This window comes from Magallana gigas, chromosome 10 (genome assembly GCF_963853765.1).
Source record: "Magallana gigas chromosome 10, xbMagGiga1.1, whole genome shotgun sequence".
Classification (NCBI taxonomy): Eukaryota; Metazoa; Mollusca; class Bivalvia; order Ostreida; family Ostreidae; genus Magallana; species Magallana gigas.
Window position 1 is genome coordinate 2467537 of NC_088862.1, and position 144179 is coordinate 2611715.

Consider the following 144179-nt stretch of genomic DNA (forward strand, 5'->3'; position numbering starts at 1 on the left):
CTATTTATAAAATCTGGAATGCTTACACAATTTAAGTACGCTAGCCTGTTTGTTTAAGAAATACATTATATAGCCTTCATACACGGATAAAGGTTATGCCAGTCCACTTCTCTAAAGAAATGAAATTGTCGAATTGCATCTTTTGAATTAATTGAGTTGGTGTATATATTAATTTCCATTACATGTCTTGAATTTTGTATTGACATGTTCACCCAACACAGTATTTACAGTTTGACTCCATACGTATTTCTGAACTTAGTATTACAGTGCATTAATTATATATATTCACATCAGTATACTTCCCTTCTTATTTCAGACACCTCTTTTAGATCGTATGAATATATAACATAGAATATTTTGATTATACGTAAAATACATGCATAATTTAAGGGTTCTTCGAAAAACTAGAGACCATCTTTAATCTTAAAATTCGAGCAGAGACATACAAAAGTCATGTACATGTATATTATAACAGTACGTATGTCCCTGATTCGAGTTTGTTATATATCTTTAATTAATTGCAACAAAAGAATAAGGGTATGAAAACACTAATACAGTATAACGATAACTATGTAAAAAGCTGAAGTTTTTCAAGAAATAAAAATAAAAGACATGATTAAATGATTAAATCCGCAGGCTTACAACTCAGTGTCTCGGCAGGCGTAAGGGTAAGAACTCTGTCTTCTTTACAGAATTTGAACATTTTTAATAATATTTTTCATTAAACAGCGAATACAAAATAACCTTCTATTTCTTTGATCATGTATTTAGTTAGGAAACATAAAATATCCAAGAAAAACAAATTATCAGATAAACGGCAGGCGTATAGATTTTCTCGGCAGGCGTATGCATTCTGCGTAAGAGTTATCTATTTTACCGATTTTTACCAATTTTGTGTTAATTAACGAATTTAAAGTCAACTTTTTATTTCTGTTATCAATTATTAAGCTAAGTAAACTAAAATATCAAAGAAATAATAAAAATAATCCATCAAATAAACGGCAGGCGTATACATTTTATCGGCAGGCGTATGATTTCTTCGTAAGAGCGATCAGCTTACTCGATATTTACTTATTTCGTGTTAATTAATTAATATAAAATCAACTTTTGATTTCTATTATCATCTATTTAGTTAAAAGAAATAAAATATCAAAGAAAAAAGTAAAATAATCCATCAAATAAACGGCAGGCGTCTAGATTTCCTCGGCAGGCGTATGAATTCTACGTAAGAGTTATCTATCTTTACCAACATTGAACATTTTTGCTAATTTTGTGCTAAATAATCAATATAAAGTCAACTTTTTGTTATTATGATACTTAATTTAGTTAAGTTAAAGAAAATATCAAAGAAAATATTAAAATAATTCATCAGGTAAACGGCAGGCGTGCGGTTTTCTCTCGGCAGGCGTGTTTTCCCCGGCAGGCGTCGGCAGGCGTGTTTTAGTATGACCGTGAAACACTTGACAGATGAAAACATACAGAAACCGAAAACGCACATGGGTGTTATGAAGAGTTAATAATCGTTGAGCATCATGTTTAAGAATCTGAAGAAGAAGTTGGAGCAAGGCGTCGCGCAATCGCCGCTCCGTGGAGCACTGAACGCTGTCACAAAGGTGTGTTTTGCGGCGTAAATATCTGCCTGTTTTCTTGTTCCTTCTTACCTGTTCCCATCCAAATCATGTTTTAGAAATATCGTTGCATATATTTGTGCTACTGTTTGTTCGAAAGTCCTGTTCTGCCGATGGTGAATGTATTGTCAGGGTTTTAACCCGAATTTCCTGGGAAGGAAGTTCTTTTGTCGTATCTTATGAGTCAATGTGTATAGTCTGCCCCAGTTTACCGTTCCCGTAACTTTTCGACGTTTTTTTGATTAAAAGATCCAAGATTTTTTCATTGAACATTGAAATGTCTTCTACTTTTACTTACTATGGAGATTAACAAGAGCAGAAAGAAACTCCTTTACGGAGATCTATAATAGAAAATGTTTACAGCTTTGATTCATTCGGGAGTACTCAGAACACCTTGCACAGTTTTTCAATGTTTTCATCCAGGTAATTTTTATTTCTGCTACAATGCAAAATCTCCATAGACTTTTTATTTTCAGCTGTGTATTGAAACCTAATAAGTTAAAGGGGCTTTTCAAAGGGGAATTTATTTCATATTATTGAATGAACATCGTTTAAATCCTGAAGTATGTTCAATCATAAGCTGCTCTAAGCGGTGCTCCTGGTTCAACTGTAACTGGCATCAATAAATTATATGATTGCTGAATTTGCATGCGTAACAAAAGAACTTTTAGTCTCAACTTAGACTTGAACCCAGAGCCACTGTCATACTTTGCCACTGCATCTAGTTACTAAGCTGATGAGACCAAATATATTGACTGACAGGCATATTTTCATAAACATATGAACAGACCCGAAGATTGTCCTTGCTCTAGAAGCCTTCTATTGTCACAGTGGGATATGGACTTGCTTATGGAAGTTCATCCCTATTTAATGTCATATCAGAATTGTATCTGTATCAGTGACTTACTACGAACAACCAATATATCAGCCATAGTTAGATATGAGAGAAGTGTGTCAGCAAAGTATCATTGTGCAAATTGTATATGGTGTAACAGATGTTCAACTTCAGCAGTGAACATTTTAAGCACTGGAAAAAGTTTTCTGATCTGATAAATGATAATGGTAATGATAATGTGATGTCTGTTTTCAGTCTAATGAAGAGGTGTCAGCCAGTCCTGGTGAGCCTCTGGCAGAAAGCACACCCAAGAAAGTGACCAATGAAAACCAGAGTTTTAATGCCACTAGTGACCAAGGGGTAGTGGAGGGGGGACCAGCTGTGGGACAGCTGGTGGATATTCCACTCCAGGAGGAAAGTCCCAACACAACCAATGACGTAAGTCCACATATAATCAACACTTTCTATGCAACCAATGACAAAAGAAATTCATCTGAAGAGTAGAGAGGCTGTAATTAAGAAACAGATGAAAAAAAATCTGAATTAAGTGAAGACACTTGAGTTTTTATTACCAAATTTGATTAATATGAGGGTATGATTAAGTTTTCTGTTTTAATGATCTCAGATATCCACCTATGTTGGCAATTATTTGAAATAGTTCTAAAATAGCCTCTTCAATTGGGTAATTCACCTTTTAACTTCAAAATTATGGAAAGCCTCGTTCAATAATCTCTGCATGTTTTGTTGTAGTTCTCCTCGGCCCTGTCTCAGCTCCCTGGAGACGAGACGCCCCGGGCCGGTGGTCGATCTCGAGCTTCTTCCATCAGCTCGGTGACCAGCGACTCTTTCTTCACCAACTCAAGCTTTGGCCCTCAGCATCACTATGTGCTGCCCTCAGACATAGAGAGTGAGGTGGAGGAACAGACAAACAGTCTGGAGGCGTACAGCAAGGACGACCTGTATCAGCTGGTCCGCAAGTATGAACGACGCTCCATCCGCTACAAGTCCAAGTTTATGGAGGTAAGCTAAATCTTTTACAGGAAACTCTTAGATTTCATTGATTTTAGAAGATTGTCAATGATATAATTTAACATGATTGTAGTATTTGATGTAAGAATATGTCAATTTAAAGCCTTGCATTTTGTGTTGTTTTGCAGGTTGCTAACATTTATAAAGAGGTTGTAGCTGAAAGAGATAAACTTAAGGTAGGTATACTGTAATTGAATTAATACACTCTAAGGTAAATTTTGCCATCTCAAAAGAAGAGGAACCCAGCCCCTATAATGTAAATGTATTTTGACTGGACAATCCTGAATATTTATGTTGCCAGAGTAACTGTAAACGTATCATATTAAGCATGTATGGCTTTTGGTGGAAATTTTCCAAGTAGTTAGCATAGCGGTAAATTAGCATATTTCTATATGCACCTATTCTTATACACATTTGCATGGCATTTAATGATGCACTTGATTTGGCGGAAGCTGTTTTTTGCCAAAACCGCCGAAAACAATACACAGCCAAATGTAAAACATTTACAGTTATTTTATATAATTTTTGATTTTCAGAACACGTTGACACAGACACAGGATCGAGCATTCCGACGGATCTCAGAGCTTAAGGAGCAGATACAACTTGATCAGCTGGCCAAGAAAGACCTAGAGGAGAACTACAGGTTGATGCTGGAAGAGAAGGATGAACACCTCAAAGTGTTCAGGACTCAGGTCAGAACATGAACACCTCAAAGTGTATAGAGGTCAGAACATGAACACCTCAAAGTGTTTAGAGATAAGAACATGAACACCTGAATGTGTAAAGAGGTCAGAACATAACAGATCAAATTTATTGATGAACACGTCACATTAATCAATGTGTTTAAGACTTTGAATGTGTGTCATACTGAACACCTCTAAGTGTTCAAGGTTCAGATCAGAAGAGAATCATTTTTATGATGAAAATTGATTTTATGATGCTCAAAACAAAATGTTTAGACCTTAGGTTTGCACAAATAAAAGCTATGAATATTCAAGTTAATGAATGAAAAACATTTTATTGGTATTCTTCTTTTAATGATATGTACATGGATATTTATCTAATCTAATATAGTGACTAGATCAAGGAAATTTAAATATTTGTAGGTGAGACTATTGAAAGAGGGAAAGGAAATTCCAGCAGAACTGGAGGAAAAGTTGAAGGGTAAAAAGTCCCCCCAGAAGGCCCCAGTAGCGCAGGCCCAGACAGGGAGCAGTAAGAAAGAGGAGGGTGATGTACAGCAGCTCACTGAGAAGGTTTGTATGTCAGGGTTAGGAGGGTTTCATCCTGCCATATGAACGTAGCACTTTTTTCTCGCAGCAACAAATTTTCTTAAATTTACATATAAAAAATTGGATTATCATAGATTTTGCCCCCCCCCCCTTTTTTGGGAGTATGTAAAAAAAATTGGAATGAAAATAAGGAAATGAAGAGTGAAATTGAAGTTATAGATAAACACTCTTGGGGTCAAATGTAAAAGGTGATTCATAAAGATTATAAATGCAAAGAAATGCATATTTGTTTGTTTTTTTAATAAAAGATTTTGTTTAAAATTACATCTTTAGAAGAAAAGTGATCTATTGTTAGTTAAATTTTGATAAGACAAAATATTGTCTGAAAATTTTGAATCCATATTTGTTTCTACCTAAAGGTTAAGAGACTGGAGGGGTTATTGAGTCGCTGTAAAGAAACGATTCGCAGCAACAAGGAGAAGAATAGTCAACTAGAGGAGGAGAATGCCAAACTGACCAATGAAATCAAAGAACTCACTAAACTAAAGGTACACCATGTTGTAATGTCAGTTGAAGACTGACAATTGTAAATGTTTTACTCTGAAAGATGATTCTTTAGGTTTATAAACTGAAGGTACCAGTAATTGTTTGAAAAAATTGGGTGGGAATTGTTTTTTCAGTTGTATGTACTTTGCAGTCAAGGGTTAATATAATTATTATCATAAAAAGGCTTAGGCATTGTGAGTTAAAATGAAATATTGCTTTCTTATGATAAGTCTTTCTGAACATTAAATAGTTTATTCAGAAATCTGGTAGTGCATGAATAAGTGTGTGCATTTAACAGGACAAAGGATCTTCCAATACAGTAAAAACTGAATTAAATATTGCTTGCTTACTCAGGGATCAGGGAGTCCCGACCAGTTATCCAAACTACAGAACCAGATCCGACAGGCCAGGGAGGTGATACAACAGCTGGAGGCGGACAAAGAGCTCGCTATAGCCGAGGTCAAACGTCAAGTGCACGAGGAAATTCAGGCTAAGGACGAGGAGGTGGCCAAGGTCAGAGAACAGGTCAAGGTCAAAGAGGGAGAGGTCGCTCAGGCACAGCAGCAGGTGGGGCAGCTACAGTCAGAGAACCAGGCCCTGGTGGAGAGGAACGAGAAACTGGAGAAAGCAGGTAAAGGAGAGAGAGAGAGAGAGAGAGAGAGAGAGAGAGAGAGAGAGAGAGAGAGAGAGAGAGAGAGAGAGAGAGAGAGAGAGAGAGAGTATATAAATAAAGTAAGTAGATGTAAAAACAAATATTTTGTTTTTTTGGAAATATGTAGCTTTGTTATTTTGAAAGGAGAATTAAGGAAGTTTCGTTCTTCATATTTTATAGCTAGAGAAAAACTTGAAAAATCAAGGGAGATTGTTAAAAAACTGAAAGAAGACAAACAGAAACTACAATCTGAGATGAAAGAGCGAATCCAGGAAGTTGAAGCCAAGAGTCAGGAGCGGATCCAGGAAGTGGAGAGGGTGATGGAGGAAGAGAAGGAGAGCCTGGTACAGGAGCTGTCCAAGGCCAAGGCAGCCGCTGTCAGCTGTATGCAGGTATAAAACACTGTCAGCTGTATGCAGGTATAAATCACTCACATTTATGCAGGTAAAAAACACTGTTACTTGCTTATGCATGCAGGTAAAAATATTGTCACCTGTATTCAGGTATGATATAATAATACATGTAAGTGCATATTATTGGTTATGTCCAATATCACTATTAGCACAGTACTAGTGGCACCTATGTGTTTGATTTTTTGGGGAAAATTGATTGTTCAATAAATTAGCCTGCATTTGATTTTATGTTAATTTGTATCTCATGAACTTAGACATATTATGTTTATCTTGTTCATGAAAAGGCGATATACGTGGCTCTAAAAATAATATTCAAAGACGTTTGAGTACTGATGAACTAAACTGCGTGTATTTTAGGAGGAGACAGAGAAGAACCTGGCTAACAGAGTACAGGCCTCTATGGAGGAGAGGGACCAGTACTGGCAGCAGATACTCCAGGAGAAAGAGAGTCAGCACACAGAACTCTTACAGACCAAGGCAAGGGGAATCTATTATGGTATCCTCAGCATGGAATGACTGAGGCAGAGATATAAAGTTAAAAATTATATCAGACTGTTCTATTGATTCATTGATTCATCAGTGTTTGACTTGGTGAATCCAAACTGCTCTACTGGCTCAGTTATGTGCGCTCATGTAATACTTTGCATAACTAATATATTGACTGATTGATGTGTGAAGTTTGTTTTGATTCTTAATGTTAACTTTTGAAGTCTATGAATCTGAACTGTTTTACCGACTCAGTGATGTCTGTTTGTTTAACTCTATAAATTGTTGTTGACAGGAGGCGGAGCATGCTCAGTCACTGAGACAGATGGAGGAGGACATGGCCCGGAAGCTGTCCGAACAGGAACAGGAAATGAGGCTAGCCATGGAGGAGAGGGACCTACAGAAAATGGCTACCCTCTCCCAGCAGGACTCACTTAGGGACCATCTCCAAACTCAAGTGGACACTCTCTCTGCTGTGAGTATCTAGATTTTGCAGTTATTCATTTCTGTTGATGATAGGGATCTGATATCTAAGAATCCTCCCTTTTTTATACTTGAATAACTCACTTTATTTGTATAAATATTGTGTTAAGTATATATTTAAACTAGATATCAGCAATAATGTGAAAATTTGGAAAATGGAATATTAATAATGATAATTCAAAAGTGCTGCATTATTTTTGATCTTCAACATTTTTTTTTATTCTTCTTAGATGTCTACAGCAGGGTATTTAATTCACCTTTATTGATATCAAATTTTTATCGTTATTTTTTTCCAGGAAAAATCAAGACTAGAAGCAGAGTTGGCAGAAGCTCAAAAGCAAGCATCAAATCTAAGGGAGGAAATGGATGACAGGATCCAGAGGATCCAAGAGGATGCAGCTCAGCAGACCCAGGACTTGGAGAACAAGCACAGAGCAGAGCTAGAGGAGGCCCTGGGAGAGAAGGAGAGGGTGTGGCAAGAGACTCTACAGTCCGTGAGAGAAACTCACAGCGTCCAGATGTCCGAGCTCACTCGCAAGCAGGAAGACGCCATGCAGGGAACAAGCTCGGAGCTCGAGAGCTACCACAAAGAACAAATCAAGTCCATGAAATCCAACTACGAGCAGCTTTTGCAGGAGCGAGCCCACCAAGTGGAGGACCTACATGTGTCATTACATCAGATGAAAGAGGAGAAAGAAGGAATGGAGAGGGAATTGTCTGAACGGAGAGAGGAAGTCGAACAAATGAGGAAGGAAATAGATGCCATGTTAACAGAGAGCGGTGCAGCTCAGACTGAGAAAGAGGCCAAGATAGAGGAACTTATAGCAGAGGTGGAGACATTGACAAAGAATTTGGAACAGTTGGGGCGTGAGAAGAAAGAATTAGAGGAAGACATAGTGAAAATGATAGAGCAGAGAGAGAAGCAGGAGCAGAGTTATAGAGACAGGATCTCAGAGCTCACTCGGGAGAATAGCGATACAATGGCTGCCATCTCAGCCTCGTCTGATGAGAGCATGAAGGCTTTAACCAACCAGGTGGAGGAGAAAAACAAAGAGATTAAAAAATTGATGGAGACATTGAGGAAGGCTGAGGAAAAAGCTGCAGAGCTGGACAAACAGTGTGAGAAAGTGGAAAACAAGCTGTCACAGTCTCAGAAAGAAAAAGAGTTCATGGAGGAAAAGATCTCGAGTTTTGATGCATCTCTGTCTGAGTCCCTGAAACTGAATGAAGACTTGAACCAGAAAGTGAAGGAGACTCAGGAGATGTTCAGCTCCAGTCAACAGCATCTGCAACAGGAGAAATCCAGTCTGGACCAGAAGATCACGTCTCTCCAGGAGGTGGTGGAAGAGGGAGAGCAGAAGGTCACAGAAATGGAGCAGGTCATCATCCAGAAGGAAGAGGAGATCCAGGCCCTGAAGAGAGTGTTGGAAGACAATGCAGTGTACATCAAGGAGATGGAAGGAAAAGTGAAAGAGATAGAGACAGAGAAGAATGAACTGTCGGAAATTCTTGGGAGTAAGGAGGAAGAAATAGCTAAGGAGAAAGAGAAGTTTGAAAGACTGAGAGGGGAAGCAAAGGGCCGGTTGAAGGATTTGAAGGATAGTCTAGATGAAAGTGGACAGAAGTATCTAGACTTGGAATCAGAGAGGAAGAACTTAGTCGAAAAACATCAGCTGGAACTACAGGAAATTCAACAGAAACTAGAGGATGAAAAGTCCAACAGCCAGAAGATGGAGGAAAGTGTCAAATCGCAGTTTGAGGAGATGAAGACAAAGCACAAAGAACAAGTGAACCAAGTGAGAGAGGAACTCCAAGAAAAGCTGAAGCAGAGAGAGATGGAGTTTGAAGAGAAGTTAACAGAACTAACAAAACAGAAAGAACTGAATGCTGAAGACCTTATGAAGAACTTTGAGACAAGAAAAGTGCAGGAGATTGAACAGATTGGTGAGAATCATCAGAGAGAACTCAGAAGCCTTGTGGAAGACTGGGAGAGCAAACTTCAGAGGGAGAAGGAGGACTTTGATAAAGAAAGGCAGCAGCTGATTGCGAGTCACCAGGAGGAGTGTGCTAGACTGAGCGGGGACAGACAGAGGGAGATGGCCGAGGTCCAGACAAGTCTGGAGCAGAGGATCAGTGAGAAGGAATCAGCCATTGAACAACTCAACTCCGACCTAAAGTCTGCCCTAGAGAGCAAGGAAGCTTCATTGAGAGAATTGACAGAAAGCCGAGCACAGTTTGAGGACTCCACCAACAAAACCATTGAAACCCTGAACATGAAATTACAAGAAGCCGAAGATAGACTAAAGGAGATGACCGAAAAGATAAACCAACTAGAAACTGAGAGGGACAGTCTTGTTGAGAGTAATACTTTGTCAGTTTCGCAGTACCAAGAGGAGATAAAATTGCTGAGAGAATCTGAACAAGAAAAAATACAGAGTTTTGCTGCTTTAGAAGAACAGGTGAAGGAACTAAATCAACAACTGTACGCAGTATCAGAGAAACATGAAAAGGAGTTGTCTGAGAAAGAAGAAATGGTGAAGGGGCTGAGAGAGGAAATAAACCAACTGAACAATACTAACAGGTCTATGGAGGAGATGCTTAAAGAACTCAATGAAACATCTCAAGCTAGAGGGGAGAATGTACAGGAAAAGGAGAATCAAGTTAAGGAGTTGGAGGAAAAACTGACAGAGAAAGAACAGGAATTGAGTCAGATGTTAGGGGAGGTTCAACAGGAATGTGATAGAAAAGTGGAGGAAATTCAGACTGAGAAGGTCAAATGTGAGGAAGAGCTCCAGAAGAGGATCACAGAAATGTCAGAGAATGACTCAGAACTACAGGCCAACCTAACACAACTAAACAGCAAGGTCAGCCAAACAGAGGAAAAACTGCATGACTGTATTCAGCAGTACGAGTCTCAGATAGAGGAATACAAGACTAAACTTGAGCAGCAAGTGGAGCGTGGAAAGCAAGAGGTTCAGAAAGTGGAGGAGCAGTGGAAGAGCAAGCTGCAGGAGCTGAAGCAGAAGTACATGGCCAAGTTAAAGGAGTTACAAAAGGAGAGTCAAGACAAGGTCAGCTCAGTGTCACAGGAATCTGGTGAGGTCAAGGTCAGGCTTAGTGACCTTGAGAAACAGCTCGCCCAGGAGAGGTCAGACAAGGAGGCCATGTCAGAGGAGCTGACCCACGCCAACACTAAACTACTGCAGCTAGAGGAGACGTCGGGGGAGTCCAATATGGCCGTCATAGACCTGGAGAAGAAGATTCAGGAAATGGAGAGAGAACTGGGAGACAGGGACCAGAAGATTCACCAGTCTCAAGAGCAGATCAAGGAATGTGAATCCATCATATCCCAAAAGGAGACAGAAATTGGGGAGTTAAGATTAAGTGTTGAAGAGAAGGATAGAGTGATAAGTGAGAAAGAAACAAAAATTGAGCAACTGAGTGAGAGAGTGAGTGAGTTGGAGGGTTTGGTGAGGAACGGTGAAGAGTTGGGAGGAGAGTTGAAGAAAGAACTGTCAGATGTCAGTAATCAAGTCACTCAGCTACACTCGCAGTGTGAACAGCTACAGAGTGAGAACTCTGTCCTGGTCACCGACCTGGAAGGCCGAGATAGTACGCTGAGTGAGCTACAGACTCAGTTAACCGAGGCTGAGGCCGAGAAAACCAAACTCTGTGAGGAGTACGAGTCTAGGCTGTGTGCCGTCCAGAACTACAAGGAGCAGTTGATCGAGTCCGAGCGAGCTGTGGTACAGAACGAGTTTGAACTCAAAACTGGTGAACTCAAGGGTGAGATTGAGAAATTGATGACTGAAAATAGTGATTTAAAAACTGAGGTAGAGAAGTATGTAACAGAAATTAGTGAATTAAAAAGTGATTTAGAGAAATTAGTGACTGAAAATAGTGATTTAAAGAATTCTAATGTGCAGTTGTCTGATGCAGACACTAAGCGTAAGGATGAGCTATCTAATCTTAGTGAACAATTAGTGAATGTGAAGAAAGAGAAAGAAGCAATGAGTGAACAGTTTAAACAAGAAATGTCAGAACTTCAAAACAAACATTCCATGGAGCTAGAGAGCTTGTCTTCCAAGCTGGAGTCTGAAAATACAGCTAAGGTAGCAGAATACAAGAAGAAAGCTGAAACTTATATAGCCAACATGAAGAAACAGATACAGGAGGAAAAGGAAACATTGAAAGGTGAGCATGAAGCATTGAAAGAACAGCATAATGCTTTGAATGTGCAGCATGAAGCATTGCAAGAGGAGCATGAAGCGTTAAAATCGAAGCAAGAAGAAATGAACTCTCTTGTAGTGGAAAAAGGGAGCATTGATGAACAATTAAGGGCAGAGCAGAAAAAGTGTGTGGAGTTAGAAGGACAGATGTCAGAGCTAAAATCAGAGATCCAAAGATTATCAGAAGAGAGGGAGAATATAATCACACAGTTTGAAAAAGAGAAAACCCATCTATTAACACTAAATGAACAAGAGATTAAGAACAGGGAATCGGTGATAGCAGAACATGTTCAGAAAATGGCAGAGGTTCAGGGGAGTGAGAGTGCTCTGAAGAACAAGTTTGACGAGGCTGTCAGCAAAGAAGGAGAAATGGTTAAAACAGTGGAGAAATTAAGACAGGAGAATGCTATCTTATGTGAAAGTCTATCTCAACTAAACAAGGAACACTCTGAGGAAATAGACACTCTGAGGTCAGAAAACGAGAAAGCTAAGACAGCATTACAGAAGCTAGAGAAGGAATTCCAGAATTATAAAGCAAGCATCGATGAGCAAACAGAATCTTCCACATTTGGTCACCAGGAGGAGCTCCAGAAGATGAAGGTACACTACGAAGAGATGCTGGAAGACAGAGAGAACGAGCACACCTCCAAAATCAAACAGCTGGTCAAAGAGTTCAACCAGAAGATGGCCGAGAAAGACAGAGAGTTCGAGACAACATTCTCTGAGGCCCTCAGTAAGTTCATTAAGGTCATTTATACAAGAGTTAAGGTACATCAACCCTTCTGTGTCTAAAACTTTGTTTTAAAAAGGATGAATGATTAAAAAAGAAATTGTTGTTCAAATGCACACAATATCAGCATACTCCATGGAGCAAAGTTTGACAGAAGTTCTCCCTTTTGATTTGACAAATATGTACTAATGAAGTAACAGTCATTAATACCTGTGAGAATTATTTCTCCTATCAGAAGGGCATGTAACCTTAAATATAATTGTTGTATCTCCACATTAAGAGGGGTTGATGTAAAGTACACATAATTAAAACTATGAGTATATTATTTTATATTTACACAAGACAATATTTTCTATCAAGTATTTTTAACCTGAAGGATGTAAGGAAAATTTAATGTATTTCTTGTGTATGGCTACAAGTGGCCAACAGTTTGTAAATTTTCCAAAGAAAACTTTTTGATAAATTTTATTGTTTTTTTTTCTCTGATCTCTCACAGACAAATCTCAGACAGGGGAGAGTCGGCTATTATCAGAACACAAACAGATTGTGGAGGAACTGAACCGTGACCTTCAGGAGCGTGATGACAGAATCGACGAGGTCACGCTGGAGTATGAAGCCAAACTGAAGGTTACTTTCTGTTAATGGAATGATTTGATTAATTGATGTTGCTGTGAACATTCAAGCTAGATTTTGCAGATAAAACCACAAACATCTAATTGTACATGTACATTTTGTATCAATATTTCAAGTAAAAATCATGTTCTGATTTAACTTTTAAATTTTAATTAAACTTTAATTTTAACTTTTAAAATTTTAATTATAAAGAGAACTAGGCTAAAATCGGTCAGGGTTAGAATACTGTAAATTCCTAATTAAACATGAGGGATTAATATCCGCGTAAAATCGCAAGAAGCCTGTCTCGCGAATTTTAAAATCTTGCTTTTAATTTTTGAGAATATTTAAACTACATGAAACTATGATAAAATTTTGGCATTTGCTAAATTATGTTCTCGCGATTTGATGGAAAACCGTTGAATCGCAGAATTAAGTACTCGCGTAAAATCAGGAATCTAGAGTAAAGATGTGGCATCCTTTTGATGTAATCTTAAGTGAATGATGATGATTGTGCATTTTAGGAACAAAAAGAGGACCTCTCCTCCAAGATTTCCCAATTACAGCAGGATCTAACGGCAGCCAAACAACAACACCAGATGGAGCTGTATGAAATGGAAGAGAGGCTGAAACAGGTCCAGCAGAGGGTGGTCCAGCAACAGGAAGTGGTTCACAAACAGGAAGTGAGTGCCCTGACCCAGGAGTGGAATACGGAGAGAAAGGTATTTTATTACTGTTCATCTATAAATGTTGTATTATATTGTTTTATGAAAAGATATGCGTCCTATACAAAAAAATTGTGTTATTTGTTACCACCCAGCTTTAATTCATAAGATGAATTTAAAAGTAAGTTATATTTTTTGGGCATCCCAATATTGTAATAGTGCAGAAAATAAAACAGTTTCATGAATACTTAATGCAAAGTAGGAATTAGACACAAGTTATATGGAGACGAGTTGTTACAAAACAAATGACTTAAAAAACCCCAGACATGAGCAAAGTCATTGACAGACAAATTCAAGCAATAAAATCTTAAATTTGTCGAAGATGAAAAGATCTTTTAAGTATTTTATCTGGTAACCAGAAGGTTATTCATTGTATTGAAATAAGAAGTTTGTAATCTAACAGTTTGTTTGAGGGTACATTAAGTTTAAATATTTTATTATTTTAAGATAAAACACAAGTTTTTGTTATGTTGCAAATCACGAAGAAATTACTACTTTTACCTAATTTGTTTTCTATTCCTGATAGTCATTCTGATTTACGAGTAGATTTTCTCTGTTGAATATTTTGCACCACAATATTTTTGTAAATAGAAACAAGTGAGTTTTATTTTGTTCTTTTTTCCCCCCACAATGTTACAAGTTTTGAGTTTTAACTGCTTTCATTGTGGTCACAACAGGCACCCCTGCTGCATGCCAGTGGACCAAGTGTTATTGAACCGCAGGTAGAGTTGATTTGCACTGTTATCAATCTCCTTTCTATTTTATTTTTGCTTCGTTTTGTCTGGTGAATGGTGACATATTAACCCTAATGTGAACTGCTAACAAAATCTGATTATTTACTTACCATGTATTTTATGTATTTATTCTAATAGTTATAGTATATTATCTTATTTACTAACCATGTATTTCATGTATTTATTCTCATAACAGTAGTTAATATTAACTAAATTTTGTCATCTCTGTATATAAGTCATTTTAAAAAGTAATCTATTTACTAATAGATTAAATTTTAACCTTTGAAATTTCTCTCTCTCTCTCTCTCTCTCTCTCTCTCTCTCTCTCTCTCTCTCTCTCTCTCTCTCTCTCTCTCTCTCTCTCTCTCTCTCTCTCTCTCTCTCTCTGAGCTTGATGTTTGATATGAAAAGCTTACACTTGCAGTATACTTGTGGATTTATTGACACACATATTTACTCCACTCTTAATTAAATGACGTTCAAAGTGTGCTTTAAAGTCTGAAGTGTAAAATATGTGTGCTTACAAATGAAGAGGTTTAATTTCTTATCTTGACAATCGCTTTCTAATTTTCTAATATCGGTACACATATATCTTCCTTTGCACAGATGCTAGCTTTCCTGATTATATAATGTGGATATTTATTTGTGTGTTTGTTATTACATTTAATTATGAAGTATTGTATAAATTCACCTATTCTATCAATTCTAGTAAGCTGTAACATATACTTAAGACAGTTTTAACTATAATGTGAAATTGCTCCTGAAAAATTTATTTTATTAATTTATAAAACGATAAATCCTCTTACAATGAGATCATATTAAGGTGGTATGGGACACTTCCATGTTGTGACGTATTGTTTATCGAAATAAACAATAAAATGAAGTATAATTAGGGTCTTCCGTCTTCAGCGGAAGACCCTTCTATTATTCTTCGGTTTCTTTTTCACTTTTCTTATTATTATTATTATTATTAGGGTCTTCCGTTTCCAACGGAAGACCCTCTTGTTATTCTACGGTTTCTTTTTCTTTATTAGGGTCTTCCGTTTCCAACGGAAGACCCTCTTGTTATTCTACGGTTTCTTTTTCTTTATTCTTATTATTCTTTTTTTTCTTTTTCTGACTTTTTTGGAGCGTTATTTCTAAAAAACTACTCAACCGATTTGCACGAAATTTGTAGGAGTGATAGAACATCATCGTCGCTACATATTATCAAATTTTTGCATGATGACGTCACTTCCGGTTTCAGATATAGACGATTTGGTAAATTTTTAGGGGTTATTTTGTCCACGCATCTCCTCCGAAACTAATCAAGATAGAAGCTTAAAATTTTCAGGGGTTGTAGATGAATGTCTGTAGATGTACCCCCATGCTTCCAATTATGAAAATTACTCAAGGCCTTGAAGCTCGCCTGAACCTGAAAATTAGCACCAAAATTTTCCACGAAATTTTTGCACATTTTCTGTAATACCTTTCGATGTGCACATAATTTGTTAAAACATGTAATGCAAAAGTTGTTTCAATGTTCACGAGCTTTCCTTTGATATCAAGAAAAAGGGGCTGACCCCTCAAATTAGGGACCAAGGGGGCTCTAAAGTCTTCTTACAATAACTCTTTACTGAACAATAATTTGTTATTAATTATATAAGCAAAAATGTTCATTGTACAGCTGTTTATCTATACTTTAATCATACTTAAGTCATATGTTACGTAATTAGGGGTTTCAAGGGGCCAGAAGTTCAAAACTTTGATCATTAATATCTGAAAAAGGAGAAATATTTTTAAAAGCAATCTAGAACAAAAGTTGCTTAAAATGGTGTTCTTGTCAATATGCTACCTTAAATGTTTTTGTTTATGACCCTATTAAGGAGTTAAAGGGTCGGCCCCTAAAACCCATTCGTACAGATATCTCAAGAACGGTTAACATTTCATGAACACTTGTTGAACAATATATGTTTAAATATGCAAGACCTTAAATTTAATATTAAGAAAAAGGGGCTGGCCTGTCAAATTAGGGGCCAAAAGGGCTCTAATGTCTTTTTACAATAACTCTTTACTGAACAATATTTTGTTATTAATTATAGAAGCAAAAATGTTCATTGTACAGCTGTTCAACTATACAGTACCATACCTAAGTCATATATTACGTAATTAGGGATTTCAAGGGGCCAGAACTTAAAACTATGATCATTAATATCTGAAAAAGGAGAAATATTTTAAAAAGTAATGTAGAACGAAAGTTCTTCAAAATAATGTTCTGAACAATATTAAACCACAAAATTTGTTGTTAGTGGCCCCGGTAAGGAGTTAAAGGGTCGGCCCCAAAAACACATTTGTACATATATCTGGAGAACGGTTTACAATTCATGAACACTTGTTGAACAAAATATGTTTATATTAGCGAGACCTTTAATTTGATATCAAGAAAAAGGGGCTGGCCCCACAAATTAGGGGGTACAAGGGCTACTAAGTCTTTTTATGATAACTCTTTTCTGACCAATAATTTGATATTTATTATAAAGCAACAAAGCAGCTTTTATTAAGCTTAATTTAAAACTGAAATCCGTTTTAAAATCAGACGATGCATAACAGAGATATCGGGTTTTAAATATTGATTTTTCCGGAAATTTTGTTTCCGCGTCCTTGGTTTAAAAAATAGCGTAATGTTCATAGTAGAATTAACTCGTACCAAAAATAATTGTTAAGTCGTACTTTAACACATTCGGATTTTTTGTTAAGTCGTTCTTGAAATCAAAAAGGTTTTTGTTCAATCGTACTTAAAATCATTCGGGTTTGTTAAGTCGTACCAGGAATGAATCGATTTTTTTCATCTTTTTATTTTAGTTACTCTTGTTATTGGTTTAAGAGCTCTGCTTCTTACAGGAACTTCCAGCTTTACTTCCAACATTAACGGAAGACCCACTCGTTGCTTTGCAACGAGCTTTGCTCTAGTTCTTATTATTCTTTTTTTTCTTTTTCTGACTTTTTTGGAGCGTTATTTCTCAAAAACTACCTCACCGATTTGCACGAAATTTTTAGGAGTGATAGAACATCATCGTCGCTACATATTATAAAATTTTTGCATGATGACGTCACTTCCGGTTTCAGATATAGACGATTTTGTAAATTTTTAAGGGTCATTTTGTCCACGCATCTCCTCCGAAATTAATGAAGATAGAAGCTTGAAATTTTCAGGGGTTGTAGATGAATGTCTGTAGATGTACCCCCATGCTTCCAATAATGAAAATTGCTCAAGGCCTTGAAGCTCGCCTGAACCTGAAAATTAGCACCAAATTTTTCCACGAAATTTTTGCACATTTTCTGTAATACCTTTCGATGTGCACATAATCTGTTAAAACATGTAATGCAAAAGTTGTTTCAATGTTCACGAGCTTTCCTTTGATATCAAGAAAAAGGGGCTGACCCCTCAAATTAGGGGCCAAAGGGGCTCTAAAGTCTTCTTACAATAACTCTTAACTCAACAATAATTTGTTATTCATTATATAAGCAAAAATGTTCATTGTACAGCTGTTTATCTTTACAGTATCATACTTAAGTCATATGTTACGTAATAAGGGGTTTCAAGGGACCAGAAGTTCAAAACTTTGATCATTAATATCTGAAAAAGGAGAAATATTTTTAAAAGCAATGTAGAACAAAAGTTGCTTAAAACGGTGTTCTTGTCAATATGCTACCATAATATTTTTGTTTATGACCCCATTTAGGAGTTTAAGGGTCGGCCCCTAAAACACATTCGTACAGATATCTCAAGAACGGTTAACATTTCTTGAACACTTGTTGAACAAAATATGTTTAAATTTGCAAGACCTTGAATTTGATATCAAGAAAAAGGGGCCGGCCTCTCAAATTAGGGGCCAAAATGGCTCTAATGTCTTTTAACAATAACTCTTTACTGAACAATATTTTGTTATTAATTATAGAAGCAAAAATGTTCATTGTGCAGCTGTTCATCTATACAGTACCATTCCTAAGTCATATATTACGTAATTAGGGGTTTCAAGGGGCCAGAACTGAAAACTATGATCATTAATATCTGAAAAAAGGAGAAATATTTTTAAAAGCAATGTAGAACAAAAGTTGTTCAGAATAATGTTCTGAACAATATTAAACCAAAAATGTTGTTGTTAGTGGCCCCGGTAAGGGGTTAAAGGGTCAGCCCCTAAAACACATTTGTGCAGATATCTCGAGAACGGTTTACAGTTCATGAACACTTGTAGAACAAAATATGTTTATATAAGCGAGACCTTTTATTTGATATCAAGAAAAAGGGGCTGGCCCCACAAATTAGGGGGTACAAGGGCTACCAAGTCTTTTTATGATAACTCTTTTCTGACCAATAATTTGATATTTATTATAAAGCAACAAAGCAGCATTTATTAAGCTTAATTAAAAACTAAAATCCGTTTTAAAATCAGACGATGCATTACAGAGATATCGAGGTTTAAAAATTGATTTTTCCGGAAATTTTGTTTCCGCGTCCTTGGTTTAAAAAATAGCGTAATGTTTATAGTAAAATTAACTCGTGCCAAAAATAATTGTTAAGTCGTACTTAAACACATTCGGATTTTTTTGTTAAGTCATTCTTGAATTTAAAAAGGTTTTTGTTAAATCGTACTTAAAATCATTCGGGTTTTGTTAAGTCGTACCAGGAATAATCCGATTTTTTTTCATCTTTTATTTTAGTTACTCTTGTTATTGGTTTCAGAGCTCTGCTTCTTACAGGAACTTCCCGCTTTACTTCCGACATTAACGGAAGACCCACTCGTTGCTTTGCAACGAGCTTTGCTCTAGTTATTATTATTAGGGTCTTCCGTTTCCAACGGAAGACCCTTTTGTTTTTCTTCGGTTTCTTTTTATTATTATTTTATTTTTTATTTTTTTTCTGACTCCTTCTCGGCTTTATATCTCAAAAAGTTTTCATCCGATTTCAATGAAATTTTCAGAGCTTTTGTAAAGTTACCGTGCCTCAAAGATGTTAAAGTTTCAGCATTTACGTCACTTCCGTTCAAATTTGGCGGCCATTTTTAAATTTAAAAAAAGTGATTTTGTCCGGAAGAAATATCCGTAAACTTTAAAGATATTGCTTTGAAATTTTTACTGATGATAGATGTATCAATTCTACAATGTACTGGGGGGTTTAAAATTTTGTTCATTAATTTTGCTCAAAACCGGAAGCAGTTCCAATTTTTGGAAATTTTCATTTTTTTTAACAAAATAAGACAATACTACAGTCTTATAGAACTGGCCATGGTGAATTCAAATCTGAAATCCGTTTGAAAATCGGACGATGCATTACAGAGATATCGGGGTTTAAAAATTGATTTTTCCGGAAATGTTGTTTCCACGTCCTCGGCTTAAAAAATAGCTTAATGTTCAAAGTCAAATTAATTCGTACCAAAAATAATTGTTAAGTCGTGCTTGAACACATTCGGATTTTTTTTTGTCAAGTCGTTCTTGAAATAAGAAAGGTTTTTGTTAATTCGTACTTAAAATCATTCGGATTATGTTAAGTCGTACCAGGAATAATTCGATTTTTTCATCTTTTTATTCAAGTTACTCTTGTTGTTGGTTAAAGAGCTCTGCTTCTTCCAGGAACTTCCGGCTTTTCTTCCGACATTAACGGAAGACCCACTCGTTGCTTTGCAACGAGCTTTGCTCTAGTTATTATTCTTTTTTTGTCTTACAAATTTTGTGCAGGCGATTTCTCAGAGATGGGATGTTCGATTTCTCTCAAATTTTCAGGACTAAAGCCTTGTTATCTGAAATTTATACCGCTGAAACAGATTTTGAAAATTCACTTCCGGTCGGAAGTTATCGTCCGTTTACGATTTTGAAAAGTCAATTTTGTCTCTCAGGTTTTTCAAAAACGAGCAAAGATAGAGAGCTGAGAATTTCAGAGATGATAGATCTATCGATTTCCTTGTGCACCTCGGTATAGAGAATGTCCGCCGTCACTTCCGGTCGTCACCAGAAGAAATTTTAAAAAATTGAATTTTTCGACTTTTTTATTTTTCAATATTTTTCTTTGAAATTTCTACACCTTATAGTGACCCTTTCACTGATTCAGAATATGTATTTTGCTTTAAAATCGATTGAGGCATTCTCGAGAAATTAAGCGTCAAAGTCCTGAAGCGAGAGTCCGAGTAGCTCAGTCGATATAGTCGTGGACATGGCCCATGCGACCCGGGTTCAAGCCTGGAGTGCCGCAAATTTTTTTTCTCTATTTTTCGCTTAGATCTACGATTTTATCTTTGAATTGATAAGATTAATCTTATCTATTCAAAAATCGGACGGAAGACCCACTCGTTGCTCGCAACGAGATCGAATCTAGTTATATAAGTGGTTTCTTTCCCGATATTGTCACCTAACAGTGTAGCGCAGTGGGTTAGAAGGTTTTCTACAAATCTGTAAGTCATGAGTTCGAATCCCGCTCGGGGTTTTACAATTTTTACCTCTCCAAATATTTTTAAAAGCTATTTTTTTGGTTAAATATTGTAAAATTTGAAAATTCTACACCGGTAAAAGTATTTCAATTATAATGTACTTTAATCAACATTAATATCGACAGATGTCCCATAGCACCTGTTAAAATCTCAAACTGTTCAATTCCTTCTGTGTGTTGACTTGACAAAGGTTATCCAGCTACCAATTTGGTAATGCAAGTTTGACTTTGATGCAACATGTAACTACAGTAAAACATGGTTATAGCGAACACGCTTATAATGAATTGACGCTTACAGCGAAGTGAATTTCATTCCCCAAGTCTCTATTTCATGTTGTAAACTTGACAGATATAACGAATTACGTTTACAACGAAGTAAAATAGCCAGTCCCTGGGACTTCGTTATAAGCATGTTTTACTGTAGTAAACTTAATTTTTTTTATCAAAGTCACAGTGACATTAAACTTCTGTGACATTTTCCACTTTTACAGTACCGTGTGACCTTTTCCTTTATTTTGGTCATTATCTGGCTTGGGTTCATTTAACTTAAATAAAACATCATCATTTTGATATCATTCCCAATTTTTCATTATACATGTATATAACTTTTGTGAAAGTGAGTCTGAGATGAAAAGTGAACTAGTTTAAGGTTTTTTTAGCTCTAGAGTCTAGTGGGCTTAGTCAGCCATCTTTTACCTGGTGATTTTATGGAGAGTATATATACCTCAGAGTAAAATCATTGTTGTATCAGTTCAGACAGATTCAGAGCTACAGCTCTTAATGCAAGACTGTGTGAAACAGATATCTTTTTGAAAAAGATAACAAAAAATGTGTATGTACAATGTCTGGTGTTCAGAAGTGTTCTTTTACTGTTGAATTCTCATCATTTGCCCGCCACTGTTGTAGGAGCTGCTCCATCATAACCAGTTAGCAATCAACGCGCTACAGAGTGGCTCAGGCAGTGCAACAGTTCTACAGCAACAGGTGATGCAGCTCACACAGCAGCTACAGCAGCTCAAGGAGCAACACAGGTCAGCAACATCCTGTAACATTAATTGGAACATTCTGCAGATCTTATCAATTTAAGAGCACAAAAGTTGCTTCTTGATGATAACAGATCTTGAGCAATCATCAATTAAATATCTTGAAATTGTGTGTTCATATCACAAAATTTGGCTATAAGACCCCAGTTCATCTCTTTTTGTTGTTGTATAGACTGGAGCTGGCTCAGGTCCAGGGTAATATGGAGATGAAACTCAACCAAGTGCCTCTACAGCCCAGGAGGAAGCATGTGAACTTTGACCCCAATGATCCCAACATGGAGTCGGAGTTTGAGAATCTGGAACTAGACAACATGGATCTCAGGGTAAGGGTTGTTATGTCATTGGAAGGTCTGTAAAGTGTAATCCCAGCCTTATTGACTAGAGATACAAAGCTCAAAGATGAAGATTTTTATCTTGATTACAGTAAAATACACTTATATCGAAGTGCCATGGATAAGTGATTTTGTTTCGTAATAAACATAATTTGTTATATCTGTTAATAGCTTCACAATATGTTTAAAACCTGTGGGGAATGAAAATCACTTTACTATCAGCATGTTTTACTGTATGTAGAATTTTAAGTTAAAGAATGTTTTTTTTATTGGCTTCGCAAAATATAATAGGTATAATAGTGTGCACTTTTATTAGATTTTTTTTTAATTTATTGAAAGCAAATTTGGAAAATTGATGGGATGTAGGTCATGATGACTCTGAGAAAGTTTCTGCTTGATGTGTAAAACCAGGGTTCTCCACATCTTAATTATTCTATTCATGACTGTCCTATTTTTTATGAACAATAAGTTACAGAGAGAAAAAATGCTTGAAGTAGATTGTTACAATAATTTGTGCCTTGATAAGTTCTATTTCAAGTGTATCTGTACAACAGAAGAGTCTGATGAGTTTATGTAAGACCATTTTGGGATTCAGTTTGATATTGATACTGATATGTTCTCACTGATAGGCTCAAGTTGCTCAACTGAATGGTCAGCTAGCTCAGACTCGAATCAGGGAAAAAGAGCTTCAACAACAGGTAAGCCAAAAGGTGTTGATATCTGCCTGATTTTGTATCTTGATATCTGCCTGATTTTGTATCTTGATATCTGCCTGTTTCTAAATAATGATTTCATAACAGAAAGCATGCTTTATCAAAATCTTTGATAAGATATTTCTTGTTTTGATTGTTTGAAAATGTTTCCAATCTTTTAATTTGGAAAATAGATGTATTTGTAGCAGAGAAGTATCCATATGGGCCTATAAACATAACTAGTATTTAGCCTCAGTGTTCATTTCCTTTCTGTTAGCATTGAAAATCTGTTACATTCCCATTTCTAATCACAGTAAATATGGGCTTTGAATGGATTATTTATATCTTAGTTTAACTTTAATTTTTAAATTTGTGAAATACAAAGTATATACGGTCTTTTACAGCTGGATGTTGCTAAGGGAGGTAACTCTCACTGGAGCCATGATGGACCCCCCAGTCCAGGCTACCACACGGATGGTACCCCTGCTGGGCCCCTTCTGAATGAGGCCACTCAGCTAGAGGTAAAATTGATTGTTTAATGTCAAGGGTCACTTACAAATGTATGATTACATCAATTTTTTATAAAAAGCATAAATTGAACTATGTTTACAGTGTTAACACTGTACCTAATACCTGATACATAATCTACATATCACACTCTCCCTCCATTTCTGAAGATGTTTTTGTGTTATGTTTGCAAACGACTTTTGTATCCTGTGTTTTCAGTATCTGAAAAACATTCTGTTCCAATACATGACGGGGAAGGAAACGAAGGTAAATCTATAGTCATACATTTATCTCACTTTCTGGTAAATCTATAATTGTCATTCATGTACGTATCTCAACTTCCGGTAAATCTATTGTCATACATGTATCTTACTTTCCAGTTAATCAATTGTCATATATGTATCTCACTTTCCTTGTAAATTTTGTGTCTTGTTGGATTTCCACTGGTTTATCTACCTATCATTTAGTCTCTCCAGTAATCCCAGTGATATTTTAAACATGAAAACATTGAACAAGTTCCAGGAATACATTACTATAAATCTGTTATGTTTTCAGACCTTGTCCCGTGTCATTGCCACCATTGTTCACTTCTCAGACGAACAGACCAAGAGAATCATATCGTATGAAGACGCCAAAAACACGGTACGTACTGAAGACATGGACATCAAGGACACCCTCTGTACACTAAATAATCATATTATAGCTTAGATCATGAGTGCATCTACTAATAATTTTCAATAAGGATACATGTACAAGCCACTTTCCTTCAGGAAAAATACTCAAAGAGATGCCGAATAGACCATGAATATTCGTTGTTGTGATTATTCAGTTATTTATCTTGGTCTGCTACAAAATGTCTATTGTACCTGAGTGCTTACAAATTATCTGTACACTATGGATACAGCTTATTTAATAAAGAATTTTAAGGGAGATCACTTGCATCAATATCAATGTATTACATGAATTTTCAAAATCAAACTTGATAAACATGTACACCAAGATATAACAAACAATATGTCAGAAATATTTCTTAAATACAACATGTTATGTTATGTAAGCAATAAGATGACAAAGTTTTTCCGCTCTCCTTCCAGTATTCAGTATAAGCACGAACAATCCATTATACTGTATACATATATATTTTCACTACATTTTTTTTTATCTTTCTACATTTGCAAATGGTCTTGCCAGACAATAAGATATATGATAAATACTTTTTCTGATAAAAATGGTAATTTAGAAATTGTTCTGAATTCATCCAGTCTTGAATTTGACCACTCACATTCACAACATATGGTGACAAAAGGTGCGATATTAAATGGAGGCAAACATTTCCCTATCTTAAATTTGCCCTCAAAGAATGAGAGTAAAAGTGGCAGAAATAAAAAGGGGGCAGATATTTGCCTGCATACAGTACCCTGCAAAAAGATTTTCATACAAACTATAACAGTCTTCATACATCACTGATACAGAATCAGCACATACTGACATTGAGTCCTTTGGTGTTTGATTGTACAATGATGTACAATTGGTACAACTACCTGCACATGTCCAGGTGTATTGTCGCATGTTTCTGACTAACCCCCATGTTTCCCTTCAATCCACAGGTCTAACCTTTCCGCACTGAGTGAGTTGGTTTGTTTTATTTATCCTCCCCGCATTTTCTTCTCACAATCCAGAATTTTTGTAAAATTTGCCATATGTAGAAATATGTGTTTGTTTGGAGCTGTGAAAATGCAGGTGTTGTGGTTTCTTCTTTTTTTAAAGGGATCCCTTGGAATTGTAAAATTAATTAATTACAGTACAATGTATTTTAAAATGATACATTTGCACAATTTCATTTATGAAGGCCAAAAGTTCACACGTCTACCACAGAGCCATTTGGCTTGGTAAATATTAAAAGTTTTAATATGACTGGTAATTGATACCTTGCAGGAAAATGGAATGACAATTGGAGGAATATTTTTTTTATTTGGTTATCATCATTGCAATTGTCTGATGTATGATTGATGCACAGTTAAACTTCGATATCTCGAACACTGATATCTCGAATACAATGGCTATGTCGAAGTTATTTTTAAGTCCCAACTACCTATTTTTAAAGTATTTTACCCTCGATATCTCGAATATTCGGATATATCGAAGTTTTTCAACAGCCCCATATAGTTCGAGATAATGACGTTTGACTGTATTGACTAAGTTTAAAGTTGTTGAGTTTAGAAGTGTTATAATACATATTATCTCTAGCTGTTCACTGTTTGACATCCACAAAAACTTACAGTGGTCTTAATAAAAAGGCCAAATATTGAGACCTTAATTTTATAAACAAAAAAAAAAATAAATTTTTGAACACATTATACATGTACATTAGTTTTTCTGTACAGTGGATTATATAGCTGAATTCTTTTGCTGTCAAAGCGATTTTAGATGTCTATGCAAACAGTAATATATTAAATGTAATATGGCAATTGTTGTCTATTTGATATCTCAAAACTAAAGTTATAATGTTTGATTTGACACTCAGAAAATCTAAACATGTATATACTAGTGTGTGCCATATTGTATTAAAAAACAATGAAGTTCAAACATACAGTAAAAAATGCTTTTAACGAAATGCCAAAGGCGTATAATTTGGATTTGTGACATTAATTTGAAACAATAACACTGAATTTGCTGTAAGGGTGAATTTGTTAAAAGCATGATTGCTGTTACTGTGTATTACTTAAACATCTTTAATTCTTTAATTTAAATCTTTTGTTTCTATTTCCAACTTTATATTTGTCTTCAACTTTGAGAGAGAAAAAATTCCCTATACTGAATTATTTTACTTCAAATTTTGAAATTGATTTTGCTGGACTATAATGTGATGCTAGATGGATAGAGGTGATGGTTTTAGATAAAGGGGATTTTGGGGAGGTGGTTTGGAATTTTATTTGATTTCAGAATTTTTTTCCTATACCATAGTTGTATCTTATATGTACACTTTTGTTGGAAACTTAATTATCCTTTCAATACATTAAATTTTTTAATTGAAACATGCATTGATAAGAATGAGTCAAAAAGTTAGACAAGTATGGTTGGAATTCGGACTTGTACTAGAAAGTGAAAAACGAATAGACTTCTGAGAAGGAATCCTAGTTGCGTTATATCCATTTTATAATCTTTTTAATAAATATTTTTTATAAAAAACATTTGAATCTGATGGATTATTGCAACCTTACACCTTTTAGAGATATTTAGATGGTATAATGTACATGTATACCATGCAGACATCAAATTGTTTTAAAATATATAACTTTCACAGCACAAAGTTGGCAACCACTCACTGTACATGTAACCATCTTCATTAACTATAATATATTTGCAGGTAAAAATTACCTTACACTAAAAATATTTAACAGTGTTCAAATAAAGTCAAGTTGTCATTTCTTTTTCAGTGGCTTTCCTCCCCATGAAAATGACCTGTGCCAAAACAGTTGCATATCATAAGACATTTTAGACATTGTTGAAAGTGCAGGAAAGAAACTGATGCAGAGATCCTTGTGACAGACGAGGACCAAGTTGGTTGATAAGGAAACAATTGAGTGTTTCTTTAAAAAAAAACGTAGGATGGGATTCGGTGAGAGAAAAAGGCTTTGAATGAAATTTATGAGCTTCCTGAATAAGATTGTGGAGTCAGCATAGAAAAACATTCCAGAAGATTGATCTCTCTGCTGGTGAAATTAAAATTGGCTTGTTGGAAGCTAGGTGTCAGTAAGACATCAATTAACCAGGCATTGGATTGGTGTAACTTAATCATTATCATTATTGATTAAAATCAAACCTCGCTTTAAAAAACAAAACCAAATTTTTGGGGAATGTTTGGCATTTTGTATAGCTAACTGTTAGTTTAATTTTACAAATGGCTACCAATAAATCTCTTCTGTGATTGGTCAGATTGTATTTATTGACAATAAATGTCAAAGGTCAATGTTTCAATTCAAATGTTCTGTTTTGGGGAAAGATAAAAATGTTAAACTTGAATGCCTGTGATAAGAAAATGAGAACTGCAGTTGGAGACTTGTGAAATTATTTAATATATTGCTTGTGTTTATGATATAACAACTATTCTGTGTTCACTTTTTCAAAGTTCAAAGGTTGTTTCTTCTGTGGTGCTTAGTGTATTCGACAAATATTTCTAATATGGTCATTTACAATTTTTAAAAAATCCAATCTTTGGATTGTTTGAAGGCAAACTGTATACAAGATGGAGCAAATGTTGTCTTACAGTGTGTACAATATGTAAAATGGGACCAATGGAGATTGAAAGCATTCACAGAATGAGTGAAAGTTATTGCATTTTCAATTGAGCAATAAAATTGATACATGTACGTGTATAAACCAAAATAGTGTCAATGACCTGTTGAATGAAGCTTGTTTATTTTACTCTCATTTTTGTTACAAAAATAATTTTATTTACCATATTATATGTGACTATTGTTTTATATTGAACCAAATTACATTTATTTATTTATGTTAAGGGCAGAGATTTAATCCTGGGATTTTTCAATATATTCTTGATCTTGTTAAGTTTTTTAGCCAAGTGTAATTTCAGCCTTTAATGGAGGAGTGACCGAGATTCTAAAGACAGCAACAAAAAGGAGGAGAAAAGTAAAGGTCAAATTTATAACTGTTACAAATGTTTTCATTGGGCTTTGTGCAATTTTACAATTTTCCTTCTGTTTTAAAAAATTTATAACTAAACTGTCAGCAGAGGAGAAATCAACAGATCAGATAAAATACCCCATTGTAATAACATTGCCTTTGTTTGCTACAATCAAGAGTGCAATGTTTTTCTGCATATGGAATACGATCCTAAATAAACATGTTATGATGTTACGTTTTAAATGTTATATAAATTCCATTAAGATTATTTCTTGGTTCTTGTTAACCCAAAAAGTATGATTGACTAGCTAGTTTTCTTTGCTATCCTACAGCCACTGTATATTTTGTTTAAATATTATTATCTATCTATATTACTGTTATAATTTCCAATCAATAAAGCTATTGGAAATTACAACTGTCTTTTGTTTTTTTAAAGGTACAATAATTACATGTATATAAAAACGGCAATAATCACTGAGATTTAAACCAGTGCTCAAAATAAAGAATGTATACTTGCATTTTAACCCTTAAAATGTTCTGCTATTGTATGCATGTAAGTTTCAATTTTCATACCATTTATAAGATTAACTATAACAACTTTCTCTATGGGACCATGAGTGAGTATGAATGTTTACTAGTATATTCAGGTCATTAACTTAATAATTATTTGATTATATTTTAACTTTGCTTTTTTCTTGGGTTTGAATTAATCTTTGAAGTAGAAGCTGTTACAATATACCATTAATTTCCATAGTTTGTTTAGTAATGAATTTATTATATTGGCTTAATTTTTTATCCAGAATAAGTAGAACATTTTACGATACTTTTACGGAAAATGAAGTTTTATACTTGAACTGATTCGGCCATTATCTACTTTTAAAAGCTAACGATTGTCAACATCTTATAATATGTAAGGACAACCGCTGTTATATCAGTTTACAATTACAGTTTACATCCGACATCTTAAAGTTTAAATTCATAAATACCAAGTCATTTTGTTATGATTAACAATGTCAACGAGTGTGTATTTGCAGATTGTTTATTTCATTCATCAGCCATTATAAAGCATAATTTCGGTAGGCGTTGGTCAGCTTTTTAAAGACAACCCTATAATAAAGAAAGGATACTAGTATTCACAATTAGTTTACAAGAAAAATCCAGTCTATACTTAGAACTCCTGTGTCGATGGAGACACATTGACGTTATACTTTTATAGAAAAAAATAAATGTCAATTCAGAACAGTCCGTTTAGAATTTGATATACAGCTCTATGTACCTGTCCTATGTTTGTTTTATAGGAGTTTTTTTTTTTAGTTCTATAAGTATAAATTACAGTAAATTCTTTATTCTTTTTAGAAGTGGGATAGGGGTCCAAAAAGTGATTGTCTTTAATTTTAAAAAGTATACATCATATTTCAATGAAAATATATCTGCTATGTACCTCCATAGACACAGATAAATATATCTGGTGTTTTTGAGGCCAATTTTAAGAATATGGCACCTTACTTTGAGGCAAAGTTACACCTTATATAAGCAAACTTAGAACATTTTCTCAACAAATGGTTGTAGAGAGGACACCAATGAACCTATTTCATTTTTTTTTATATTTTTAAATCTTCAAATAAGTCTGTAGCTGCGCAGTTCGACAGCTGTTCTAATTAATTAAAAATACATTGTCCTTTTCTTGTATGCATACTTTTTCAAACAAAATGACATGTAGGAATTCGTGTTTATTGCTTTTATTTCTTGTGCCGACAGTTGTGGTCAGTTTCTGGCAGAAACAAGCCAGTAGTTCTAGAAATGTTTACATTCTTATCCTCAAATGTACAATCTTCATGTCGAAATACCATGTAACTGCTCTGTGACAGACAACGTCAAAAAATGTATATTTTACAAATTGTTTATTTCAAGCATCAATTATTCCATAGCATTATCTATTTAATTTACTTCAATTTTTAATCATGAAACGACATCATTTAGTTGGTTTTCGTCAAGTTCCTAATGACAATTCTGCAATGGAATAAAGGATTTCAACAATTATTTTGCATAAACAGACATATCATCAATTTGAAAAATGAAACTTGACAAATGAGATTTAAAAATTGTTATTGTGTGGACGAAAATCCCAGATTTTACCATTGTATGTTCCTATCCATTGTTGTTTACAGCAGTTAATCGTCAAACTCATCGTCAGAATCGTCTCCTCCACTAGTGATATCTTTACCTCCGCCAGTGATATCTATTCCCCCACCAGTGATATCTATACCCCCAAACTTGTCGTCCAACATTCCTGATACGGTATTTCCTTGCCGCTCGATAAAACTCCTGACGTATGCACAGATCTATGAAAAAATAAAAAAAAACCGAATTAGTAATTCAGTGACACCAAGTCTTAAAGATTAACCTTACTTTATAAAGATCCAAGCTTAAAATAAACGGTAACGTTCGATGAGTTTTCTGATGTTTACAACCATGAAAAAAAAAATAAAACCATAAAAGAGTAATAAACAACAATGTAAAACCGAATCAGTAAATTTAGAGATGGCTTCCAGGTCATTCAATAACCCATTAGATCTACCTTAAATAGAAAATGTGGGATATTTTTTCAGCTTTTAACAATAAATGGAAAAGAATAAATCCATATATTTTAGTTCCACAATTTTGTTATCTTCTTATGTCTTTGTAAAGAACTTGATTTTCTTTCCAAAGAAACCATACTGGTCTGAAATGGCTCCGACCACTCAACCCTCCTGACCATACTATATTAAGATCAGAGGGCTTAGAAAACCCAGTAACATTTTTTTTTAATTAGACTCACCAGACCATTGCTACCACTGAGGAGCCTTTCAATTTCGTCTTCCAATAACTGGATGACATAGAAATCCAACCAGTTCAGGCCGAAATCTCTACTTCTGATGGAGACAGAAGGTCGTCTGCTGGTGCAATAGCCGGCTCTGATGAAACCTCTCTCTGTGAATTCAAACAACATATATATACAGTACTAATCAGAAAGATCTGATGAAACCTTTCTTGGTCAATTCAAATATAGTAATAATATATAAATAGTGCCTGTTTGGGAGGGTAACAGTTGAAATTGACACCCCGAAAAAACCATTGTCAACCGACGCGAAGTAGTAAAGTCTAATATCTAGCCAATGGAGCTATGAAAAAAACCTGTTATCTCTGAATTCAAGCAACAAAGGGTACAAATCTCGAGATTTAGTCATTGGAGCTGTAATAAAGTCTCTCTCTATATGAATACCAAAAACATATAATTCGCCAAATCTAACGCATGCACCTCTGAATTTAAATAAGATATAGTGCAAATATTTAATCAATGGAGCTCCAGTACGTCTCAGTCTTTGAATTTAAACAACACACAGTACTAATCTATACGATTAATGAAGCTCTATCGTTTGAGTTCGCTTGAGGTTGTTGACAAAGTTTTTCTAAAACTGGAAATGGCAGGAGGTTTTAAGAAACCTCATTTCATCAAGGATTATAGTTCCTTGAAACTTCGTCACAATGTGGCAACTAGAATGTTTTGTTAAACTGTATGAATCAATTGTTTTGGATGAACATCACCATATCGGGCATCTGAACCACAGATAACGAGTTCGAATCCGTCTGTTGCTTTTGTCCATAGTCACGGAATCATATTTTGGAAATAATTTTTTTAAAATCAATAATTGCATTTCTTGTTGGTCTATTTGACTTACATAAATATCATACATCATGCCATTTTCCCTAATCAGGTAATGTTCTACTGATTTGAGGTTTAACAAGTGTACATGGCGCTGTAAATTTCATCTTTCCTTTTGACTGTTTTATTAATTGTTAGCCATGTTTTATAACAGTTAATAAGAACCACATTTTTACACATTTTTAAAGAAAGTCGATACGTTTTCGTATTCTAACTTACCCCGTGTGATGTAGACACTGAATCCTATTCTTGTTATAGCGACGCTGGCTACTCCTCTGTTACTCTGTTGAACCCTGTAATTTACAACACGCTCATCCACTAAATTACACTTATAAATCAGTTGAGTTTGAGGAGTCGTCTACATCTTCAAACGAATGAAGGTATTGTAAGTTTACTTAAAATCACATTTGGAAGTTAAATTACGTTATTGAGGTTTTTCTTTTCCAACGTACACAATGGTATGGAGAAAGGAATCGCACCGAGCTGATACAGTGTATGTTGATTTACTAAATCGTGTATAGTTGTGTGTACATGCACTGTATTCAGGTTCAGCTGATCAAATTAAAATACACAATTTTGGTTTTACTTTTATTTAAAATTTTGTTTAAATAATTTTTTTAATTCAGTCTTTTAAAGGAAATGACATTCGAAGTCTTCATTTTCTAAGCGATTTTTAAGTGTAAACAGAGCACTGGTCACTTGAATAACAAGTTGTATTTTGATTTTAAATTAAACTGCACTGACATTCTGCAGTAAGGTTTATAGCATACTAGTACATTGTTTAGACCCACGTACCACCAAGTCCTGTAGTCGTAGAACCAATCAAATCTTCCATACACTTGGGCGTTAAATCCAATCCATTCATAAGTAGGTGGAAATCGCCTTCTCAAAGTCAAATAAGTTCTTGGTGGTACGAAATCTGTTAATTGAAAGCTTGGAAAAAAAAGAAAAAAAAATTGAAGTATTGTATAAATGTACATGCATTCAGTGTAACCGTATTGGCATTGTAAATAAGGACAGATAAATTTACAGTAACTCTCTCACTCTCGCTCTCTATTTTCTCTCTCTTTTACTCTTTTTAATCTCTCTGTCTTTGTCTTTCTATCCCTCTCTCTTTATGTTCCACTCGTTTTATGTCTCTCCCTCTTTCAGTCTCTCTCTCTCTCTTTCTATCCTCTCCATCTCTGTCTGTCTGTCTGTCTGTCTCTGTCTCTCTGTCTCTCTGTCTCTCTCTCTCTCTCTCTCTCTCTCTCTGTTACCTACTTTCTGACTTCGTAGATTAAATCGTTATGTGTTCGTCTAAAGTATGACTGGATGTTTCGTTTGATCTCTGTCATAAGCAGTGGCTTAACTAAAAGAAAATTCGTTAAAAATTCAATGATTGTTAATAAACAAAACAAGGAAAATAATCTTACAACGTTTGTAATAAAAGTTTTTGATAAGTAGTACAGCTATATACTTACGGCTAATCATGTCAACATCTTTAGCGACCTCGCTGTTAACTTGAGCTTGACTGTGTCCCACTAAACTCAGCAGACACAGAAAAGACAGAACTGGAATAGTGACTGCAGACATATTCATGGTAAGTCTCACACAGAAAGCTAACATAAAGTATTCAGTCTCAAAGAAAGAACTGCCCATTCACTTGCTGATCGTGGGAATTTATAGTGAAGAAGCTGCAAAAACAGGAACCCACTTTTATGATTGGATTACATCACGTCCAGGGTCCGATATGCAGATATTTCTAAATTTACTGCATTGATAAGGACTTGAATCATCATCAGGATCCACATCTACACTAAAAACCACGCACTGTGTGAACGTTTGACCAGAGAAACGGACATATATGCGATTTGATGATATGATTCATAAATACATTACTATTCGCTAAATAGCATCGCATGATAAGTTCAATCGTTGATGGCTGTCATAATTTATTATTGTAAACATTATTATATTGATAAATAGAGTTTAATTCTCCTGAAATTAACGATATGTAACACGTTTTGTGTATCAACACAATTTGCTTTAAATAATATATGCAAAAAGATGTTGTTTGTAAAAATTCTCATCAATATATTCTAAATTAAACATCATTAAAAATGCATATTATTTTATGAAGAAGGCATTTAAATCATATATTAAAAACCCCAAAACAGTGATTTGATTTTTATAAAAAAAAATTTTTTTATTCTTATTTATTTTAATCCTTTTCTTAAATCAGTGATGCATAAAAGTCATCAATGTTTAATTTTTTGAAAATATATATGTACCGTGTTCTTATAGAAACGTAGATATAAATTCGATTATCAATGATTTAATACAAATAAATGTACTAGTGTAAATGCCATTTATGAACAATGTTACAGTAGTGACAGTTTGACAAGGTTAGAAACCTTTTATCAACGAGCGTTGCATTTTTATGTATCGCTCTTACATTAATGTGATAAAACTAAAGACTTAAAAAATTCGATCAGAAATACAAGTAAAGTAGGTTCCTAAGAATAATATTGTCTAAAGGGTTGATATTGTACTTTAATTAAAGTAAACATAAATAAATTTTTTTAATAAGCTTACACTGATATTTTGAAAGACATTGATTAGTTAATAGCGGATATTGCTGTCTTTGAAATGTCTTATTTCTCATCGTTTCCAACACGGAATCATTTTACCCACTTTTGCCCGCAAACAGAGTTAAAAATTTAACACAATGTTGTTTGACAGATTGATCCACTCAAAAAGGGCCACGAATTTGTATAATACCAATGCAACAACAATCTGTAAATTTTACATTTTGAATATTTCTAATAATTAAACCAAACCTTTTAAACAGGAAATATATATTGCTATATTTATTCATCAAATATATTCATTTTGATTAAAAAGAAAAAGTAAACACGACTTCTTAAGAGACAACATTTGTTTAATTAAAGGGAAAGTGATGTTTGTCATTTGAAATGATAAAACTGTGGTTTTCTTCTGTTACCAATGCAATTGTACCAATGAACTACATCTAAATGACAAATTTTAATAGTTTTAATCTTAAACATGATATAAAGCTTCACAAACACCTTCAGTTGATCATAACAAATTAAATTATACGGAGAAGGCTTATATAGGCATTGCCTGCTGCCAAATCCATTTATATAAATGTAAGATTAGTGCAACATTATGTTTACCTGAAGATTCATATGAATTATATTATACCAGTATATTCATCTTATTCTAAACTATAGAAAAAAATTGCTCGAGTAAACAAAGTAAAGATGTTGATGTAAGCGAAATGTTAGAAGTTGTTATACCTCTGGTAATGGTCCTTTACGTAAAGTTTACTATGTCTGTCGAAAAAAGATTAATTAATTAATTAACCATTTAAATATTATAGAAAAAAAGAGAATAATTAGCTGCTTATACTTTTATTTGACTGAGTCTTTTAGTGCGAAAAGTCGGTTTTGATGTGACGATTATATTGATAAGAAATTTCGAAAACCATTTTAAAAAATGATACATTTTTAACTACCATGCCAGCTTATTTAGTTCTCATTTGCTTGTTTTTGAATACGCGTATAACCGCTTAATAAATGTTTTTTATTAAAATATTTCTTTGCCCTAATAAACTAGGAAAAAATATTATTCATGATTCTGTAACTTTTTTAATTGACTCACTCAGATAAGTTTTGTTAAATTTGACTACCAATCTTCTGTTCACAATGATCAGCAAAGGGTATTTATTAGTGTAAAAACTCTCCATGTAAGATCAGACACAGAGAGTTATATCATTTAGAGAAACTCTATGTCGAAAAAACAGAAAAAAATGACGTCTTATGTGGTTTAAATTTTGGCTCTTACAAAAATTATCATTTCTGTTTTGACCATCTGTAAATACAACGAGACGCATCACATTACAATTGTAAGTATATTCCCCTGCATGGATTAGTTCAAATCTTAGAATATTTAGAAAATGTACTATTATATATTAAGTCTCGAGTTTTATGCTGAAAATTGTTTTGTAAAGAAAAAATGACGATCGCGTTTAACATTGGCTTTATAATGCATAAAACAATTCGAATATATATGAATATGTAAAACATTTGTAATAAAGTTGATAGCACAAATTTATTTTTTACCGTTTTATAAGGCTTGTTACTAGCTGACTACAGAAATATTATATAGTAAATTGATTAGTCTCACTGACGTCTATAAGTCTGATAAACCCAGTATATTTTTGTAGTCAGTCAACAACAAACCAAATAAATGTTTTGTTTTTCCTTGGATAAATATGAAGTGATACATAAATTTCACAAGTAGCTATGATCAACGGAAACCATGTTAGTCTTACATCTCGCCCAATTTTTACACTCAAAATTCTCATTCTTACCCTTTCAGAATGTCTTTTAAAATCTTTGCTGCACCACTATTCACTTTCATTGTTTTGTTGCTATACTTGATACACTTTTTTTCCTTTCCATTAAAGAATTGAAGCAAAGCTCGACGCTACTATTTTATTCTGCTCCAGACCAGACAAAACAAAGTGACGTAAAGAGCGGGGATTCTGTATCAAATATTATACAATGTCGAATTAAGTAAGTACCGGCCATGTTGCCGAATATAGATTCAACCAGTCGAACATAGGAAAGTATCCGACAGTCACGTGTCATGTTTGAACCTATGAAAGTGTAGGAGTTCAGTCCGATCGAAAACACATTACTTCTAGATTTGTTATTGACTGACTACGGAAATATATTGGGTTGCTCAATCTCATAAACGGCAAGGCGAATCATATATTGTCGGCAATAGACATATTTGTGCAGAGATTGAATAAAAAGTTTTATATTATTTGCTATTAGACAACCGAAAATATGTTATTACATGACATTGTTTTATTCTTAATTTTTTGTTGATTTGATTACACCAACAATGCCCTTTGAATCATCGGTGAACAAATAAACAATATACGTTATATACAGGCTTTTAAAAAATTCTTATGATGTCTTTAACAGTAAACGATTGCTTTTATCTTTACACGTATAATATACCTCCTACCGATTTCCGGCATGTGCAGCAAACAAACGTAAATCAGACTTATTTCTACTTTGAATGGTCTACCAGTACTTTGTGAATATTACTATGAAATGAAACACCAACGTCTGTTTCATGATATACAAGGTAATCAAATGTATAGTTTGTAGATTGTTTATTTCAAACATCAACTATTACAAAGTGTCATTTTTTGGGGGTTTCTCCAATTTTCAATGACAATCCTGCAATGTAATAAATGTTTTCAACATTAATCAAAATTTATGAAGATACATATTGTAATAAATAACATTTTTTAAAAGAGGAAACTTGGATAACATCAAGAAATAATTAAAAACGAAATTTGGCGAAAGAAACATAAAAATTCTACAATTAATATGCATTTTATCAATGGTAATTTCTTGCAGAGATCGAATATATTACGTAGGCATTAATAACCTCCTCCCACCTCCAATGTTATGGAAATCGAAATACAAAAAGAACATGTTATTTTCTGTTAAAATGTAATAAGTACTTTATCAAACTAAGTGATGTATCCTTCAGAAGAGACGTATAAGGCTGTGCAGCCCAGACTTATATTGATGGAGACCGACTTCATTTTGTATAAAATTCTAACATCTGGTCATTTTAGTGAATTCGAGGTAATTTTAAGAGCTCTGCTGCAAAGGCCAGAAAAGTTGCGACTGTATATCACAGAGGACATGCAAAAGAAAACATGACAAACGAAACTCAGAATCCATTTAATGTCTTTAAAATCTCACCATTGTATGTTTCTATCCCTTTTTGTATACAATATTTAATCGTCCAACTCGTCGCCAGAATCGTCTCTTCGGATTGTGATATCTTTACCTGCACCTGTGATATCTATTCCACCGCCAGTGATATCTATTCCTCCGCCAGTGATATCTATTCCTCCGCCAGTGATATCTATACCCTCAAAATTGTCATCAATCATGTCTGAAACGGCCCTTCCTTGACGTTCTATAAACCCTCTGACATATGAACAGATCTATATTAAAAATATTAACAAAAAATAAAAGCAATCCGCAACTTTAAAACTAAATTAATAAGATAAGGTAGGATTAGGGGTCACTAAATTACACATCAGAGGTACCTAAACACATTTTCGTATAAAATCCAGGGGACTTTTCTCTGGTGGAAAATGCATTATGGGCAGGGATTTTTCTGCTATATTTATGCGGTATACATGAAAATTATTTTTTTTTTAAATTCTAAATTGCATAATATAAAGATTTATCTTTCAAATACATGAAAAATTTATGTCAAAAAATTTTAAAAATTAATTTTGTGAGACTCTAAAATAAAGGGAGGTAACTCCAAAAAGATCCAGATTTTAGGCGTGCGGAATTTCAGCGGGTAATATAACTCTTTAAAAGACTGGCGAATGTAGTCTGAAAACACTGTAAAACGATGTCTAAGAACTTGCTCTTGAAAATACACATAAATTAATATGGCTGATTTATTTGCATTCGGCTATCAGTAGAGCCTAAAATGCATAGGTGTATTGCATTAATATTTAGAGGCATCCTGTTGTCTATTTTCCTCATGTTTTAAGTGCCAAATAAATTCTAGCATTAAGTCACATGTGCATTATTTTTAAATATTTACAAAATTCACAATTTTATTTTTCTGTTGATATATAGATATAATTATCTCTAACACGTTTTTACAATTTAATTGATTCGGGTCAATTTTACTTGTCCCTCATCTAAAAACGTCCTTATAACGTTACATATAAAACTGTGCACCCAGATTGACCTTTAAAATATTAAATGTGAGATTTCCATTTGTAGAGAAAAGATAGATATATTTTGGCGCAAGAATTTGAAGATTTTCTTATTCATTTTGCAATCTCTTTGTTTAAAGGTGTTCAATTAAGTAAGTCTAAATGGAGACTATCACCTAAACCTTTTAAAGTCTTGAAAAGCTTGACCTAAAACTGTAATGGTTATATTGGTTGTACTCACAACACCATCAGGGCCAGTGAGGAGCGTTTCAATTTCGTTTTCCAGTAACTGAATGACATAGAAGTCTAACCAGTTCAGGCCAGAGTCTCTACTTCTAATGGCGACTGAAGGTCGTCTGCTGGTGCAATAGCCGGCTGTGATGAAACCTCTCTCTGTGAATTCAAATAACATATCCATACATTTGAAGTGAGACTTTTAGCCGATAAACTAAAAACTGCCTGCACCAGCGTTATTGTCTGTTTTATTAACTGTTGTCAGAGATTAGTATAGTTTCTTCTTTTCTTATGACTGTTTCCTTAATGTTTAGCATTGATAGTGATAAGAATGTCATTACTTTTTCGCCAAGTAAAATTACCCCGTGTGATGTAGACACTGAATCCAATTCTTGTTATTGCAACGCTGGCAAGACCTCTGTTACTCTGCTGAACCCTGAAATTGACAAAGCTCTCGTCATCACATTGCTTAACAAATCTCAGTCTCCTGCTTATATTAAAACTTTAATAATAAAAACAGATTGACTTTTAGACAATGATTAACTCATCCATTATTCCGTATACATGAAGTGGATGAATGGTCAATATAAACTCAATATATTTATATTCGTTTAATATTTAGTATAAGGTAAAAATGCATTTAATACAGCAATAATTTTCGACTCTCAAATATAACGCTGGACAATGTTAGTAAAGTTTAACTGTCAGAGGTAATACAATATGACAATATAGTTCAGTTCACAGCATATATAATGTTAAACTTGTACAACTCAACGTACCACCAAGTTCTGTAGTCGTAGAACCAATCAAATCTCCCGTACACTTGGGCGTTAAATCCAATCCATTCATAGGTAGGTGGAAATCGCCTTCTTAAAGTCAAATAAGTTCTTGGTGGTACGAAATCTGTTAATTGAAAGCTTGGAAAAAAAAGAAAAAAATATTGAAGTATTGTATAAATGTACATGCATTCAGTGTAACTGTCCTGGCATTGTAAATAATGACGAATAAACATACAGCAGGCCTCTCACTCTCGCTCTCTATTTTCTCTTTCTCTTATGTCTGTTCAATCTCTCTGTCTTCGTCTTTCTCTCCCTCTTTCTTTATGTTCCACTCTTTTGTATGTCTCTCACTCTTTCTGTGTCTTTATCCTCTCTCCACATTTTCTCTCTCTCTTTCTCTCTGTTACTGTCTGTCTGTCTGTCTGTCTGTCTGTCTGTCTGTCTGTCTGTCTGTCTGTCTGTCTCTCTCTCTCTCTCTCTCTCTCTCTCTCTGTTACCTACTTTCTGACTTCGTAGATTAAATCGTTATGTGTTCGCCTAAAGTATGACTGGATGTTTCGTTTGATCTCTGTCAAAAGCAGGGGCTTCACTAAAAAGGAAATTTGTTAAAAATTCAATAATTGTTAATAAACAAAACAGATGCAAGGAAAAGATTATTACAAAATTTGTAATGAAAGTTTTTGATAAGTAGTACAGCTATATACTTACAGCTATTCATGTCAACATCTTTAGCGACCTCGCTGTTAACTTGAGCTTGACTGTGTCCCATCAAGCACAGCAGGCACAGAAAAGACAGAACTGGAATAGTGACTACAGACATATTCATGTTAAGTCTCACACAGAAAGCTAACATAAAGTATTCAGTCTTATAGAAAGAACTGCCCATTCACTTGCTGAGCGTGGGAATTTATAGTGAAGAAGCTGCAAAAACAGGAACTCACATTTATGATTGGGTTACATCACGTTCAGGGTCTGCAATGCAAATACCTCTAAATTTACTGCATTGAAAAGGAAGTGAATCATTGTCAGGATCCACATTCATACTAAAGACCATGAATTGTGTGAACGTTTGAACAGAGAAACGGACACATGTGCGATTTGATGATTTGAATCATAAATACATTATTCACTATTCAGTAAATAGCATCGCATGATATGCAAGTTCAATCGTTGATGGATGTCATAATTTATTATTGTAAACATTATTGTATTAATTATTAGAGTTTAATTTTCTCGAAATTAACGATATATACACGCTTTGTGTATCAACAGTTATAAAGCAAACAATTTGCTTTAAATAATATATGCAAAAAATTGTAGTTTGTCAAAATTCTCAATAAATTCTAAATTAAACACAATGCACAGTATTTCTTGAAGAAAGCATTTCACATATTAAAACCCCTAAAACAGTGATTTGATTTTTATAAAAAAAAAAAATCGATTTGTTTGAAATATTCTTTTATTCTTATAAATTTTAATCCTTTTTTAAATCAGTGAGGCAAAAAAGTCAGCAATGTTTTATTTTTTGAGAATATTTAGCGTGTTCTTATAGAAACCTATGTAAAATTCGGGTATCAATGATTTAAAACAAATAAATTTGCTAGTGTACATTCATTTATGAACAATGTTACAATAGTAACAATTTGACAAGGTTAGAAACTTTTTATCAACGAGCGTTGTTTTCATGTATCGCTCTTACATTAATGCAATAAAATAAAAAGCTTTTGATAAGAAATGCAAGTAAAGTAGGTTCCTAAGAATAATATTGTAAAAAGGGGTTGGTATTGTACATTAATTTAAATTAACATAAATAAACTTTTTATTATGCTTACATTAATATTGTAAAAGACATTATTGATTAATAAATAGCGAATATTGCTGTCTTTGAAATGTCTTAGTCCTCATCGTTTCCAACATAGAAGCATTTTATCCATTTCTGCCCGCAATCAGTGCTAAAAATTGAGTTAACCTGATGTTGTTTGACAGATTAATCCACTCAAAATGCGACACGAATTTTTATTATACCAATGCAACAACAATCTGTAAATTTTATATTTTGAATATTTCAAATAATTAAACCTTTTAAACAGTAATTGTATAATGCCATATTCAAATATGTTCATTTTAGTTAAAAAGAAAAAGTAAACACGACTTCTTAAGACAAAAATTTGTTTATTTGAAGGGAAAGTGTTTTTTGTCATTTGAAATGATATAGCTGTGGTTTTCTTCTTTTAGCAATACAATTGTACCAATAAACTACATCTAAATGACAAATTTAAATAGTTTTAATCATAAGACAAACTAAAACATGATATAAATCGTCACAAACACTTTCAGTTGATCATAACAAATTAAATTCTGTCAACATTGTGTTGTTAATGTCCACTTCAGCATCAGATGTCTTGTATTTAGCAGCAACCAACACCATTCTGATAATACCCACATCAACATAATCAGTTAAACAAAAATCAAATCTCTCTGTCTTCCGCCTCACTTGATATTTACTACGCAAGATTAGTTAATGCAACACCATGTTTACCTGAAGATTCACATGAATTGTATTATACAAGTATACTCATCTTATTCAAAACTATCTAAAAATTGTTAACAAAGTAAAGATGTTGATGTAAGTGGAATATTAGAAGTTGTTTTTCCGCTGCGAATGGTCCTTTACGTAACGTTTACTAACCATGCCTGTCATAATAAAAAGATAAATTTATTAATAGAAAAATAACCATTTAAATATTATAGAAAAAAAGAATTGGCTGCTTATTCTTTTATTTGACCGAGCCTTTTAGTGGGAAAAGTTGGTTTTGATTTGACTAGTAGATTCGAAAAGAAATTTCGAAGACCATTTAAAAAAATGAAACATTTTTAACTACCATGCGAGCTTATTTGGTTCTCATTTGCTTATTTCTAAATACTTGTATAACCGCTTAATAAATGTTTTTTTATTAAAAGATTTCCTTGCCCTAATATACCTGAAAAAATATTATTCATTATTCTGTAACTTTTTTAATTGACTCACTTAAATTAGTTTTGTACCAATCTTTAGATCACAATGATCGGTAAAGGGTATTTTAATAGTGTAAAAATTCTTCATGTAAGATCAGACACAGAGAATTATACCATTTAGAGAAACTCTGCGTCGAAAACAGAAAAATGACGTCTTATGTGGTTTTAATTTTTGGCTTTTACAAAAATATTATTTCTATTTTGACCATCTGTAAATACAATGAGACGCACCACATTGCAATTGTACGTATATTTCTCTGCATACTATAGTAGTTCAAACATTAGAATATTTGGAATATGAATGATTATATATTAAGTCTCGAGTTTTATGCTGATTATTGATTTGTGAAGAAAAAAATGACGATCGCGTTTAACATTGACTTTAAAATGCATGAAAACAATTTGAATATATATTTGAATATATAGAACTTTTGTAAAGTCGACAGTATAAATTTATTTTTTACCGTTTCATAAGGTTTGTTACTGACTGACAACAGAAATATAGTGGATTGATCAGTCTCACAGACGTCTATAAGTCTGATAAACCCGGTATATTTTTGCAGTCAGTCAGTAACAAAGCTAATAAATGTTTTGTTTTTCCCAGGACTATGAAGAGATACATATTTCACAAGTAGCTATGATCAACGCAAATCCATGTAAGTCTTACAGCTCGTCCAGTTTTTACACTGTTGAACTCTTCAAAATTCTCATTTTTACATTTCAGAATGTCTTTTAAAATCTTTGCTGCACCACTATTCACTTTCATTGTTTTGTTGCTATACTTGATACACTTTTTTCCTTTCCATTAAAAAATTTAAGCAAAGCTCGACGCTGCTATTTTATTCTGCTCCAGACCAGACAAAACAAAGTAATGTAGTTTTAAAAGGAAACTACTCGAATGTTTAAACATGATTTCAATGGACAACTACTCCCAATTGTTCAAGAACTTACAGAGCGGGGATTCTGTATCAAATATTATACAACGTCGAATTAAGTAATTACCGGCCATATTGCCGAATATAAATCCAACCAATCGAACACATCACGTGTCATGTTTAAACCAATGAAAATGTGTGAGTTCAGTCCGATCGAAAGCATATTACTTCTAGATTTGTTATTGACTGACTACGGAAATATATTGGGCTGATCAATCTCATAAACGGCAAGGCAAATCATATATTGTCAGCAATAGACTTATTTGTGCAGAGATTGAATAAAAAGTTTTATATTATTTGCTATTAGACAACCGAAAATATGTTATTACATGACATTGTTTTATTCTTAATTTTTTGTAGATTTGATTACACCAACAATGCCCTTTGAATCATCGGTGAACAAATAAACAATATACGTTATATACAGGCTTTTAAAAAAATTCCTATGATGTATTTTACAGTAAACGATTGCTTATATCTCTACACGTAGTATTTACCTCGCACTGGTATTGACGACTTCTGGCAGCGAACAATAATGAGGCATACTTGTTTTTACTTTGAATGGTCTGTTATAGTTTACCAGTACTTTGTAAATTATACTACGAAATGGAACATCAACCTCTGTTTCATGATATACAAGGTAATCAAATGTATAGTTTGTAGATTGTTTATTTCAAACATCAGCTATTACAAAGTATCATTTTTTGTGTTTTCTCCAATTTTCAATGACAATCCTGCAATGTAATAAATGTTTACAACATTCATCAAAATTTATGAAAATACATATTGTAATAAATAACATTTTTTAAAAGAGGAAACTTGGATAACATCAAGAAATAATTAAAAACGAAATTTGGCGAAAGAAACATAAAAATTCTACAATTAATATGCATTTTATTAATGGTTATTTCTTGCAGAGGTCGAATATATTACGTAGGCATTAATAACCTTCTCCCATCTCCAATGTTATGGAAATCGAAATACAAAAAGAACATGTTATTTTCTGTTAAAATGTAATAAGTACTTTATCAAACTAAGTGATGTATCCTTCAGAAGAGACGTTCAAGGCTGTGCAGCCGATACTTATATTGATGGAGACCGACTTCATTTTGTATAAAATTCTAACATCTGGTCATTGTAGTGAATTCGAGGTAATTTGAAGAGCTCTGCTGCAAAGGCCAGAAAAGTTGCGACTGTATATCACAGAGGACATGCAAAAGAAAACATGACAAACGAAAGTCAGAATCCATTTAATTTCTGTAAAATCTCACCATTGTATGTTTCTATCCCTTTTTGTATACAATATTTAATCGTCCAACTCGTCGCCAGAATCGTCTCTTCGGCTTGTGATATCTTTACCTCCACCTGTGATATCTTTACCTCCACCAGTGATATCTATTCCTCCGCCAGTGATATCTATACCCCCAAAATTGTCATCAATCATGTCTGAAACAGTCCTTCCTTGACGTTCTATAAACCTTCTGACATATGTACAGATCTATATTAAAAATATTAACTAAAAATGAATACAGTCCACTGCTATAAAACCAAATTAATAGAATAAAGTAGGATTAGGGGTCACTAAATTACACAACAGAGGTTGCTAAAACAGTTTCGTATAAAATCCAGGGGGTTTTCTCTGGGAAAAAGCATGATGTATTGGGGTTTTCCTGCTATTTTTGTGGTGTACATGAAAATTAATTTTTAAAATTATAAATTGCATAATATAGACGTTTATCTTTCGACTACATGTAAAAAATATGTAGAAATTTTTTTAAAATTAATTTTGTGAGACTCTAAAATAAAGAAAGGTAACTCCAAAATCATCCGGATTTTAGGCGTGCAGAATTTCATGAATTTTGTAGCAGGTAATATAGCTTTTTTAAAAGCTGGCGAATGTACCCCGAAAACACTATAAAACGATGCCTAAGGACTTGCACATAAATTAAAATGGCTGATGTATTTGCATTTTGCTATTAGGGGAGCATAAACTGCATATAGAGGCATCCTGTTCTCTATTCTCCTCATGTTTTGAGTGCCAAATAAAATATAGCATTAAGTTACATGTGCATTATTCTTTAATATTTACAAAATTCAGAGTTTTATCTCTCTATTGATATATAGATATAAATATCTCTAACACATGTTTTTACAATTTAATTTTATACGGGCCAGTTTTGCTTGTCCCTCATCTAAAAACGTCCTTATAACGGTACAATTGAAACTGTGTTTGCACCCAGATTGACTTTTCAAATATTAAATGTGAGATTTCCGCTTGTAGAGAAAAGATAAATATATTTTATAGCAAGAATTTTAACATTCATTTTTCAATCTCTTTGTTTTTCAATTAAGTAAGTATAAAATGGAAACTATCACCTTAACCTTTTAAAGTCTTCAAAAGCTTGACCTAAAACTGTAATTGTTTTATTGGTTGTACGCACAACACCATCAGGGCCACTGAGGAGCCTTTCAATTTCGTCTTCCAATAACTGAATGACATAGAAGTCTAACCAGTTCAGGCCAGAGTCTCTACTTCTGATGGCGACTGAAGGTCGTCTGCTGGTGCAATATCCAGCTCTGATGAAACCTCTCTCTGTGAATTCAAATAACATATATATACTTTTTGCCAATAAACTAAAAACCTGCACCAGCGTTATTGTCTGTTTTATTAACTGTTGTCAGAGATTAGTATAGTTTCTTCTTTTCTTATGACCGTTTCCTTAATGTTTTAGTATTGATACTGACAAGAATGTCATTACTTTTTCGCCAAGGTTAAATTACCTCGTGTGATGTAGACACTGAATCCTATTCTTGTTATTGCAACGCTGGCCAGACCTCTGTTACTCTGCTGAACCCTGAAATTGGCAAAGCTCTCGTCATCATATTGCTTAACAAATCTCAGTCTCCTGCTTATATTAAAACTTTAATATCAAAAAAACAGATTGAGTTTTAGACAATGATTTACTCATCCATGCATACATACTTCCTATGCATGAACTACTGAAGTAGATGAATGGTCAATTTAAACTCAATATAGTTATACAGCATATAGTGTATTTGTTTAATATTTAATTTTTGGTATAAATGCATTTTATTTCAGCAATTAATTTCGAATCAAAAATATAACGCCTTACAATGTTAGTAAAGTTCAAGTGTCAGAGGTAAATTCTGTATTGACAATTTACTTCAGTTCACAGCATATACAATGTTCAACTTGTACGACTCAACGTACCACCAAGTTCTGTAGTCGTAGAACCAATCAAATCTCCCGTACACTTGGGCGTTAAATCCAATCCATTCATAGGTTGGTGGAAATCGCCTTCTCAAAGTCAAGTAAGTTCTTGGTGGTACAAAATCTGTTATTTGAAAGCTAAAACAAAAGACGCATTTGATAAGTAGAAAAGATTATTATGGCAATATGAAAAAGTACCATGATTGATCAATAAAATGTCCTACTAAAATATGAATATAAGAAAGGCAGGCATTTATTTAGTTATATAATATATAGGGTGTGTATTTTACCCTATGATTGCTATTCCAATTGCTATATTCAAGACATTTCTTATGAAGGATCAAGGCAGCAGCAAATCTCTGTCCATCCGATGTTTAATTCTCTCTCTCTCTCTCTCTCTCTCTCTCTCTCTCTCTCTCTCTCTCTCTCTCTCTCGCTCGCCTACTTTCTGACTTCGTAGGTTATATCAGCACTGGTTCCTCTGATGGGGGACTGAATGCCTCGTCGAATCTCCGTTAACATCAGCGGCTTTACTAAGAAACAGAGTTATTTATAAACTCTTCGTTTTTTCTAATACTATTGTTTTTCTTTATTTGAAAAATTAAATTACGATTTTAAATTCGATTACTATTAACAAATGAGAGAGCTGCATGGAAGATATCGTAATAATATTAATATCACAATGAAAGTTAAAGTTTATATAGTGATACTTACAATTATTCATATCAACATCTCTTGCGGTCATGTTGTTTACACCAGCTAGACTGTGTCCCGCTAAACACAGCAGACACAGAAACGACAAGAGTGGAATAGTAATTGCAGACATAGTGAAGTCCAACACAAAGACCTAGCAAAAAGTGTTCAGTCTCATGGAAAAAAACTGCCCATTCACTGGCGGAGCGTGACAATTTATAGTGAAGAAAGTGCGAAAACAGGAAAGACAAGGTCATATCAGGTCCAGAATCTGAAATACAACTATTTCCTTATTCAACGGTTTATACAGGGACGTATAACACCTAAAGGATCTGAAACTTCTATTTTTAGACAACAAGACTTTTGAACCTTGAACTAGACAACGGCTATTTGGACAAACAAAGAAATGGGCTGTCATGATTCATCCATACAATTTGAAGAAACTCTAAACCATATGACGGATATTTGTGCAAACAATGAAGAGTGTTGACGCAAACTTTGGATATCTTTAATAATCATTATATATTTCTATAACTATAAAAGAAAAAAAAGCCTAATATATTTCTTTGACTATAACTGTGAAGTAATTATATATATAAATATAAAGTAAAATATTGAATTCAAAAAGTTTTTAATGACATGAAAATCAGTGTTCAGAATCAAAAGTCCAAAGGAATGCATTTTAAACAACATTTCAGTTAATCTGCCAAACTATTATTATTTGTCAATACTTAAGTTATGTCATGGAATTAATATTGGTTTATTAATTTTAATGTTTTCAATGACTGCTGTTTGCGACAATTGAGTGCAAAAATGAAATTGTTACTCTATGATTTTTATAATTGTTGTTTTATTTTTTTTTTTTTAATCTTTTTTGCCATATCTATTGGATATGATTTGTCATCCACATGATATTTTTGAATGTTTCAATTGTTCTATTTGGTAAAATAGATGACAAAAATACATGTATATTAAACACTGCATTTTTTTTAGTTAAGAATGTTTCAGTCGCAGTGTAATAGTAAAGAGCCAGTAGAAACACGATATTTTTATAATCAAGATTCATTCATGTTTCAAAACCAAATAAGTTCGAACAGTTTCCACGTTGATTTCAAACGATTGATGGTAACATGCCTTGTCTTAACGTAAAACATTTTGAACGCGAGAATTTAATATCACTACAAGCCATTTATGAACATTTCAATATAGGTTTTGATTAAGGTCTTTTTATAAAGGCTAGATGTACAATTTCCGAATCACAGAAAAAAGAATTTAATGTGTAAAAAGGTTCAAATGAAAAAATGACATTAACAAGCCGTCAACCATCTAAAAAATCCATAAAACGAAATACAAATTTAAAGCAGAGCAACACGTACCGGACCTCTAAAAAGATAGAGGTAGGATAAGGTGCCTTGGAGGAGTGTGCACCCTCTGCTGACCGGTCACACCCGCCGTGTGCTCTTTGTCGTAATCGGGAAAACAAAACAACGAAAAAGTCCGTAGACAAAGTTTTATGTGATTAACAGTTTTTTGATTGCTATAAATTTTACTAACATTGACGATTGCAACTTTTTAACAAATACTACAAACAAAATATCAAATATTAACAACATATTAAACACGTGATGATAATGTACAATTTTTTAAATTCTTTCAAACGAAAAAAAAATGACCGGATATTTTGTAAAATAAAATTAAATTAGATGACATCATGAAGTCGGTAAGTTAAGAAAAGTCTGTTCTCCAAAAAAACCAAAAACTCTATAGAAACTGATGATACACGTATAAACGTACATATTTGAAGACATTAGTATCACGGAAATACTTAATTTAACAGACAAGCTGTTCACCTCATGGTAGATGAGATTAACCCGTACGAAATTGACATACATACGCCATAGAACATATTCCTTTCAAAACGAGGAGGCGGATGGATATCATTAACAAAAAATATTGATACCTTATATTCATGAGGATTTGATGATAATACAGTTAAATATACTGAAAAAACAAAAACACCACAGAACGCTTCTCAAAAGTAATAAGTAATGTAATTAAATGTGGTTATTTCATGCAGTCCGTGATTTTTCTTAAGTTGTTGAAGGTTCGACCGACAAATAAACTGGTTAGATCTAGATTGAGTAGATTTCAGCCCTGTCAGAGGGAAAAATACTTGGTGAGATGATGAAAACAAATATTCAGAAGATCTACAGTGATATTTTATGCTGTCCTTTTATCTGGAGATGGTGCCCCCCATAACAATTGTTTGTGTAAGCAGTGAGTCTGGCTTTCTTCACTAGTGTTAACAAAACAATAGTTTATGTAACAAGAATTTAAAATGTGTAACAGTATCCCAGGATTATATACATACACTAGGCAAAATTGCTAACGATTTGAGTACTGTTTATGAAACATTGGTATGTGGCCTCCATTTGCTCGGATAAATGCGATGTGTATGTCTTGTCGCCTAGTATTTACTCGGCACTTTGGAATTCTTGCTCGGTCCCTCACACTTCCGGTTTGTACAAATTTCCGGTACAACCTTGCAATTGACCTGTGGTGCCTTTTAAACACTGTGGCTACATAAACAGACAATGTTTTTATTTGATAAGCATGCTGCATCATGTTTTTGCCAATATCACCGGTAATCGTTAAATTATTAACATTTTATTCTAACCTATTGAAAGGAGCACCTTGCAGAGACCACACCAACTGCTCTGCCACGCTCCTCTGTGGTCAAACGCGCAATACCTCGTCGGGTTTTTTGTGAGGTTTTAGTAATGCATGCATCAACAATAAGTTCAAAAAAAAAAGAAAATAAAGATTTATGTTTCCAAAGGAAGTGTGATTACGATTTGAGCATTTCTAAGGAACAGTTACGCTTCGGTTAACATTGAATCCAATTATTAGTTTGGGCATTCAAATGTCTTACTTATAATTAAGGTCACCTATTTAAACATTTAATACATCTTAAGAAATTTTTAGGATGTAAATAATATTTTATTTTAAATGGTGCGTTAGCAATTTTGTCTAGTTTATATGAAATGTGATATAATAATGATCGGATTTTTACTTCAATTTAAAATAGCAATGTTCCTTGAATCCGCCTGTTGATTCCAAATCATAGATATTGTCGTAGTTTAGGTGTTTTTTTTTTTTTTATTAAATATGTACTTTTAGCTTAAAATGTAAGATGTATTCATCAAACTAGCTAAAAAGGTTTAAAGCACGACTTTCCAAGTCCATTAGGTTCTACAATTATGATATACTGTTATTAAAGATACGGTATTCAGCATTGCGTTACATTCCTCTCATTTTTCTATTAGTTGTTCAGTACGGACAAACAATCTAAGGTACAAAATAACCGCGCTGGCATTGACCTAATGTGTTTTCCTACCATCAAGCAAATTTTTATTTACTGATATTTAATGCGCACAGTGTCGATAGCGTTAACATTTCGTTTCGTGATTTATGTTGAAATTCAATATTGACTTTTCAATTTACAACTAAAGTCATGATTTGTTATTAAAACATAATAGATATTCATGCGACAAAGTTGTCATTGAAAAAAGTATGTGTAAGGCTGCAATTAAATAAATGGATTATAGAATAAACAAAGCATGATGTTGTCTATCGGTATGTATAGTTTAATTAGAGGAAAGTAGTTTACTCAATTTTATCGTGTTGAATGCACAACAGCCCATTTAAATCGTTCTTGTAATCGTCTTTTTCTTAAACTTTCACCATTAAAACTAATAAATTGAAAAAAAAAACAATAATAAATGTTATCTCTATATATAGATGTACTTTTAATGTGATATTCAATAGGCGTGTATTTCTGCTAAAGAAAATTATATTTTGAAGGTTTCTGGCGTAATATTAAATTACGTTCATAGTATAACATAAGCCTCAACATCATAAAATTAATAATTATTTACTCAAACTTTTTTATTATTTAAAGTTGTAACTACAATCGTATTTTGGAATTCATGTCTACATGTTTCAACTTCACTAAAACCTCTGATGAAAAAAAAGTAATCTTTCAAAAGATCCATGCAAAGTTTTCTAGAAAAATTAAATTTCAACAGCAAAATGGATTCTTCTTTTTATGTTCTGGAACGTTGTTTAACAATACAAATTCAGAATGAACCAGTCCTTAAAATTACATGGCTTAATTATCATGAATTGTTTTATTTATTAATAACTTAAATGTACGCAATGTTCACAATTTAGTACAACTGAATATTGGTAATCACACAAAGTCAGTCTCTAAATGATGGTCTTAATCAGTACTACTCAAGGTAAACAAGATTTGCATTCTACTTAATGAAAATCAAAACAAAATACAACATTGCAGGTATTATTGTTGTTTATTATTCTCATCAAATATACAAGAATTTTTGTTTGGTTGATGCAGATATCCAGGTAACCTGTAAAAAAGTTAGAAATACAAGATTAATATTGAATTTACTTTTCAACACATTTGATTTATCCATATGATATTAATTGATGAAAATGAGGATGAGGAAATATAAACTATACCTTGTAATGATAACTTCAGATTGTTAACCATTGAAATTGTTAAACAGTTTCATTACAGCATTTCCTCCGCGGTTTAGCAGACTTTTGACCGATTTACAGATCTAAAGCGAGAAGTTTTACTTATTAGAAATATATCAAAATTACAAACAAATATCAAAATAAGATTTAAAGACTCTCTCTCATATGGACTGTTAATTATATGTCTAACCAGGCCATTTGATCCAGCAAGCATTTTTCGGAAATCATTTTTAGAATCCTTGATCACAAGCTGATAGATCCAACTCCATAAACGTCCTCTGATTCTTAAATCTACTGACGGGGGATTGCTGAAACAGTTTCTTACTCGAATTCTGTTCCCTGCTATGATAATGTACAAAAACTGGTGGTCATAATTATGTTAAAAGATGTATCAAATAATTACCACTTACAAAAAAATTGATTTTGATATCTCTTATTGAAATGCATTATGGCGGTCATCGTAGCTTTTCAAAGTAAATCAAAAGTTTGATGACATAAATTCAATCTTTTTTAATTTTTGTTAATCAATGCACTGGAAACTTAATCTTACATCTTACCTAATACAGCAGTGACACTAAATCCAATTCTCTTTGTTGAAAACGATACGTGTCCTTGGTCTGTGTACTGCCCCCTAAAAATTATTTATATATTAACAGCTTTTTCTTATGATTAATAAAGAATGATTTAAACCATTTTTGAATGATAAATAATGTATCAAAATAAGGACATACAACCAGGACTTGTAACGTAACCACCAGTTTGTCTCCCCTTTTATTTCCCCGTCTCTTGCCGTCCATTCCACAGTAAGAGGATTGAGTCGCTTTATTCTTAGATCACTTTGTGGCAGTTGCAATTTATTTATTTTTACTCTAAAATAGAAATATTCTTAAGAATATACTCGATTACCATAGGTTGTGATAAGACTTTGCTTGTTCGTATTACAGCACTGAGTTTATCAATGGACACTTGTTCACGGTTTAAAAACAAACATTACATCATCACAGCTTCAATTTAACTGAAAAATATTTTTACTTACTTTGAAAGATGGTATCTCACATTTCCATTTTTGCCTTTGATATCCTTAGGAATCTTCCGCTGAATTTCCGCAAGCAGCAAGTTCTTAACTAAAATGACACTAAAATTTTCACTGATCTACAATACCTAAATTTACTTGTGTTATAGTAAGGAAGAGGCAAAGATAACAATAAGATAATCATACCTTTTTACAACTTTTTATATACAAGAAATTAACTTATTCTGTTTAGAAATACTCACTCCCATTGAGATTCACGTTTCGTTTTGATATATCATTTGTGCTGACCTGGTCATGGCCCTCTCCGCCTATTAAAAATAAACAGAGAAACGTTAGAAGTGCAATAGTTATTGCTGACATGATGAACCAAAGTTTAATTGTAGTTCTAAGTCGCTAGGACATTTTGTGATGGCTTATATACAAATGACACCATCATGAGATACTGAACACATAAGCATTTTGCAGGGTTTTTTTAACAACAGATGATGCGAGTTTACGATATCTAATACAGGAACGGGTGAATATCTTTCACATCACGTAAGCTGACTAGAATTACAGAAATCACTATCGAACATGAAAGCAAATGACATGAATGAAATGCAAACGTCAGCAGAACGTAAGATGACAACAAAGAAGTGTACGATTAGAAATCTATATTTTACTTTTACACCCCCCCCCCAAAAAAAAAATATAACTTCCAATTTTATTCTAAATAAAACATTTAAATCATATATATTTTCTACTAATTTTTTTTTAGATATCTATTGGTTTTTAACAAGGTCATGATCTTGATTAATTTATCTTGAAATATCTTAAAAGTATCTCTTAAAATGTGATTTTTGATGAATAAATTAAAATGGCTGATAGCAGCTTTTTAAAATTAAGTACAATTTTTTTGGACATTTTTATTGAAGAAATGAATTTGATATCTATCAGTTTATAAATGAACTGGACACGTTTATCAAACTAGAATATACGAGTGCAAATTGGATTAAATTATGATATAATTTTCTTCTTTATAATGTAGACAAGAACGCCTTTTACCGTAAAAGTTTAACGAACTTCAAGAGAAGTTCAGTTTCATCGTTCAAAGAAAATATTAATTTTATTATATAAACTTGATTATCAGTTAATAAAACAATGTGTATTCAAATTGCTCGTGGTGATTTGTTCACGTCAAAACAAATGTTGAAATCTACTTTTCAGGATGACATGTCCTTAACAAAGCATAAAGAACCTTAAATATTGAGCGAATATTAGAAAAAAGGGGACGATGTCTAGATTCAGTCAATTGAATTATTCATTGAACAAAAAAAATACGAAGATTCATGGATAACTTACACGTATCATTGATTTCATGCAAAAAGAATTAAATTGTTTTCTGACAATATTTTTGGGCTTCGAAGGCGAAAAAACATTAATCAAATCTTTATACAAATGACACCATCATGAGATACTGAACACATAAGCATTTTGCAGGTTTTTTTTAAACAACAGATGGTGCGAGTTTACGATATCTAATACAGGAACAGGTGAATATCTTTCACATCACGTAAGCTGACTAGAATTACAGAAATCACTATCAAACATGAAAGCAAATGACATGAATGAAATGCATACGTCAGCAGAACGTAAGATGACAACAAAGAAGTTTACGATTAGAAATCAACATCTTACTTTTTGACCCCCCTCCCAAAATACAATTTTTTTTTCAATAATACATTTAAATCATATATATTTTCTATTAATTTTTTTTTATAGATATTTATTGGTTTTTAATGAGGTTATGATCTTGATTAATTTATCTTAAAATATCTTACAAGTATCTCTTAAAATGTGATTTTTGATGAATTAAAATGGCTGATAGCAGGTTCTTAAAATTTAGTATTTTTTTTGGACATTTTTATTTAAGAAATGAATTCAATATCTATCAGTTTATAAGTGAACTGGACACGTTTATCAAACCAGAATATATGAGTGTCAATTGGATTAAATCATAATATAATTTTCTTCTTTATAATGTAGACAATAAAGCCTTTAACTGTAAAAGTTTAATGAACTTCAAGAGAAGTTCAGCTTCATCGTTAAAAGAAAATATTATTTTTATTATATAAACTAAGTATTTGATATGAAACATCTTTCCTTTGATTTAAAGAAATTGCTAAGTGTTCCGAATATGGGTGTATCAGTTCATCGAACTGACGCACTTTTTTTTATAGTGAAGAAACTGCGAAAACAGGAAAGACAAGGTCATATCAGGTCCAGAATCCGAAATACAACTATTTCCTTATTCAACGGTTTATACAGGGACGTATAACACCTAAAGGATCTGAAAGTTTTAGACAACAAGACTTTTGAACCTTGAACTAGACAACGGCTATTTGGACAAACAAAGAAATGGGCTGTCATGATTCATCCATACAGTTTGAAGAAACTTTGAACCATCTGACGGATATTTTGCAAACAATGAAAAGTATTGACGCATTTTATAGGTATCTTAAATAATTATTATATATTTCTATAACTATAATTGAAAAAAAACCTAATATATTTCTATGCCTATATTTGTAAATATATATAAAGTAGTAAAATATCAAATTCATAAAGTTCTCAATGACATGAAAATCGATGTTCAGAATCAAAAGTCCAAAGGAAACATTCAAAGAAGTGAAAAGCTGTCAATGTGACTGCATACCGGGTTTTCTTTTATGTGAACTGTATCCATAACCCATGTCATCCCTGAATTGATAAACACTACTTAAAGTATTTAGTGAATTAGGGTACCTTATATGAAATATTTTGCCAAAAAATGACTAAGTAAAAAAAACTGGTATTTTTTTCTTTATTAGTTACCAAAAATCAAAATCCTAGCAATGTGCACACCTCTGATATATGTACAATTGATCTGCAAAAAAAACAACTTCCTATCTTACAAAATTGTAGAAGGCGTTATCTGTACAATAAGGGTACCATATATGCAATATTTTGCCAAAAAATGACTAAGTTTAAGAGCTGGAATTGTTTTTTCATAAAAATTCAAAAATCAAAATCCGAGCAAAGGCGTTATCCGTACAACTTTTGGCAGCCGCCCTCCCGCCGGCCCGCTTGTCATTTTCACCATTTCAGAAACCAGATTTTTCCGTTGGAAAACCCGGTTAAAAACAGGAGTAGGACAAAGAACAAACATCGACCGCTCAAACAATTAGAGGTAGTATCATGTGCCATTAAGGTGTGAGCATCCTCTAATGACCGGTTACTCTTTGTCATAATACTAGACAATTAAGTGATTAATTATTGTCTAACAATAAGAATAAAACATGTCAGCAACCGACCCAATGGAAAGTTTTATTTGCTGACAAGGTCTTGATATCAACCAACTCGACAAATTTCACAAATAAATTTATTATTTTTATAAAAAATAATAATGCATTTTAAACAACATTTCTGTAAATCTGCCAAATTATTATTATTTGTCAATACTTCAGTAATATCATTAAATTAATATTGATTTATCATTTTTAATGTTTTCAAACTGCTGTTTCCGACAATTGAGTGCAAAAATATAATTTTTTACTCTATAATTTTTAAAGTTTTAACTTCTTTTATTTTTTTTTTATCTTTTTTTTTTTTTAGCAATACCGGGTATTTAATGGATCATATGATTTGTCATCTTCATAATATTTTTGAATATTTCAACTGTTCTATTTGGTAACATAGATGACAAATTACATGTATATTACACACTGCAGTTTTTTAGATTGAATAATTTTCGGTTTGAAAATGTTTCTACCGTAGTGAAAGAGTAAAGAAATAGTAGAAAACGACATCTTTATAATCAGGATTCATTCAAATTTGATTCTAAACCAAATAAGTTCGAACGGTTTCCACGTTCATTACAAACGATTGATGGTTACATGCCTTGTTTCAACGTAAAACATTTTGAACGCGAGAATTTGTTATCATTGTAAGTCATTTATGAACATTTTAATATAGGTTTTGATTAGAATTATTATAAAGTTTAGATGTACAATTTCCGAATCATAGAAAACAAGAATTTATTCTGTTAAAAGGTTGAAATGAAAAAATGACAATAACAAACCGTCAACCATCTAAAAAATCCATAAAACAAAATACAAATTCAAAGCAGAGGAACACTGACCTCTAAAAAGATAAAGGTTGGATCAGATGCCTAGAAGGAGTGAGCATCCTCTGCTGACCGGTCACACCCCCGTTTGCTTTTTGTCGTAATCGGGGGATTAAACAGAAAAGTCCGTAGGAAAATTTTATACGATAAAAAGTTTCTCAAAAAAGGTATTTTTTTTTTTTCAAAAGTGATTGCTATAAATTTAACTAACATTATCGATTACAACTTTTAAGCAAATACTACCAACAAAATCATCTTTCTTAAACAACATATTAAACACATGATGATGCAGTATAGTTCTTTTAATTCTTTCAAAGGAAAAAAAATGACCGGATATTTTGTACAATAAAATCAAATTAGATGACATCATGAAGTCAGTAAGTTTAAATAAGGTTATTCTCCAAAATAAAGCAAAAACTCTTTAGAAACTAAAGATACACGTATAACCGTACATGTATGGAGACAATAGTATCACGACTCAGGCGAGTGATTTAAATGGCTTTATTGACAAACACATGCTTATGAAACACTAGAGTCCAGGAAATATCCAATTTAACAGACAAGCTGTTCTACTCACGTTAGATGAACTTAGCGCGTTTAAAATCGACATACACTCGCCATATGAACATGTTCCTTTAAAAGAGAAGAGGCGGATGGATATCACTAACAACAAAGATTGATACTTTATATTCATGCGGATTTGGTGATAATAAAGTTAAATATACGGAAAAAACAAAAACACCACAGAACGCTTCTCAAATGTAATTAGTTATGTAGATAAGGTGGCTGGGTGGTCAACAATTAATCCTTCATATCATCCTACTCTTTTGTAAATCCTTTGTTACATTTATGAAATGCTATTTATTAAAGAAAGCATTCATTAATTTTAGCTATCAAATTTGATATTTTTCTATATCTGAATACGTGCCCTTCTTTTAAAAGATATCAATAAAGTTCAAATATGGCCACGATCATTTAACTTTCCTGAAGTATTTGAAACATGTCTTTAGAAAAATAATCTAATATTAAAACCCTTCAAGAATTCTTTAACTGCCTCAAATTTATTAGTCCCCTACTGGTTTTCACCGGAGGGGACTATAGCTTTCCTATGCGTCTGTCTGTCTGTCTGTCTGTCTGTCTGTCTGTCTGTCTGTCTGTCTGTCTGTCTGTCTGTCTGTCTGTCTGTCTGTCTGTCCGTCCGTCCCTCTGTCTGTCCCACTTCAGTTTTCCACACTTTTTTTTCTTTATGCGTTTGAGGAATAATATGAAATTTGCTGAACAGCTTCAAAATGTCAAACTACAGATCAAGTTTACACTTCTGTAGCGTCTGGTTGACATATTTTTTATATTCAAATTGTTTAATGTTTGGGTTCGATATTCTGCATAACAGTGCATTGTTTTCACAATTTCCACAAACTGGTAGGGGACGTGTATTGCTTATGCAATACTCTCAAAATAATTGTTGATTTAAATTTAATTGCAATAAAATAGAAGAGATGTAAATTTAAATTAGGAATTATTGTACGCAACGTAAATTAAATCCTTCACATAAGATTTGACAGGTTTTCGCCATGAATAGTTAAGTGTATCCAAATTTTTGTGGCATGAACATGATGATGTTTGAAAGACTGCATGTGACTGCAACGACATACTATATACATGAGGAGTGACCCAGGCAAAATAATACATGGACCTGAATTAATTTGAAGGAAAAGATACAAAGAAAGCATTTGATTACTTATATTCATATCTTTCTCTTTTCAAATTAAAGAATTGTTCGTAAAAAGTATGTTAAAGTGAAAAAAATTATTTTTGACAACCAAATTTTTCCAGTAAAGGAAATCCACCATACACCAGAAAACCCAGTACATTATCATAATCCAATGAGTCCAAGTTTATTTGCAAAGAAAATTGAACAAGTTATTGCATTAAAGGTCGTTTATTCAATGAATTACATTTGTATTGTTTTAAAATGAAAACAACAGAGTAAATAATAAAAAATCATTGAATAAATGACACTAATTTTGCAAAGGTGGGGTTAAAAACCGCCACCTCACAATTATTCAGTGTTCATATGAAAATATGGGAAAAAGAAAAAAAAATCTTACATACTATATAGTATGTTTAAAGGAATGGGGGTGGGTGGGTTCAACAAAGTTCATGAAAATTTCTTGCGTCCAGCAGCCAGAACAGAAAAAATAGTAATGAGATAATATTCACATCTGACATGATATATTACGACAATAATTACATAAAAATATTCGATGCTAGACGTGTTAATTGAACTATGGTGAAAACATACTTGACACCTAACACTCGGTGACCCTGTTGTGCGCAAATGCAAATTACAGACTATCAAACAACCTGGGTAACTTGACCATGGGGTGTTAATGGATAAACCCCCTGCATGCGTACATCTGCTTATTATACATTTATAATGCCAGCTTGATTTACAAAGAGATATAAAGTTGACACAAACATCCCATGAATAATTACAAAATTTGTTCCGAAAAATGTTTTTATTTACAATAGAATTAGTTTGATAATGTATATCTGTACGTCAGATAAGAAAAATAGCCAACTCGTTTGATATGAGAATTTGAGTCTGATATCGTCATAATTATTTTATGCAGTCCGTGATTTTATTTATGTTGTTGAAGGTTTCAACCGACAAATAAACTGGTTAGATCTAGCCTCAGTAGATTGCAGCCCTGTCAGAGGAAACATGCTTGGTGAGATGATGAGAAACTTGTAAAAAATATTCAGAAGATCTACAGTGATATTTTATGCTGTCCTTTTATCTGGAGATAGTGCCTCCCATAACAATTGTTTGAGTAAGCAGTGAGTCTGGCTTTCCTCAGTCGTGTTAACAAAACAATAGTTTATGTAACAAGAATCTAAAATGTGTAACAGTATCCCAGGATTATATACATATATGAAATTTGATATGATAATGATCGCTTTTTACTTCAATTTAAAATAGAAATGTTCCTTCAATGTTCCTTGAATCCGCCTGTTTACTCCAAATTATGCATCTATACTGTCGTAGTTTAGGTGTTCTTTTATTATATATGTACTTTTAGCTTAAAATGTAAGATGTATTCATCAAACTAGCTAAATAAGGTTTGAAGCACGACTTCCCAAGTCCATTAGGTTCTACAATTATAATATTTTGTTATTAAAGAATCGGTATTCAGAATTGCGTTACATTCTTCTCATTTTTCTATATGTAGTTCAGTACGGACAAATAGTCTAAGGGACAAAATAACCGCGCTGGCATTGACCTATTGTGTTTTCCTACCATCAAGCAAATTTTTATCTATTGATTTTTAATGCGCACAGTGTTGATAGCGTTAACATTTCGTTTCGTGATATATGTTGAAATTCAATATTGAATTATAAATTTACCACTAAAGTCATAATTTGTTATTAAAACGTAATAGATATTCATGCGACAACGTTGTCCCAAAAAAAGTATGTGTAAGGCTGGAATGCGATAAATTTATACCAGAATAACCAAAGCATGATGTTGTCCATCGTTATATATAGTTTAATTAGAGGAAAGTAGTTTACTCATTTTTATCGTGCGTGTTGAATGCACAACAACCCATTTAAATCATTCTTGTAATTGTCTTTTTCTTATATTAATTTTTCACGATTGAAACTAATAAATTGAAAACAACAATAATAAATGTTATTCTATATAGAGATGAACTTAACTGATCTTCAATAGACATGTATTTCTTCTAAAAAAAATTATATTATAATTATACAGCAAAATGGATGCTTCTTTTCTGTTCGGGTACGCTTTTTAACAATACAAATTCAGAATGAACCAGTCCTTAAAATAACATGGCTTAAATATCATGAATTGTTCTATTTATTAATTACTTAAATGTACGCGACGTGCACAATTTAGTACATCTGATTGATCACACAAAGTCAGTCTCTAAATGATGGTCTAAATCGGTACTACTCAAAGTAAACAAGATTTGCATTTTTACTAAATGAAAAACAAAACAAAATACAACTTTGCAGGTATTATTGTTATTTATTATTCTCATCAAATATACAAGACTGTTTGTTTGGTTGATGCAGATATCCAGGTAACCTGTAAAAAAAACATTAGAAATACAAATCTTAAGACAAACTTTTCTTTGCTATACATTTTGATTTTTCCATATGATATTAATTGATGAAAATGAGGATGAGGAAATATAAACTATACCTTGTAATGATAACTTCAGATTGTTAACCATTGAAATTGCTAAACAGTTTCATTACAGCATTTCCTCCGCGGTTTAGCAGACTTTTGACTGATTTACAGATCTAAAGCGAGCAGTTTTACTTATTAGAAATATATCAAAAAACAAACAAATATCAAAATAAGATTTAAAGACTCTCCATCATAAGATGTGTTAATTATATGTCTTACCAGGCCATTTGATCCAGCAATCACTTTTCGGAATTTCTTTTTTAAAGCCTTGCTAAAAAGCCGATAGATCCAATCCCATAAACGTCCTCTGATTTTTAAATGTACCGACGGGGGATTGCTGGAACAGTTTCTTACTCGAATTCTGTTCCCTGCTATTATAATGTACAAAAACTGGTGGTCATTATTATTCTTTCAAAAGGTGTTAATAGATGTATCATATAATTACCACTTACAAAAACTTTGATTTTGATATCTCTTATTGAAATGCTTCATGGCGGTCATCGTAGCTTTTCAAAGTAAATTAAAAGTTTGATGACATAAATTCAATCTTTTCTAATTTTTGCTATATCAATGCACTGGACACTTATTCACGTAAATCTTACCTAGTACAGCAGTGACACTAAATCCAATTTTCTCTGTTGAAAACGATAGGTGTCCTTTTTCTGTGTGCTGCCCCCTTAACATTCTTTATACATTAGCAGCTTTTTGTTATGAATAATAAAGAATGATTTAAACCATTTTTGAATGATAAATAATGTATCAAAATACGGACATACAACCAGGACTTGTAACGTAACCACCAGTTTGTCTCCCCTTTTATTTCCCCGTCTCTTGCCGTCCATTCCACAGTAAGTGGATTGAGTCGCTTTATTCTTAGATCACTTTGTGGCAGTTGTATTTTATGTATTTGTACTCTAAAATAGAAATATTCTGAATAATATACTCGATTACGATAGGTTGTGATAAGACTTTGCTTGTTCGTCTTACAGCACTGAGTTTATCAATGGACGCTTGCTCACGGTTAAAAAAAAACAGCAAACATTAACATTATCACAGCTTCAATTTAATTTAAAAATATGTTTACTGACTTTGAAAGAGCGTATCTCCAATTTCCACTTTTGCCTTTGATATCCTTAGGAATCATGCGTCGAATTTCCGCTGTCAGCAAATTCTTAACTAAAAGGACATTAAAATCACTGATCCACAATATCTAAATTTATTTGTGCTATGGTAATGGAGAGGCAAAGATAAAAATAAAAAAAATCATACCTTTTTACAACTTTTTTTATACAAGATATTAACTTATTCTGTTTAGAAATACTCACTCCCATTGAGATTCACGTTTCGTTTTGACATATTATTTGCGCTGACCTGGTCATGGCCCTGTCCGCCTATTAAAAATAAACAGAGAAACGTTAGAAGTGCAATAGTAATTGCTGACATGATGAACCAAAGTTTAATTGTAGTTGTAAGTCGCTAGGACATTTTGTGATGGCTTATATACAAATGACACCATCATGAGATACTGAATACATAAGCGGTTTTTTTTAAACAACAGATGATGCAAGCTTACGATATCTAATACAGGAACGGGTGAATATCTTTCACATCACGTAAGCTGACTAGAATTACAGAAATCACTATCAAACTTGAAAGCAAATGACATGAATGAAATGCAAACGTCAACAGAACGTAAGATGACAACAAAGAAGTTTACGATTAGAAATCAACATCTTACTTTTTGACCCCCCCTCCCAAACACTTTTTTCTCAATAATACATTTAAATCATATATTGTCTGTTAATTTTTTTTTTATAGATATTTATTGGTTTTTAATACGGTTATGATCTCGATTAATTTATCTTAAAATATCTTAAAAGTATCTCTTAAAATGTGATTTTTTATGAATTAAAATGGCTGAAAGCAGGTTCTTAAAATTTAGTATTTTTTTTTGACATTTTTATTTAAGAAATGAATTTAATATCTATCAGTTTATAAGTGAACTGGACACGTTTATCAAACCAGAATATACCAGTGCTAATTGGACTAAATTATGATACAATTTTCTTCTTGATAATGTAGACAAGAACGCCTTTTACCGTAAAAGTTAAATGAACTTCAAGAGAAGTTCAGTTTCATCGTTAAAAGAAAATATTATTTTTATTATATAAACTAAGTATTTGATATGAAACATCTTTCCTTTGATTAAAAGAAATTACTAAGTGTTCCGAATATGGGTGTATCAGTTCATCGAACTGACGCACTTTTTTTATAGTGAAGAAACTGCGAAAACAGGAAAGACAAGGTCATATCAGGTCCAGAATCCGAAATACAACTATTTCCTTATTCAACGGTTTATACAGGGACGTATAACACCTGAAGGATCTGAAACTTTTATTTTTAGACAACAAGACGTTTGAACCTTGAACTAGACACTGGCTATTTGGACAAACAAAGAAATGGGCTGTCATGATTCATCCATACAGTTTGAAGAAACTTTGAACCATCTGACGGATATTTTGCAAACAATGAAAAGTATTGACGCATTTTATAGGTATCTTAAATAATTATTATATATTTCTATAACTATAATTGAAAAAAGCCTAATATATTTCTTTGACTATATTTTTAAAGATATATAAAGTAGTGAAATATCAAATTCATAAAGTTGTCAATGACATGAAAATCAGTGTTCAGAATCAAAAGTCCAAAGGAAAAATTCAAATAAATGAAAAGCTGTCAATGTGACAGCAAACCAGGTTTTTTTTTGAACTGTATCCATAATCCATGTCAACCCTGAATTTATAAACACTACCTACTATATGCAGTGGAATGGGGTACCCTATGCAATATTGTGCCAAAAAATGATTATTTTATAAATTATCAAAAATCAAAATCCTAGCAATGTGCACACCTCTGATAATAAAAAAGTCATTTTTTGGCAACATATTGCATTAAGGGGACCCTTATTGTACGGATAACGCCTTCTACAGTTTTCAAGATAGGAAATTGTTCTTTTGCAGATCAATTGTACATATATTATATGTATAATTGATCTGCAAAAGAACAATTTCCTATCTTGAAAACTGTAGAAGGCGTTATCCGTACAATGAGGGTCCCCTTAATGCAATATGTTGCCAAAAAATGACTCTTTTTTCCAAAAATATTCAAAAATCAAAATTCGAGCAATATGCACACCTCTGATATATGTACAATTGATCTGAAAAAGAACAACTTCCTATCTTGAAAAGAAGTAGAAGGAGTTATCCGTACAACATCCGCCCGCCCGCCTGCGTGTCATTTTCACCATTTCAATAACCGAATTTTCAGTTGGAACACCCGGTTAAAAACAGGAGTATAACAAACATCGACAGCTCAAACAATTAGAGGTAGCACCAGGTACCATTAAGGTGTGAGCATCCTCTAATGACAGGTTGCTCTTTGTCATAATACTAGACAATTAACGAGGCCGGGTCTAATTTTTTCTGCCCTAGATTTTTTAATGAAAATTTTTACATGAATTTCTAATGATATAATTATTATTTTAAGAAAAAAAAATCAGGCATTTACCATGTCGTTCTTTTAGGGGACCATCTCAAAGTATGTAAATTTTTAACATAGGACCCTATGGGATTTTGCTTAAAATGTGTCAAATTTGCACATTTTTTTCATTTTTCTTTACTTTCTGCCCTAGGGATTTTTTTCTCTTCTACATATGAAAGTTAATGCTAAAAGGCATCAAATGATCAAATAAAAAAAACCTTTTACCTTCTAGTTTGTTCTAGGGGTCTTATCAAAGTTGATTTTTTATGCCCAATTTCCCAAATATGTTAAATAATGGCCATTTTTTGTTTGACAAAGGCGGAAATGGTGATCTTTATATTATCATTAAAAGAGATGAGATGTATTCAAACATATTTGAGTAAAAAAAAAGTGTATAGCATCACTTATGTAGGGTCATAAATATAAAATACATGGTTACTGTCTTGAAATATAAGTACGTTCGAGCAGGTTAAGAAAACATGACAAAACGCTAGGCTTATCAACCCCCTTCACGTTTTCGACCCAAGTTTAAATATAGTTTAAATATAGTTTATTCTTTAAGAAAGTAACCATGTATTTTGTTTATTCCACAATATAATGTAAATTTTACGCCTCAAGCGATCACTATATTCGGAAAGATTCACTGCATATCTGCAGTTGAAACAATAACGTCATGGCTTCAACTACTCATAAAGATGACGTCACAATGCACTATTAGACGCACCAAGCTTTATTTGGGGTATTGACCGAATTTAGTTAAAGGGTAGATGCAGGAAAAACCTTAATTAGTATTTTAGATGAATGTAACTAGAATATTATGCAATAAGGATTTTTGATACGATGTCAATGTCAGTAATGATATTTTCCCCACATCCAATGTTATTCATAAAATGATTTTTTGTGTGTAAATGTACAAAGACAAATGGATTAACTACTTAATATTTTTTTTACATTTATATATAATCTAAAAGTACTAATGAGTATTATGTGACACCCTCCTCCTCCTCCAATAAAGTAAAACATACTCTCTATATATTGAATGCTATACATACATGTATAGTATCTTTATGATAAAAAAAAAACCAAACACAATTTATATCTTATAACTTGTTATAACAGTTTTACTGTTTAAAATTTTCAACAGACAATAACAAATGCAATATTTATACATGTATGCATGTATTTATACATATTATGCATATTACATGACAGTATATGATGACTAATTATAACCACAATCAATCATATCAACAATGTCTATCAATCATTCCTAGCAATCAAATTTGAGTTTTGTTATATCTACATGTATAATGAACAAAAACATGTACCGTAATTATGGTTGGAATCTATCACAATTAGAAAAAAATAATTAGTGATCCATGTTTCTTTGTTTATATGCTTAAAGTAAAAGCAGACCCATTTTACATTAATTTTTAAAACACAGCAAGCTCAGATTTTGCAGCAGGCCAAGTTTACGAGTATATTTCAACTACGCCAGTGACTTGCGATGTTACGAGTATGTTTCACCTGCGCCAGAGGATCGCATCCTGTTCTGCAAAATCATGTTATGCTCTAAATTGTATCTGGTTAAGAAAAACTTTTTATGAAACCCATCAACCCATTTATTGTCAAAAAATAATTACACATCTTTTACAAAGATAAGTACAGAGTGAAAAGTAATTTAGATTAATTAATACATAGATAAAATTAATCATAAATCGAAATCATTATTTTTATATCATACTTTTGGATGGATGCATGCATAGATCTACAGGAAAAAAACTTCAGTAAACAACAAACCGATCTGATTTTTAAATTAACATCATTCTGTATGAAAAGAGAAGAACATACTTGTTGCTTTAAAATAGTAATTCCACTTTCTCTATAATTAAATTTCTATGACTTAGTGATTCAGAAATTGCTTCAACTGCATGCACTGTCGTTTTTCAATAATGACTATAAAGATTAATATGTATATTTTTTTAATATATGTGCACTAAAAAGAATAGTGGTATACAATGTCTGCATGTGTACAACAAATAACTCAATATAATTCAATGTGGGATAAATTCAAATGTCACATATCACAATGGCAAATATACACATTTTTATTCATAGGGAACATTTATATTAAAGAGCAAAAATAATCAAAAACTTTCTTTATAACATTGCGATTCTTGCTTATCCTAGGTTTTCCATCTTCATTCAACTCTGTGAGCAAATAATAAATTCCATCAAAACCTTCTCTTTGAAAGGCAGCTTTCAAATGCTCATGTGTAAGGGATGAACCCTCAATTTTCTTATAAATTTGCCTAGAAATGACTCCATTCTTTAGCATGTGTTCAAACGACTCTAAAGAAGGCTGAACACCATGAGAGGTAATCTGAGAAGAGCTGTAATAAAACTTGGACAATAAAGTATCAACATCTCCAACATTATGTACAAGTCTTTGCAACATTTTGCAATCATCTAAAGCATTGTGAGCAGAATAACTTTCTTGCAGTAATTTCATGGCAATGTAATCCTGTTTGTAACTTTCTAAGCCTTGGTAAAGTTTTTTAAAGTAAGGTAAAGTATCGCAAAAACCAGTGACATATTTGCAAAAGTGATTCCAAAGACTATGATATTTTAACTGATTGTAAAGAATGATGGAATCAAAAACCTTGTTGTTATGAGCCACTAAAACACAATTTTTACCAAGTAACATCAAAAACTGTATAAAATCTAACAAAACTTGTAGTGCATGGCTGTGAGATACAGACTTGTTATTGTGAACCATTTCATTTGTCATGAAGTTGTAATTTAATCCTGTGACCCGGCTGGCTTCTTCGGACATTTCCTGATTTGGAGTTATATATCTGTTAAAAACATGGTCCTCATATGTTGCTGCCAACTGCACAATTGAGCTCTCTCGTCCTACAATCATTTTTATACATCACTATTTAATAATGAAGCAATACTTCCATCATAGCGCTTCTAATTTCTCTCTCTCTCTCTCTCTCTCTCTCTCTCTCTCTCTCTCTCTCTCTCTCTCTCCCCAAAATTTGTAAGGTGAAATTCATAGGCATCAGCTTACATTTAAAAAAGGCTTAGAAATTAAATTACTCTTCACTAACCATGCAGAAAACTTTTTTAAGAAATAATGTAATATTAGATATTGATAAATTTTACCTAAAACAAAGAAATATATCCAAACTAGTTCATTTGATGCTCTTCAATCCATGATGTCTCAATAGGCTGTGATCCGAATTTGTTGTTATAAAATAAAAATATAAAGTGAACAAATGTGTTTCAAATGGTTTAGTTAAATGTCACAAAACATCAAAACAATGGACCATGTACAGATCTATAAGGGGGGAGGGTCCAGTGGACCCAATGGAAAATTCAAATTTATCAAATTCGCATTAAAATTACCAAAATGAGACTTTAGACACCCCCCTCAACCAGCAAACACAGTTATCCCAAAACTCTGGACTTCCTCTTGGAAAAATTCTATGGATCCATACATGATTAACCAACTTGTAACAAACACAATTCAATGATAAAAACTATACATGAACAAAATGAGTAAATTGTGTGGTCTAATACCTAAGCCAGTGGTCTCTAAATCATAGAAAACAATCTTGCTGACATGGTCACCACTGTCTTCATTAGGCCCCGGGATTTCGAGAAGATCTGGCTCTACTACATCATCTGTAATATGTTAAAAGTGTAAGTATACATGTACGGTAAAATATCCCAGGTGGTTTTGCAGGTGCATTGATTTTTGCCCTTTACCTGAAAAATATTTTTAACTTTACTCACAATGAAGAGGGTCATTATAATATTCCCCTTGCCTTATAGAGATGTACTGGTAATTATATGGAACACATGTAGCTATATGAATCACTGAAAGGTTAATGAGGTCATTTTATATTCTTACCAAGAACATTGGATAGGTATGTATCTCCTTCCCTTATTTCACTGCTTTTGGTCTCTGTACTTCTCTCACTTTTCAATTGAAGTCTTCTTAACTTATGAAACAGAAAATTTTAAAATAATTATACAAGAAGACCTTGATAATTTTTCAAGGAAATGTTCCTCTTGAATAAATATGGAACACATAATTTAAACTATTTCATTATAATAAAAATGAAAGGTAAAATCAAAGGTCAAATTTTTAAATGTGTACCAGTAATATTATAATAAATAAATTGCATATATTCTCTATTATTATTGCTGTGTGGTCAAACCAAAATTTATTTGCTTTCATGCATACATGCATGTATAATGATATTAAACTGTTTAATTATTTCAGTCATCTGTGATTGCATCATATGACTAGTAAAGTAATATGTACCTTGAATTCTTTAGTCTTTGACCTTTTTTTCTTCCTTAAAACATCCTTGTCAAGGTTTTTGGCACGCCTTTCTGTTAATGTTCCTGGACTTAATCCAAGTTTCTTGTGAACCTTAATTAAAATAAGTAATTAAAAGATCATTTACCGGTACAATTTCTATTTGTTTATAAAGCACACATCAAAATATGATGTTCTAAAATCTCTCTACGATTTTAACAAACTTACCTTAGAAACATATGCATATCCCTCGTTTTTATGGCATACAGCAGCCGACAAACGATGCGCCAAACTTCCACCATCACTATAGTGTTTGTCTTTTGGGGCTTTTGAACGAAGAGTGTTGTTAAAACTCTCGTTACTGTTGCTCGAGTCCAGTTTGCTTAATTTTTCAGGATCAAGCTTTTTAAATACTGACAACAATGATCTTTTCAGCTCAATGTTTGTGAGGTCTGCTCCCCACGGTAAATTCCTGTGTTTCCTGGACGGTTCTTTTAATATTGCACACCAGCTGCCACACTGGCTATGGTCCCCAAACTGGTGCAGAACAACCGAGGGTAAACCATTTCTGATGTGTTCAACTTCTCCCTTTGCTTGAGATAGCATATAGCTGAATCCTTTCATAATTGCATTGATGGTTTTGACTGATAGTTCCTTGTATTGCGGTTTTAGCTTGTAGAGTTGAGATGACAGATTCTTTTTTACATGGTTTTTGTCTGACACTTTTACCATGGAAGGGCAAACCTCAACTCTTGCACGGTTGTAGGCAGTAGAATCGTCGTCCCCTATAAGTGTTGTCACCATGGCATTTTTTTCCTTTGTGGACTTTAACATTTCCACCACCATGTCGGGTTCCATTGCCTTGGCAGACTTCTTCCAGTTTTTCCTGCAGGTGTGTTGCCTTGGATCCCTTTGCTGTGTTTTAGCTACATCACAAATCCTGCATCTTTTGTAGCGTGCTGCGAATGCTATCACTTTCCCTGTTCTCTTACCAATAAGTGATGCAGCACCTAAATAGAGTATAAACATGCATTTGCATTAGTTTAGATTCGCTGTATATTATTAAATTTTTTTTTACACTATTACAAAAATGATCGTGGCTGATTGGTTTCTGTGAGATCTATATATTCCTATGTAAAAATTCGACCCCCAATTGCGGTCCTTAATTTTCTCACTTTGAATCCCCTTTGCCTAAGTATGCTTTGTGCCAAGTTTGGTCGAAATTAGCCCAGTGTTTCTGGAGATGTTGAAAATGTGATCAGAAAAGGTTACTTGAGCTTTCAGCTCAGGTGAACTAATAATAGCATGCAGGGACACTTATAATACATTTTACCAAAGATGACCTTGACCTTATCCAAAATAAGGTCATAATTAAGAAAACTGCCTGGACAAGATTGCACAGGTGGACAGACATACAAGATGTGACTGCATGATCATTATCTCCCTAACTTATATTAATAATAGCTAGATCAATTACATGCATGGTTAACACTGTCTTGAAATATAAGCGACATATCATTTAAGCAAGAATAATTAAGAAATGGTACGAAGGTTGAAACTTGCCGAGTCATCATGCCTAAATCTAGAAGGGTAGTGGGGGTGTCATGCCCCAGACCAACTTTGCCCCCTCCCCCCCCCCCCCCCCGACCAGATAATTTCAAAATACCTTTGAACATACAATTGTAGTATAGGTATAGATTATTCTGTTTCCAATATATTCAGTTCAGCAAGGGCAGTAGAAGGGTAATTGAATGAATGGAATGGTAAACCTTATATTAAGCTCACCTGAAAGGCTATTGTGACATCTTCCTGATCCACGCCTTTGATATGTCCCATCTGCTGATGCTGCTATTTCATTAAAATCTGCCAAAAATAATGAAACCACATAAAATTGATGACTGAAAATTTATTCAAAAATATCAGTCAGGTATATTTTAATTTTTTGAATGTGACATCATAATAACTTATGCATTTAAATAGAGAATTAACTTAAATCTTTGTGTACCCTAAATACCAGGTAAATGTACTATATTAACAAAATTTACATGTGTGTATACAAACAAGGTATACGTTGAGTATATCAATTGTTTTTACTTGTCTCTGAACTTGTGGAGCTCTCCATTGGCAATGTTCCAGTTTTTGGTAATTCACCTGAGGAAACGAAAAAACAATGAAAACTGAATACAATTTAACAAATATTATTTAAGAAATGAACTCAATGTCTACCCAAGTGGATTAGTACATTTTTGACTATATTCTTAATATTCGCGTCTAATTTGATCAGATGATCCATGCCTGCACATGGCAACTCGATGTTATCAGATTCTTTGGATCAATTAAGTTACATTTAATTTAAAAATCAATGATATGTTCCAGTATAAAACAAAAATGGTACCACAAAAAGAATAATGAATGTACAATATTATAATGGTATATATTTGATAAGGGTTTTGATGCACTTACCTGGTGCAGGAATTCCAATGCGTTGCATTATGCGATCTGCACTGTCTGTCATTTCAGGGGTTTGCGCTGATGGAGCAACTACAATATTTTGTTTGAAAACTGTCAAAATATATAGATTCATGGAGTGATACAACAAGAGAATTAAAAAAGAAGGGGGAGGGTGTCCAACACCAAAACATATCAAAACGAATCTAAACAGAGTATTATCCCAAACTAAACCATGGATTTACTCTGCATTTTTATTTTTAAATTTGGGTCCACTCGGGGTTTACTTAATTTGGATTTACTTTGGGTTTTCTCGGGAATTGAGTTTAGGGTCAATTGTACACACTGAAGTGGGAAGCAGACCCACCTTAATTTTTCTTAAATTACCATCTTATTGCCTGTAATTCTTGCCCCTAGTATATTCCGAACATACAAGTAGGGTCATGCTTTCAGGGGTATACTTCTGATCGGGGTTTACTCTCTGTGTTCATTCAGGGTTTACTTTGGGTTTAATCTGGGTACACTCTAGTAAACCCAAAGTAAACCTAGAGTAAACCCAGAAAGTAAACCTAGGGTTTATTTGGGGTTTACTTTCTTTTAGGTTGGGTCTGATCAGTACTGTTTATATATCTTTGTTTTAAACTACATAAATGTTAGCTTAATTTTGACCAATGGAATGATTTTAAACATTAATTATGTCAACTACTGTTTCATAAATGTACCTTCATTTGTTAGAGCAACTTCTCTTTGGAGTACCAAATCAGTTGACTCACTGGCTAGTTCCTCTAATTTGGAGCCAACTTCTTCACACCTTCTTTGGATTGTCTTTGTACTGGGTGTGGGCAGATTAACAACTGACAAAAAGTTGTTCACCTGAGTTGGGCCTATTCCGATATGGTACATAGCTATAAAATCAAAACATGTTATTTTGTACAAGCAAATTCACCTATAAATTTTGTATATTTATCCAATCATTTTAAATATGATGGTAATTAAAATACAAAGAATAAACAAATTTATACTGGCATGCAACCATACAGTTCTCACCAAGTACGTACCATTTATGGCCAGTGCATTGTTATGTCATTTTATCAACAAATATTTACATTCCACATATTATTTGCTTGTAAAGTGTGTTGAAAGCTACGGCAGATATAACACTGTAATGCACACAAGGTACTCAAAGGTTAAAATGACGAGTTTTATTATGACGTCACAAACATTGAACGCTGTTAACTACGTCACAAGCAAAAATCAAAGTTCAAGCTTGCGGCTGTTACTGTGGCTCTTCCATTAATATGAACTTACCCTTAGAATAAAATAGGAATTTTAAGGTATAAATCACATTTGCAGACAAGGCATTAAGTTAGAAAAATGTAAATATAAGCGATGTGTGCATACAAATTTTCATAATGCACTAACGCGCATTACTCAATTTGTATGCACACACCGCTGCAGTTATGAGACTGTATACTTCAAAAAATCATGATTCAATGCTATAAAAACATCATATACATGTACGAAAAATGATCTTAGGCTACATGTAACAATGCACTGGCGAGAAATGGTACTCAGTGAGAACTGGTAGTACGCCAGTAGTATTATATAATTTACAATGTTTTTACTTTTATACTGTCAACAAGATCCTTAAACTATTTTTAAACTTCTTCTCTAATAGATATAATTGCTTTTAAAAGTCTGCTCATTATCGTAATATCAAATAAACCTATACACAATGAAATAGCACAATATACCTGTAGCCAGCTTTGAGTTTACATCAAGCACTTTAGGTCCTCTTTGATGTTGTCCAGTGTGTTCTTTATCCATCGCCACACGAATAAAACTTGAACACGTCCGACATCTTACTATTAGATAGCCAGACACCCCTATTGGTAAAACCCCAACTGCATCCTCCAACAACACATTTCTCGAGCAGTTGAGACATTTCATGTTCGTGCACAAAATATGTAAATCGACAACAAAACGCGAAGAAATCAATGTTTTCAATTTTCCACTAAAAAAGTTTCATTTACATGATCAAAAGAATCTTCGTCATAAGAAGGCTGTGTTGATGAACATTGCAATGATTGGTATGAATGATCAAGGTATAAAGCGCTGCCAGCAGCTGGGGTAGAAGAGTTATTTTGTAAAGAAATAAAACTGTCCCTGTTCAAATTACTGATGCGTTTCTGGCGGTGGTCTGATGATGACTTCTTAATAAAGCGCCCATTTAGATCGTCACGCGAGAGATTCATGTTTTGACGTTTCCAACATCTGCTGTTTTTGTTTACAATGCCGGAAATCGGTCGATCTTCTCAGAAATGTCGTAAAAGCAAAACTAAGCACTTAATCTTCCATATATTATGAAAAACACCATTTTATGCGTCAATAACATTGTGTTTATTAATAAATGCATTTAGAATACAATATTAAATAAGTTAAATACCAGTCACTCATACGACTACATGAAATTGAAAATCTGCGCGAAAGCGTGCGTACTCGTTCTGTACTCGGCCTCGTTAAGTGATTAATTATTGTCTAACAATAAGAACAAAACATATCAGCAACCGACCCAATGGAAAGTTGTATTTGCTGACAAGGTCTTGATATGAACCATATCGACAAATTTTACAAATAAATTTATTATTTTTGTAATACATAATAATGCATTTTAAACAACATTTCAGTAAACCTGCCAAATTATTATTATTTCTGAATACTTAAGTTACATGTATGTCATTGAATTAAAATTGATTTATCATTTTTTATGCTTTTTATGACTGCTATTTGCGACAATTGAGTCCAAAAATGAAATTTTTACTCTATAATTTCTAAAGTTTTTATCTATTTTTTATTTTTTTAAAATCTTTTTTTGCAATATCTAATGGATCATAAGATTTGTCATTCACATGATATTTTTAATGTTTTAACTGTTCTATTTGGTGAAATAGATGACAAAAAATACATTTATATTACACACTGCATTTATTAAAGTTAAAAATGTTTTTGTCGCAGTGTAATAGTAAAGAGACAGTAGAAAAACGATATTTTTATAATCAGGATTCATCCATGTTTCAAAACCAAATAAAGTCGAATGGTTTCCACGTTGATTACAAACGATTGATGGTGACATTCCTTGATTATGTGTAAAAACATTTTGAGCGCTTGAATTTAATATCATTACAAGCCATTTATGAACATTTCAATATAAAATTTGATTAAGGTCTTTTTATAAAGTTAAGATGTACAATTTCATAATCATAGGAAAAAAGAATTTAATCTGTAAACAGATTTAAATGACAAAATGACAATAACAAATCGTCAACCATTTTAAAAAGTCCATATAACGGAATACAAAGTCAATGCAGAGCAACACGGACCTCTAAAAAGATAGAGGTAGGATCAGATGCCTAGGAGGAGTGAGCATCCTCTGCTGACCGGTCACACATGCCGTGTGCTCTTTGTCGTAATTGAGGGGGAAAAGCGATAAAGTCCGTAGGTAAATTTTTGTGATTAAAAGTTACTCGAAAAAAGTGTTTTGTTTTTTTTCAAATGTGATTGCTATAAATTTAAATTGTCGATGTTAACAAATACTACCAACAAAAGCATCTATTTCAAACAACATATTAAACACATGATGATGCAGTATAATTCTTTTAATTCTTTTAAAGGAAAAGAAATAATGGATATTTTGTACAATAAAATCAAATTAGATGATATCATGAAGTCGGTAAGTTTAAATAAGGTTATTCTCCAAAATAGAACAAAAAAATGTATAAAAAACTGATGGTACACGTATAACCGTACATGTATGGAGACATTAGTATCACAACTCAGGCGAGTGATTTAAATGGTTTTATTGACAAACACATGCTTATGAAACACTAGAGTCCAGGAAATATCCAATTTAACAGACAAACTGTTCAACTCACGTTCGATGAACTTAGCCCGTTTGAAATTGAATTACACTCGCCATATGAACATCTTCCTTTTAACGAGAAGAGGCGGATGAATATCATTAACAATAAAGATTGATACTTTATATCCATGCGGATTTAATGATAATAACGTTAAATATACGGAAAAAACAAAAACACCGCTGAACGCTTCTCAAAAGTGATTAGTTATGGCTGGGTGGTAAACAATTAATCCTTCATATCTTCCTAATGTTTTGTAAATCATTTGTTATGTTACATTTATGAAATGCTATTTATCAAAGAAAACATTCATTAATTTTAGCTATTAAATTTGATATTTTTCTCTATCTGTATACGTGTCCTTCTTTTAAAAGACATCAATACAGTTCAAATATGGCCACGATCATTCAACTTTCCTGAAGTATTTGAAACATATCTTTAAAAAAATAATCTAATATTAAAACCCTTCAAGAATTCTTTCACTGCCTCAAATATATTGATTTAAATTCAATTGCAATAAAACATAAGAGATGTAAACTTAAATTAGGAATTATTGTACGCAACGTAAATCAAATCCTTCACATAAGATTTGACAGGTTTTCGCCATGAATAGTTAAGTGTATCCAAATTTTTGTGGCATGATCATGATGATGTTTGAAATACTGCATGTGACTGCAACGACATAATATATAAATGAGGAGTGACCCAGGCAAAATAATACATAGACCTGAATTAATTTGAAGGAAAAGATACAAAGAAAGCATTTCATTACTTATATTCACATCTTTCTCTTTACAAATTAAAGAATTGTTCGTAAAAAGTATATAAAAGTGAAAAAAATTTATTCATAAAATATATCAGTACGTCAGATAAGCAAAAATAGCTAACTTGTCTGATATGAGAATTTGAGTCTGACATCGTCATAATTATTTTATGCAGTCCGTGATTTTTTTTTATGTTGTTGAAGGTTTAGACTTACAAATAAACTGTATTTAAAAGTATTCAGCATTGTGTTACATTCCTCTCATTTTTCTATAAGTTGTTCAGTACGGACAAATAACCTAAGGGACACAATTACCGCGCTGGCATTGTTCTAATGTGTTTTCCTATCATCAAGCAAATTTTTATTTATTGATTTTTAATGCGCACAGTGTCGATAGCGTTAACATTTCGTCTCGTGATTTATGCTGAAATTCAATATTGAATTTTAAATTTACGACTAAAGTCATAATTTGTTATTAAAACGTAATAGATATTCATGCGACAAAGTTGTCAATGAAAAAAGTATGTGTAAGGCTGCAATTAGATAAATGGATTATAAAATAAACAAAGCATGATGTTGTCTATCGTTATGTATAGTTTAATTAGAGGAAAGTAGTTTACTCAATTTTATCGTGTTGAATGCACAACAACCCATTTAAATCGTTCTTGTAATCGTCTTTTTCTTAAACTTTCACCATTAAAACTAATAAATTGAAAAAAAACAACAATAATAAATGTTATCTCTATATATAGATGTACTTTTAATGTGATATTCAATAGGCGTGTATTTCTGCTAAAGAAAATTATAGTTTGAAGGTTTCTGGCGTAATATTTAATTACGTTCATAGTATAACATAAGCCTCAACATCATAAAATCAAGAATTATTTACTCAACTTTTTTATTATTTAAAGTTGTAACTACAATCGTATTTTGGAATTCATGTCTACATGTTTCAACTTCACTAAAACCTCTGATGAAAAAAAAAGTAATCTTTCAAAAGATCTATGCAACGTTTGCTAGAAAAATTAAATTTCAACAGCAAAATGGATTCTTCTTTTTATGTTCTGGAAGGTTGTTTAACAATACAAATTCAGAATGAACCAGTCCTTAAAATTACATGGCTTAATTATCATGAATTGTTCTATTTATTAATAACTTAAATGTACGCAAAGTTCACAATTTAGTACAACTGAATATTGGTAATCACACAAAGTCAGACTCTAAATGATGGTCTTAATCAGTACTACTGAAGGTAAACAAGATTTGCATTTTTACTTAATGATAAACAAAACAAAATACAACATTGCAGGTATTATTGTTATTTATTATTCTCATCAAATATACAAGAATTTTTGTTTGGTTGATGCAGATATCCAGGTAACCTGTAAAAAAAGTTAGAAATACAAATCATAAGACTAAATTTTCTTTGCTTTACATTTTGATTTATCCAAATGATATTAATTGATGAAGATGAGGATGAGGAAATATAAACTATACCTTGTAATGATAACTTCAAATTGTTAACCATTGAAATTGTTAAACAGTTTCATTACAGCATTTCCTCCGCGGTTTAGCAGACTTTTGACTGATTTACAGATCTAAAGCGAGAAGTTTTACTTATTAGAAATATATAAAAAAAATACAAACAAATATCAAAATAAGATGTAAAGTCTCTCCATCATATGGAGTGTTAATTATATGTCTAACCAGGCCATTTGATCCAGCAATCATTTTTCGGAAATCATTTTTAGAATCCTTGATCACAAGCTGATAGATCCAACTCCATAAACGTCCGCTGATTCTTAAATCTACTGACGGAGGATTGCTGAAACAGTTTTTCACTCGAATTCTGTTCCCTGCTATGATAATGTACAAAAACTGGTGGTCATAATTATTCCTTCAAAAGGTGTTGATAGATGTATCATATAATTACGGCTCACAAAATCTTTGATTTTGATATCTCTAAATGAAATGGTTCGTGGCGGTCATCGTGGCTTTTCAAAGTAAATTAAAAGTTCGATGACATAAATTCAATCTTTTCTAATTTTTGTTATATCAATGCACTGGAATCTTCTTCACAAACATCTTACCTAATACAGCAGTGACACTAAATCCAATTTTCTCTGTTGAAAACGATACGTGTCCTTGGTCTGTGTACTGCATCCTAAAAATTCTTTATACATTAGCAGCTTTTTCTTATGATTAATAAAGAATGATTTAAACCATTTTTGAATGATAAATAATGTATCAAAATACGGACATACAACCAGTTCTTGTAACGTAACCACCAGTTCATCTCTCCTTTTATTTCCCCGTTTCTTGCCGTCCATTCCACAGTAAGTGGATTGAGTCGCTTTATTCTTAGATCACTTTGTGGCAGTTGCAGTTTATTTATTTTTACTCTAAAATAGAAATATTCTTAAGAATATACCCGATTACGATAGGTCGTGATAAGACTTTGCTTGTTCGTATTACAGCACTGAGTTTATCAATGGACACTTGTTCACGGTTCAAAAACAAACATTACATCATCACACCCTCAATTTAACTTAAAAATATTTTTTCTTACTTTGAAAGATGGTATCTCACATTTCCACTTTTGCCTTTGATATCCTTAGGAATCTTCCGCTGAATTTCCGCAAGCAGCAAGTTCTTAACTAAAATGACATTAAAATTTTCACTGATCTACAATACCTAAATTTATTTGTGTTATAGAAAAAAAGAGGCAAAGATAAAAATAAAAAAAAATCATACCTTTTTACAACTTTTTATATACAAGAAATTAACTTATTCTGTTTAGAAATACTCACTCCCATTGAGATTTACGTTTCGTTTTGACATATCATTTGTGCTGACCTGGTCATGGCCCTCTCCGCCTATTAAAAATAAACAGAGAAACGTTAGAAGTGCAATAGTTATTGCTGACATGATGAACCAAAGTTTAATTGTAGTTCTAAGTCGCTAGGACATTTTGTGATGGCTTATATACAAATGACACCATCATGAGATACTGAATACTAAAGCATTTTGCAGGGTTTTTTTAACAACAGATGATGCAAGTTTACGATATCTAATACAGGAACGAGTGAATATCTTTCACATCACGTAAGCTGACTAGAATTACAGAAATCATTATCAAACATGAAAGCAAATGACATGAATGAAATGCAAACGTCTGCAGAACGTAAGATGACAACAAAGAAGTTTACGATTAGAAATCAACATCTTACTTTTTGACCCCCCCCCCTCAATAAAACATTTAAATCATATATATTTTCTATTAATATTTTTTTTTAGATATTTATTGGTTTTCATAAAGGTTATGATCTTGATTAATTTATCGTAAAATATCTTAAAAGTATCTCTTAAATGTGATTTTTGATGAATAAATTAAAATGGATGATAGCAGCTTTTTAAAATTAAATACGATTTTTTTGGACATTTTTATTGAAGAAATGAATTTGATATCTATCAGTTTATAAGTGAACTGGACACGTTTATCAAACCAGAATATACTAGTGCAAATTGGATTAGATTATGATATAATTTTCTTCTTTATAATGTAGTCAAGAACGCCTTTTACCGTAAAAGTTTAATGAACTTCAAGAAAAGTTCAGCTTCATCGTTAAAAGAAAATATTATTTTTATTATATAAACTTGATATATCAGTTTATAAAACAATGTGTATTCAAATTGTTCGTGGTGATTTGCTCATGTCAAGATAAATGTTGAAATCTTCTTTTCAGGATGACATGTCCCTAACAAATCATAAAGAGCCTTAAATATTGAGCGAATATTAGAAAAAGGGTGTTGATGTCTAGATTCAGTCTATTGAATTATTCATTGAACAAAAAAAAATGCAAAGATTCATGGATAACTTACACGTATCATTGATTTCATGCAAAAAGAATTAAATTGTTTTCTGGCAATATTTTTGGGCTTCAAGAGCGAAAAAACATTAATGAAATCTTTATACAAATGACACCATCATGAGATACTGAACACATAAGCATTTTGCAGGGTTTTTTTAAACAACAAATGGTGCGAGTTTACGATATCTAATACAGGAACGGATGAATATCTTTCATATCACGTAAGCTGACTAAAATTACAGAAATCACTATCGAACATGAAAGCAAATGACATGAATGAAATGCAAACGTCAGCAGAACGTAAGATGACAACGAAGAAGTTTACGATTAGAAATCATTATCTTACTTTTTGACCCCCCCTCCCAAAATACAACTTTTTTTCAATAATACATTTAAATCATATATTTTCTATTAATTTTTTTTATAGATATTTTTTGGTTTTTAATAAGGTTATGATCTTGATTAATTTATCTTAAAATATCTTACAAGTATCTCTTAAAATGTGATTTTTGATGAATTAAAATGGCTGATAGCAGGTTCTTAAAATTTAGTATTTTTTTTGACATTTTTATTTAAGAAATGAATTTGATATCTATCAGTTTATGAGTGAACTGGACACGTTTATCAAACCAGAATATATGAGTGTAAGTTGGATTAAATCATAACATAATTTTCTTCTTTATAATGTAGACAATAAAGCCTTTAACCGTAAAAGTTTAATGAACTTCAAGAGAAGTTCAGCTTCATCATTAAAAGAAAATATTATTTTATTATATAAACTAAGTATTTGATATGAAACATCTTTCCTTTGATTAAAAGAAATTACTAAGTGTTCCGAATATGGGTGTATCAGTTTATCGAACTGACGCACTTTTTTTATAGTGAAGAAACTGCGAAAACAGGAAAGACAAGGTCATATCAGGTCCAGAATCCGAAATACAACTATTTCCTTATTCAACGGTTTATACAGGGACGTAAAACACCTGAAGGATCTGAAACTTCTATTTTTAGACAACAAGACTTTTGAACCTTGAACTAGACAACGGCTATTTGGACAAACAAAGAAATGGGCTGTCATGATTCATCCATACAGTTTGAAGAAACTTTGAACCATCTGACGGATATTTTGCAAACAATGAAAAGTATTGATGCATTTTATAGGTATCTTAAATAATCATTATATATTTCTATAACTATAATTGAAAAATAACCTAATATATTTATATGACTATATTTGTAAAGATATATAAAGTAGTAAAATATCAAATTCATAAAGTTCTCAATGACATGAAAATCAGTGTTCAGAATCAGAAGTCCAAAGGAAACATTCAAAGAAGTGAAAAGCTGTCAATGTGACAGCAAACCTGGTTTTCTTTTATGTGAACTGTATCCATAATCCATGGCAACCCTGAATTGATAAACACTACCTACCCTATTCAGTGAATTGGGGTACCCTATATGAAATATTTTGCCAAAAAATGACTAAGTAAACAAAACTGGTATTTTTTCCTTATAAGTTACCAAAAATCAAAGCAATGTGCACACCTCTGATATATGTACAATTGATCTGCAAAAAAAAACAACTTCCTATCTTGAAAATTGTAGAAGGCGTTATCCGTACAATAAGGGTACCCTATGTGCAATATTTTGCCAAAAAATGACTAAGTTTAAGAGCTGGAATTGTTTTTTCATAAAAATTCAAAAATCAAAATCCGGGCAAAGGCGTTATCCGTACAACTTTTGGCAGCCGCCCGCCCGCCCGATTGTCATTTTCACCATTTCAGAAACCGGATATTTCCGTTGGAAAACCCGGTTAAAAACAGGAGTAGAACAAACATCGACCGCTCAAACAATTAGAGGTAGTATCATGTGCCATTAAGGTGTGAGCATCCTCTAATGACCGGTTACTCTTTGTCATAATACTAGACAATTAAGTGATTAATTATTATCTAACAATACGAACAGCAACCGACCCAATGGAAAGTTGTATTTGCTGACAAGGTCTTTTTTTTTTTTTTTTTTTTTTAATCTATTTTACTCTCAAGAAACATAATAAATAAATTCAATACAGTTTTTTTAATATTCTTTCACGCATGCTCACTCTCTCACACTCAATGTAATTGGTAGAGGCTGCTTAAATTGAAAAAATAACAAAAGAATTAAACCAAAAAAACAAAAGAAAAACAAAAACAAAAAAATCATATGGTAAATATAAAAGAGTAAGAATATTAGAACGGATGAAAGCACATAAATTGGTAATTAATGAACAAAGTGTTAATTAAGACAAATAACATGACTAAGATTGAATCATAGTGTCAAAAATAGAATACCAGGGTTGCCAGGTATTGACAAATTTTTGCATTTCAAAATTTTTACAAGCTATATATTTTTCAACCTTGTATTTGTTAAATAAATAAGATAAAAGTCCAGAAAGGCATGGCAGTTTGCCTTTTTTTAAACAAGTAAACAAATATTGTTTCGAACATAGAATAATTAAATTAATAACTTTGTTGTTTTTAGACATTGGAAGTTCACCAAACAAAATATTAACTACATTAAAACCAAGTCTTAAGGACGTTGCATGGTAAATATGCAAGCTTAGGTTGCTCCATATTGTGGATACTTTTTCACAGTTTATGAAGACATGCTGAATTGTCTCAACTTCATGTTTACAAAATGAGCAACAGTCAGAGGACACCACCTTAATTTTCTTTAAGTAATGATTCACAGGTAGAATTCTATGAAGTAATCTAAATTGTAACCATTGTAGCTGAGTGTCTTTGGTTGTTTTAAAGCATACATTAAAAGCATCATTAACACATATGTTGGCTCCATATTGAACTAACTCTGATTCCCACTTGGATATGGAAGTAGGAATTACATTACAAGAGTTTAATTGTCTATACACTACATTAGTACATTTATTATGCAACAACAAAGATTTATAATATATTGGAATGTATGGAGTAATAAACCCTTGGTATGAATTTTTTGTTAGAAAAGATTTAAGATATCTTGATATGGCACTTACTACACTGTTATACTGCATAATGCAGACATTCATATTGAATCTATGTTGAAAAATATCATGTGGTAAAAGATTTCCATCCACATCAAGAAAATCACTGATTATTTTGACACCCTTTTCATACCAGCTTTTTATAAATAATGTTTTCATACCCACTTTAATATTTGTGTTATACCAAACAGGAATACTAGGGAGGTTTTCTTTGACGAAACTCCCATTAAAAGATTTTATAACACAGAGAAAAGAATTGAAAACATCTTGCCAAAAAACATTATTTTTTGGAATTACACATTCTGATATGAATGCATCACCAAAATCAAGTAATTTGTTAACAATTTGTACACCATTAATAGCTCCAAAAATATCTATCCATGATTTTTTACCTTTAATCAACCTTTTCAACCATGAGCATTTCAATGACATAATAAATTTGTTCATTTCTAACATTTTTAACCCTCCTTGTTGATAGTCTTGAGTTATAACTGAACGCCTTATTTTGTCACACTTTGCATTCCAAACAAATTCAAAAATGTCTTTATTGAGAGATAAAATTGTCTCCCTTCTGGGTGTCGGCAATGATATAAATAAGTGGTTGATTGTTGGAATGATTAAGGACTTTACTACAGTCACACGACCAATTGGAGTAAGAATTCTTCTATTCCAATGTTTTATCATACTTTTTATTTTAGGAATCTGCATAGAGTAGTTTAGGTCAGTAATTTGTTCTAAATCAACAGAAAAACAGATACCCAATAAGTTAAATGTTGTTGAACCCCAATCAAGTTTCCATCTAGAGTGATGAAACACCTGATTTGAAAATGTTTTCGATCCTATCCAAATTATTTTTGTTTTAGAGCTATTTACTTTCAACCCAGATAGTTTTGAAAAAAATTCTAAAGTATCAAAAGCTGTAAATAGTGAATTAGGTGAGCCATCAAGAATTAAAGATGTATCATCAGCATATTGACTTATTTTATGTTCCTTACCATGTATCAGAATGCCCTTAATATCATTATTTTCCTTTATCAAGGCTGATAGAATCTCAGCACAAAGAAGAAATAAATACGGTGCAACAGGGTCTCCTTGCCTACATCCTCTCTCAACACAAAGTTGGTCCGATAAAAAACCACTTTGTAAAACAGCTGCCTTGAAATTAGTGTTAAGAATCTTAACCCATTGTATAATGTATTCACCAAATCCGAAAAACTTTAAGACTTTGTAAATAAAAGACCAAGAAATTGAATCGAAGGCTTTTTCAAAATCTATTAACACTAATAGTCCTGGTATTTTCTTAACTTCAGTAAAATGCATTAAGTCATATATAAATCTGGTATTTTCTCCAATGTATCTTCCTTTAATAAAGCCCGACTGAGTGTCAGAAATAAGATAATCTAAAGTAGATTTAATTCTCGAACTAAGACAACCTGAAATAAGTTTATATATAACATTCAAAAGTGTAATCGGTCGCCAGTTTTTTAAAAATTGTCTAGGTTTATCTCCCTTCGGCAAACATGATATAATTCCCAAACGTTGAGAAATAGGAAGTTCCTTTTTGGAGAAAATACAATTTATTGACTTCAGAATAAATTCCTTTAGGTCAACCCAAAAGAATTTAAAAAACTCGACAGTATATCCATCGCTACCTGGGGATTTATTCTTTTTCATGTTTTTTAAGACTTCATAAATTTCATTTTCAGATATATTTCTGTCCAATGATTCTGAGAGACATGTATCTAATTTTGGAATATGGATTTGAATAATGTCTTCGAGGTCTAGGTCCAATAGTTCAGAATCTCTTTTTGCATAGAGATTTTTGTAAAAAGTTTTAACTTCATTAAGAATTTCTGCCTGGTCATAGATCATACCACTTCCTTCTAATTCTAATTTTTTAATAGTTTTATCAATATAATTACGATTTTCTAAGTTACAAAAATATCTGGTAGGCTTTTCTCCTTCCTCAACCCATCTAGCTTTACCTCTGATCATATGCCCTATCATCTTTTCTTTCCTAATGTTTTCTAGTAATAATCTCTTTTCTTCAACTGCATGTAGATTAATATTTTCCTCAGACTCTAATTTATCTATTTCTTTGAGTAATGATTTTTCTTTATTTTCTCTTTCCTTTTTCTTAAAAGTGGAGTATGAAATAGTAATACCCCTAATTTCCATGAGTAGAACATCTAGAAATGAACTGACAAGGTCTTGATATTAACCAAATCGACAAATTTCACAAATAAATTAATTTTTTTATAAGAAATAATAATGCATTTTAAACAACATTTCAGTAAATCTGCCAAATTATTATTATTTGTCAATACTTCAGTTATATCATTGAATTAATATTGATTTATCATTTTTAATGTTTTCAATGACTGCTGTTTCCGACAATTGAGTGCAAAAATGAAATTTTTACTCTATAATTTTTAAAGTTTTTATTTATTTTATTTTATTTTTTTTATTTTTTTTTAGCAATACCGGGTATTTAATGGATCATATGATTTGTCATCCTCATAATATTTTTGAATGTTTCAACTGTTCTATTTGGTAAAATAGATGACAAATTACATGTATATTACACACTGCAGTTTTTTAGATTGAATAATTTTCGGTTTTAAAATGTTTCTACCGTAGTGAAATAGTAAAGAAATAGTAGAAAACGACATCTTTATAATCAGGATTCATTCAATAATGATTCTAAACCAAATAAGTTCGAACGGTTTCCACGTTGATTACAAACGATTGATGGTTACATGCCTTGTTTAAACGTAAAACATTTTGAACGCGAAAATTCAATATCATTGCAAACCATTTATGAACATTTTAATATAGGTTTTGATTAAGGTATTTCTATAAAGTTCAGATGTGCAATTTCCGAATCATAGAAAACAAGAATTTATTCTGTTAAAAGGTTGAAATGAAAAAATGACAATAACAAACCGTCAACCATCTAAAAAATCCAAAAAACAAAATACAAATTCAAAGCAGAGGAACACTGACCTCTAAAAAGATAGAGGTAGGATCTGATGCCTAGAAGGAGTGAGCATCTTCTGCTGACCGGTCACACCCCAGTTTGCTTTTTGTCGTAATCGGGGGGATTAAACGGAAAAGTCCGTAGGAAAATTTTATGTGATAAAAAGTTTCTCACAAAAGGTGAGGTTTGATTTAAATTCAATTGCAATAAAATACAAGAGTTGTAAACTTAAATTAGGAACTATTGTACGCAACGTAAATCAAATCCTTCACATAAGATTTGACAGGTTTTCGCCATGAATAGTGAAGTGTATCCAAATTTTTGTGGCATGATCATGATGATGTTTGAAAGACTGCATGTGACTGCAACGACATAATATATAAATGAGGAGTGACGCAGGCAGAATAATACATAGACCTGAATTAATTTGAAGGAAAAGATACAAAGAAAGCATTTCATTACTTATATTCACATCTTTCTCTTTTCAAATTAAAGAATAGTTCGTAAAAAGTATGTAAAAGTGAAAAAAATTATTGATAATGTATATCAGTACGTCAGATAAGAAAAATAGCTAACTCGTCTGATATGAGTATTTGAGTCTGACATCGTCATAATTAGTTTATGCAGTCCGTGATTTTTTTTTATGTTGTTGAAGGTTTCGACCGACAAATAAACTGGTTAGATCTAGCCTCAATAGATTGCAGCCCTGTCAGAGGAAAACAAACTAAGTGAGATGATGAGAATCTTGTAACAAATATTCAGAAGATCTACAGTGATATTTTATGCTGTCCTTTTATCTGTAGATGGTGCCTCCACTTACTTTGTAAGTGGAGGCACTTATTGTTTGAGTAAGCAGTGAGTCTGGCTTTTCTCAGTAGTGTTAACAAAACAATAGTTTATGTAACAAGAATTTAAAATGTGTAACAGTATCCCAGAATTATATACATATATGAAATGTGATATGTTAATGATAAGTTTTTATTTAAATTTAAAATAGAAATTTTCCTTCAATGTTCCTTGAATCCGCCTGTTGACTCCAAATTATACATCTATATTGTCGTAGTTTAGGTGTTCTTTTATTATATATGTACATTTAGCTTAAAATATAAGATGTATTCATCAAACTAGCTAAATAAGGTTTGAAGCACGACTCCCCAAGTCTATTAGGTTCTACAATTATGATATATTGTTATTAAAGATACGGTATTCAGCATTGTTATTAAAGATACGGTATTCGGAATTGCGTTACATTCTTCTCGTTTTTCTATAAGTTGTTCAGTACGGACAAATAACCTAAGGGACAAAATAACCGCGCTGGCATTGTTCTAATGTGTTTTCCTATCATCAAGAAAATTTTTATTTATTGATTTTTAATGCGCACAGTGTCGATAGCGTTAACATTTCGTTTCGTGATTTATGTTGAAATTCAATATTGAATTTTAAATTAACGACTAAAGTCATAATTTGTTATTAAAACGTAATAGATATTCATGCGACAACGTTGTCTTAAAAAATATATATATATTTTGTGAAATTACGTTCATAGTATGCTCCAACGTTTTATCATTTAAAGTTGTAATTACAATCATTTTTCGGAATTCATGTCTACATGTTTCAACTTCACTAAAACCTTTGATGAAAAAAAGTAATCTTTCAGAAAATCTATGCAACGTTTGCTAGAAAAATTAAATTTCAACAGCAAAATGGATTCTTCTTTTTATGTTATGTTTAACAATACAAATTCAGAATGAACCAGTCCTTAAAATTACACGGCTTTATTATCATGAATTGTTCTATTTATTAATAACTTAAATGTACGCAAAGTTCACAATTTAGTACAACTGAATATTGGTAATCACACAAAGTCAGTCTCTAAATGATGGTCTAAATCAGTACTACTCAAGGTAAACAAGATTTGCATTTTTACTTAATGATAAACAAAACAAAATACAACTTTGCAGGTATTATTGTTATTTATTATTCTCATCAAATATACAAGAATGTTTGTTTGGTTGATGCAGATGTCCAGGTAACCTGTAAAAAAGTTAGAAATACAAGATTAATATTGAATTTTCTTTTCAACACATTTGTTTTATCCATATGATATTAATTGATGAAAATGAGGATGAGGAAATATAAACTATACCTTGTAATGATAACTTCAGATTGTTAACCATTGAAATTGTTAAACAGTTTCATTACAGCATTTCCTCCGCCGTTTAGCAGACTTTTGACCGATTTACAGATCTAAAGCCAGAAGTTTTACTTATTAGAAATATATCAAAATTACAAACAAATATCAAAATAAGATTTAAAGACTCTCTCTCATATGGACTGTTAATTATATGTCTAACCAGGCCATTTGATCCAGCAAGCATTTTTCGGAAATCATTTTTAGAATCCTTGATCACAAGCTGATAGATCCAACTCCATAAACGTCCTCTGATTCTTAAATCTACTGACGGGGGATTGCTGAAACAGTTTCTTACTCGAATTCTGTTCCCTGCTATGATAATGTACAAAAACTGGTGGTCATAATTATGTTAAAAGATGTATCAAATAATTACCACTTACACAAAATTTGATTTTGATATCTCTTATTGAAATGCATTATGGCGGTCATCGAAGCTTTTCAAAGTAAATCAAAAGTTTGATGACATAAATTCAATCTTTTTTGATGCACTGGAAACTTAATCTTACATCTTACCTAATACAGCAGTGACACTAAATCCAATTCCCTTTGTTGAAAACGATACGTGCCCTTGGTCTGTGTACTGCCCCCTAACATTCTTTATACATTAGCAGCTTTTTGTTATGATTAATAAAGAATGATTTAAACCATTTTTGAATGATAAATAATGTATCAAAATAAGGACATACAACCAGGACTTGTAACGTAACCACCAGTTTGTCTCCCCTTTTATTTCCCCGTCTCTTGCCGTCCATTCCACAGTAAGTGGATTGAGTCGCTTTATTCTTAGATCACTTTGTGGCAGTTGCAATTTATTTATTTTTACTCTAAAATAGAAATATTCTTAAGAATATACTCGATTACGATAGGTTGTGATAAGACTTTGCTTGATCGTATTACAACACTGAGTTTATCAATGGACACTTGTTCACGGTTCAAAAACAAACATTACATCATCACAGCTTCAATTTAACTTAAAAATATTTTTTCTTACTTTGAAAGATGGTATCTCACATTTCCACTTTTGCCTTTGATATCCTTAGGAATCTTCCGCTGAATTTCCGTAAGTAGCAAGTTCTTAACTAAAATGACACTAAAATTTTCACTGATCTACAATACCTAAATTTACTTGTGTTATAGTAAGGAAGAGGCAAAGATAAAATTAAGATAATCATACCTTTTTACAACTTTTAATATACAAGAAACTAACTTATTCTGTTCAGAAATACTCACTCCCATTGAGATTCACGTTTCGTTTTGACATATCATTTGTGCTGACCTGGTCATGGCCCTCTCCGCCTATTAAAAATAAACAGAGAAACGTTAGAAGTGCAATAGTTATTGCTGACATGATGAACCAAAGTTTAATTGTAGTTCTAAGTCGCTAGGACATTTTGTGATGGCTTATATACAAATAACACCATCATGAGATACTGAATACTAAAGCATTTTGCAGGGTTTTTTAACAACAGATGATGCGAGTTTATGATATTATGAGTTTACAGGAACGGGTGAATATCTTTCACATCACGTAAGCTGGCTAGAATTACAGAAATCACTATCGAACATGAAAGCAAATGACATGAATGAAATGCAAACGTCAGCAAAACGGAAGATGACAACAAAGAAGTGTACGATTAGAAATCTACATCTTACTTTTACACCCCCCCCCCCAAAAAAAAATATAATTTCCAATTTTTTTCTCAATAAAACATTTAAATCATATATATTTTCTATTAATTTATTTTAGATATTTATTGGTTTTTATAAAGGTTATGATCTTGATTAATTTATCTTAAAATATCTTTAAAGTATCTCTTAAAAAATGATTTTTGATGAATGAACTAAAATGGCTGATAGCAGCTTCTTAAAATTAAGTATGATAATTTTAGACATTTTTATTTAAAAAATGAATTTGATATCTATCAGTTTATAAGGGAACTGGACACGTTTATCAAACCGGAATATATGAGTGCTAATTTGATTAAATTTTGATATAATTTTTTTCTTTATAATGTAGACGAGAACGCCTTTAACCGCAAAAGTTAAATGAACTTCAGGAGAAGTTCAGTTTCATTGTTAATCGAAAATATTAATTTTATTATATAAACTTGATATATCAGTTAATAAAACAATGTGTATTCAAATTGTTCGTGGTGATTTGTTCACGTCAAAATAAATGTTGAAATCTACTTTTCAGGATGACATGTCCTTAACAAAGCATAAAGAGCCTTAAATATTGAGCAAATATTAGAAAAAAGGGGGCGATGTCTAGATTCAGTCAATTGAATTATTCATTGAACAAAAAAATACGAAGATTCATGGATAACTTACACGTATCATTGATTTCATGCAAAAAGAATTAAATTGTTTTCTGTCAATATTTTTGGGCTTCAAGAGCAAAAAAACATTAATCAAATCTTTATACAAATGACACCATCATGAGATACTGAACACATAAGCGTTTTGCAGGGGTTTTTGTTAACAACAGATGGTGCGAGTTTACGATATCTAATACAGGAACAGGTGAATATCTTTCACATCACGTAAGCTGACTAGAATTACAGAAATCACTATCAAACATGAAAGCAAATGACATGAATGAAATGCAAACGTCAGCAGAACGTAAGATGACAACAAAGAAGTTTACGATTAAAAATCAACATCTTACTTTTTGACCACCCTCCCAAAATACAATTTTTTTTCAATAATACATTTAAATAATATATTTTCTATTAATTTTTTTTTATAGATATTTATTGGTTTTTAATGAGGTTATGATCCTGATTAATTTATCTTAAAATATCTTACAAGTATCTCTTAAAATGTGATTTTTGATGAATTAAAATGGCTGATAGCAGGTTCTTAAAATTTAGTATTTTTTTTTTGGACATTTTTATTTAAGAAATGAATTCAATATCTATCAGTTTATAAGTGAACTGGACACGTTTATCAAACCAGAATATTTGAGTGTCAATTGGATTAAATCATTATATAATTTTCTTCTTTATAATGTAGACAATAAAGCCTTTAACTGTAAAAGTTTAATGAACTTCAAGAGAAGTTCAGCTTCATCGTTAAAAGAAAATATTATTTTTATTATATAAAATAAGTATTTGATATGAAACACCTTTCCTTTGATTTAAAGAAATTGCTAAGTGTTCCGAATATGGGTGTATCAGTTCATCGAACTGACGCACTTTTTTTATAGTGAAGAAACTGCGAAAACAGGAAAGACAAGGTCATATCAGGTCCAGAATCCGAAATACAACTATTTCCTTATTCAACGGTTTATACAGGGACGTATAACACCTAAAGGATCTGAAACTTCTATTTTTAGACAACAAGACGTTTGAACCTTGAACTAGACAACGGCTATTTGGACAAACAAAGAAATGGGCTGTCATGATTCATCCATACAGTTTGAAGAAACTTTGAACCATCTGACGGATATTTTGCAAACAATGAAAAGTATTGACGCATTTTATAGGTATCTTAAATAATTATTATATATTTCTATAACTATAATTGAAAAAAAAACCTAATATATTTCTATGCCTATATTTGTAAATCTATATAAAGTAGTAAAATATCAAATTCATAAAGTTCTCAATGACATGAAAATCGGTGTTCAGAATCAAAAGTCCAAAGGAAACATTCAAAGAAGTGAAAAGCTGTCAATGTGACTGCATACCGGGTTTTCTTTTATGTGAACTGTATCCATAACCCATGTCATCCCTGAATTGATAAACACTACTTAAAGTATTTAGTGAATTAGGGTACCCTATATGAAATATTTTGCCAAAAATGACTAAGTAAAAAAAACTGGTATTTTTTTCTTTATAAGTTACCAAAAATCAAAATCCTAGCAATGTACCAACCTCTGATATATGTACAATTGATGCAAAAAAAACAACTTTCTATCTTGAAAATTGTAGAAGGCGTTATCCGTACAATAAGGGTACCCTATATGCAATATTTTGCCAAATAATGACTAAGTTTAAGAGCTGGAATTGTTTTTTCATAAAAACCGTTGGAAAACCCGGTTAAAAACAGGAGTAGAACAAACATCGACCGCTCAAACAATTAGAGGTAGTATCATGTGCCATTAAGGTGTGAGCATCCTCTAATGACCGGTTACTCTTTGTCATAATACTAGACAATTAAGTGATTAATTATTGTCTAACAATAAGAATAAAACATGTCAGCAACCGACCCAATGGAAAGTTGTATTTGCTGACAAGGTCTTGATATCAACCAAATCGACAGATTTCTCAAATAAATTTATCATTTTATAAGAAATAATAATGCATTTTAAACAACATTTCAGTAAATCTGCCAAATTATTATCATTTGTCAATGCTTCAGTTATATCATTGAATTAATATTGATTTATCATTTTTAATGTTTTCAATGACTGCTGTTTCCGACAATTAAGTGCAAAAATGAAATTTTTACTCTATAATTTTTAAAGTTTTTATTTCTTTTATTTTTTTTCATCTTTTTTTTTAGCAATACCGGGTATTTAATGGATCATATGATTTGTCATCCTCATAATATTTTTGAATGTTTCAACTGTTCTATTTGGTAAAATAGATGACAAATTACATGTATATTACACACTGCAGTTTTTTAAAATTGAATAATTTTCGGTTTAAAAATGTTTCTACCGTAGTGAAATAGTAAAGAAATAGTAGAAAACGACATCTTTATAATCAGGATTCATTCAAATATGATTCTTAACCAAATAAGTTCGAACGGTTTCCACGTTGATTACAAACGATTGATGGTTACATGCCTTGTTTAAACGTAAAACATTTTGAACGCGAGAATTCAATATCATTGCAAACCATTTATGAACATTTTAATATAGGTTTTGATTAAGGTATTTTTATAAAGTTGAGATGTGCAATTTCCGAATCATAGAAAACAAGAATTTAATCTGTAACAAACCGTCAACCATCTAAAAAATCCATAAAACGAAATACAAATTATAAGCAGAGCAACACTGACCTCTAAAAATTAGACGTAGGATCAGATACCTAGGAGGAGTGAGCATGCTCTGCCGACCGGTCACACCCCCGTTTGCTTTTTGTCGTAATCGGGGGGATTAAACGGAAAAGTCGGTAATTTTTTTGTGATTAAAAGTTTCTCAAAAAGGGTATTTTGGGTTTTTTCCAAATGTGATTGCTATAAATTTGACTAACATTATCGATTGCAACTTTTAAACAAACACTACCAACAAAATCATCTTTTTTTAACAACATATTAAACACATGATGATGCAGTATAATACTTCAATTCTTTCAAACGAAAAATAAAATTAATGGATATTTTGTACAATAAAATTAAATTAGATGACATCTTGAAGTCGGTAAGTTTAAATAAGGTTATTCTCCAAAATAAATCAAAAAATCTATAAACTGATGATACACGTATAAACGTACATGAATGGAGATTAGTATCACGACTCAGGCGAGTGATTTAAATGGTTTTATTGACAAACACATGTTTATGAAACACTAGAGTCCAGGAAATATCTAATTTAACAGACAAGCTGTTCAACTCACGTTAGATGAACTTAGCCCGTTTGAAATCGACATACACTCGCCATATGAACATGTTCCTTTAAAAGAGAAGAGGCGGATGGATATCATTAACAACAAAGATTGATACTTTATATTCATGCGAATTTGATGATAATACAGTTAAATATACTGATAAAACAAAAACACCACAGAACGCTTCTCAAAAGTAATCAGTTAAGTAGATACGGTGGCCGGGTGGTCAACAATAAATCCTTCATATCATCCTACCTTCTTGTAAATCATTTGTTATGTTACATTTATGAAATGCTATTTATTAAAGAAAACATTAATTTTAGCTATTAAATTTGATAGGTTTCTATATCTGTATGCGTGTCCTTTTAAAAGATATCAATACAGTTCAAATATGGCCACAATCATTCAACTTTCCTGAAGTATTTGAAACATGTCTTTAAAAAAATAATCTAATATTAAAACCCTTGAAGAATTCTTTCACTGCCCCAAATTTATTGATTTAAATTCAATTGCAATAAAATAGAAGAGATGTAAACTTAAATTAGGAATTATTGTACGCAACGTCAATTAAATCCTTTACATAAGATTTGACAGGTTTTCGCCATGAATAGTTAAGTGTATCCATATTTTTGTGACATGATCATGATGATGTTTGAAAGACTACATGTGACTGCAATGACATAATATATAAATGAGGAGTGACCCAGGCAGAATAATACATAGACCTGAATTAATTTGAAGGAAAAGATACAAAGAAAGCATTTCATTACTTATATTAACATCTTTCTCTTTTCAAATTAAAGAACTGTTCGTAAAAAGTATGTTAAAGTGAACAAAATATTGATAATGAATATCAGTACGTCAGATGAGAAAAAAAGCTATTTCGTCTGATATGAGAATTTGAGTCTGACATCGTCATAATTATTTTATGCAGTCCGTGATTTTATTCATGTTGTTGAAGGTTTCGACCGACAAATAAACTGGTTAGATCTAGATTGACTAGATTTCAGCACTGTCAGAGGAAAAAACACTTGGTGAGAAGATGAGAATCTTGTAACAAATATTCAGAAGATCTACAGTGATATTTTATGATGTCCTTTTATCTGGAGATGGTGCCTCCCATAACAATTGTTTAAGTAAGCAATAGTTTATGTAACAGGAATTTCAAATGTGTAACAGTATCCCAGGATTATAAACATATATGAAATGTGATATAATAATGATCGGTTTTTACTTCAATTTAAAATAGAAATGTTCCTTCAATGTTCCTTGAATCCGGCTGTTGACTCCAAATTATAGATATTGTCGTAATTTAAGTGTTCTTTTATTAAATATGTATTTAGGTTAAAATGTAAGATGCACATGTACATATTTCTCAAACTAGCTAAAAAAGGTTTGAAGCACGACTTCCCAAGTCCATTAAGTTCTACAATAATGATATATTGTTTTTAAAAATACAATGAAGAGCATTGAAGTTGTAAAAGTTTGCGATTGAATGGAGTGTTCTAAACCTTGAATCGAATGTCAATTGTTGTTATTTAAACCACGCCCATTTCTTTTGAAACGTGAAGATTTTATTCGTCTCAATGTATATGTACCTTCTAGGACGTTACGTTTCATATCCATATGCGCTTCATTGTACGGTATTCGGAATTCCGTTACATTCTTCTCATTTTTCTATACGTTGTTCAATACGGACAAATAATCTAAGGGACAAAATAACCGCGCTGGCAGTGACCTAATGTGTTTTCCTACCATCAAGCAAATTTTTATTTATTGATTTTTAATGCGCACAGTGTCGATAGCGTTAACATTTCGTTTCGTGATTTATGTTGAAATTCAATATTGAATTTTAAAACTTGAATCATAATTTGTTATTAAAACATAATAGATATTCATGCGACAGCGCTGTCAAAGAAAAAAGTATGTGTAAGGCTGGAATGCGATAAATTGATACTAGAATAACCAAAGCATGATGTTGTCTATCGTTATTTATAGTTTAATTAGAGGAAAGTAGTTTAACCCAGTTATACATGCTAAAATGTTTTAAGATTCTTGTTAATTCGGTAACTAATAGAGAATGGCAAAAACAGTATGACCGGTAAAGTGCAATGTGGAGTATTTTCCCGCAAGGAAATTCAATGTGCGTGCATGTTAAAAACCGTCTAAAAAATATGGAACGGTACGTCCAAGAAGGTACATATACATTGAGACGAATACAATTTTTCTCGTTTCAAAAGAAATGGGCGTGACTTATATAACAATTGACATTCGATACAAAGTTTAGAACATTCCATTCAAATGAAAATTTTTACCACTTCAATGCCCTTTATTGTGCGATATTCTTCTCATTTTTCTATAAGTTGTTCTGTACGTACAAATAACCTAAGGGACAAAATAACCGTGCTGGCATTGACCTAATGTGTTTTCCTACCATCAAGCAAATTTTTATTATTGATTTTAATGCGCACAGTGTCGATTGCGTTTTTGTTTCGTTTATGTTGAAATTCAATATTGAATTTTAAATTTACAACTTGAATCATAATTTGTTATTAAAACGTAATAGATATTTAATTAGAGGAAAGTAGTTTACTCATTTTTATAGTACGTGTTGAATGCACAACAACTCATTTAAATCATTCTTGAAATCGTCTTTTTCTTATATTAAATTTTCGCGATTGAAACTAATAAATTGAAAACAACAATAATAAATGTTATTCTATATAGAAATGTACTTAACTGATCTTCAGTAGACGTGTATTTCTTCTAAAAAATTATATTTTGTAAGTTTGCTCCAACGTTTTATCATTTAAAGTTGTAATTACAATCATTTTTCGGAATTCATGTCTACATGTTTCAACTTCACTAAAACCTCTGATAAAAAAAAGTCATCTTTCAGAAGATCTCTGCAATAATTGCTAGAAAAATTATATTTCAACAGCAAAATGGATGCTTCTTTTCTGTTCGGGTACGCTTTTAAACAATACAAATTCAGAATGAACCAGTCCTTAAAATAACATGGCTTAAATATCATGAATTGTTCTATTTATTAATAACTTAAATGTACGCGACGTGCACAATTTAGTACATCTGATTGATCACACAAAGTCAATCTCTACTCAAGGTAAACAAGATTTGCATTTTTACTAAATGAAAACCGAAATAATATACAACTTTGCAGGTATTATTGTTATTTATTATTCTCATCAAATATACAAGAATTTTTGTTTGGTTGATGCAGATATTCAGGTAACCTGTAAAAAAAAAATTAGAAATAGAAGATTAAGATTGAATTTTCTTTGCAATACATTTGATTTATCCATATGATATTAATTGATGAAAATGAGGATGAGGAAATATAAACTATACCTTGTAATGATAACTTCAGATTGTTAACCATTGAAATTGTTAAACAGTTTGAATACAGCATTTCCTCCGCGGTTTAGCAGACTTTTGACCGATTTACAGATCTAAAGCGAGAAGTTTTACTTATTAGAAATATATAAAAAAAATACAAACAAATATCAAAATAAGATGTAAAGTCTCTCCATTATATGATGTGCTAAATATATGTCTTACTAGGCCATTTGATCCAGCAATCCTTTTTCGGAATTCCTTTTTTAAAGCCTTGTTTAAAAGCCGATAGATCCAACTCCAAAAACGTCCTCTGATTCTTAAATGTACTGACGGGGGATTGCTGGAACAGTTTCTTACTCGAATTCTGTTCCCTGCTATGATAATGTACAAAAACTGGTGGTCATAATTATTCTTTCAAACTGTGTTAATAGATATATCATATAATTACCACTTACAAAAACTTTGATATTGATATATCTAATTGAAATGCTTCATGGCGATCATCGTCGCTTTTCAAAGTAAATTAAAAGTTTGATAACATAAATTCAATCTTTTTTAATTTTTGTGATATAAATGCATTGGAAACTTATTCACAAACATCTTACCTAATACAACAGTGACACTAAATCCAATTCTCTTTGTTGAAAACGAGGCGTGTCCTTTATCCCTAAAAATTTTCTTTATACATTAGCAGCCTTTTGTTATGATAAATAAGAATGATTTAAACCATTTTTGAATGATAAATAATGTATCAAAATAAAGACATACCACCAGGACTTGTAACGTAACCACCAGTTCATCTCTCCTTTTATTTCCCCGTTTCTTGCCGTCCATTCCACAGTAAGTGGATTGAGTCGCTTTATTCTTATATCACTTTTTGGCAGTTGAAATTTATTTATTTTTACTCTAAAATAGAAATATTCTTAAGAAGAATCGATTACGATAAGTTGTGATAAGACTTTGCTGTTTCGTATTACAGCAGTGTGACAGAGTTTATCAATGGACACTTGTTCACGGCTCAAAAACAAACATTAACATCATCACAGCTTCAATTTTATTTAAAAATATTTTTACTTACTTTGAAAGAGTGTATATCACATTTCCACTTTTGCCTTTGATATTCTTAGGAATCTTGCGCCGAATTTCCTTAAGCAGCAAGTTCTTAACTAAAATGACACTAAAATTTTCACTGATCTACAATACCTAAATTTATTTGTGCTATGGTAAAGAAGAGGCAAAGATAAAAATAAAAAAAATCATACCTTTTTACAAATTTTTATATAAAAGAAATTAACTAATTCTGTTTAGAAATACTCACTCCCATTGAGATTCACGTTTCGTTTTGACACAGCATTTGCACTGACCTGGTCATAGCCCTGTCCGCCTATTAAAAATAAACAGAGAAACGTTAGAAGTGCAATAGTTATTGCTGACATGATGAACCAAAGTCTAATTGTAGTTGTAAGTCGCTAGGACATTTTGTGAAGGCTTATATACAAATGACACCATCATGAGATACTGAATACATAAGCATTTTTTTTATACAACAGATGATGCAAGTTTACGATATCTAATACAGGAACGGGTGAATATCTTTCACATCACGTAAGCTGACTAGAATTACAGAAATCACTATCAAACATGAAAGCAAATGACATGAATGAAATGCAAACGTCCGCAGAACGTAAGATGACAACAAAGGAGTTTACGATTAGAAATCAACATCTTACTTTTTGACCCCCTCCCCCCAAAAAATACAATTTCCAATTTTTTTCTCAATATTACATTTAAATCATATATTTTCTATTAATTTTTTTTTTTAGATATTTATTGGTTTTTAACAAGTTATGATCTTGATTAATTTATCTTATAATATCTTAAAAGTATCTCATAAAATGTGATTTTTGATGAATAAATTAAAATGGCTGATAGCAGCTTCTTAAAATTTTGTATGATATTTTTGGATATTTTTATTTAAGAAATAAATTTGATATCTATCAGTTTATAAGTGAACTGGACACGTTTATCAAACCAGAATATATGAGTGCTAATTGGATTAAATTATGATATAATTTTCTTCTTGATAATGTAGACAAGAAAGCCTTTTACCGTAAAAGTTTAATGAACTTCAAGAGAAGTTCAGCTTCATCGTTAAAAGAAAATATTATTTTTATTATATAAACTTGATATATAAGTTAATAAAACAATGTGTATTCAAATTGTTCGTGGTGATTTGCTCACGTCAAGATAAATGCAAAAATTTACTTCTCAGGATGACATGTCCTTAACAAAGCATAAAGAACCTTAAATATTGAGTGAATATCAGAAAAAAGGGGGCGATGTCTTGATTCAATCTACAGAATTATTCTTTTAACAAGAAAAATACGAATAGTCATGGATAACTTACACGTATCATTAATTTCATGCGAAAGAATTAAATTGTTTTCTCACAATATTTTTGGGCTTCAAGAGTGAAAAGACATTAATCAAATCTTTAAGAAGTTTTTTCGCAATTTTTCAATGTTTGATATCTATAAATACCTCAGAGTTAATACAATGTTCATTCAAAAGTATGTAAAATTTCCAAGATTTCTCAGCCAGCCAAAACGCTCCTGTTAGCTTATCAGGTTTCAATAAAATGCTAAATCAAAGTACTGAAGTACTGACGGGAGTTGATTTTATCGATTATCATTTATCTTTAAATCAACTTATCTTGCGTGGCAATTAGTTTCCAGTCTGTATTTAAATTACGCACTTTTTAATAATATGAAATTTTATTAGACTTTTGTGACAAGAATTTAGAGAAACCCCATATGAATCATGTTGTGTAATATTTAAAGATAGATTTCAAACTATGTATTAGTAATCAAAACAATTCTAAAAATTGTATGGATCTAAGCCCTATTGATATCGAACTCTAGTCTCGTTCAAACCGGCCCTCGGCTGTCTCCGTTAATCTCCGACAAACAACAGAGCCTCTCTGTTTGTCGGAGATTTACGGAGAAAGGCGAGCGTTTGGTTGAACGAGACTATATTAAACTCTGCCGTAGGAATACATGAGACTACAAAAATAGCTAAATTGTTCGTAATATATAAAATGTGACTATTTTCAAAGTTTTTATAGATAAGTTTCCTTCCAAAACAATGCTTCAGCATACATTACATCGATTTTTTATATTATTTTCAAGAACTAAGACTTGTCAGCGGTGAAGATTTCTGCTTAGGTCCAAACACTGTTTCACTTTCGGTTTGCTAGAGTAACTGCATAGGAGAGTTGATTAAAATCAACTCCAAAAATATGATGTCTTCTGGGATTTTATATTGCAGCAAACCCGGATGATAGCGTTGAAAAATTGCGCGATGTATTCCGAGTGTATTCCGAATGAAACATTCCCCATTATAAATCTCCGAAAGGAATCTGTTTTTGTTCCTGTGAATTTTTCCGAGTGAAAGATGATAATGTGTCAATGAAATTATCTCGGTCATTATCCCTTTTAACTATTTCAATTGCACTTCTTTCACAGGTGTGTGTATTTTTATAAAAATCGTCCAAATGTGCTGCATATATATCTTGGGACAAACTATAATAGTATACTATTTCATTAGAGGTTTTGTGTTACTGTGGCTCGGTATTGTCCACTTTAAGTTGATGCTTTAAACCGAAATGCCTTGTAAATACATGTACATTAAAACACAGAACACGTTGCATATAACTGGTTTTATACATGTGTATACTAGAAAAAAAACCCATACGGAACAGTGTCTGCCAATTTGTCAATTCGTTTCATTGTTGGTTGTTTATTATGTGTAACAATGAGTGGACCTTTTATTTTAAAATGCAAAAAAGAATCCTTAGTGTACTGACTGATATATTAATATTTGAAGACATATTTATTTATTAATTATTCATCATACATTACAAACATTATTCAGGCTTTGAACGATTTATATTTTTGCTAGTTTTAATTTTGAATTTCAGTTTTGTTTAAATATTTTTTTTATATTTACGTACATTACATCAATAAGTAAAAAACCCAAAGATAAAGAATAGAGAAAATAAGATGTCTAACCTGATGATACTTTGTGAAATGAAAAATACTTTTAAGTATTTGATATAAAACAACTTTTCCTTTGATTAAATGAAATAACTAATCGAACTGATGCACTTTTTTGTTCTTTTTTTGTGGCAGGGAATCAGTTTGTTTTACAGGGACTTTAGAGTCTGTTTAAGGCGATTCTCAGGGAATCAGCGAAATATACCGAATGACTCTTTTAAAGTGAAAAATAACTAGAGGCATAATAATATTAATTATGTAGTACACAAACAATCCTGGTGGTAGGTCCATGAATAACACGTATGTTTTGCACCTATATAGATTACCCAAAACAGGGTTAATTATCCAAGGTATGGTTAATGCGGTTAATTTTTTAGGGTATGGTTAATTAGGTTAATTATCCAAGGTATAGTTTTTGCGATCATGATGTTAAAACAAGTAATAAAAAAGAATCTCATCAGCAGACTTATTCCGTGTTTTTTCCCCTAAACAAGCTCGGTGGTCATGGACTCACGAAATAACGCTATACCATCTCAAATATTACCAAACCTACTGTTAATCCAGCAAATCATTTGATTCACTACCTGGAGTTCTTGCTTTCCACGCACTCTGTGGCATGAAAATTCAAAACATTTAAACGCGAATCAGAAATTTGATTGCTTCATGATTTAAATGCTTTTCACGTAAAACTATAAATACACTTTTGATTACGTGGAGGGTAGATATATTTACTGCTGTCTTGTATATGTAAATGACTACTTGTATTTTGCTGCAGGAAAAAGAACTAATGAACCAGGTCACATAGTATCAATCAGACATAACTCCTTTTCTGACACCCAGAAATCACGAGATAAACAGTTACTGGACGAAGTCAAATACAGGCACATTATTATCATCATTTTTTGGCGCTATTTATTCGTATGTTTTTGTGCCGTGAATATACTTGATATTTTCATGCTTCTTATAGATGAACCATTACTTATAAAATATGTTCAGTCCATATTCAGTTCATATTTTTTTTGTAAAAACTGTTATTTAAAAACAAATTAAAGATACCCAATATTGAAAGAAAAAGGAGACAATTTCACGATCTTTGGAATGCACAATTTACGAACCAAAATAACAGAATAACAGTATATGATTATAACTAGTGCTATCTTAAACTGATATAACTACAATATATCATTAAAAGATTCACTTCGGGTTCAGGAGGTAACCCTTCTAAAAAATAACTCAGTTTTCGTCCTTTAAATCGGACTTTCTTCATTTGTATGTCATACGTCGCTTCTTTGTTAAAGGAATGACTGATTCCGGATGATTATTCTGCCTGAATGTAATCATCCATCACGTGACCAGTCTACCGGCCTCTCTCTCTTGACCTATATTAAATTGACGAGCACAGTTTCTTGTATGTCTTGTATTGTGCAAAGAAGAAAAAAAAGGAAGTACAAATGTGAATAAAGTAACAGAAACATAGATACTTGCTTAATAACTACAAAACGGCTTTGTGTTACATTATTGTTTACGTGCGCTGCACCTCAGTGTCCCGAGGGGATGTACCGCAAATGGAAGAGTCAGGTAGATATTGTAGATGTCATCTGTCACCCCGAGCAATGAAGAATCGTGACTGAAGACGCAAGGTATCATAATACATTATATCGTTATTGCGACTTTAATATTCACCAAATACTTCCAACACTCAAGTATATTGTTTATAAAAAAGATAATGTGCATTACTATCTTAAAATATTTCATTTGAATTGAAATTTACACACTCTAACATTATGTGTAAGATGGTTTAAAACATTCTCCCATCTGCATATCTGATGCGTAACAGTATGCATATGAATATTCCAAATCTCTCTGAACTTTTTTGTGATCCCTTTCCTAAATCAGTTTGCACCCTCTGCTTATCGATGTTTGTAAGATCTATTTTTTTTTAACTTTAGAAATATTAGTTTCTTCACAAATCGATTTATTACATTCCATCTATACGATCACATAAATGTCAATCAACAACAGGTAAAGTTCATGATTTGATTAAAACAAAAAACAACAAAAATACCTCCCTCCTCCCTACCCTCTAAAAAAAAACTCAAGTCAGAATACAATAATCACGCTTTGTTGTAATATATTAGATAATGTAAATTAAACAATCGTGCTTTCATATAAAAAGGAAATAAAATTCAGATTTGGTACTGATCAGATAACCGGATGAATAACGATTTTACAAATTCATCTAGGGAAAAACAGGAAGGTCTGAAATATATTTCTTCCATTCTGCTTATTTGAATATGATATTGTTTTCTTAAGATAAGTCGGTTATTGTAAATGATTTTAGTTGAGTTGGAATAAAAAGCATGTTACTATATATAATCTGAGTGGCAAAAGTGAGATAATTTAGGTTTGATTCGAATTTAACCTCTCTGATCAACCTGTGTTGTATGCTGATTTTTCATTTACATCTCTTTTTTAAAGAGATTTTCTACCCATTGGCTTTTAACAAACCATATGTGTTTTACTTCTGTAATTTAGTTTTGCGAGGTTGAGATAGTAAATTTACCCAGAGTAAACATTACTGACAATTAATTCTATTTTATTAAATTTATTTCAATAGTGGTTGCATTTCAATATTAGTTGCAACACGCTGTCTATTTAAATTGAATTCTAAGTATCACAAGTATAAATCTTATAGACTGTTTAAATCATTGCTTGTTCTACCATCTTACAAGGTTTTCACAAGTGGGTGACTGTGTTTAAAAAAACATCTGATTATTGTTGACATGTTAAACAGTTGACTATACTATCAATAGCGATCGGTCGTACGTCGATCCTTATTGACAAGTCCGAACTTTAGAACAGAATCTGATTTGACGAAAACTAGTTCGGTATGACAATCCTCATTCTCATCATTTGCAATTGCTTACGTCGAAGCTACCTATTGACTGTGCTTTAATATAAGAAACTTATTTGGAACAATTGATTTTTTTCCCATCCGATTTGATAAAATGCTGTTCCAACTTTTTTTTTTTTTTTGTTTACAAATCATTTCATGAGCAATTTATTATCCGACTCTTCTTGAAATAAGACCTTACAATAAAATAAAACCTTTATTCTAAAAAGAGTGAATGTTGAATGTATTCAAAATAGTCTGTTTTCATACCATTAAGCGTTCAGGTTGTGGTAAAAGCTATATCAAACGGTAGGTTATTAAACGTTGATTTATAGCTCTCATTTAAGATTTAACTGTCAAAATATTTCTTAAATACAATTTCAGAATGTGTTAATCTATCCTTGATAACTTCTCATGTTAATGTTGAGTTATACAAACAAAAACTAAAAAATGCATGCAGAGTTTAAATTAAAACATAAAACATTTCATTTACCCAATCTGTTGTCTATAAAACATTTTAAAAGGCATGGTCACGATTTTGGTCAAATTCTATTTTTTCTGTTTTTATTATTTACAATGCTTTAGGAATGCATTTCTAACGATCAAATGAAATTTGAGAGTCAATCGTTGAGTTACAAGCAAGATACAGCGCTCACAATTCTTTGTCATATAAACAAGGCTCGTGCCCTTTATTTGTTTACTTAGATTAAACACACAATAAATAATCTTTTTTAAACTGATTTGTCTATCTTCTTACTCATTTTAAGCATAAATAAACAGTTTCTAATGTTTAACACATTCGTTTTAGGTCTTAAACTGGAATTTTCACTCCAACATTCAAAATGTAAACAAAAGCTTTGTTTACATAGCGAAGAATGATAAGCTCTGTAACTCGCTTATAACTGAACAAATGACACTCAAATTTTAGCTGCCTATTAAAAATGCCATACTGAGGCATTTTTAACATAACAATCGCAAAATAATTTTTGACAAAAATCGTGAGCATGCCCCTTTTAACTGTAAAATATTGGGATTGACATTAAAAAACGCTTTCTATTTTTTTGGAATAGGAAAAGTTTCAATTAAAAAAAAAGAAGAATCTTTTTAACATGATATTCTGAAGCCAATTATGCCGCCAATATGACAACTTACATCTGCAAAATATATTTGTTGAATATGCTTTAGCCATCAATGTTTGTCATTAAAACAGTTACGAATTTTGTTTTATTTGACTGCACACCAAAATCAAAAGATGCCTACAATTTCTGTTAAGCATTCCAAAAACACAAGTCATTGTAGTGATAGATTTCATAATGTCTTAATTTTCAAATTAACTAAACGCTTAATTATTGTGTTTTCTATGCATTTCCAGACACCAATTAAGATAGTTAAAAAGAAAATCCTCAAGGATTATCCGACGAATTGGTTCAAATTGAAATAAACAGTTCTGACCAAATAACACTACTGATCATTTGCAGTTTCAAAACTGGAAAAAGAGAAAATGGATCGAACTCCCCAACCAATAAAAAAACGAACAAAAACAAAAAGGTAACAAAAATGAAAGTATTAATTGATTAATCTATGCAGTGTGACTAGGTTAGAGTCATGTGATCTCTCCGGCTCCCTTTATAAGCTCCTGGATTGAACACCGTAGTGCTCTGTGCCGAGACAGTACCTTTACAAAGGTCGTGTGTTTCTTGTCGATATGTTGCCGCCCAAAACATGTTTGTTGCTTGTTGGTCTCTGTCTACTTTTCCGGTATTCGGTTTGTGATGGACCGAGAATCCGTACATGTAGCACTGACGCTGATTGCACCTACCTTGGAGATGCATTTTGCGATTCTACATCTCCAAAATCCTGCAAATGTGACTCAGGGTTTTACCCTTACATTGGTGACACTCCTGTTCCGGATGCAGGTTCCACAAGCCCGGACGTTAATTGCTTAGGTCAGTTAGAAAAAAATAACAAAAGAATATCAATAAAGCTTCAGATTTTTCATTCAAATTTTTCTTCGAACCTTTGATGATTTTGATTTAAAGCGCTAAAGCTTATCCTGACGTCTTCTATCTATCTATCTATCTATCTATCTATCTATCTATCTATCTATCTATCTATCTATCTATCTATCTATCTATCTATCTATCTATCTATCTATCTATCTATCTATCTATCTATCTATCTATCTATCTATTCCATTCAGATATCAGCGTATGCCGACCTGGACTTAACCAATGTAATTCCCGTGGCGAGTGTTATAGATATGGCGAGGTTTTCAGGTGCGTTTGCGATTATGGATACAGTGGAGATAATTGTGAAAGTAAGAAAGTCTTTTCTTTTCTTAATCGATAATGTTAGTTATTTGGCATATATCAGATTAATGAGGTAGGTTAACCTTGGGTATGAAAGGTTTATATGTTGTATACATGTGCATCACTTTAACCATTATTTAAAATGAAATACTTTTAATATAATTTTCATTAGAATACCTTTGAATAACACATTATTTAATATTTTGGGGTTATTAAGAAAAGCTCGTCGATAAAAAATCATTTTTTAAAACATCGAGTAAGTTTTTTATGAGGTGGCATAATGAATTAAATGAAGCAGAAGGCGAGTTGAATATCATACTTTGAGGGTAGGTTAATGATCGTTTTGACATAAAAAAGAACAATAATTATTTTATTTAATGATTCAGCGAGAAATTGATGAAGACATATTAAATTGAGTGTTATCAAGCGAAGTTTACAGTTTGAAACCATTGCCGAACAAACTGAAAACCCGATATTTCACTTGACGATATTTGTTTTGTCGAATGTAGAGAAAATTAAATGTTTTATTGACCTCCTAGGTCACGTGCAGGCAATTATAATGTTCTATTTTTTATACATAGTTAGATATGAGCCAATCAGAGTTAGGAATTAATGAAGCATTAATAATGTTTATATCCTCCACATAGCCCCATTTTTATGACAACATTAACATTCAGTTTGAATGGTAGTTGTCAATTATTGACTTATTTAACTAATCACCACCGGTGAGGGCGGAAAAAAAGAGATAAAATTCCTTTTCCTCGACAAGAATTGTTAAAGTTGTTAAAACGTTTTGCATCGTACATCTGAATAATGTCAACTTTAAAAATAAAGGATATTTAAATTCTTATGTCCTGATGTATGAGACCTGTTTTATAATCTTTTGTCAGTTGACTCCTTCGCTACCACCACCCCGAGGATGACCATTACAACCAAGTCACCACGCCGAGGGATCGGGAACTTTGTGCCCTTTCTGGCCATTCCTGGAGTGGGAATAATAATAATTATTATCATAATTATTATAATTTTCTTCCCAATGTCAACAATGGGACCTGTAAAGACCGGTTGATTTCGGCGGGTTACAGATATTCGCACATGAAGGAAATAAATAAAAACCATTAAAGCAATTTTTGTGTTGTTGACTTTGTTAGTTTTGAAATGTTGATGTCCAAAAAATCGGTCTTCTTTTTACAAAAAAAAACCCCAAACAAAACACACACACACACACACACACACACACACACACACACACACACACACACACACACACACACACACACACACACACACACACACACACACACACACACACACACACACACACACGCACGCACGCACGCACGCACGCACGCCCACTGGTGTCAAATTGCATAAAAAACTTAAAGCAAAATATCGATGGTCTTATAATACTTTACGTTTGGAGAAGATGGGTAGCTACTTTTGTACTCTGATCTCTGCTAAAAAGACATAAGACAAAAAGACTCATAATTGAAATACACATGCAGATGATATCTTTATATCATGAAGAATTTTAGTTCACCTCTGTTCGGGGCCCTTGATAAGTTGGTTGAACATTCTGCAAGACATATATCTTAAGTCTTCGTCTTTGAGAAAGAAGCATGTATAAATTTAAACTACTAGCAAACAATATTATGTTTTTATGATAGCTTCGAACGGGATGCTACTTTATCAAAAAAAAATCAAGAAGTTTTTATAAAATTGCAAAGCGTAGAATAATGATCTTTAAATAATTTGATTGATTTTTTCTTTCGGCAATTTCAATTTATTTCTAGACGTATTTTACTTAACATTAAGACAGGCTCGTTTATATGATCATAAAAAATCCAATTACATCAAACTCTCAACTCACAAAATCTTACCAAAATCAATAGCTTTCCCTACGACAAATTAAAATCTAGGCGTTTTGATATCATCGACAGTTGTTTCTTCAATAAAAATGTAAGTCGTAAAAAAGCTTACCTGTCATTGGAAATCTAAAATATTATTTTATTAATTAAAAACGATTCTTATCGCACACACAAGTACTCTGAAGTTGACATTTAAAAATGTTTGAGTTTCTCATAGACAACAACCATGTAGTTTTTGGAAATCAAGTGTTCCACCAATATGTTTGAATTCCCATAGGTACCAAGTGTGCCCCATTGTTAATTAGCAAACCTATTTTTATATTCTTATGAAGCAATATTTATTCAAAAACTTGTAAGTGAAAAAAATAAATCACTCGCTGTGCCCTTAACTCAACATTCATGTATATTGACGACGTATTATAAATTAATAACAATTAACAATTGTTATTTCCATATTTCCATTACGTCGACTCGATATATCCCAGTGAACTTGAAATAAAAGATACCACTGAGCCTGCATCATCTATTTTTTATCTAGAAATTTTACTGGAAATAGACATTAATGGTAACCTTACAACAAAACTTTATGTTAAACGCGATGACTTCCATTTTTCTATTGTCAACTTTCCTTACTTATGTAGCAATATACCTTCATCACCTGCATATGGTGTTTTTGTCTCTGTTAATTCGACACACAAGGGCATGCTCCTTGTATGAACAGTTTCTAAGGCGAGGTAAGCTATCGACAAACAAGTTGATAAAACAGGACTATCAACAGTCTCGTTTGAAGTCATCTTTTCGTAAGTTCTATTGTAGATACAACGACGTTGTCAGAAAATACAATCTTCCACTTGGTCGCATGCTGACTGATATTTTTCATACTTGATGTCAGACCTATTAATCACCTTATTGTCTACGAACTTTTCCGTTTTTTTCCCGATTACGACCAAGAGCACACGACGGGTGTGACCGGTCAATAGAGAATGCTCACTCCTCCATGGCACCTGATTCTACCTCTATTGTTTTAGAGGGCCTTGTTTCTCTGCTTTGAATTTGTATTTCAATTTATGGATTTTTGAGATGGTTGACAGTTTGTTATTGTCATTTTAACATGCCATTAATGTAAAAAAAAAACCAAAAAACACGGACCTTTATTCTTTATGGAAAACGCCGTAATATGTTAAAAATATTACGAGAAAATAACGTTATGGGAAAAAATTTAAATTTACAGAATTTATGATTAACATTCGAGTATATAGCCATAAAAAGAATATAGGGTTTTTCTTATGTTTTCTGTGTTTTTTAAATTTTAACAATAACAGTTTTCTTGAATCCTTTTCGTCGCTCTAAGTAAGATAACATTACAAACAAAAGTTTAAAAAAGTTTAAAGTATTTGATTGATTGAACAAATATATATATATATATATATATATATATATATATATATATATATATATATATATATATATATATATATATATATATATATAATTTTTTGACAAGACACAATCATGGGTATTTTTGAAAAAGAAATTATAAAAAGTCTTTACAATTGTTGTGAAGAAAAAGTAAAAGCTTGGCAAAATTCGAAGTCTTTCAATAAACTAAAGAAAATTTGAAAATACAGATCAAACAATGACTTTTAGAGGATTTTTAGAGGACCGCAGAAAAAACTAGATTAAATAATGCGTTGTTTTTTTTTTAAACCTTAAGAAAGGTTTTTTTTTTTTAAAGGAAAGTGTTTTTAAACACAAATCAACTGATATTAATTTTATTATCAATACATTATTTTCAATAAGTGTTAATATTCAAGAACTTATCACATAAACAAAAATGTTAACAACTGTTAATGGAAGATAGGTTAGTTATTGATCTTGAACTACCGATTTTTAGATGAATATCAACTTTTCTCCCACATTATGACCCTTTATTGTTAATACGTGGATTCACTAGTTTTTCTTTTTTTTTGGGGGGGGGGGGGGGTCATTGAAACTAAAAAAAGCATTAATTAATTTTTTTTTAAATGGGATACGATAAGCTTTTTTAATTAAAAGATTCATTTGTATCTGATATCAAAGAAAATTATTGGCAAATATGTATGAAATAAGCTTTTTGTATGATCTTATATTAGACGATTTGAAGCTGACGATATTCGATCACTATCTTTTGATGTTACCCGCTATTTTTTCCCATGCTTATTTCAGATTCTAATTTTCATATTAAAATGAATTTTTTGTCATGTTAAGTTCATTACTTGTTAAATATTCTCTCATTGTCTCCATTAATGAAGGTATTTAATCCAAATTAGCGTTTTGTTACTTTCATATAAACTTTATTCAGTAGGGAGAAGAGAGACAACTCTAATCATTTCATATTAAATAAAGAAAGTGTCTTTATCTAATGGCTAAAAAGTTATACATGCAATACTTCCGAATACACATTTTCATGTGTTTTTTTTCAACTATTTTTCTACAAGATTTCGTCCATGAAAGCAAAACGAGTGAATTTTGGATCAAATTTTGTTATCAGGAATGGATCTTCTTTTTAAGAGAAAAATGTATAACGTAAGGTTTCTGTGAGTATTGCATATAATTCATGATAATACCCATGCATTTTCTTTGGATGATCCATGCTTAATATTGGAAAAAGTAAATATTGCAATGCTATAATAGGAAAATATAAAGAAGACATGAAAATATAAATAAAAGATATTTTGTTGATATACATTAGAGAAATACAAAAATCAAACGAATTGTTAAAACTTTCATAATTCATTCGTAACTCGAGCTGAAAAAACAATCATAGAATGATAAAAAGTGTTTTGTTGTTACTGGTACTGATTTAACGAATCAGTAGTCATTAATTCCATGAGGCATTGAGCATAAGGTGCACAATCACGTATTTTTTCAATTAAAAATATTTAGATTTGTATAATCGGCTTTTGATGCAGATTGACAATTTTCTTTACAAAGAATTATTAACTCCTTAAAGTAAGAAGTGATATTTTACATAATGATAATTTTCGAAGTTTCGTTTGATGTAATGCTATTATGCATTACCCGTCAGATTCATTAACTGCTTGAGAATAACAAAAAGCAATAGATGCCAGTTTTTGTACAAATTATATGCATTATGACTTAAAAATTGATTTGAAGCGATGAAAGAGCAGTATTGTGTGTATAAGAAAAATATTACATTGCTCAGTACAGTTATGGCAGGCAATAAAATAAAGCAAAAATCGGAAAAAAGTTTTTTGCATTAAATAAAAAGTGCTGCGATTTTTATAATTTCACTGAGTAAACGTTAAAAAACTCATGTTTATAATGTCCCGTATTAAATAATGTAAAGTTCACAATGATAATTTAAATTTTATCGTTAAATCGTCATTTTTTTTTTGGTTTTGGGATCAATTCCTAGAGACATGACACAGATAATTTGGTGATGGCAAAACTTTAACTGTTATGGCGTTAGTTTGCTTATTTGTATATAAGTAAGTAACTTTTAAAAAAAAGGATTTCAGTTTATTTGTCGTCATAATGCACATTTATTGTACATTATGCCTCATGGATTTTATTGAAAACCTTTAACGTGCTGCGTGTATTGTACAGCATTTTCTATGTAAAAATTATAAAACAAAAGCGAGTGCCTATAACCTATTAACTCCTACAAGTATTACGCAAGTTAATTACACACAAACATGTAAAAGTTAACAGATTACAATCATGGTGTTCATGTGATGCAATACACACACACACACACACACACACACACACACACACACACACACACACACACATATATATATATATATATATATATATATATATATATATATATATATATATATATATATATATATAAATATCTGATTTTTTTCATTTGTTATAGCTATTAATGTTAAAAGAGGGTGGGTCTACCATGCAGTTTTTTTATGATTTGTTCTTTTTTTGGATAAAATATTAGCATTGATCTACGACACGGGAAAACCCTCCATATAATTTTATTCTAGTTTTAATCTTATACAGTATTTACGCGAATATCAGTTGACTGTTTTGTTTAATTGACTTTACTGAATCATTTCACTTTACTTTTTGCTCCGTCTTTACATGTATATCAGGAAACACAGTTATTGTTATTTTAAAATATTGCTATTTCACAACATTCTGACACAAGATAATATATTTTTGAATGCATTTTATTTCAGTTGCTTCCGTTAAGGAACATGAGTTCGTTGTAAACGGATGAACATAGGGTTGTATCCTGGCGGTGGTAAAAGCCTAGTGAGCCTGGGCCCGCCCAATGACACAACACGCGATCTGTTCGCTATCGGGATGGTTGTGATCGCCTTGCAGAATCTAAAAATACACAACACAATTAGATAAATAGCAGAAATACTATCTGACTGCTTACAAGTTTTTACAATCAATGAAGCCACAAAGGTCCACAATGTTTTTGAATCAATTTATCCAAAAAGATTATAAAAACTGCTTTTAAATTATAAAATCAATGAAATCAAATCACAAATTTTCTTTCGTTAACGATGTGATCAATGACTAATCTAATGATAACCAATACATACTCCCAAGTCACCGATGGTGATTTTTTTTCCTATATATCTAGTAAAAATCTAGTTGAAAACACAAATATTCGATCATTTACAATTAAAGTTACCCATTGAATCGCTAATTTTCTATATATTTAATCATCGGAAATCATTTATATATATTTATCACACGTTTAGTTCAATATACGTTGGATATCACTCATTGGATAAATTTTTGATATTCCACTGTTCTTACGCCAGAATTCATAATTAAATAATTAGCTTCAGGCAGGTGATGGACGTAGCATAAAAAACTTACGAAACCATTCAGTTGAAAAGTGTAGAATTTTAAATGTGAAACATTTAATGCTGTTTTTCTCCCATGAAATTATAAAAAACATGCTCAAAAAGGAATGTTTATTTGTTTATATGTAAGGAACTTTTTTTCCCTTCGTAACGTTGTTGACGTCTTGTAGTTAATGTGTTGTGCGGCTCACTTTTATAAAAAGGATTGAGGTTTAACAAAACTCGTGGTAAAACATGTAATAAAAAAGAATCTCTCATGATTTGTGAGGGTATATGTTTTTTATCCAACTCATTGTGTGTTCGGGGTTAGAAAACACACAACTCGCTGGATAAATCATATACCATTGCAAATCACGAGATATTCTATAAACATATACGTATATAAAAGTTAATTGTTACTTACCACAAGAGAGCGTCCCAAAATACCGTCGGTCAAATCAATATGCAGCCAATCAAACGCTCTGCTGGAATGAACCGCACCACTGGCATCATCAACGATATCACCTAGATCCCCGGGGTTTCTGTATGTAAAGATGAATCTTTAAGTATCCTTTCATTCACAACTTAATTATTTTTCAAGTAAAACAAAGAGAGCATTAACGGTTTTAGGCATTAAATAAAATCTTTTCTTAATCAACGTCCTTTTGTCAGCAGATAAAAGACATTGAAATTTAAACTTGAATTACATTTTCATACAATAATCTGATTCCATGTTTAACAGTTTTCGATTTGCTTGGATAAAATGTCGAGAATGACATAAGAGGGCTGTTTGGAAATTGAGACATTTACTCTTATTCCTGGGTGCCTTTGATGTGTAAAAATGTGACTCATACCACTAGGCTAAGTAGGATTTATTTTGTTGGTAACTTGTATCTTTAATTATGTTAATTCATTTATGTTTAAGTTAATTATTTTGTGGAGTCAGAAGCTAACATTCTGGGTAATTCTTGCTAAGCTTACTTTCACTGTTCAAGACAAAAGCAAAGAGGGGAGATGTGTTTACTTCGGTGTAAAGACAAATTAACAAGCACTGTGTGATATGTGTATTTTGATTGTTTTGCTTATTGCAATGATAGATGAGCGAGTAAACAAATTTTATTATCAAATGTTATGTAAATGTGTCATTTGATAAAGTTTTTGAATGAGAAACAGATAAACCTGTATTTATTAGACAAAGGAAAGGGGAAGGAAATGCTACATAAAAACGAGAAATAAAGAGTACTGGGAGTCCATGTATGATAATGATATTTACATTTTACATGTGTGATAAACAGTTTTTATCAACATTTTTAGGAATTGTCAACGTTAATGTATATATATGCTGAGACCAAAGTGGAAATAGATAACCTCAACACAGTTCAGAGTGCTACACATATATTCCAATTTTTACTAAAATTTGTCACTTAAAAAGGAAAATATTTGTGATGTCTGATAAACATCCAAACAACCCTTTTAAATCATATTGACACGAGTAACCGAGTCGTTGGTCAGAAAAAGTTGAAATAAACCCATAACTAAGTCTGCAAGCAATTGCTGCCTGTGAAATTAACAGATCGTTTCGATAAACCGGAAATAACACTTGCACGTAATTGGGGCGTGTTCGATATACCTGAAATGATACTTACTCGTGATTAGGGGCGTGTTCGTAGTGATACAGCTCCCCAACGGAGCCACAGCCCTGGGACATATCACCGTACTCGTGTATTTGTAGGCCGTGTCTGTGATGGGCCAAGTCCTCGCTTGTGTTGAAGCCGCTCAGATTGAGCTCCATATGTACAGTGCCGCATCCCTGTCAAATATTGAGATTGTGATCATCATGGTTTACAAATATATATTTTAATCGGTGATTGTATATGATCACGTCATTGATGAAGTTCAACTATTTTATGCATGGGTTGTGCACCGCTCTCATGATTAAGAGCAAGCTTCTAGATTGGGTTCTATATAGTGTTAACGGATCATGAAAATAAATAGATCAGATAAAAAACTTCAGTTTTTTTATCTTTTTTTTATGCAAATGAATATTAATTATTTTCATTCTTGAGAAAAAAATAAAAGTTAGAAAATGAAATATTATGAAAGTAGCAATTTTCCGTTCTAAAAAGACAAAAATCGTTTGAAATGCTGGGTTTTTTGGCAAAAAAGTAACAAATTAAACTGAAAAAAGGGGCATGCTATCTGTAAACAATTTAATTTATATGAACATTTAGTGCTTGCTTTGAGAACATCATTGTTGTATTACCTGCTGTGATATACGAATGCTACCGTGAACGCGGTGATGGAGTGAGGACACCATGTGGGTATTGGGCTCTATTTCACAGTGAGCATAGTGCATCTCAGCTAAAAAAGATAACAATCAAATTGGCAATACCCATTTATCTTCACAATTTATTAAGATAGTATCGAACACCTCAAACTGTAAGGAACCCTCGATCGAAATAAACAATAAAATCAAGGATAATTCTATAAACTTTTTCTTTCCCGATCTCGTTACCTAACGACGTAGCACAATGGGTTAGACCGTAAAATACAAATCTATCTAGAACTTCTATAATTTCTGCTTTTCCAAAAAAAAAAAAATCAAAAAACTGTGGAAGTATTTTGAATACAAAATAACTTAAACAACTTTAATATCGACAGGTGTCCAATACTACCTTAAATAGCATACACATAAATACGGATAAAACCAAAGACATATTTGATAATTATACACATACGTGGTGTGGGGTGTTCTGGTATGTCCATGAAGAAATCAAAGTGAACTATAAATCGCCTCGTTGTTCTAGTTACACTCTTAATTGGCGATGTTCCATTGAATACTGTCATAAAAACAAAATATTGATCATTAGGCAAGCAACGAACACACGAATGCAAACAACTTTAAAACTTGTTTCTTATAAAATGGAATTTACTGTATACATACGATATTGGAGACATAAAGAATTCAATAGAATGTTTTAGGTTTCCAATATTATAGAATAATATCAAAAGAGGCTCAGAAAAAAAAAAATGGAAATCTACTTATTTTAGCAGTTTGACAACACCCTCTCTTAAAATGAGACATTTAAATAACACTGTTAATTTTAGCAAAAATAGGATTTTCCCCACTTTATTATAACAGCTTTATAAATAATTGAGGATCCTACCAGGGATGATGGCCCCAGCGGGCTCTCCGGGGTGATCAGAGATATCCACGAAGAAGTTCATGTTTACGTTGAAGTCTCTGGTTTCACGGAAGACGCTAATAACTGGCTCTGTCAGAAAGAGATGCGGATAGCATACATCATATCACAACTATAAATCAAGTTATTATTAACAATCAGTTTAAGTAGTGGAGTAAAATAAGGCAATTTTTTAACACATTTAACATCACCTTATCATCCTCAGAATACTTTTAGGGTTACTCAAGTGACTGTCGTATCCAGGTATTTTTTATACGACGTGATAAAAGTTCGGTTAAAATTTTCAGTTCAGATGACATGCAAAATTATTGTACAAGTACAGTTGAGAGGCTTCAGAAGAAACATAGAGGTCATATTTTACAAAGGAGTGGAAAACAACAGATTTTGTCAAAATTTTGGGGGAAATTTCGAGGCAGAAAAGGGGGTTCTCTTGCACTTGGGTCTACGGCTTTGCCAGCTATGACAAACATTTTGATATGTATACTTTGATAGAATTTGATTGAGTATATAATTTTCAGTGACTGTTAGATTGTGTCTATTAGGTACATTTCAATTCTATTCTAATGTTTGCAAAAAACAAACCTTAATCCTCCTCAGAATCATGCAGTTAATAATATCCCATGTTTTAAATGTGCTTCAAATGAGCCATTAGGAATTCAAGATAACATTTCAACAGTGTTAGATTTGAAAGACTACAAATTTGTATCTCAATTACCTGGCGTATCCTCCGCGTCCACGAAGAAGTCCAGATGGACCCGAAAGTCCCTGGTCTCCCGGATCACACTCCTGACAGGCGTGTTCGGGTCGACAACTGTGTTAGAAAAGAATGAACTTTTGTTACTGGAAATTTCCTATTTTACGTGGGACAGTACTTAGTTCCGCGATTCTGCAGTTTTGTATCAAATTAATATTGCGGAAATAAAAAATCAAGTTCACCAATTTTTTTGGTTATAATTCCCTTTGTTATAAGGTCAGAACTGTCTGAAAATTTTAAAATCAGCGAGAGTTACCTCTCGTGATTCTACGCGGAAATAATTTCCTCGTGTTTATTTAAAAATCTACACCATGCATATTTAAAATATTTTTCATTAAAAGGGTTTTCTTTTCTATAACTCCAACCCTCTATCAGCAAAATTTACATTACATTACATTTTAGAATGGAATTTGATATGTCAAATCAGTTTTTCAATCAATCTGATATTTTTGTCAAAAATGTTAAACCAACAGAAAAAGCAAATAATGTCAAAAGCAGCGATTAGTGAAAATAAGGTATGTTGAAGCAAATCAAATATGTACGAACATTATAATAGCCTTTCTACCCAGTGTACACAAAAAGGAGTTATTAATTTTTTTTTCTTAATTTTGTTTGAATGTGAAATAGATAAATATATTTTAAATTTTTAAATTCAAATTTAAATGTTTTCCGTCTTCTGCGGTTGAATATATAATAGATAAATATATTTTCAATAATCTTATTTGTACATAATATGATGACACATTTTCAAGAACGTAAAATGCTACCTATAAAGCATGGTTAAAAAGGTAGCTTTAAAGTTATTTGTTTCAGTTGCCCTTCGACCTTTCAACTGTCTACAGGGTTATTTTCACTCTTCTCCACTTACAAACAGTCTCGCCCTGGTTTTTTTTTTATCAAAAGAAATATATATGATTTTAGAAATTTGAATTTGCCCGCTGACAACATGGACAACAGGGCAGTTACCTTGAGTTGTTACGGCCCCGGGCTGTCCGGGATGCTCGGGGATGTCCAGGAAGATGTTGAAATGGACCCGCCAACGAGACGTCTGGCGGACGGCGGTTCTGACTGGTGTTGGTTCTAAAAATGAAATGATGACGTTTCATTCCTTCATTTGTCATGCACATTGACTTTTATTTGATGTACGTTTTTATTTACCATTTGATGTTTTATTATATCTTTTTGCAAGCATGATTAAATTGTGATATTGTTTTGGACATGATTTTTATTTATTTTACTTAATATAAACATGATAGAGGATATATTCCGAGTAAAGAGTTTTGCCTAAAATCCTTAATACCCAATAGACTCGATCATTTTAAAATTAAAATGTAAAACGTTCCTTATCAAAGAATACATAGATAAATATATTGTCTTGCAAATTAATTGAAGAAAAACATAGCAAAAACCATTTTGAATAATAATAATAAAATTGATAAAATCAAACTTCATCTGATACAAATAATTTTCTGTGAGGCATGTGTAAGTAATGTTTATTCTTATCCTCACCGTGCACGGGCTCATCCGGGACGTCCAGGAAAAAGTTCATAGTCACGTTGAAATCCCGGGTCTGCCTCAGCACAGACTTAAAAGGATGGTCCCTGTCAATCTCTACAAATGTAAAAGAAGTTCATTTTCTAGTTTACAGACACATTAACGATTCAGAGTGAAACACCATTTCCTAGGTAAATTAATCGATAAGCTAGAAATACGTCGCGATGGAAAAAAAAAGGAATCGAAACAATGGCCTCTTTTGGAACTCGATTCATATTTGGTTGTATTCTTATTATTTTGAAACAATATGCTGTTCATATTGATCAAGATAAAAAACATATCGGTTTTTTTTGTAAGAATTATTGTTTTGGGGGTATTTTTCAATATCTGGTGAAATTATTCATTTTATTAATTAACTTTTATATTCACGCATACTTATCTACAGTGTTTAAGAATTTTTTTCATTTTCCCTAATATGCTGTGTCCCCCAATATTCATATCAAAAATGCAACAAAAAATAGTAATTTTTCTAAATACCCTGAACGACAACACTGCCGTCATCGCCTGGATGGTCCGGGATATCCATGAAGAAGTTGAGTTTGACCCGGAATCTCCTGGTATTCCTGTAGACAGTCCTGATGGGGCCAGTGTGGGGTGCGGCAGTGGTAACGTGAAGAAGTTCATCGTGCTCGTGGAGTTTCTCCCAGACGGCGCTCAGGTTGGCCTTCAGAAGGTTGACTTCATCCTGGAGATGTGAGATGTCCGCTCTGTATGTCGCTTCATCTAAAAAGGGAACATGTAAAACGTGCTAAATCAAGTTCTCATTACTTTTATTGTTGAGAATTTATTCGGTAATGACAATGATAATAATAGAAAGAACCAAAATATCAAATAAAAGATTTAATGGTCAGTATCAAAACTAATTCATATCTTACCAACAGGGAATCCCCAGCAGGAACAGATCAAAATCGCAAACACCAGTAGCTGTGTCATTATGTCCTGATCAAAAACCACAGCAATAACGGGCAGCGAACGCTCGCTTCACATAAGAGCCTTGTTAAATAATCACTTTAAGTATTTTATCCAATGACAGGGCAACTCTAGTGACAGCATTAAGTGGCTCATATAGCAAGCATCCGGTTCACTTTTCTCAATATATTTATTTATTTCGTCTAGCATTATATTTCTATATCATTTCTACATGCTCAAAACTTATTTAAGCGTGTATCATGTTTTGCTTTTTTCCACAAAATACAAAAAAATAGTGTTTAAATATCTCAGATTAAATTATGAATATAAGAAGACATAATGCTTTGTTATCATATCACGTTTTACAAGCTATATTTTATTGAAATTGAACATATATAAATCATTAAGACAATATTGTCCGTGAAAAGAATTTTAAACAATAAAATGTAGAGTCTGTTGAAATATATAAAACCTACATTAAGCTTTCGAAAAGAACAGTTTTTAAAGGGATTTTGTATGTTTTTTTGAATAGAATTGGTACAGACAAACCATGCTGTAATCACTCAAATATAGAACAAATGAGATAACTGATAAACTACTTTTAATTATGCAATATTAACGTTAAGAAATATTTCTTAAATCAATATTTCAAAAAAAACAAAAACACACACCTTTTTGATATATTTCCAAAAAGCATTTTAACTAAATAGCTATACATCATTATTAATGATTTAATAATAGTATATAATTTATCTGATGGCATTATTATTGTTGGTACATCTTTAATAGCGTTTAAAAAAAAAAAGAAATGGAAATAACTAATTTTATTAAAATCTAATATAGTTATGTTGACAATGTGTATTGTATTATGCTTCTTTAAAGAACCAATTAATATGTTAATAAATATTTTTATGACTTAATTTATTTGCTTTTCATTTCAATTTAATGAATTCAAATAAGATTCCCAATGAAATATCAATAATTTTTTTTCATATCACCTTACACCTTACAGAAACATTTTCATTGTGTTTTGCTATACAGAAACATATACATGGTGTTTTGCTATACAGAAACATTGTAAATCGAGTTCTTATTTTAACATTCAAGCTTCCAAAAAAGGAATGCAGCAAATAAGTAGAAATAAAAGCTGCAATGCAGATTTAATTCATGAGTGCCAGATATCCTGTTATGCACTATACAAGTCAAAAGGACTCATTAAAATTTTGCTTACTTAGAACAAATCCAATATGTCTCAAGGTTAGACGTTGTGATATTTGCGTCTTTAAAACTGTTCGACTTTCAGTCTCAAAGTGCTCGATGACATGGTTTTTGATCTTTCGATGTGAATGACCTAAGTTGGAACATGCAGACGCTGATTAACGTGTCAAGTGCTACTTCATTTTGTTATAAAACGGTCCATGACCTTAAAAAACGATGGGTTGGCAGTAATTTTAAAATCAGACCTTAATAAGAAATGTCGAATGCGCCCCCTTCCCCCTAAAAGGAAATTTCTAATTATAATGAAGTTCCCATGAATCCACGACGCACTTTAAGTCAAGGTTGCCTAGAACTCTTTTTCATTATTGCGATATCAATGTACTATAATAAACGTACTTTAAAACTGTACATGTAGTAAATTGTAAAAATACATTTCATTTATTTTTTTTTTTTGAATCAATATAAAAGTTAAGAGATAAAAGTTAGGCACAATAAGATAAAAAAAAAAGCGAAAAAAAACATGCAAGCCAAAAAAAAACCCTTGAAGTACTGGATCACGAAATTTCAATAATGAATATTTTTTAGAATGAAACATCCCTTTATCGATGCTTATAAATTTAATATGAAACAACATCAATATTTTTTTCGTTTTTTCTCAGCTTCCTCTTAAAAAATATTACTAGTAAAGAACGTTCATATATCATCCAAAATCCCAATTAAACTTTTCTTGGGGGAAAAGTTTTAATTAATGAACAAGTCTTAAAAGCAAACGATATTAATAAGAAAACTAGTGTGTTAAAGACCAGTAGTTAGATATTGAATTACCAAACAACATCTTCCTTTTGAATTAATTTTGGTAAATAAATATCATTTTTTTTTTACAAATGGCTCATGGTGTAATATCTTAAACAAAAATAAATGAAAATTAAAACAAAGAAAACCACAAATTCAGTTTATCGTAAAAGTTAACGTTGCAAAACGTACCTTTTTCAAAAAAAAGTTTCTATGCATAAAAGCAACCTTCTGCTATGATAATCAGTCAATAGCAATACCTAATGGATGTTTACAATAGAGCACGTTCTCTAATAATACAGACAAACAAAATATAATCCAATATACAGTTTATTTGAACGTCATTATCCGCTTGTCTTACTTCAATGAAAGTATATTACATATGTATATAAGCCATATCACCATTAAATTATGATGAAAAGGGATATCAACAACAACAATAAACACATATTGAAATTTCAGATAATCCATTTTTTGAAATGAAAAAGAAATGTTTGAATTGTTTAGAAACGTCCTACTTTAAAACATCAAACATTAAAAAGATTTCACAATCAATATACTTATCAGCCACGATTTACCTGCATTGTACATGCGCGTTAAAACTTTTATTGCTTTTGTTTTTAACAACCTAGTTTGTTTAGAGGTAGAAACAAATAATTAAATGACCTTCATTTTTGTCGGAAAAATAGGTTTTCAATTCAAAGTAAACATATGATATTGCTACTAGTTCTAAAATTTCAAAACAATTTTTCCTTAATGGAATGTTTACTATATTCTTCCTGCTACATTTTTGCAAGCTAAACTTACAGCAAACACATTCAAATGCGACCTCTTTATTGTTATGTAATGTCAGCAAATACAATCTTCCACTTAGTCGCATGCTGAATGACGTTTTTCATACTAATTGCTAGACCATAATTGTCTACGGACTTTTCCGTTTTTTCCTATTAACACAAAGAGCACATAGCGGGTGTGCCGGTCAGCAGAGGATGCTCACTCCTCCTAGGCACGTGATCCTACCTCTGTCTTTTTAAAGGTCCGTGTTGCTCTGCTTTGAATTTGTATTTCATTTTATGGATTTTTGAGATTATTGACAGTTTGTTGTTGTCATGTTTTCATTAATAGATTTGGAAATTATTTTAAAGAATACTAACTTTATTTCCGACTTTACATACTAAACGTACACTATTCTTGATATTTTTTTTTTTACAAAACAAATTTATTTATTGATAAAGATAAACTTTTCAAACTATATGTATAGAACCATTGTTTTAAAGGGACAGTGCTCCATTGCATAGATAATAATTATCGATACGGATGAAACCTTTATCACAAAACTAATTGGCTTTTATTTATGTCAATACCAGCTCAGAGTCATAGTCGTGTATTACAATACATCTAAATTTTCTTTAGTTTACTTGTAATCGATATTAACACCTACCCAGTTTCACCCGTTGAGTTAATGATTTGAATAGATTGCATCATGTTTGACATTTTATAAATCCAATTAAAATATTTCAATTAAATTTTTAAGTTTTTAAAAGACTTATACAGCGTTTATCAATCTATGAAATCAACTTAAACGGTTTTGTAATTCATATTTAAACATTAATCGTTCGTTTTTTTGTCTCTCTAAAACTGCATTTGGACGACCTTTTGAAGTACTGCACATCTAATGTTTGTGTTTTTTAAGAGTGTTTGATGGCCGTAGCCGTTTTAAACTTTATTGATCTCCTCTAAAAGAAAAGAAAAAAACATGTATAAAAATATGAAGAATATACCCAAAATAATAAAAAAATATGTTTGAATGTTTACTTTTCCGAATAATAGTTTATAGCAAAACAAAAATCTTAGATATTTAGATAAATTTGATACTTATTATGTTGACCAACCAGCCTCTTTTAAACTTATAGCGCATCATAAATCATCTCAATTCATCTCCAACTTCAACTTAAGCCATCTTTAATTCCATTTTTTTTGCCAAAAACTAATGTATTTCCAAATGTGTTCTAGCTACTGCTTAATTTGCACAGTCGAAAGTTACATTATATGTGGGTAGCCTTTTATTATATTTGGTTATTTAGTTTACAAAATAAACTTATCTTCAATGAAATCAAACATATACAACAGACTCATAAAAAGACAAGAAAGACAATAGTTGAATGATAAATAATAAGAATTTTATTGGATTCGTTCTTTTCTTCCTGCAATAAATAACCCCAATACGATGACTTTTTCCATGGATGCTGATCCTTGGACTTGTTTAATTGCAGTTCAATTGCTAGTTGTTATAGAGGAGGATTGTCGTTGGCCAAATATCCATCTTATACACTAACAACCCCGTCCACTGTTTCCATATATATTATCATAACAGTAACTTGATCCAAAGAGTAGCATAGAGTTTGATCTGATCATCTGCGCCTGGCAACGAGATACACGTAGAGAAATGACTGGGGTCATTTTTAGACGAAGGATAATGACCCCCTCCTCATTATTCAATGCTGAAAATAACCACGGGTCATTGTTCTGCGTGAAAAAATGACCTTTAGTCTGAAGAAAAAGTGTAATTTTTATAAAAATGAGCACACTCTTCATGAAGAAACGTGACCTTGGTAGAATAATGACCCACTCCTAGATTAAAGTTTCTTCAGTTGAATTTTTTAATAAATTTGAAATAGTCTTTACAATATTGGACACATTTAGATGTGATAAAAGCCCTCAGACCCTTGTGATAAATATAAAGAAACTTCTTCTACCTAACACGTTTGTTTTTAATTCGTGTGATCAAAAACAAGGGGGTTATAAACCCTTCAAATGAGCTCAAACCCCTGATCAACGTTTTTAGGAACAATCTCTTCTTATTTTACTCGATCAGCGTTTATAATCTATTGAATATCTACTATTGCCGGGTACTCTTTACACATTTGCTTTAAAAATAAAGTCTATTCATGATCAAAAATACAACATTACAAAAATGTTTAGAATACAGGTGCATATGTATTACGTAGAAGAGAACAAAACTAACGAAAAATGATTTTTTTAAATCACTTTCCCCCAGAAATGTTAATAAAAACTACATGTATATATCTTCCTACGTTACCTGCCTTTATAGTCTTCTTCACAAAAATATGTGCATGTATTATTCTTCGATTGACAATTCAATCACCAATGAATATTGCTAACATTATTACAACAATCATTCTTTTATGATTTTTATTCGTTAATTATCACACACCTGTCTCATTGTGTATGAATTTATTTCTTTGTCCCCTACCGGTTTTCACAGGAGGGGACTATAGCTTTCCTCTGCATCCGTCAGTCCGTCAGTCTGTCTGTCTGTCCCACTTTAGTTTTCCACACTTTATTTCTTTATGCGTGTGAGGAATAATATGAAATTTGCTTTTTATTACGGAATGGCTTTTCAACAGTAGCAACATTTGCACAGAGTTCTAACCACACAAGTGTAACCCTGGCAATTCTTTGCCAATGCAATTGTAAAATCGCGATAAAATAAAGTTTAGGAAGCTGTGCATAAATTTTGTAAATCAAATATCGTTTTTAAATAATAAAGCTATATAATGTGTTGTTTAAACTTATTCATGGTAAAGTATCAAGTATAGTTAAGCAGATTTCTACACAAGTGCAGCGTTATTTCCCGCCATAAGTCGACCAAAGAAGTGACGCAACTGTTAACAATCAATTTTGTGGCAATGTAAGTGTGTTTGTCTGTTTTTTCTACAGGTATGAACAACTATATACAGCGATTTCTTTACAAGTTCGGTGTTTATAACTTCAAAAGCAGCTGAATAGAATGAAAATTTAAGTAATTTCAAAGTCAAATATCTTGGATACGGGGTAACCAATTTCTATTCTTGTTCACAGCGGGGTCATTTTTCTAAGGGGGTCATTTCTACCTAACATGAAGAAAAATAACACCTGGGTCTTTTTCCTTAAAAAAAATCAAATTATTCTACAGCAAGGGGGTCATTAGTCTACGTCGAAAAATGACCCCTGGTCATTATTCTACGGGGGTCATTATTCTTCTCTACACCGGCTCTTTTGATCAGGGTTTTGTTACCAGGATAATTTATTATATATTCTTGTCTATTTCTAAGTTTTAATTACAAAAACTATCTTTTTAAAATCAAATGTCTTGCCATGCATTTTACATATAAAATTTTATAGAATAAAAGGATGTTTTCGAATCAACTGAAATCTTATTTGTAACTTTCCATTCACAGAGAATATGAAATGATCCCTTATGATTTATTTCACTAAAAATATTTTTATGATCAGAACCTTTTTAAAATGAAAAACGTTACATAATAACCTGTAATTTGACGATTTTACTTTGCATTGAGCAATACCCTGCGGGGAGAGCGCGAAATTTTAAACCAAGGACCGACCTTAAACGAACTCTTTGAAAATGAGCTAAAATAAAGGTGTTTCAAGTAATCAATTTCAGAGTGGTGATACGGAATCGGAAACCCACAGTGTGGTGATCCAAAAAAATCAGATTACAGATCTGCAAAATTGACAGTATCAAGAAGGGAAAATTGATGGGTATATAATAAATGATTTTATTTACGGAATTTCGTACATTGCAGTATTTACCAAATACCGGATACAGGTTTCTTTTCGCCTTTTTCACTGGCAAAAATTTCGCCTCGTCTTCAATTCGCCAAGACACAGCTGTATGAAAGAACGATAATGAGAAATTTGAATTCGCTCAGTCTTACAGTCGCCCGCTGACATCCAGCGCGAAAGGGGCAGAAATATAACGGAGCAAATATTTCCCTGTATACAGTAATAAGGCCAGGCACCCTGAATATAGACTCACTCGTTTAAATGGTATTATGCAGGTAAACACGACATGTACAATGCACTGTAAATTAATTTGCAATTCCACCTAACGATTATTTCAATACATCCAATTTTAAATGTGCAATTTTAAATGTGCAGACTATTTTAACACTCATCTGCAAATTTAAAGCAATCCACAATGCATGTAAGCGTTTTAAAAGGAAAAAAATAAAACAAAGAAAAGGAACAATTTCTAAGGTGTGTTCTGACAGTTTTAGTTCAGTACATGTTCATTATTGATATCTATCTTACTAAACGAATACATTTCGTGATGAAACCTAATAAGTAGTAATAACTTACTTACTTAAACATTTTGTTTATTTAATGGTGCATGTGCGAACAACCTTAAGAAGTTGTTAGATGAACTAAATCAAAGCTTAAAACAATTTTAAAAAAGATAAAGTATATAGAAATTCAGGAATGGAAATTTTGCGTTTGAAAAATGTAAACTAAAATGACGTCATGAACATGTAATTTTGGCTGCAAAGTTTCCCAACGGAAAAAAATACTAGAATATGGCCTTGATTTTCGCATGATTTCAAGAGTTCTACTTGAGGGAAATATATTTAAGGCAGTGGTATCTTGTTCATTTCGCTCCCTGTCTGCTCACGTGTAATCAAGTCATTGATAAGATGAATTCCTTGGCGGTACTTTTCTTGGCGGTTCTTGCTGGTAAGATTAAATTAACGTTAATTAAAGCGTAAACTTTTTATAATTTCAATCCAATAGTTGAATAATTTATTATTTACCAAAATTCATTTCCAAATCGAACTATTTTATGTTATGTTATTTAGACGACTCAAAAAATATTATGATACATTTGCGTATTAATCAAATAATAAATTACAAATACAGAAACGAATTTGAAGTCAAAATTTATGAAAAATAAAAAAAATGCTCATTATCTCGAAATTTCATTTAATGTATTTGCTATATCTTTAACTTTAAACTAAGTCTCTGAATAAAACATGGATGCTTGTGTCCGTTAGGGTTTGTCAGTGCCACTGCTAGAAATGAAGCCAATGTGAACATATATCTTCACCTTGCTGATGATGAAGATCCCAACTACGAAAACTGTAAGATCACTTTTACTTTTTGAACCAAACATTTATTTTTCAGGTTAGTGCAAAATAAATATTGCTCCTTATACTTACCGATCGCATTACCTCCTCATTCTTTAAGTTTTTTTCCTTTTGTGGAATTTGATTGGAAAAGAATAAAAAATCGTTAATCATCTTTCCAACATATAACCACAATTTCATTATATAACCAATCTACAGAAAAATTTGCGATGCATATTTGAACTTCGTACACTAAAAGTTTTTTTTTTGCTCTGACATACACTTTACAATGCGATAAATTATTGCCGTAACCATAAATGTATATTGCAGCCATGCATTATGCTCAATGCGAGATGGAACCAAACGCCTTCATGCCAGGCAATCTCCACCATAGGGTCCATGGAAGCATTGAAATGCATCAACGGGTAGGCATAAAAAAGATACCACAATATCAAAGTCCTGGAGTTATTTTTATTGGCTAAGAACGTATACAATATTAATATAATTCTGTATAGATGATTAATATTTTACAGAAAGTGTTAATGGGTGTTATCTCAACATGAATTTTAACCATGGCAATAGGATAAAAAAGAAGTTAGAGATAGCATACATTTATAGGAAAAAAACTGTCATAAAGCAGAAATCAACACATCAAATTAAAGAAATTTCTACCTCATGAATTCATACCATAAAGTCTGTCTGTTTGATACTAGCTATATTCAAATTGTAAAACAGCATTTTACTAACATATATTTTTTAAAGCGATATTGTATTAAGTATAATATATATAGACTGGGATTAGAAATGAGACACAGTCTATTTTACCCATCTCTCTAATAATATACCTTATAAACATATACCTTGTGTCATAGGGAGACGGACCTTTGGAAATGGAGTTCCATCTGACCGGATTCAACGTCAGTGAAGACTTTGCTGATCACAACCACGGACTTCAGATCCACGAGTACGGAGATTTGGAGCATGGCTGTGACACCATTGGAGAACTGTACCATAATGAACACGCCCCCAACCACGAGTAAGTCGGCTTTGTATTCTTTTGCATCTCTTACAGCCAAACTGGAAAATATTATTCTAATCTAAGAAATAATAATGATATTGTACACACTTAAATAAAATTGTTAAAAATGGCTTTAAATAAGGATTGTAATAGTCAGTGCTATTCATCAGTAATCCCGGTGACCTCGGGGATCTCCATGACGACGACCACGGAGAGGTGAATGCTACCAGGACTTTCGATTGGCTCACCATCGGACATACAGACGGAATTCTTGGCCGATCATTGGCTGTAAGTATCTATAATTTTCAATATTCATTATATATTCATATATTTGCATGCTAACGAACACTGATCTATGATCTATTGATATGCCAAATAATTTTTAAATAAATAAACTTTGAACATGCGTTTTTGTTGATATTTCGTTACATTAATAATGAAAAGGCCTAGTGATTATTATTGGACATATCTATAATATTATGACTGACATTTACCAAAATATTTAATATCTTTACAGATTCTCCAGGGAGACCACACCTCTCACACCGCTGTCATCGCTTGTTGCGTCATTGGTCGCTCTCACGCCCACTAAACTTGTGCTTGTAGAGAGTTTTGCTCAATGGACTTCGACACTGATAATGCGCGCGCAATTCTGTAAAATTGTTTCAATTAAATAAATATTAGAAATATCAACATATTTGCTTTTTATTTTTGATTACGTCACACATTGTATTAATCCCGCCATTAAGAGTGTGATCATATATGAAAAAATCGATCGGATATTTCTTTTTTGACACTGGTTTCTCATTTCGATTCATTAAACCCTATATAACGGAATATTTTTGGAATGAGTAAAAACTATGCAACAATAATGAATATGCAAACTCATGGCACTTCCTATTTCTATTCTTAAAAAAATAAAAATATAAGTTGTTGATTCTGTTTAGTAAGAATTATTGGGGTTAAACTTGTACATGTACGATAATACAAATGGCGAGCATTGATTTTTTAAAGGCTTATTTTGTATGCAATTTTCTTATTTTTGTTTGGAGGTCAAAAGCATTTAACTGCTTATATTAAAACATATCCATTAATCTCTTACAGTATACACCTGAGGTGTCTAAAAAATTTTAGAAAAAAGATCACCATTTATGTCGTTGCAGTTATAAATGATACTTACTGTGAACATGAAAAGAGGAGTCACTCCTCTAAAATTAATAAGAAGGACTGATATAAAATTAATAGTTAATCGATATTTTTTTTAAATTAGAAGTTAACAAAGACAATGTGTGAAACATTTTATTCAATAATAGTGTGTAATAAGTCAGTGGCTGAAATTGTTTTCAGGTTCTTAAATATGATTGTTTCAACACAACATGATTGTTAGCGATAACGCAGAATAAGAAGTTAAAAGTATTTAAATGAGTTATTCTTGCTAATAATGATGATCGTTTTTAAAAGAATTTAATCATAAGATTAAGAGTAAGCCTAAAACACATTACCCCTAAAACACAGTTCTTATTTGTTCTATTTACCTGTGTTTTTTTTTCAAAAAAGGAAAAACAGTCTATATAAACATAGACATTGAATATTCAAGCATCCCAGTTCCGTTTTTACAAGGACTGTTGGACGATTATTGACACAATCACTGGACGCTCCTTATTAATGGACGGGTTTTAACAAAAACTGTTTAGTCATTGCACAAACGTAAACAAACCAACAAATTTATATATATATATATATATATATATATATATATATATATATATATATATATATATATATATATATATATATATATATATTGAAACACAATAAAATCCACAGTGGTCGGCGAGTTATAGATAAAAATTAAATAAGAAAACACGAAAAACGTTCAATATATACATGTATATATATATAATTTGAAAGTTGGAAAAATTAAAAAAAAATAGCCACACCGCCTTTACTCTTGCTAAAAATGCAAGGTAATTCATATTTTATTTTATGTCTTAACATGACATTGGCATTAAAGTGGTCATAGAATCATCACAAAAGTTTAACAGTGATCTAAAATGACTTTTAAAACGTTGTGTGGCATAAACAGTTTCAGTTGATTCGATTCGCAAGGGCTTGCTCATCGTATTAACAGTTTCTAAGGCGAGGCAAGCTACTGACAAACAAATTGATGAAACAGGACAATCAACAGTCTCGTTTGAAGTCATCTTTTCGTAAGTTCTATGGTCGATACAACGACCTTGTCAGCAAATACAATCTTCCACATGGTCTCATGCTGACTGACGTTTGTCATACCAATTGTTAGACTATAATTAATTACCTAATTGTCTACGGACTTTTCCAGTTTTTTTTTTTACCGATAACGACAAAGAGCACACGGCGGGTGTGACCGGTCAGCAGAGGATGTTCACTCCTCCATGACACCTGGTCCTACCTTTATCTATATGGAGGTCCGTGTAGCTCTGCTTTGAATTTCGTTTTATGGATTTTTGGGATGGTTCACGGTTTGATATTGTCATTTTTTTTTTCATTTATAGAGTTTTAACTTTAACTTGTAAATAAGTAACGAAAGCAATATACAATTAGATAAATACATAGATATATACAGAAGCACTTTTTCAATGGAAAGTCGTTTTATTTACAAGGTTATGCAGAAATTCAAATTAAAGTTAAAAAGGATACCACAAGATTTGAAAACTACGGTTTTAAACCCATTCCAATATATAAGCATCAAAAGAAAGATGCTGCTTATTTTTTTTTTGATTTTGGCATTCATAAATTGTTAAAATTAAATTAAGCCTAAGATAATAATTTTAAATCGAATTTATTGTTCTAAACCTCGTTTTGTAAGGTATGCATGTAAACTGTGTTAATGATTATTCTTTTTTATATCAATTAAATTTCATATCAATCAAATTTTATCACAGATTTATTTTTCAAAGAGTTTATAGTCTTGTTCCTTGTCCAAAAGGAGATAAAAAAAATTGTTTAATTTTACATTATTTAATACTTTTAGGGCATACTGGGCCGAGTAGTATATTTTTGCTTCTTTAAAATTAATTGATTTTTTTTTGGCGAAACAAAACAAAATCAATAGGTAACTAAATAGGCAACATCTGATTGTTAGTTTGCCATAAAAAATATTAGAAATAAAAAATAAGTGGTTTAATCTTATAAATTTTTGGAAAAAAAGCTTACAACATTTTTAATTTACGTTCATTAGTATATTTAAGTAAAAACAACTTGGAAATTTTGGATAATTTCGCGTGTGCTTGATCAATCTCAAGAAAACCTATTGAACTCTGTAATTTAGCTTTATGAATTATGACTTCTTTTTAATCTTTTTACACTTTTAAAAACTTCATGATCTTTTACTTTGGATAGCGTTCATGAAAAATATAATTATCAAATCATTACATACCTTGTTTGCACACTTTTTTTTAGCATTATACGATGAGTGTTGTTGTTAGTTGTAGTCCTTGAAATCTTTGACTGTATAAGCTGATTATTTTCGGAAGTGTGTCATATCTTCCTGATGCAGAGGGACGGTTTTCTACTGACAAAAAATAAAATAACGTTTAAACACCCAAACACCTTAAGAAATATATATGAAATTCACAATCACATTAAGAAATACTAGATGATAGCCCGCGCAAGCGCGGGAATTAACAATTTACACATTATTATGATATAATGCTTTATGTGTTGAACCATTTTTTTGGTTTATTTTTGCATATAGTTTGTCAGAATTTTTCTTTATCTTATTCTTTACAGTTGAAATAAAAACAAACTGCATTGTTTGATATTTAGAAGAGAGGACAGGGATGAAAAATATAAATTGAAATGGATAATACAAACATGTACACGGTCTTAATCCTGTTTGTTACAGCTCAATGAAAAATTAAAATAATCTTTTTAATTATTTTTTTTTCAAACCAGAAAATGGGTATTTAGTGTCTCTCTCTCTAAATTTTGTTCTTTAGGAAGAATTTTTATTACAATTTCTATCACTGTCCCGAATAAGAATTCCAGATAATAGACAATTTTTGAAAAACAATTTGGAAGGGGGGACATTCCCATTAAACTTCCCTGTTTTGAGCATAAATTATTAATCCATATAGACGTACAATATATACAATAATCTGTTCAATAATCATGCATGTTAACTAATTAATAGCTAAGGTTCACAACCAATCTGCGGTGGAATAATCAAGTATGAAATTAAAACATGCTAGGTTATGCATTATTATCCATTTCCATGCATATTTTTAAACCAAAATTGTCCGATTCAAAGTATCTGCCCGATGGTTACTTATTCCAAATGTTTCGCCATGATATCAAATAATCAACGCGTTTCTGGGCACCCCGTTCTGGAAAGTTCTTTACATTGATACTAAAATCACATTAATTGTTTTAACTTATCTAATTTTTTGCATTAAACTCCGATCAAAGGTATCTGCCCGCGATGTATGATAAACTTGTACTACACTTTTTGTTAATTAGTCAATCGGCGCTCTTGGAAAGTTCTTTTACCAGAGGTAGTGCTTTGCAAGAGAATGAGGATTAAAACTAAAATTGCCCACTAAAGTAATGAATTTACTCATCTTATTTATTCAACTTTTGTCAAATCTTAACTTCTATGTGTTCTCTAAATAGGCTTACAGTAAATATATCCACTCTTCACTCTTTTCTCATTTATTATTATATCATTGCAAGTATATACTTCAATACTTATATATTTTGATCGAGACTATTCCTGACTTGGATTCTCCAAAGTGTGACTACCACCTTACTCTCATTTTTACTATTTCGGGCTTGTTTATCGAAAATGAAAGTAGGTTTTTGATTAATTTCACAATAAAAACATATTAGTTAAAATTCACGGACATCATCACACATGTGTTGACATACCAAACGTGTAAGCAAGTACTCTGGTGTATGCATTTTGTAGTTTATTTGCAAAACATACCTTAATTTATAAGGATAGATATGTGAGCCAATCAACAATTTATGTTGAAAACCTCAAAACTCAGTAAATTAGATAAGTTTGAAGAAAGATGCACTTAACCAACTAAAATATTTTTGCTCAAAATTTTCTATATTTTTTATAATGATAAATAATTTCTAATAATATTATAATGATAAATAATGAATGAAACTAACCATCATCCAGCATATAACATTCAACAAAACCCCACCATAATATGAAAAAAATGAGCCCATCTGGATTTTGAAAGAAAATCAGTTCGTTAAATTAATGAACTTAAAGTAAGGGAAGCAGGCACTTTTGATGAGGATGCGAACATGCATTGCTGCGAACATGACCAAAAGACAAGTCAAGTAGTTTATTTTCATTGACAGTGTCTGTAATCTGGATGTCCCACATCTAGGTCACTTTTTCAACAAAAGTTAAGCTTTGAAAGTACATGTGATAGACAAAGTTTTATTTACTTTCAATAATTTTGTTTTTAAACTCAAGAAACCCGTCAATTTAACTTGATCTACGGTCCAAACTATAAAAACCTACAAAATGTCACTAGAATCTCTTTTACCTGAATATATCTTTGATTTCTCTGTATGTTTCATAGAAAAGCAAGTTTAATAGAGAAGATCATTGTCGGGAGAAAAATCCTCGGAATGCAGTGTAAACAATGCCGAAACAAGACTTAACAATGCATACATACCCAAGGTTTAGATGAATGTGATGAGAGTGATATAATCAAGATATCAAACATATGTAGATATGGATATTTTGTTTTGTTAGCGAGTGTTATAAGCTAAGCAGATTGACATTTATAAGGCTTGACCGGCCTTTCCTCTGTCAGTGTGTACAAAAAAGGCAAAAGTATAACACTGCCCGAATATTATGAAAGATGCAGATAGCAAATATCTGAAGAATAATTACCAAAACATTTGAAAAGTGCTGCTAGAAGCCTTTGCTTCATTGTTGTAAATGAAAATTACAGAGTATTTTCAATGAAATTAAAGTTGAGGGGGTTTCCAATAAATGATATATTTTTTTAATGCGATTGACAATAGGATTCTAGCAGTTACACTAATCAACATAAACTAATTGCCGATATAATTATTGTCTCATACATACAAATGAACTTCGGGGTAGTGTTATACTTTTTTTATTTTTTTGTTAAGGTAAAAAATGTGATCTATTTTTAACTGTCACGTAATACCATGGCTCGACAGCTTCAAAGATCGACTCGATTCTGAAGTAGAAATATGATATCTTAGTGAACAGAATCACTTTATATCAATATTCAGCATTGTTTTTATAAAAATAAACAGTTTCTAAAATGAACAAAATAACGACAACTATTAAACTGGCGATGGCTTGGTTATGTTCTGCGCATGCCCCCCAACTCACTACCTAGGGTCGCTCTAAGATGGACACCCCAGGAAAAAAGGAATAGAGGCCGGGCAAAGGAGCTTTGGAGATGAACTGCCCTCAAAGACTTTAAAAGCAGGTGGGAATCCCTTGTACTCGCCTCAAGCACATGACGGCGCAGAGAGGATTGAGTTAGTGAGTGATTAAACTAGGAGTTACTTTAACCTACTCGTGTATTTTATAACAACTATTTATTAGAATAAAACCTGCTTTATTTCTTGGATATATTATTTAGCAAAATCATTTTGAATTACGCTACCATATATATCTTTTTTTACACAACATTCTCATTATATATCATTGAAATTCCACAAATTTAAATTGATATGTTTTAAGGAAGCAATCAATCAAATTAAACAAAATAACATGTATATTATTCGATTTAATATGACATACAAAGGGTTCCGAGATTAAATCATATGATTACAAAAAAAAAGTATTTTACCGACGATGCCCTTGTCTCTTTCAGAAAAAATAAACAGTCCGAGTTTTAGTTTTTTTTATATTGACCATATTTTGTTTTCAACACTAGGTAACTTTTTTGCATATATAAACCAAACTTAAATTTATCACACACACACATGAATTTTTCAGTAAAAGCAAAAAGCAATTTTCACACGTTTCTTACTACTGTTAGATTTTCCAGGGAGATCACAACAGGCACACTGCTATTATTGCCTGCGGCATCATTGGTCGCTCGCACGTCCATTTAATGACCTGAAGGAACCCACGCTCTGAATAAAGCTGCTTGCTATAAAATTCATACGTTATGATTCTATCGTTTTTACTGGTTATTACTAATTTTAAAGCATGAATCTGTTTTGTTGGTCTTATTCTAAAAAGATTATTTTAAATAAAATATATAATATTTCAAAGTAATATCCGAGGTTTGTGTTTTTAACAACAGACTATGATAAAAAAAAATTAAAGCTGTCTGATTCAATTGTTTGATATTTTGTGTTTAGAAATCTTTTCAACATTATTTTGTTTTGTGCTGTGTTTTGACTCACATCTAATTCTATCTTTCAAACAATGCCCTTGATTTTGATTTTATAATGATAATTATCAACTTAAAATGTTAAAGAAAATCAGCAAATACCATTGCCAATTTTAAAACTGTCATTCAAATTAGTAAAAAAAAAACCTCTTCCTATACTTTCACGCCCTATGAATAAAATAAATAACCTCGCTCTCAGACATAAAAACAACCAAATCGACCAAGTTTATTGAACAAGGGCATTAAAATTACATTTCACACTGCTTTCAAATGAAATACATGTAATTTAATTTCTGAAATTCATTTGTTACCGTAACGTAAGAAGAAACAATCGTTGAAATCATATATGAGATCGATAAAATACATCCTAAAGTTATGTAAATGCAGACCTTTATCTTAAAAATTAAGATGAGAATTTCTCAAAAACATGTGTTCAACTGATTGCTGTCAAATTAGAATAAGAGGTACACAAAATTAATGCTTTCATATTGAAAATGTTAATGGTATAAGCATTGATAGAAAAGAATTCCCAAAAGATATTTATTACATTTGAAAATTCATCTGATAAGATCTTTTAAAGGTTTATCATAATTAATTGGACATCATTGTAAATTTCTAAATTTGCCTAAAAAAGAATATTAGCTGCTTCAGTCTTGAAGTATACTTAAATACAGATCTGATATCAAAATGAATATATTCTAGTAAATATAGAATAAACACCAATTTATTATATTAAAATGATTAATACAGAATTTTGATGTTCAATGTTAAGAAATATTGTTTTGGTTTCTTTCAGTCGCATATAAACTGAAATGTACCACATGACTTCTAAAGCAAACAAAAACAAGCAACATGCTTCAATTATGAAGAATTAAAAATGTATTAACCATCGTTATTTATGACCTTTAGATAATATACATTATTTTATTCAGACAAACAAAATAATATACATTATTTTGTTTGTCTAAAAAAGAAAGTATGTTCCATCATTATTTCTAATATCATAACGTTTTGTCAAAGTAGCTTATCTTTGATTTGTAATACGAATTGTGTAATATCATGCAATATGAAATAATATGCAGTATCAGTCACTGGTATGATTACTTTTGATTAAAATAAGGATTATTATAAAATTAATACCACTACTGTTGTAGTTGTAGATATCTACGAATCTTGCACCTACACATGTATCAGAAAAAATATACTATTGTAAAAATATCACAGATTGGCTTAGTCATAGTACATTACATGTAACTGTACAAAAAATATGATTATAACTTCAGAAAAATATATTTGATTCTTGAGCTGCAAAAGATATAAACTATTGCTTTTTATTTGCATTTGTCGTAATTGCACTTAATCTGATATTCTGTACGTAATGGTTCCAAAGATAAGATTAATACGTGTAATTATAGAACACTTAGTTTTTATTTCATCTAGGGGTTTGTTAATAACAGAAATGATTTGCACCAAAATTCAAACAAAAAAGAGAGAGAAAAAACACTTTAATATTGCAGTCAAGCACATTTTACTTTTTAATGTCAGACACACAGTTTTTTATTTTAAAAATATGCTTTTTGTTTTAAGTGTTTGGCCTTCACTTCAAAATTAATTGGATGTATCTACTCAAGTGATGGATATATAAGACCAGCTCTGACTTGTTAAATTTGTCCGTTACCAGAAGATCGTCTGTGTGAGAGAATCCTCAGTTACAACTTTGATGATGAACGCCCTGATTGTTCTTGGTTTGGCTGCTCTAGCCGGTAAGTCCACATTTTATTTTACGGTAATTATCAATTGCTACTTCTACAAATTTGATCATAAATCCATGTCTTATTTTGGGAGCTTAAACATCGGCATAAACATATAATATGCAAATAAAAATTTGCAACCTGTTAAAGCGAAAATATTACGTTTGATTCTTTCTCTAAACTTAAAGAACATTTTATAATATATAATTGCAGATGTGATTTTGATTCTAAAATAGTATTTAAATCTGTACACGTCAATTTTATGTTTAAATTTTGTTGATGAAAATATTTTGCTATTTCAAAATATAAATAAAACGAAACAATAAGCGAATGTGTTTTTTTATGCAAATGAAGCCAAAGCTTAAAATTAAGAAGTAATATTAAGAACCATTAAACAAGCGCTGATTTATCTTGAAAAGATAACGCATAAAATATTTATTAATCTTTAGTCATTGCACTGTCTAATGGGATTTTTTTTTTTGATTATTCAAAACTTGAAACAATACATGACATACTGTATTTGTTATTGTTAAGAGATAAAATGGCAGATTAGAATGTAAATGATTTTACTAACTAAATATTTTCTTTATTATTGTCTGGTATAACTCTCTCACACATCGTATATGGCGTACCGTTTCAAAATTAATATTTGTCTAACTATCATTACATCGTAATATTTTAAGACTAAAAAACAAAACAAAATACAATATTTACAATGTTTAAGGTTGAATTTCCCTCTAATGAGAGAGATGACTGCTGTAGAAAATAATCTCACTTTGTTTCTAGTAACTAACACTATGATGATTTTGCATTCAAAAGTTTATAGCAATTACGTTTGGTTGGATTTTTAAGGATTTGTGTCTGCCACTGCTAGAAATGAAGCCAATGTGAACATTTATCTTCACCTTTCTGATGATGAAGATTCCAACTACGAAAACTGTAAGATCACTTTTACTTTTTGAACTAAACATTTATTTTTCAGGTTTTTGCATAATGAATATTGCTCGTTTTTAAACAACCCTATCACATTCTCTCCCTTTGGTTTTTTGTTTCAATTATTAAATTGACAAATGACAGTAACATTCCTTTTTATATTATCGTCATCATATGACAATCCTCTCTTCAATGAAATTGGACATGTCTTAATGGTGCCTTTATATACATATCATACATTTTAGCCATGCATTATGCTCAATGCGAGATGGAACCAAACCACTTCATGCCAGGCAACCTCCACCATAGGGTCCATGGAAGCATCGAAATGCATCAACGGGTAGGCTGAGTTTTCTTTACTGTGTATAATTCAAATTATGTAACAGCAAGGTTTTTCCGTCGCCCTATGTGTCAGTTAAACAGCTCTAAAACAAGTTATGCAGGGTGACCGTACTAGCACCAGTACAATTTAAGGACGTTGGATCCTGCGATCAAAAGTCTCTAAGTTTTTTTCTAAAGTATTTTTTGTTATCTACACACATATCTAAACCTAAATTCAAAACAAAATTTTGGGGTCTATATGCTACTTTCGGTGCTACGGTGTATATAATATGACCTTTCTGCACTGAAAGTGCAAATTGCACATAAATCGCTCTTCCCTTTATAATTTTTTTTGAAATGAACCATGGTATCAAATACAAATTTACATTATTTGGCATTAATAAAATTAAAATTATCATAACGGAAAAGTTTGCAATTTCTTCACATTTTTGATATTTTGACCTTTTTTCACTGAAAAAATACTATTCTTATTCATAAATGATTCAACATGCAATTAAATAATTTAAAAGTCTCAAACTTTTTCTCAAATTATGACAGACTTGTCAAAAGAAACTTAAATATTCAGAAAATAAAACCAAAACTATGGGTCTATAATGTAAATTTTGAGATATGGCATGAAATAAGCTCATTTTAGGGGAAAATTGGAGTTGATTTTTTCTTTACTTTTATGAAATATCACTTAAACATGCCAATATATGTCGATAGAAATATTGAAATATTGTTGAAATATGTTTTTTGAAACAATACGAAGATATCCCGATGCATAAACTATCTGAAACTTTGGTCTGCACGTAAAACAAGAAGGCTAAAATTACGGTACTCTAAAACAACTGAGTTATGAAAAATGTTTATTTTCTTCTTAAAAACCTTCCGCCACAAAATATAGTCCCTTACTACACTCTCTAAATATGAAATTTTTTCTTCACTATTTTATTCAATAGAGTTTATTTGGCATTGTAACAAAGGAATTTACAAGTAGAATTCAAATATGACACAGAATTTCCAGACTAAAGGTGACACAAAATGGCTACCCAAAATCAGAGGATCGAACCTCTTATAAGTAAACGAATGAACATTTTTGTAGGGAGACGGACCTTTGGAAATGAGCTTCTGTCTGTCCGGATTCAACGTCAGTGAAGACTTTGCTCATCACAACCACGGACTTCAGATCCACGAGTACGGAGATATGGAACATGGCTGTGACACCATTGGAGAACTGTACCACAATGAGCACGCCCCCAACCACGAGTAAGTCGGTTTCAAATTTGTGATTTCATCTCAAGATGAGAACTATTTCATCAGTTTAGAAACAAAACTCATAATGTATAATTTGTAAATAATACATATACTGTAAAAAAAACAAAACAAGAAATTAAAAAGAAATCCCGATATTTTTTTTTCAAAAGGCCTGAAAACTGTTTGAAAAATTAAAAAAAAGAATATGTTGTGTTTTAATGTTTACAAAACAAGATATGTTTCATTTATATTTAAAAAGTGCACAGTAAACTTTTGTTATCCCAAATTGTGTATCAAAGTGAGCAGATAACAATGACATATTTTTTGACATGAAATAATTTTTAATTTTATTCAACTCATCCATTTTTTCTTGAGTACCAAATGCCAATACTCAGGCTTTAGATAGATGCAAATCATCGAAATCAGTATTGCCAAACTGAGTTAATGAACCAGTAATAATATTTCTACATTTAAAATTAAAAGCTTGCAGAAACACCTAGATTTTCTATATTAATTATGTGGTTAAAAAAAATAACTGTAACAAATGTTTCATGTAAAAATGGATGATGATCTTTTTCTGAAGAAAGAAGATGTATATTTGTAAGTTATTTCTGTTTTTATATAATCAGTAACCCCGGTGACCTCGGAGATCTCCATGACGACGACCACGGAAATGTGAATGCTACCAGGACTTTCGATTGGCTCACCATCGGACATACAGACGGAATTCTTGGCCGATCATTGGCTGTGAGTATATGATAAATATTTGATTTAATTTATTACCATTACATATGCAAAGTTTATATTATGTAATGTGATATTCATATCTTTTTAAATTTTGAAGAAATCGACATAAGTTAGGAAGTTATTTGTTGTTTAACTCACAATTTTTTTAAGCTATCATTGTTAGAAATGCACACAATGACTGCATTTTACATAATCATAATACTTTTTATCTGTGCAGATTCTCCAGGGAGACCACACCTCTCACACCGCTGTCATCGCTTGCTGCGTCATTGGTCGCTCTCATGCCCACTAGATGATCATAACGGACCATTCTGAATAAAAGATTATCATTTATATCGAACTTCAGTAGGAATAAAAATTTACAAAAAAATTCAAACATTGTTTATTGTTATAAAAAGGTTTACTTATCCCTAGACTTGGAATCATACAAGAATCGTATATTTGATTGAAACAGGATTTTATATAATCAAGTGACATATATGTTCGTTTCACAAAATCCATGATTGGATCAAGTAAATATGTTCTAAAAACATTGTAAATTATACGGCAAAAGTGCATAATTTACAAGGAGACGCTGATTAATACAATGTTTTCAAATTTAAGATATATGAACCGAAAAAATGTTTGCTTCTCCTTCCCTTGTTAATGGGTAGTTCGATGGGTGATAATAAGACATCAAGGTATGCATTATTAATAAATCCCAGACCCGAAATAAACGGTCTCTAAGCTTAAATCAGAAATCAATATTGTACCTATATAAAGACACAATATCCATTAATGTGAAATGAAAAATACAATCATCAAGATGGTTATCAACATCAATTCTTTGTTTAGACTTAAAATATAAGGCCATGCACTATGATAGAAGTAAAGCGTAACTTCTGATATGAAAGAGTGTACCATATGAAGACTCTTTGTTGGTATATTTAAACGATGTGAAAACATTTACTTGCTGCCAAAATGACATAGAGTACCATCATGTTAAAAACTGGTGTGCTCTCTAAATGTGTGATGATTTCATCATGGCATTGATTCAATATTATAAGCAAATAGTCCATATATTTGGGTTGTTATTTTCAATTTCGAATTTAACCTTTTGACCATATGAAATATGTACATACACTTTTAGAACGTGCTCTTTTCATCTTTATTTCTTTACGAAATGATGTGCCAATAATTTTTCAATTCCTCCCCATTTATGCTAACTGTTTTCAAAATAAGCATAGATCGATATGGACTTGGCGTGATTATCACTTGATCTTGGCCAAAAGAAAAAACTAACCAACCGATTGATGGCAGTTTACACTGAATGTGTTGTGTACTTGCAATAAGTTGCGTATATTTGACCCACCTCTAAATTGATTGCAGGAAGCAAAGATCACTGTGACGTCACCCATCATTTTTTGTGTTTACATATTTTGACATAATATGAAAGAATGAAAGCGTGTAGTATATCTTTGAGCATTGACAGAAGTTTGTGCGATACTCAAAATGTGTCTCAATATACTTTTTAAAAAAGTGTTTTTGTGTTTGAAAATTGAAATACAAGCTTTGATTTTGAGTTTCTGGTTCAGCAAAGAGTCATATGCATTAACTATGTCAATAATATGGAGAAACGGATTCATTGCTAATTAAAACACTGCTGATCTGTAAAGGAACACAATTGCTCTATGCCAGTTGACAGAAAAAAACCCAACACAAACAAAACAAACAAGTAGACTAAATGTTTTCGAACAAAAAGATGTCTTTCTACCCTAATATTTTTAATCACTTAAAAGATCGCTCAATAAGGTATACAAAAAATATAACACCTGTGATATGAGGTGTTCTAGAAAATGAGAAAACCACAAGTTTATAAATGAGTTTTTAAGAGATTTTGTAATTTCAAGCCTTTGCTTGAAGAATTTCCTGTGATTTTTCGTGAATGACTTTTGAATTACTGGAGAAGCACATATTTTCGTTGTTTCGTTAAATTATTCTGGCAACGAAAATAACGAAATTAAATCCTTAATGAATATTTCTGCTTCTACACAACTCTTCTGATTTTCCCCAATTACTCTGAACAAAAATGATGTGCTGGTTAGTTAAATATTCTTTACATAGGCTTATAAATAGAAAACCTAACAATATAAGTGAGTGCTATAGAGGCTAGCTGTCTTTGTACATTATAATTGGTTGAATGTAAAAGCAATTTTCACTTGAGTAGCCTCAGGACTTGATGTGATATCTGGCTGACCAAACTGATTACCTTATTTCGCAATCAAGCAAGCTATTAAAAACTTAAAAAGAATTCTGTATTTCTAAAGATATTAAAATTCATTAAATTAACATATTTCAAAAGGACCTTGACCTTTGATCTTTACGTCATTTTATTCGGCCAAGGCAGACGCTTCCATCCCAAGTAGTTCGAAGTCTCTGTGATAAAAAATAAAGAAGTTGGAAGTGATTTAGTGATTTTAGAGATATTATAACACTTTCAGGGGCAATAACTACTGAAAGGGGCTTCAGATGCTTTCAAAATGAATAAATTTATCTAAGAGTAATGAAGACATTGATAAAAGTTTCAAGTCTCTATTTCTTATGGTTTAAGAGAAAAAGCGATAACAATCACTTCCTTCTCAAAGGGCAATAACCCTGTAAGTTCTGGGGGTTTTTTAACGATGGTCAATTGGTACTATTACTTTTGATGACCAATTACATAAAGTTTAAATTGTTTGGATAACCCTGATAACTGTAAGGTCACCCCGAGCTGAATAAAAAAAATAAAAAAACAAAGAAAACTAGTAGATTAAATGTTCTCGAACACTTAGAGGTCTTTTCACCTCATTATTTTTATGTTTTGTTTCAGTATAATCAATTAAACATTTTCTCTGAATCATTTAATAAAAAAAAGTCCAAAAACTTTAATCTTTGATCTTGATGTCATATTGACTGGTAAAGGTCAACATATCAATTTGAAGTGGCCTGATTGCCCTACAATGTAAGATAACAAATGTGTAGGTGTTTTTTAACAACATTAATAAACTTTAAGTGGCGATAACTGTAAGAAGAAGGTCTCAGTCCCTTTCGATATGGATAGATTCAAGGAGCCCCTAAATGTACTGAATACATTAGCTAAAGCGA

General features: G+C 31.8%; 12 protein-coding genes, 1 long non-coding RNA gene and 1 other non-coding gene across 24 annotated transcripts; 4 read left to right on the forward strand and 10 right to left on the reverse strand.

Moving 5' to 3' along the window:
• Positions 1-1451: 1451 nt before the first annotated feature.
• Positions 1452-28247, forward strand: LOC105318826 (golgin subfamily A member 4). 4 transcript variants are annotated; one of them, XM_066072616.1, is made up of 23 exons: positions 1452-1613; positions 2719-2901; positions 3214-3483; positions 3621-3668; positions 4029-4184; positions 4599-4748; positions 5144-5272; positions 5625-5901; positions 6103-6314; positions 6693-6812; positions 7117-7296; positions 7601-12266; positions 12760-12890; positions 13400-13597; positions 14278-14322; positions 21701-21825; positions 22010-22160; positions 22799-22867; positions 23266-23382; positions 23588-23635; positions 23924-24010; positions 24976-24995; positions 26806-28247. In XM_066072616.1, exons 1-22 carry the CDS (start codon positions 1533-1535, stop codon positions 24979-24981), a joined length of 7449 nt encoding a protein of 2482 aa, XP_065928688.1. In that variant the 5' UTR covers positions 1452-1532; the 3' UTR covers positions 24982-24995; positions 26806-28247. The 4 variants fall into 4 exon arrangements, with proteins under 4 accessions (XP_065928688.1, XP_065928686.1, XP_065928689.1 ...); XM_066072614.1 differs by lacking the exon at positions 24976-24995; XM_066072617.1 differs by lacking the exons at positions 14278-14322; positions 24976-24995.
• Positions 28248-29898: 1651 nt separating this feature from the next.
• Positions 29899-33368, reverse strand: LOC105318814 (uncharacterized). Its single transcript, XR_010710171.1, has 6 exons — positions 33179-33368; positions 32979-33066; positions 31935-32648; positions 30831-30982; positions 30149-30354; positions 29899-30022 (listed from the first exon to the last, which is right to left on the reverse strand). It is a non-coding gene; the product is annotated as an uncharacterized lncRNA (long non-coding RNA).
• Positions 33369-37338: 3970 nt separating this feature from the next.
• Positions 37339-40404, reverse strand: LOC105318824 (uncharacterized). Its single transcript, XM_034452643.2, has 6 exons — positions 40221-40404; positions 40014-40101; positions 39513-39650; positions 39096-39169; positions 38741-38892; positions 37339-37761 (listed from the first exon to the last, which is right to left on the reverse strand). The coding sequence occupies exons 1-6, from the start codon at positions 40396-40398 to the stop codon at positions 37549-37551; spliced, it is 843 nt and encodes a 280-aa protein (XP_034308534.2). The 5' UTR covers positions 40399-40404; the 3' UTR covers positions 37339-37548.
• Positions 40405-44176: 3772 nt separating this feature from the next.
• LOC117683928 (uncharacterized) lies at positions 44177-47603 on the reverse strand. The gene is made up of 6 exons (XM_034454160.2): positions 47409-47603; positions 47140-47227; positions 46695-46832; positions 46244-46317; positions 45904-46055; positions 44177-44960 (listed from the first exon to the last, which is right to left on the reverse strand). The coding sequence occupies exons 1-6, from the start codon at positions 47518-47520 to the stop codon at positions 44769-44771; spliced, it is 756 nt and encodes a 251-aa protein (XP_034310051.2). The 5' UTR covers positions 47521-47603; the 3' UTR covers positions 44177-44768.
• A 4135-nt stretch (positions 47604-51738) lies between these two features.
• Positions 51739-53388, reverse strand: LOC105334533 (uncharacterized). Of its 2 annotated transcripts, none has more exons than XM_020069857.3 (7): positions 53223-53388; positions 52984-53071; positions 52679-52816; positions 52505-52578; positions 52138-52286; positions 51930-52030; positions 51739-51817 (listed from the first exon to the last, which is right to left on the reverse strand). In XM_020069857.3, the coding sequence occupies exons 1-6, from the start codon at positions 53338-53340 to the stop codon at positions 51953-51955; spliced, it is 645 nt and encodes a 214-aa protein (XP_019925416.3). In that variant the 5' UTR covers positions 53341-53388; the 3' UTR covers positions 51739-51817; positions 51930-51952. The 2 variants fall into 2 exon arrangements, with proteins under 2 accessions (XP_019925416.3, XP_065929476.1); XM_066073404.1 differs by having other exon boundaries at positions 52138-52289; positions 53223-53382.
• Positions 53389-61155: 7767 nt separating this feature from the next.
• LOC136269580 (uncharacterized) lies at positions 61156-62853 on the reverse strand. The gene is made up of 7 exons (XM_034454158.2): positions 62666-62853; positions 62429-62516; positions 62117-62254; positions 61943-62016; positions 61560-61711; positions 61353-61453; positions 61156-61235 (listed from the first exon to the last, which is right to left on the reverse strand). Exons 1-6 carry the CDS (start codon positions 62781-62783, stop codon positions 61376-61378), a joined length of 648 nt encoding a protein of 215 aa, XP_034310049.2. The 5' UTR covers positions 62784-62853; the 3' UTR covers positions 61156-61235; positions 61353-61375.
• Positions 62854-66003: 3150 nt separating this feature from the next.
• LOC136272397 (uncharacterized) lies at positions 66004-74130 on the reverse strand. 4 transcript variants are annotated; one of them, XM_066073911.1, is made up of 11 exons: positions 73422-74129; positions 72390-72572; positions 71683-71760; positions 71314-71370; positions 71005-71082; positions 69448-70229; positions 69223-69333; positions 68806-68896; positions 68472-68660; positions 68055-68120; positions 66004-67799 (listed from the first exon to the last, which is right to left on the reverse strand). In XM_066073911.1, the coding sequence occupies exons 1-9, from the start codon at positions 73615-73617 to the stop codon at positions 68587-68589; spliced, it is 1650 nt and encodes a 549-aa protein (XP_065929983.1). In that variant the 5' UTR covers positions 73618-74129; the 3' UTR covers positions 66004-67799; positions 68055-68120; positions 68472-68586. The 4 variants fall into 4 exon arrangements, with proteins under 4 accessions (XP_065929983.1, XP_065929980.1, XP_065929981.1 ...); XM_066073909.1 differs by having other exon boundaries at positions 66005-67799; positions 68472-68576; positions 73422-74126; XM_066073908.1 differs by having other exon boundaries at positions 68055-68576; positions 73422-74130.
• A 3520-nt stretch (positions 74131-77650) lies between these two features.
• On the reverse strand, positions 77651-79352 carry LOC136269690 (uncharacterized). Of its 2 annotated transcripts, none has more exons than XM_066073407.1 (7): positions 79158-79352; positions 78917-79004; positions 78612-78749; positions 78438-78511; positions 78055-78203; positions 77845-77945; positions 77651-77729 (listed from the first exon to the last, which is right to left on the reverse strand). In XM_066073407.1, the coding sequence occupies exons 1-6, from the start codon at positions 79273-79275 to the stop codon at positions 77868-77870; spliced, it is 645 nt and encodes a 214-aa protein (XP_065929479.1). In that variant the 5' UTR covers positions 79276-79352; the 3' UTR covers positions 77651-77729; positions 77845-77867. The 2 variants fall into 2 exon arrangements, with proteins under 2 accessions (XP_065929479.1, XP_065929478.1); XM_066073406.1 differs by having other exon boundaries at positions 78055-78206; positions 79158-79350.
• Positions 79353-88172: 8820 nt separating this feature from the next.
• Positions 88173-89811, reverse strand: LOC136269609 (uncharacterized). 2 transcript variants are annotated; one of them, XM_066073405.1, is made up of 7 exons: positions 89643-89811; positions 89404-89491; positions 89099-89236; positions 88926-88999; positions 88573-88721; positions 88365-88465; positions 88173-88252 (listed from the first exon to the last, which is right to left on the reverse strand). In XM_066073405.1, exons 1-6 carry the CDS (start codon positions 89758-89760, stop codon positions 88388-88390), a joined length of 645 nt encoding a protein of 214 aa, XP_065929477.1. In that variant the 5' UTR covers positions 89761-89811; the 3' UTR covers positions 88173-88252; positions 88365-88387. The 2 variants fall into 2 exon arrangements, with proteins under 2 accessions (XP_065929477.1, XP_011436330.3); XM_011438028.4 differs by having other exon boundaries at positions 88573-88724; positions 89643-89810.
• A 7333-nt stretch (positions 89812-97144) lies between these two features.
• Positions 97145-98807, reverse strand: LOC136272199 (uncharacterized). 2 transcript variants are annotated; one of them, XM_066073409.1, is made up of 7 exons: positions 98646-98807; positions 98406-98493; positions 98096-98233; positions 97933-97994; positions 97550-97698; positions 97340-97440; positions 97145-97224 (listed from the first exon to the last, which is right to left on the reverse strand). In XM_066073409.1, exons 1-6 carry the CDS (start codon positions 98761-98763, stop codon positions 97363-97365), a joined length of 633 nt encoding a protein of 210 aa, XP_065929481.1. In that variant the 5' UTR covers positions 98764-98807; the 3' UTR covers positions 97145-97224; positions 97340-97362. The 2 variants fall into 2 exon arrangements, with proteins under 2 accessions (XP_065929481.1, XP_065929480.1); XM_066073408.1 differs by having other exon boundaries at positions 97550-97701; positions 98646-98805.
• A 7135-nt stretch (positions 98808-105942) lies between these two features.
• Positions 105943-107704, forward strand: LOC105318811 (uncharacterized). Its single transcript, XR_010710173.1, has 3 exons — positions 105943-106221; positions 106476-106592; positions 107475-107704. It is a non-coding gene; the product is annotated as an uncharacterized protein (transcript).
• Positions 107705-112632: 4928 nt separating this feature from the next.
• Positions 112633-119828, reverse strand: LOC105318810 (uncharacterized). Its single transcript, XM_011416094.4, has 11 exons — positions 119668-119828; positions 119270-119515; positions 118748-118849; positions 118205-118318; positions 117200-117295; positions 116449-116556; positions 116020-116121; positions 115545-115642; positions 114928-115091; positions 113706-113823; positions 112633-112808 (listed from the first exon to the last, which is right to left on the reverse strand). The coding sequence occupies exons 1-11, from the start codon at positions 119723-119725 to the stop codon at positions 112731-112733; spliced, it is 1284 nt and encodes a 427-aa protein (XP_011414396.3). The 5' UTR covers positions 119726-119828; the 3' UTR covers positions 112633-112730.
• Positions 119829-127088: 7260 nt separating this feature from the next.
• Positions 127089-129346, forward strand: LOC105318809 (uncharacterized). Its single transcript, XM_011416093.4, has 6 exons — positions 127089-127246; positions 127564-127650; positions 127966-128060; positions 128508-128671; positions 128824-128941; positions 129171-129346. Exons 1-6 carry the CDS (start codon positions 127207-127209, stop codon positions 129243-129245), a joined length of 579 nt encoding a protein of 192 aa, XP_011414395.1. The 5' UTR covers positions 127089-127206; the 3' UTR covers positions 129246-129346.
• Positions 129347-137651: 8305 nt separating this feature from the next.
• Positions 137652-141432, forward strand: LOC105336969 (uncharacterized). The gene is made up of 6 exons (XM_011441495.4): positions 137652-137810; positions 138651-138737; positions 138977-139071; positions 140158-140321; positions 140939-141056; positions 141274-141432. Exons 1-6 carry the CDS (start codon positions 137768-137770, stop codon positions 141346-141348), a joined length of 582 nt encoding a protein of 193 aa, XP_011439797.2. The 5' UTR covers positions 137652-137767; the 3' UTR covers positions 141349-141432.
• The last annotated feature ends 2747 nt before the right edge of the window (positions 141433-144179 follow it).

Coding starts and splice junctions, on each gene's coding strand:
- LOC105318826 (XM_066072614.1), top strand. CDS start 1,533: ATGTTTAAGAATCTGAAGAAGAAGTTGGAGCAAGGCGTCGCGCAATCG. Junction 12,267..12,759: donor AACATTCTCTGAGGCCCTCA/GTAAGTTCATTA, acceptor GATCTCTCACAG/ACAAATCTCAGACAGGGGAG. Junction 23,636..23,923: donor TGACGGGGAAGGAAACGAAG/GTAAATCTATAG, acceptor TTATGTTTTCAG/ACCTTGTCCCGTGTCATTGC.
- LOC105318824 (XM_034452643.2), bottom strand. CDS start 40,398: ATGGGCAGTTCTTTCTATAAGACTGAATACTTTATGTTAGCTTTCTGT. Junction 39,651..40,013: donor TTAATCTACGAAGTCAGAAA/GTAGGTAACAGA, acceptor TTTTTTTCCAAG/CTTTCAATTAACAGATTTCG. Junction 37,762..38,740: donor TCACTGGCCCTGATGGTGTT/GTGAGTACAACC, acceptor TTTTTAATATAG/ATCTGTTCATATGTCAGAGG.
- LOC117683928 (XM_034454160.2), bottom strand. CDS start 47,520: ATGTCTGCAATTACTATTCCACTCTTGTCGTTTCTGTGTCTGCTGTGT. Junction 46,833..47,139: donor ATAACCTACGAAGTCAGAAA/GTAGGCGAGCGA, acceptor CTTTTGTTTTAG/CTTTCAAATAACAGATTTTG. Junction 44,961..45,903: donor TCAGTGGCCCTGATGGTGTT/GTGCGTACAACC, acceptor TTTTTAATATAG/ATCTGTACATATGTCAGAAG.
- LOC105334533 (XM_066073404.1), bottom strand. CDS start 53,340: ATGTCAGCAATAACTATTGCACTTCTAACGTTTCTCTGTTTATTTTTA. Junction 53,072..53,222: donor AAACGTGAATCTCAATGGGA/GTGAGTATTTCT, acceptor GTGTCATTTTAG/TTAAGAACTTGCTGCTTGCG. Junction 52,031..52,137: donor TTGCTGGATCAAATGGCCTG/GTTAGACATATA, acceptor TTCTCGCTTTAG/ATCTGTAAATCGGTCAAAAG.
- LOC136269580 (XM_034454158.2), bottom strand. CDS start 62,783: ATGTCAGCAATTACTATTGCACTTCTAACGTTTCTCTGTTTATTTTTA. Junction 62,017..62,116: donor TTACGTTACAAGTCCTGGTT/GTATGTCCGTAT, acceptor AAGAATGTTAAG/GGGGCAGCACACAGAAAAAG. Junction 61,712..61,942: donor TAGTGTCACTGCTGTACTAG/GTAAGATTTACG, acceptor ACATTATAATAG/CAGGGAACAGAATTCGAGTA.
- LOC136272397 (XM_066073908.1), bottom strand. CDS start 73,617: ATGAAATGTCTCAACTGCTCGAGAAATGTGTTGTTGGAGGATGCAGTT. Junction 69,334..69,447: donor GATATGCATATGTTTCTAAG/GTAAGTTTGTTA, acceptor ATTTTAATTAAG/GTTCACAAGAAACTTGGATT. Junction 68,897..69,222: donor CAAAGACTAAAGAATTCAAG/GTACATATTACT, acceptor CTGTTTCATAAG/TTAAGAAGACTTCAATTGAA.
- LOC136269690 (XM_066073406.1), bottom strand. CDS start 79,275: ATGTCAGCAATAACTATTGCACTTCTAACGTTTCTCTGTTTATTTTTA. Junction 78,512..78,611: donor TTACGTTACAAGAACTGGTT/GTATGTCCGTAT, acceptor AAGAATTTTTAG/GATGCAGTACACAGACCAAG. Junction 77,946..78,054: donor TTGCTGGATCAAATGGCCTG/GTTAGACATATA, acceptor TTCTCGCTTTAG/ATCTGTAAATCAGTCAAAAG.
- LOC136269609 (XM_011438028.4), bottom strand. CDS start 89,760: ATGTCAGCAATAACTATTGCACTTCTAACGTTTCTCTGTTTATTTTTA. Junction 89,237..89,403: donor GTGAGATACCATCTTTCAAA/GTAAGAAAAAAT, acceptor TTTCTATTTTAG/AGTAAAAATAAATAAATTGC. Junction 88,725..88,925: donor TAGTGTCACTGCTGTATTAG/GTAAGATGTAAG, acceptor ACATTATCATAG/CAGGGAACAGAATTCGAGTA.
- LOC136272199 (XM_066073408.1), bottom strand. CDS start 98,763: ATGTCAGCAATAACTATTGCACTTCTAACGTTTCTCTGTTTATTTTTA. Junction 98,234..98,405: donor GTGATATACACTCTTTCAAA/GTAAGTAAAAAT, acceptor TTTCTATTTTAG/AGTAAAAATAAATAAATTTC. Junction 97,995..98,095: donor TTACGTTACAAGTCCTGGTG/GTATGTCTTTAT, acceptor GAAAATTTTTAG/GGATAAAGGACACGCCTCGT.
- LOC105318810 (XM_011416094.4), bottom strand. CDS start 119,725: ATGACACAGCTACTGGTGTTTGCGATTTTGATCTGTTCCTGCTGGGGA. Junction 116,557..117,199: donor GGACGCGGAGGATACGCCAG/GTAATTGAGATA, acceptor TCTTTCTGACAG/AGCCAGTTATTAGCGTCTTC. Junction 113,824..114,927: donor GAACACGCCCCTAATCACGA/GTAAGTATCATT, acceptor CTTTACATACAG/AAACCCCGGGGATCTAGGTG.
- LOC105318809 (XM_011416093.4), top strand. CDS start 127,207: ATGAATTCCTTGGCGGTACTTTTCTTGGCGGTTCTTGCTG. Junction 128,061..128,507: donor GCATTGAAATGCATCAACGG/GTAGGCATAAAA, acceptor CTTGTGTCATAG/GGAGACGGACCTTTGGAAAT. Junction 128,672..128,823: donor GAACACGCCCCCAACCACGA/GTAAGTCGGCTT, acceptor GCTATTCATCAG/TAATCCCGGTGACCTCGGGG.
- LOC105336969 (XM_011441495.4), top strand. CDS start 137,768: ATGATGAACGCCCTGATTGTTCTTGGTTTGGCTGCTCTAGCCG. Junction 138,738..138,976: donor AGATTCCAACTACGAAAACT/GTAAGATCACTT, acceptor CATACATTTTAG/CCATGCATTATGCTCAATGC. Junction 139,072..140,157: donor GCATCGAAATGCATCAACGG/GTAGGCTGAGTT, acceptor ACATTTTTGTAG/GGAGACGGACCTTTGGAAAT.